The following is a 120,150-nucleotide window of genomic DNA, read 5'->3' as shown; positions in this document are numbered from 1 at the left end:
TGTGTGTGTGCGCAAGCATGTGTGGGCAGGCAGGTGGTGTACAGCTGACAGTTGATTTGCTGTGACACCAGACACACTGGCTGCTTTGGACTCCCATGGCCTAGATATCACAGTCTCCTGCAAGACTCTTACACACTCTCTCATACTTAATCACATGCACACACTCTCTGTGTCATCTCCTTTTTTTTTTTTCTCTTCCTTTCTTCTGCTGCCCCCTTCTCTCTGTCTTAGACCTACATATCATGTTCTGATTGGCAAGCAGGTGGTCTCTGCTGAATGTCCTCAAGGGTTCCGGGGGGGAAAATTGGTGAAGATAACACCCAACAGTAAAGCCGCAGACAAGAGGAGCCAGAGGAAGAAAAGTGAGCTGCAGAGGGAAAGAGAGCTCGTGAGGAGTGAAAGGGGAGGAAAAAAAAAAAAATATGAGAGGAGTGATTAAGTGCAAGAAGCTGATCGAAAGAGAGATGGAGTGTGAGGAAAGAAGAGAGCAGATATCATGTAAACAGACTGAAGCACTGCATAGATGGAGGAGGCTGTTGCCATGGCGGCAGAGGCTGCATCCTTTTGTTAAAGATGTCACTCAGGGGGAATCAGGGCTAATGAGGAAGGACTTCGCGCCTGCGTGTGAGGGTGTGCGCAAGTCAGTGTCTATCTGAGCAACACGGTCTGCTGGTATTCTCGAGCACTGGTTGTGTGGTGGTTTCACTTCCTGCTTTTTTTTCAAAAAGTAGAGAGGAGGTTACACGGTCCATGTGGGGAAATGTCAATGTCATCCGTGAGAAGGGCGCGAGGCAGTGAACCACTGATAAATGTGACTGTGTGTGTGTGTGTGTTTGACCAAACTCCACTGAGACTTAGGGGAGGGATGTGTGTGTGTGGTTTGGTGTGGTCCTGTGCTGCGTAGGTGGCTTGGTTTGTTCTCTGTGCTCTTCATCTTGCTGCAAATTAGCAAAGAATCAAAGGGAAACAGGTTTCATTTAATCCCACCCTCTCTGTCTCCCTCCGTCTTCCTTTCTTTTTCTCTCTTTCGCTCTCTCATCTCTCTGTCCTCTGCAAACAGCCTTGAGCCTCCCACGGAGTGTATGCAGACATCTGCCTGCACTTTTCCTCTCCCCGGCTCCCTCTTTTCTGTATCAGAACCGACAGACAAACACGCACGCACACACACATTTGTTTCCCTGTCAGCATGATCATCAAAGAGAGTGAGGACTTGCATTCTACACCATTTCACTCTCCCCACTCCTTCTTTTCCCCCTCTTTCCCTCCAGATCTTCCTCTCTTTTCCCTCTTCCTTTATAGACAGGGATAAATAATTTGATCTGGAGGGTTTTGAAATTCCACCACTCTGAGAGGCGTGACGTTAATCTTTTATTATCTGCTCTCTCATTCTTCCCTTCCCTTTCTTTCCCATTCCTTTTCCTCCTTATCTCCTCACCAGACCCCCCACCCCCGACCAAAGCCTGTCCTTGCAGTATTCTAATGATTCATATTTCACATCCACTGCCTTTTCATTTAGCCTGTCTACACCGCTTCAGGGACAGCTACTCACGATCTTAATTGACTGAGGAGATAGAGGTGGCGGAGGTAGAGCCACCATCCAACCCCCCACCGTATACGCAAACAAATATCTGAGAAAGATACACACACTCTCCAGCATCCACACATCTGAGCTAGAAAAAAAAAGCCCACATCAATGCACCGGCAGGCGTGCAGGTTTGCACACTGTGGTAATTAAGCTGTCGATTTTTCGTAGGGTCAAGGGAGTGACGCAGGAGAGCACAGCAGAAATGATGATGTGAGAGAAAGGATGCAAAGATGAGGAGAAATGAGAGGACCTGATCCCTTCCTTTCTCACCTCACCCTCCATCTCTGCCTCCCCCCTCAGCAACCCATCTCTCTGTCTGTCTGTGCCTCTCTTTGATCTCAGCCTCTGTCCCACACTGCATATTAAGATGCCCGGGCCCCTGTTTGGTATTCTGTGGCGGGCACAGAGATGCCAGTCTCCATATCCTCTCCTCGCTTCTCTGTGAAAGAGAGCAAAAACCCCTCTGTCTGTCTCAAGATGCTTATCCCGCTAAATGGGTCTGAAATAGCTGGAGAACGGGTTGGGGGGGGAGGCAGCGCCGGCGGTAGGGTGGAGAGGGATGCACGAAGGGGGAGAAGGCGGCAGGGGGAAGTATTAGACACACTACAGACGGGTGGTGGAAGGGGGCAGGGAAGAGAAGCAGAGTGATGGGGCTGATTTTAGCTGAGAGGATAATTAAACGCTATTATCACAATGGGCCAGTAATACAGTCAGCCTGTACATAGAGAAGCCAGCCCTCCCATGTTTGCCTCACTAAAAGGAGGGAGGAAGGAATGAAGGAGGAGAGGAGGAGGAGGAGGAGGGAGATGAGAGGAGCACAGATTAATAGGTGGAGGAAGAGCAAGAGAAATAGAGAGAGGAAGACAGAAAGGCAGGGAAGGGGTGAGCAAGAGACAGACGGCAAAATCAGCAAACAGAATTCAAAGGAGAGAATGAGTGGGAGAGTCCATATATATATATATATATATATAGACATTTATATATGTCTATATATATAGACATTTATAAACGTATATATACGTGTATATGTGTATGTATGTATGTATGTATATACACATATATATTATGTATGTATTTGTCTTTCTTCCTCTCACTTTGCTTCTATAAGCCCTGGGGATGGCACACAGCTTTAGTTAAACTGCTCTATTAAACGGCGCCTGCTGAGAAAATCAAATTATAACTTCCTTTAATCAGCGAGTATCAGTGGCCCACACAGGAGCAGTCGGCTCTGACAGCACACACACAGAGAGAAGGAGGCTGTGACTGGAGACCTGAGGGAGGCCGATATGAACCTGTCTCCCGTCTGCTTTGGTTCCCATGGCAACAAGATAGAGTGAGGGGGAATATGGGCTGTGGAATGTCTGCATGTATCGTTTCCTCTCGGTAAGTATTCAAACACAAAGATAGCAGAGAAGGAGAGAAAACCCGCTCAGTGGCGTCCTTCCTGTTTGGGTGGTGTTTTTCAAAGTGGGTGCACACACTCCCAACTCTCGCCATCTATGTCTGCCATACCTCGTGTGACCTGAGCAGTGATGAACGGTGATTTACTTAAGCACTTAAGTATTTTACGTTACCGAGTAGCTCTAGCCAGGAAAACATCCCGTTTTTTTTTTAACTTCACTACATTTATCAAACAGCTTGAAGATTAATAATTTACATAAAGGTTTCCAACCTCTTACAAAAAAAAAATAATAAAAAAATCTACGCTGTTCCTTGTCACAATTCCAAACCATTAGGTTTATATTGCTAAATTGTTTCTCTAATTACATAATCACGTTTGTGCTGACAAACCTAATTGCTGCCTGGATTATACTCACAGGCAACATTCTTTGAGTGAATGAAGCACTCCATTTGTTTTCTACAGTTACATATTAGGTCAGGTTCAGGCAACAAAGATTGGAGAACTCAATTTCTTTTAACAACCCCGCTGAGCCTCAAGATTCTAATCTCTGCGGACTTGTGTATTAAACCAACAGACCAGCACGTTTTCCTAACCAGCACATATACATAGCCGATGCGTTCTTACCCAAATATATGTCCAAAATGAATGGGGCTACAGCTCAAACATGTTAGTTAGACAAAAGGGGCGAAACTTTTTTTATTTTCTAAGTGTATCTATACCACACGATTGTCGAGTTTCTAAAAATCCACAAATTCACCCTGGGAAGGCTTGAGGTGATGCTTCACTCATCAGCGCAGGGATGCACGTGTGTTGCTCATTCAATGAGCTCCGGACTCGGTGAGCATAGTAACGGCGACCTTATAGAAGTTCAAGACCTGTACAAAGTCGTTTGAATGAAGGTTCGTCAATTTCCTTTATTCTCAATTTTTTTTTCTTCCTGTTTCTTTTTTTCAGCAGATTCTCTGCCCGTGAGCTGTTCAAGGAGCGTCAGTAGAATTTTACATTCCTAAACACAGAGAAATGCGGTGGTTAAATGAGGGCATAGTTATAAAAAGGCAAGTCCTCGCTACATACCGCTCGGCTCTCAGCGGTTATGTCAAAACAAGTGACTAATACAAGGCAAGTTTCTGTTTGATTATTCAGCAACTGCTTCATTTGGTATGAGCTCCGCTGCTCAGGCTCACGTCAGGCCTTTTCTGTTTATTAGCAGCGACATACACGTGAACGTGTGTGCTTTTAAGTGAGTGTACGCTCGTAGCTTTCCCCGTTTCATAAGAGTAGAGTTGTCTATGTGTCTGTATTGTGCTTTCATAACAACTAATTGCCTGCATGTGAGAGGCTAAGGGAATTTCTGTGAATTGTAGCTGCACAGCATAACCTCTGCCTCATTTTCTCCAAAATGCACTTGTCAAACACTGTACTTTCACCCAGGAGACTGGCGTCCTCTTGGTGTCACTATATTGTTTGAGTTTTAGGCCTGGTATTGTTTGTCGTTGATATTTTCTTGAGACTTTTCTTACGTTTGCTTTGGTTTATACTTGGTGACTTTGAATTTCAACGTTCAAATTTGAAAAGGAACCCTTTGGTTAAGGAAGCAAATGTTAGAAAGTTCAATTCCTCGTTATTTACAGCCTTCACCGTAAAATTGGCACACTGTTACAGAAAGTAGCCGTTTTCCTGCTGATATGAAGAAGTGGGTAGAAGTATAGTTGTAGAGAAGAGTGACTTTTAATAGCACTTTGCCATTTCTGTTCATTGAAAAAACGGGAAAAGCATGAATTACACATGGCCAGCCTTCTTTTGCCACGTGACATCAGTATGAGTAGCATTGTGAAATCAAAAGCCTGACCCTCATGCCCAACCAATCCAATGGCAATGAGTTAATTTGGACCACAGTGAATTTTAGAAGTGAGAATACCCTATGATGAGAAGAGAATGAGTGGGTACTTCACCACTGTCCATAAAGCAGTTCAACTGTGTTCTCCATGCTCCAAACCCATTCATTAATTCACTCATTAACAGGTTTATTCAAACGGCTGACTGGTTGGTAGATAATCCTTCAATAAAGCAGAAATCAACAACAACAACAAAAAAAGTTACAAATGTATGCATTAGGATTAAGCTTTTTTTCTTTTTCCTATTGTATTACTAACCTCTTCAACTCCTTATATTTATCTTGTCACAATCTCTGGGTTGTAAAGCAATGAACAAATCCGTGGAACTGGTTTTAAAATAATTCAAACAAGCTGCACTACTAGGATTCCAAGGGGAGGAACTGTGCCCATTACCCAGTATTTTCACTCTGTTGTAGTGGTGTTCTTTTCTCTCCCAGCAGTGGATGTAAGCTCAGTTCTTGTTGTCACTGTAAACTCTAAAGGCCTCAGCCATATAACCATAATAGCGTGCAATCATAAATCCTTCTCGTTAGGAGGCGATATAATCGCTCTTGCCTCTGATTAGTCATTAACAGTCCAGTTAGTGAAACGGTGAGACGCAGGTGGGTGGGTAACTGCTCATATCTCCGGGGTCTGCCTCGACTCGTTAATGATCAGTTAATTAACATTGTTTCAGTCCTCCAGCTTGTTTACACTCACCTGCCGTGGGGAAGAGTCAGAAAACACTGCTGCAGGGGACAGTAAACACAGCCAGAAGGGAACGCGAAAGCCAAGCAGGAGGGGGAGGGATGAGCAATGCTGAATCTTGTGATTGAACATTTTATAATGATACCAGAAAAGTTCAACTCCGACAAGGAAAACAAAGAGAAAAGCAAAATTCTATGAAAAAGGAAAGGAGAGAACAGACTGAGTAGAAGCATCTCAGTCATCATTAGGGGTCTGTGTGGCAGTGCTCGTCTCTGTTACTCATAGCAACACTGCATACCATGATAATAGGCTGACTGATGATTGGTCAGGCTACCATGCTCCGGTAAGTGACCTCACTGCTGTGTGAGTGAGCTCACTGTCTCAGTATTTTGATAACCCCGTCAGTCCTGCCTTCTTTTCAGCATCGCTACCAAACCTGTTGATGAATGGACCCGAACGCCACTCACTTCACCACAAGATACACCAGTTCCCCATCCACAAAGTCCTCCCATTGCATCTCACCTTTGTCTACCCGTGTGCCTGATCTATCAGTTTTCTACATTCAGTATTCTCCATTTGATTTCATTCCAAAAACTGTTTTTATCCATAAAATGGGATCAGCCTCTCCCACTTAATCCTTCCACTCCGCGTCTCCAGTGTTTACCCCCAAGATGAGATTGTTTATCAAAGCTTTAAATAATGCAGATGGTAATATGATAAGTGAACAGTTAGAGCTGTTGACCTGCTTAAACACACACAGTTCTGTTTTTCTCCTGTTGTTTAAACGCCGCCCAGGACAGAATCTGGATTTTGTTCTCCTGCTTCCAAACTATTCTCAGTCACGCCAGAGAGTTGCAGCACTGGAGAGCCATAACATCGACCTGAAGAGCTTTGCTAGTGTGCATGTCTAATGCAACCCAGTCTGGGAATACTGCCAGTCTACTGTTACTCCACCAGTGGGGTTTATCATCCACACATGCACACACCCACATGCCTATACGCACATGCAGAAACACACACAGAGAAACAGGGTGTGTTGGTGTGTGCCTTGTAGTGTGCGTGATAGAAGCAGAGAGGCAGAGGTTTATGGCGTGTCACTGATCTCCGCAAACATGCACAAACATGTCCGACGTAGCCATGGCCTGCTTGTCAAAAGTCACAAAAATGCAGCTCTCTTCCCAAGATTTCTGTCCTACTTACACAGCATGTCACTGCACAGTGCTTATAGACGTAAAAGGCTTCAATGTAGCTGATCTCTACAGCCTTCCATGCAAAAGGAGTGAAAGACAGCGCCCTCGACACGGTGCAAAACAAATAAGTGGCTCGCATCCACATGAAGAGTTACACTAAGCAGAGAAAGTCGGGGAAAAAAGATCCACCTTAAATGTTCAAATGTGAGTATTCATTAGGCAGTGGGAATTCTGATCGAATTACTGACATTTACACTAATAAAGTTTGCCACGCTCCCAATATCGTTCCTATATTCCCACAGTACATACAAACTGTCATCCACAGAAAACTGAGCCCTGACCCTGAAACTACCTCTTGAAGAAGAAAGGTCCCACTTTGCAAAAACATCTTCACTTTGAAACTCTAAATCAGTTCTCATAAGACGAAAACCAGGACATGCACACTCAGAAACACACACACACACAATCAGGGCAGCTAATAGTGTGTGCACTTAAACACCAATTCATTCAATCCCCTGTTGTCTTGATTATACATTTGGGTTAGATTTGAAATGTATCTTGATTAAATATTGAGAAGGACCACTCTCACATTGCATGTCCTTAATGTTTCACTCTTCCTCTGAGGCTTCTGATAGTCACTCTGTGATGAGTTTGTGCGCGTGTCAGTGTACGTGTGTGTGTGTGTGTGTGTGTGTGTGTTTGCCCTGTAGCTGAACATGGTTTTATTTATCGAGTGTCATGTCATTAGCAACTTGGCTCATCATGAACACTATTTAATCTGTACTGAATAACCCTGGGTTATGACAACGGATTAAGAGCAATGCAGCCCAAAAAAAAAAAAGAAAAGAGGTTAATTTTAGTCTTTCTTCTTGGTAATTTTTTTTCTGGTTAACCGTGCATCATTGATGGCAATGACCTGACATGCGAATTTGGGGAACAAACTACGAGAAACACGTCTCTGGGTAGCAAAACACCATTTAGGAGCACCACATAAAGCTTTCTTCATTTGAATTTTTCAACAAATATGTTTTGTTCTCTTTGAAGAAAAGACATTATCTCCTCCTTTTAAACACTTATTTGTTTCATTCACACTTTTGTTGCTCTAGTTAGGCTTTGTACCTTTGGCCCAAATAAACTTCAAAACTCATGAAAGTGCCCTATGCCAAAAGGCCATCTGACAAGCACAAAGTATGCCGTGTTTACTTTCAGTGAAACGCAATCTGCAGTGTTTCAAACACTTGATGTAAAGTCCTAATCTTTTTATTTGAAAGCTGTAGGAAACGTGGGGCTCGCCGCCTCCAGTATAAACGCTACGTGCCTTCCGTCAGGTACGTCCCCTTGCTTTTACAAAACTCCATCACAGAGGCGGCGCTCAAACTTAGCGTGACACTCTCAGTCACATTAGCCACATACATGGGAACAAGGCTTCGATAAATCATATCTTCTGAATTCTCCCTCTGTTCCCTGGATCCTTCATTTAAGCGCAACACCCTGATATTTAAAGATTTCACGTCACCTCCTCTGTGATGGCAGGACCTGCCATCAGAAGCTCTGAGGAGCCTTTGCGACATTAAAGCCGCTTGTTATCTTGGGTTGCAGCTGACGAATATAAAGTTACAAAACAAAGCTGCAAACTGGAAGTGTGGAGTTTGATAGATAGGGACATCTGCCAGGCAGGGCGGATCTAATGACTAGATGGCTGCACAATAGGAAACGTACCACCCATGCTTCATTCATCTACGCTGATATACCGGGCCATAAAAATCTGGATCTTCTTTCTATCTGAAATGTATTAATTTATTTATGACCCAAGCAGAGTTCCATAACTTTGCATAAACATAAAGGCAACTATTTTGTGTCGGGAAGACAGAGACACTTTCGCACAGTTGTTGCAAAACTGACAGCTTCATTAAGGGACAAAACATCTGGATGAAAAGCAGGGAAAGAAAATCCAGCAAGGCTAAACAATGACAGGAACACCATGCTGCAACTAACAAATACTTTGGTGACATTCTGCTAATAACTTCCTTGATAGATGTATAGTATAATAATTTTTTTATTATATATCTATTTATAATAAGATATGCTTGGTGTTTTGGTTGAAAACACTCACTCACACTTGGTCCAGAACTGACTTTCCAATAACAAACTCGTGCTGAATAAGGAAAGGAATCCTGTAGTATGGTGTGTAAGCAAGTCGTTTCTTTCTGATTTGACCATTCGTTTTGATGATGACAGTAGACTCATTTAAATAAACTGGACTTTAACTGGATCCTGAACAGTTTCTGGTTCTACGCAGCTCTTTATATCCACACAGACATATGCGATGTCCTTTTTTTGTTTGGAATTTTCTCCAACTCACTGGAATTATCTTCCCTTCTTTTCGTTCTGTTGATTCAGATTGTCTTTGTTATTCATCTTAAAACTATTTGAATCTGTTTTTAAGTTCTACATGTCTAAAAATACACTTTTTAATATGTTACAAATATTATGGGGGAAAGTCTTTATTTATTATTATTGTCTTCCTTTTGATGTATTTGATTTATACTTTTTGGTTTGATGGTATGAGTGAGAGGGCTTTATGATTGTATTTGTTTTTTATAGCCTGTATATTTATGTTTGGTCATGTCATACAATATTGTTTTGTAATATATTTTTTGTTTGTTTCTGGAACCTCTTTAAAACCACATTTTAGAAGGCCAGCCTTGTTAAATAAACAATATTACGTCATTATTATTATTATATTATTATTACTGACTACACTCAAAGGTCGCATCTGTACCTGGAGGATCCTGTGAAAGCTTCCACAAGTTTGATGCCTGCCTTGTTTCATATAGGGAAGTTGGAGGTAGCTACTGTTTTGAGGCTTCTACAAAACAAATCCATGGACTCCAACGCCGGTTTAGGTGTGTTCGTGATCTTCTTCGTGTTTGTGTGCATTTACAGTGTTTACCGTGTCACATGGTGGTGGACATTTGCGTCTCGCGGCTGTCCGACAGTAACATTCTCACTGGCACACAGACCTGACCTAGAATTGCTACTTAGAATTTGGGTTAAACCATCGCGCAGGAACGGAGGGGGGTGGGGGGGGACGACAGGAAATCTTGACTGGGATGTAATGGAGTAGGACTACTGGAAAGCTTGGGTGAAAGGGGGGAGGCATATTCCTATTTTATAATGTTACCGGGATAATGTTGTGATTTGGTATGTGTGCGGTGTAAATTCGTCCTTCGAGAGAAACGGAAATTAAGCTAGCGTTCCAGGTGAGTGTTCCCTTTTTCACATCTCGCTGGAAAGTGTCGCTACCACGGCTCGCCTCCTGGCAACGGGCACACGCGGGTCCTCCTCCCGGGGACATCTCACTCCGGTATCCGTTCTTCCCCGCTTCTGTCCCCGAAGGCTGGCTAGCAAACCCACGTCGCGTCTGGCCTGGCAGACAGTGAGCTCCATTTCAGTCGTAAATGCCGTGTTTCCCAGCGCAACAAAAGCGGATTATTCACGATGTTTTCAGCATGGTGTAAAACCCGCGGAGAAATATTGGTTTTTACCCCATTATACTGGAGGACCGCCCGTGCTTCGTGAAAATGAAAAAAGGATACAATGCAGCATGCATGTTCTGCATTCTCCGGGAGCACCACACCGTTGGTATTGTATTTCCTTTATTTAAAATGTGTTTGATATCATTTCTAAACGTGTAACGAGATTATAGGCCTCGGCTTCTGATTGTGTCGGCCAGCCCTATCATCTGCCGAGCGATTTAATTGTTGCATTGTTAACGGAGCTAGCAGAACTTGAATATGAACGTTTGCCCAAGGCGGGCCCGAGTTGTCTTATTATCAGACAAAGCCCCAAGATGAATCTCATACGGGATGTGTTTTTGTGTGCTTGCGGCCGACGTCGTTGTTCTCGCTCTCAGCCGCCGTCCACTGCCTCCCTCTTCGGGGAAGACTTTGTTTGCGCTGGCCGAGGCTCCATGAATGCGAGTGCTGAAGTCCTCCCTTCCCCCCAGTTCTCTGGCGAAACAGGAACAACTTCTTTTAGGAAAAAGAAAAAAAGTTCCTGGAGTTTCAAGCGCCATGGAATTACTTTGTCCGCCAAGAGTTGTCCAGAGAGGCGCTGAGATTTCAGGGGGGTGATGTGTGTGTGTGTGTGTGTGTGTGGGTGGGGGGGAAAGCCTAGTCCATGCAATTGTTGTGTGCTTTAGGTTTATTTGCAGAGTTTTAGGTTTGTAGACATCTGTGCATATTTTAGGGCGACTTCCTCGAGTGGGCCCGTTTGTGAGTAACTTGTGGCTTTGTGCTGTCTTACCTTGGCAAGGCAAGAGAGCTAAACATGGCAAAGAATGTGTTCAGGGATTACATTTTTTTTTCTTTAAATCAATTTTGTTTTAAGTTGACTCATGAGTGAAAAGATCCACAGGTCCTTTGGGGGGGGGGGAGTAAGTGTGAAGTGAATCCTGTACCTCACCTGTGGGATTTGTAGTTTAGTCACTTGAGGGATTTTTTTCTTTTTTTCCACTCAAGCTTTTCACAGACAAGCACTGTTATAAAATATTAGTCAAATTTCCTTAAATGTGTACAGAGCGTCATATAATCACTTTCCTTGAGAAATCTCAGCTGGGCTTTGGAGTCTTTTACCTGGAGCTTTTGTCCACATTGACTTTCTATGAGTAGTTCCAATGAGCAGTCAGGGCTTCAGACAGTTTTAGAGCATACATACCAGTTGCTGAATCTGAACTGTACTGCTTCCTGTTACAAGACCCTGGTATCTTCAATCGCTAGGCAACGCTGCTGTCTGCCATTTGTGTATGTCTTTTGCGTTGTCCTTAAGCTAGTGTATCTTTTCCGTGCCCACTCCTTTTGCCTTGCAAGGTTGTAAATCTTCAAAGAAAAAAAAAAAACAAGGACATATATATATTTTTTTCCCCCACAAACGGTGGATATTTGTAGGAGGGAGAAGTCCTAAGAAAGCGCTTGATAAGAGTATCACAGGCTGTCTTGTAATCCCTTATGTGCTCACTGGTCGATAAGTGAAGTATAAATGAGTGTCTGGGTTACTGTTGTCCCTAATGACATCAGCTGTGCTCTGGATATGTGTTTACTACATGTTGGTCTTGTCAACAAGAGCGACCGAGTGCTTTTCCTTGCCAGTTGCTTGTTTGTGTTTCACTCGATAAGCAAAGTTCTTCTCCCTGTGTTCCAGGTGTGAATGACTTGTGGCTGTAGGTTGTCGTGAGTGGCCCAGGTTCCTGCACAGCCTCTGTGGCTGACTGGGAGGAGTCGAGTGGAGAGCAGACATCAGTGCCCTGGGGACCCGAGGCCTGGTTCTCCATATGAGGCCCTGCTGAAAGGGCAGGGGGGCTTCTGAGGTAACCCAGCTAAACACTGACTCTACCCCCTGCCTTTTTTTATTATTTTTTTTTTTATAACACAGTTTCTCACATATGTGTGTCCCTCATCCTCACAGAAGTGTGTCTGGGACAGATTAAGAGTAAATGTTTTCTGTCATCCTCGGCACTTTCATCGCTAGTAAGAAAGTACAACATGATATTGGAGGATCGTGGGGTGAGGGGTGGGTGGGTTGTGTGAAGGAAATCACTGAGTTGAGTGTGCAGTGCACTATATTTACAGCGTAACACTTGTTTTAAGTTTCTGAAGTCCTGCGTAAACTCTGCTGTGAGGAACCCTTAAAAGCTTATTTTGTAAATACTAAAATGGTTGATCACGTTTCAAACTACTGAGGGACGAGTGAGTTAGTGCACCAGAGAGGGATTTGGGGGGTACAGCCACTACTGTAGCAGCAAAGTCTTTGTTCTCTCTACATGTCAGGGTAAAAAAAAGAAGCCAAATGAAAAAGAACGACACACACACACACACACACATGTTTTTCCATTTTCCACACTGATTGCGTCACAACATCAGTCATGAGGCAAACGTTGCTTCCAAAGACTAACTGGTGCCGCAAATTGATAACTTAACCCCGCTCTGATGCAAAAAGCTCGTCTTAACATTGGCCACTATCTCTTTGACATTTATCTGCGGAGATGCCTGTGCTCTGATGAGATGAGCCTTGAATCGTGGAGCCGTTGCCCCGCCGGGCCGCTGTTGCTGGTCAGGGAATTGGATTGAAGAGAAGGATCTCAGAGCCATGCTGCTTTCGACTGTCTGCGAAGTGTTTGGTCTCGTTCTCTGATCTTCACATGCTGAGGACAAAACACGGTCAGGCCGCTCCTTCTGAGAATGCTGTGCACACTGTTTATTTATCTGCTATCTAGTCCGAAGCGTGTTAACCAAAAGCCACAACGAGGTGAAGGACTCGGAGAAATAGGCATTGATGTAAGGCGGCAAAGGATTTATTTTTGCCTCTGTGTATTGGCTTCTTGTGTTTCCGTGCATTTGTTTGCTTCATGGGTTTTCTAATTAAAACTCGCAGGGCTTGTGTTGCGCATGACATGGAGGGATATGTCGGGGAGATGGTTCGTCTCTTTGCTTGTGTAGTGGCAGGCGGGGGGTGGTCCCCTCCTGAGTCATACAGTAGATTCGACTCCACTGTGTCTGTTTTTCTGTTGCTTGAAATGTTTATTTTTACACTGTTGGATCTTATTTTGTTATACTTCTCTCATACACTTGGAGTGTTTCCATTAAGGCAACATATTGGTTTTCCATTTACCTGGGACTCAGACTAAGATGTCCATTCACAATTCATTAAAGGGTTTAGTTCATCTACTGAATGACTCCTACAGTAGTCAAGCTTCTATAGTACGGTAATTGTGTAGAATTCCCCCAGGAGAAGCAGAAATACAATTTTGCATCTCATGTGTATTTATGCAATTTGTAGCTTAAAAGTATTATTGTGAGCCAAAGGTTTGCTTGCAACTTGATTGGATGTGATGTTGAGATGCGATGAAATTGTAATTAAGAGTGTGGGAATCGAGGCACTTTTGACATCGCAGAACTGGTGTAAAGAACAAAATTGTAACCGTTATGCGCAAGGCTCCCCGAGAGCATCAGGACACGAGGGTGTAATGCGCAAAAGTATTTCCCAAAATGATTTCTGAGAGCCTGTTTGGTCCCTTTTACCCATTACGACCTGTGGCTTTATTTTAAAATCCTACAAAAAGCCGAGCTATCTGGAAAACCGTCAACTTTATGTCTCAGCTTCTGAAGAAACTACGCACATCAAATCAAAACCTCTTGGGCGATGAAAATCGCATCTCTTTTATGTACATTTTTGTCCTCTGTACTTTCAAACGTATGTTTGTATTCCAGACCTATTTGTGTATCTTAGAGAAAGCGTTGACGTGTCCCAAGCGTTGCATCGGGCTTGAGAGGTAAAATCGCACGTGTCGCATCGGGCCGTTTGTCTTAAGAGGCGCCAAGTTTCTGAGATCTAATTGACCACGTGTCAGTGCTCGTCTATTGACGGGGATTTGTTTTGAAAGCCAGCCATCGCTGCATCGGCATGCGAAAAACTTTGGTTACATGAAGAATGAAATAGGGGAGCCCGATACCTGGGATGAAAGCAGCACTCAGACCCTATTCCACTAATCTAAAAACAAACGGTGTCACGAAGTGAGCAGAAAAACACAAGTCATTGCTGTTATTTGTATGACAGGTAATCAAAAAAAAACCAACCTTCGACTTAACAGTTGTGGCATCCTGCTGATCTGGTGCATTAGATGAGAAGGAACTTAATTAGTCCATTCAGGTATCAGCCAGATGTCACCAATTCAAGATAATGGTTCTATCAGTAGAAAACTGTGGCCACACAGTCACAGTATGATTGACAATATCATTAAAATCAGTTGCACTCCGGGGCTGGCTTTGACTAAAAAAATTAAAAAAAAACGGTGAACTGACTGATGCTGTTTATCAGTCCCAAAGTTTAGATTGAAGAAATAGTATTAAGCGAAAATTGAAAAATAATGATCTTTCTTTCGTACATCATTTGTCAAAGACCAAGCTACAAATTGTGTTACACGCTAGGAGCAAGTTTGGACTAGTGGCAACAAAATGTAAATTGGAAGATGAGTGGGAGACAGTAATATTGTGAAGAGACACAGGGGCGGATAATGCTCGCATTGGATGGTACTGCGATGGTTTCTGGAGCCAAAACTAGTTTCACATGCTTTCGGTTACGAAGTGACAGAAATACCCACAACTGATGCCTCAGATCCTTTTGAATGAGTGCAGAATTAATTGATCGTTTGTATAGTTTCTATGAAAATATGTAATAATAAAGGAGTACACGAAACGCTAAAGGACATCTTTTTAGGACGCCTAATGCTGCATGTCTATGTATAAATGTGTTTTTCTATTTGCTGAATTCCACATATTTCCAGCGCCGAGAGGTCATGTTCTTTATAAATGTGGGGACTGATACCCGCATCCTCGGGGATGTGTCTGACTGAGTCAGACTGTAGCAACCCATCTGCTCCCATGTTTCTCTGCTGTGATTGACAGTCGTGACGCAGACTGGTCGGCATGTGGCGGAGGGGGGTCTTCTCAAACAGGATCTCTCCTGGGTGGAACCCGGGGGGGGCGGCTGTGGCTCGTGGTGGCGTCATATATCCACGTAAAAATGTAAACCGGGCAGATTGAGGTTCTCCCTGGACGCCAGAATGACTGTTGTTGCCGTTTAGCTTTGATTAATGTGGTTCCAGAGCAGCACAAAAAGTGAAAGAGGGGCACTGTTTTCTTATGGCGATTCGTCCACCACAGTCGAGCTTGGCAGCCACGCTACCTGTTTCTACCGCACGGTTTATCAGGCAACAATAAATCAAATGTAGGATGTATTTGTAATCGCATGAACAGAGCCTGGTTTTGATTTGAAAGCGTTTTTGTGAGCCTCCGTTTACTGTGCCGAAACTTCACAATCAAGTGTGTGTTTTTTTTTTTACTAAAGAGCATAAACAATTGGGCGCCACCGTGTAGTTAAATCCTTTGCGTTCTTTGGTTGAGATCCTGAGAAGTGATGGGTGTAATTGTACTTCAGCACTCTGTAGGAAAGTGCCACTATTCATACAGGTTTCGGAGGCAAAAAAGAAGCAAAGCTTGATGTTATTTGCACGCCCGAAGCCCTTCGTTTCCTCACAGATTCGCCAGAAAACAATTAGCCGACCATGTTGACATCTTCGCATGTGAAGTTACATTCATAGAAGTCAATTGAGTCCCTTTAAACCAGATTTTCTCTAACTTTAATTAGTTTAACTGCTTCTCAGTCATATGTGAGAGTAAAATTAAAATACTGCTGGCAGCCAAAAACAAAACGTTTCCAGGTGATTAATCGATATGTCAGTTTTTCTTAAAAATCTACTCATTACAACAAAAAATAATCTTAGATTTTAATTATTGAACTTGTATGGTTTTAAGTAGGACTGAAGCTTAGAATTTTTTTCCATTGATTGAGCTACCGGTATATTTTTTTCCCCATTAGCTGATTAATCTATCCTTTTTGTTTTTGTATAGACAGGATTACGGCGAGTTTGTGTTCGTAAATCCTTCGCGCCTCTTGAGCCTCTGCGCTGAAGTTTCTGCGATTCGAGGACCACAGGTTAACTTATACGAGAGTTTCCCTAAGTTCTTAGCACTTTTATTTCTTCTAAACAGCTAACTGTGTTATGCACGGTAATCGTTAACTTTAAAAAAAAATTGTTGTTGAAGGCCACAATTGTAAACTACATTCGGATGGAATTAATTGCTGAGCCTTATGCATGAACAAGCAGCCTACAAGTTCCAAATCGGTAGCTTAGCCGATTAGCCGTTTGCATTTGCTAGCGGAGACGTAGTCTTACTTTGGTCAACGCTGGGTTTGTTTAAGACACAATAGATAATCACAAAATGGCGACTCTGGGGACCACCGCCAGCCAATGATTGGGCATAATTTACTGTAAAAAACAAAACAAAAAACAAGATACTGAAACTGCCATCTCTTTGTTTTGAAGTCAGAGGTTATGAAACTACTGATGCGGTTCACCGATTTTGATCCACGGTGAACTGGGGTAATCTGACATGTAATCGGCCGTTAAGAGGAGTCCGTTAGGTTGCACAATTTAACACATAGATAACAGTGTTGTCCAAACTATCCACCTCTACACTTTCACCCAGTGATAATGAGTTATAGCTCTGTGTCATCGTTTCCAGTGTCTGGGCCAAATGAACCTGAGAGAAATCCGCTTTAAAGCGTTAGAACTGCAGCTGAAGCTTCTGCTCTGCGTGTGACTCGACTGTGTGTCAATATTTTATCAGTACCCTGCGGTTTTAACACGGTTGCATATGTTTAATATGAAGCTTAATATGAATTTGACCAAGACGGAGAAGATTTCTTAGACGTAAAAGATTGTTGTTTTGTTGTTGTTGTTGTGCTGGGCAGGGCAACACTGTTCTAGCAGTGCAGTTAAACCCTGACCAGTACAGTCACCGCTGTTTAAAAAGAAAAAAAAAGTTCAGCTACCTCCTTTCACCACCGCTATGTTTTAAGTTTTACACAACTTGGGACGATATACGATCTTAGGGATGGTTTATTTCTCAGGAGAAAGAGCCGTCGGAAGCTCGGCGGTTGGATTCGCGGCTTCCCCGAACAACAATGAGCCCCTCGTTGCCTCCGATGCAAACGTCGATGTGTGTTGGTAAAAAATGAAGGGACTACATAGCCTGTAAGTTGTGCTGTATGAATATGTGCGTCTGTGCATCTGGTTTGTGGTGTAAAAGCGCATTGAGTGGTCAACTAGACTAGAAAAGCACCATATGAGTGCAGCCCATGTACCATATCATGAACTGTTGCATGTTGTGAGTGAGAAAACTGTGAATCTATGAGAACTTAAGTGTTACATGTCACTTGATGTACAGTTCAGTCTCGACGTTGACACCATGGCTTTCTCTGTCACTTTCACCGTCAAGTCAGAGTGAAGCTGTGAGGAACGCTGATGTGACCAGTGACTGAATGGCACCGCTTAAACAGATTTATGAAGCTGCTATTATAGATGCCAAGCGTGGGCATAAACAAAGTGAGTGTGTTGTTTCTCAGTTGTGCTCACTTCGAATGTGGCGATCAAAACATTTACAATCTTCTAGCAAGTTAAGTATCGTGGGGAAAAATCGTCACATTGGCAGTTTAAAAAAAAAAAAACCCCAAAAAAAGCCTTTTTCAAGCCATCAGTTCAAAGTTTTCATAGCAACAGCTGGAGATGTACAACCACATTCAGGCAAGGCAATGCAGAGGCATGGATTATGTTCAGTGTGTTGATCGTTTTGGGATTAGTGGGCCTCAACACACTGATTTGCAGATTGGGTCATCACCTCGTTTACCTGAGATTTATGGGCATTATCCTGTGCATTTTGAACATATTACCATATGGGCAAAAGCTGGTTAAACGGGCTAGTTGCAGTGCACGTATAGTGTGGGAGAACCTAAAAGAGGCTCAGGCCGAAATGCGCACAAGTGAGCTCTGACTCATGGGAACAGTGCTTGCCATGAACTTCAGTGCATCTCAGAAATTATTAGGACAGCTAAGTACTGCTGCATGTGGGTATTTCTCCAGTATGAGTACGTGCGTGTATATTGCTCTGTGGTTGTATATTTAATTGGGCAGGTCTTAGCCAGTGTGTTTAAAATTCCATGGGAATGACACACCAGTATAAACTGGGGTAACTCATGGAAACAATCTGGCTCATTCACCGCTAATTTTTGTGGTATGATAAAGGAGAGGAAGTATAACCCCATCTATTGTGTTCCTTTGTGTGTACTTCCTTGAGTAAAATATAGTTTAGCTTGTTTGTTGACTTGCCAGGTGAGAGGACATACCTGAGTCGTGTCACGTGGCTTGTCAGGTTGAGAAGCCAGATGCTTCTTTCTTTGCGGCTTTTAATGTACAAAAGCAGTGAAATTCTTCAGATGTTTGCACTTAATAATTCCATGGTGATATTGTGCTGTGGAGCTCGGTACAAGAGCAGCAAGCAATGGACACAAATGTCTTTTAATACTTTACCTCAATGGTCTGCACAGCCTCTGAAAGGCCTGGCCGTTGGGATTTCCCACAATGCTTGCAGTCAGAGGGAGACGTCCTCCCAGCATGAGCAGGGGAGGAATGTGGCCCGAGTGTGGGAGCAACCGTTCGGGTAGAGGGAGGGAGTCATGGACCAGAGAGCATGGTCAAGAAAAGGGAGGAAAGAAGAGGTCTGCACAGAGGGCAGCATTTTCTCTTAAGCAAGTGGTGTTTTTGTCTTCAGTTTTTCGCTTCAGTTTTAAATGAGAGAAAACCCTCTGTTGAAGAAAATACATCCATGTGTGCTTTTTAGCCATTACTGTCTGTAGCACTGCGTCCACCTTTAGATTCAATAGAAAACATTAACACAGCACAGTTACAGCCTTCTGACCAGGAAGTGAAGAGATCCGAGTCTGAAATGGACCTCGGGATATTTAGATGACATGGAAAAAAAAATAGACAGATGACCAGGACTTAATAGGCATCATTAACACGTAAAGTTGTACAATTTTTAGGTATTTTTCATGTTTATTGTCTTCTCTTGCGTCTGAAACACATTGTCTTCTGCGGTGTGACACACCGAACACAGAGTACGACCAGAGCTGAAAGCAAATGTGCTTCTATACTCAACCCAAATGAGTCTGAATATTCTGTAATTGGCCAAGTTAGGTCAGGGGCAGAAGAATTTACCACTTCACAGTTGGATAGTGCAGCAGACTGATCCATCTCACTAAAGCGCTAGAGGAAAAACTCCAATTATTGCTAGTCAAATGGACTTTTAAAAATGCAAGTAAATGCATTAGACTGACTAAAATCAAGCTTCTCAAAACCAGATTCACACACCCAAATTATGCAGCTGTAGCTCGATTCACCATGTATGTATATGCTCGATTAGCGATGGAAAGTTTGAATATATATATATATATAATTACAGCCAGACTCTCAACGAAGCTGCCCTCTTTCACATATTTTTCAGCATCTGTCGTCAAATGGATAAACACGCCTAAAAAGCAGCCGTAAAATATATAAAGTGCTTCCAGACCGTCGCTCTGCTCTAATAACGTCCTGCGCACATCTGACAAAATGGCCATTCAAGAAACAAAAACAAAATGATTGTAAAATGCATATAATCATGTTGGGCTCACCGGGATTGGATGAAATCGAGCCTCTCAAAACCAGACCAACAAACCCATATAATGCAATTGCAGATTGACTTACTCCTGCATATTTACGCTCATTTAGACTCAAACGGGTTTGGGCGTTCTGCACATGCCCTACAGCTCAGTATTATTTGATTTAGTATTGGCTTTATTAATATACCGCTCTAATTATTTCTTTTTTTTTCCTGTTTATCTCGTCAGTCGCCTCCACACTTATAAAATGCTGACTGAATAATCCGCCCATTTAAACTGTGTACCGACCGGTTGCAAAAAGCATTTCAAGGCGGCGTCATCTGACAAAAATCCCCATTCAAGTAATTAAAAGACATCTGTGCAGTGAAATCAATAATCGGTTTCTGGTATTTTATACTGGTCGAGCCTGGGTTTTTTTTTTTTTTTTTACGGCCGCACAGATCTGGATCAGAAGTATTTTTGCCTTTATGTTCAGTGGAGAATTGAGTTCTTGCATGCGGGACACTCCCTCTCAGCCGGAGATGCAGAGACAAGAGGGCAGATGGACAGAGATGGAAGTGCAGGGTGAAGTGTGTGAGACGGAGATCAGAGCAAGCCAGAGTGCTGAGTGCCAGTCCTGCTGCTAGAGCTGGCCGCCACGCGTGGCACCGTGCCCAGGCGACGCTAGCAGATGTGTCACTAGTGACTCAGCTGTGTGTGCGCGTGCTCATGTCTGGGACACAGACACCCACCCGCACACTCTGACGAGAGCGACTTGTGTAATGACCCCCCCCCCCTTCTTCTACTGGTAAATCTGTGTCACTCCTCTCTCTCTCCCAGCCTGCTTTCATTGCCACCTCCATCATTGTGATGGACACGGTGAGGCTCCTGTCACTACACCATGATCTGACTGAATGTGACATCACACACATGTCGCCTCCCTGGGGATGGAGGGGCATCGTCTGCCGACCGGAGGAGTAGTTGAATTGCACTAAGGGTGGTGGTGGTGGGGGGAGGGGGTCTCTAACCCAGACCGGTAAAACAGTGAGTTGGCGGCAGGCTTCAATCGTGACGGTCGAAAGACAAAAATGTGCACAGATACTGCTCACAGAGAGCAGAAGTAGTTCCATTGTGAACATTTGTGAGGTTTGGTCTTGGTAGAAACAGGAGCCCGGTCATAGTTTTCAAGGCAGCGTTCATGCGAGCGTGTCCTTGTTCCTGTCACGTAAGATGTATTATGTCAAATGCGACACGTCACGGCTCTATCTTTAGTGGCACTCTGCATTCTTCACATTCTGCGTGTGCTAAATGCAAATCATGAGTGCAGTGCAGGGTGTGGCAGGCCGGGACGGTGTTCTCAGGAAGTCACCTCAACAGGTGAGCGTGCCGGTGTTTCCTCAAACTGGGCTGTGTGAAAGTCTAACAGATACCTCTGCTTGAAAGTCTTTTAACATTTAAATTGTATTCCTCTAAGCAGAGTTACTGCTGTATGTTCTGTCTTTATGAAGTTACGGCCTGTTACGGAAGTTACAGCCTCAGCAGCAAGAACGGTATGTGAGGGATGTCAGTTTTAGCTGAGGTGTAATATTTATTCATTTAAAGCTAGCTTTTGCAGCGTCAGAATGACATAGTGGTGGTAGTAGTACAAACAAGTTTGATTGATTAGTGAAATAAAACTCCCCTCGTGTGAAGAGACGGAGGTTTGGTCCCTTTTTGCTACTTTTTCACAGCGTACGGTCCACTGCAGATGACTGTGCCTTTTGTGTATTCTTGCAGAAAACTGCGAGGGGAGCTGGAAATAATGCTTCTGATATTACCCTAAACAAATAATGGGCTAAAGCCGTTCTTGAGATGGAGGTCTAGCAGACGGAGAGCGGGCTGGAGAGCTAGAGAGCCAGAACAGAGAGTGATACTCCATTGTGACTGAACTGCAAAATGGGATTTGCATAAATAAGGCTGAAACATCAGCAGGCCCTTTTTAGAGCCAACAGCAGGGCTGAGATGAGGAAAGAGATGGGTTGTGCGTTTGCATTCGTGTACTTTCCCCTTTTGGAAAATAATGTCGTCATAGCCTTGTTGTTTCAACCGGTGGACCAGTTTGGCAGCATGGCTTAGGGCTCTGTTCCTCTTGGTGATCTGTCACCACACCAGTGGAGTGCACAGGTGGATGCCCCACCGGTACAAATTCCTCCTCTTCCCCTCAGAGGAATTTGGATGACGTAGCTGGGAAGGGCCTGCTCTAAGCGGACAGCGTACGATGGCTGTTACATAAGCACGAAATGAACGGCTTCCTTTTTGTGCCACCCGCAGTCGAGAACCCAAATCTAATTGAACTATTTTCTGCCCTCTTTTCATGTGCAGCTTCATGTTTATATCAGAGGCAAAAAAGCTCATTTTTGGAGCCTCATTATGTTTTTTTTTCCCCCATTAGCTCGAATGCACCGCAGCACCTCGTGCTCGTCATGATAAACAGTTTAGTGTATTTACTAGAGATTGAGGAAGAGAAATCTTTATTAGCCCTTTGATGCTTTGTTGTGCGTGCTGTTGGTTGTATCATTCACACCTCTGCACGTGTGTGTGTGTGTGTGTGTGTGTCTTTGCTTTCCTTGTGACAGGCATGTCAGCAAGCTTTCCAATTAGTGTCTCATTAGTGTGGAGAACAGGTGATTGACAGTTTGTGCTTTTTGTGTCTTTGTGCGTGCACAGGCTGGCATGACACACATTTGTGTTGGATTGAGATTCAGGCTTGGATCAAACCTCTCGAGGGCACCCATGCTAGTTGGAGGCTGGCTCTCTGATATAGGACCAATTATGCCTAGTCAAGAAAACTAACTATGTTTATCAAGGGATTCTTTTGTTATCCAAGCAATTGACTACATATATTCTGTTGTGTCCACGATATTGAGAAGAGTTGAAAACAAAGGAGTTCCCTATGTGACGACTCGACTCTGCAACTTTCTTATTGAATAGAGGAGGCTGTAATTCCCGATTTTTTTATTTTTTTTTTCGTAACCTTCGCAGAGAATCATGAGCCGTTTATGCAGCAGTAAGCAGGGTGTGTGGCTCTCTCAGAGCAAACATTGTTCTTAAACAGGTTCTGTGACATTGAGTCACGGCTGCATGAGATTGTGATGTTATATCGCAACGAAAGAAGAGAAACAAACAAAAAAAAAACTAGTAACACAGTTGAAGAAGAGTGAATCTTTCTGACAGCGAGTAAAAAAAAGTTCTTCTTCTAAAAAGCATTGTTGAGCTTGTTTCAACATACGTAACTCTACAAAGGAAACCCCCTCTGTTTCCTGGCTGAGCCACCCTCATTGTTGCTCCTTCTCTCAGGAGGAGCTGCTCGTGGAGAACCATTAGCAGAACCCAGGGAAAAAAAAGGTTGAGGTTCTCGGCAGACTTATAATGCATAGTTTCTCAGTAGCCTCTCTAACGCGGGGATGGAGTCGGCTGCAGAGACGCACACCCCCTCTGGATGGGGATCTGTTGAGTGGGAGTGGAGAGGCTGGCTTACAGGAAGAAGAGGGGTCAGAACAAATGGCCAGGACAAGCAGCAAGGCAGGCGGTAGCTTCTTTCCTCTCTGTCCTGAGATCACGTTGGTTCTGACTGGAGGCTCTGTTGCCTTACATATAAAGTGAATGCATTGACGCTCCCCTTTTAAGCTGCTGTTTTTCCTTTTTGTTGCTCATTTGATCGTGCGCATTGGAGATACTCGCATGTCAAACCCAAAATAGTCTGTTTTCAGGAGCCTTCGAATCAGAGTGAGTTATGTTACAGGAGATGGACTTCTGTGTGTGAAATTCTGCCTTTATACCAAACAGAAGTTGCTGCATTATGGATGTTGAAGTAAGCATGCCTTACTAAGTGATTACAGCGTAACGACTGTGCAAGTTGCACGTTTGTAATGCTGATGCTCAGACTTTGTCTTCGGCATATCTCTGAGGGAAGATTTTCCAAGAAAGTGCACCTCTCGTCCTGTTTGAGTTAGGACTCGTGTCATTCCACTTCTTTACCTTTATTCCAATCTTTGACTGAGGCTAGAAACATGTCCTACATGGTGGGGCAATAAATGAATTGTCTAATTTTACTCCTGGGCAGTATATTGCCTTTTTAAGGCATAAAAGTGAATTTTATTTTATTTTTAATGATTTATATATGGCATAAAATAGTGCTGCTGGTTAAGATCTAAGTTTATTTCGTCTTACACCACCTTATTCTTGCCAGTGTTTGCAACTCCACACAGAACCCCGTATCTACTCGCTCAGCTGTTAAGCAGCAGCAGGAAAACAGGACGCTGTGTTTACTGTATACGGTGGATGGGAATGTTTTGTTAGGTTGGGAAGGAGGTACACTTGATGTTGAATTCGTTTCATATTATTTGAGCAGAAGCATGTCCTTCATATCTGTGATGTAAATGATTATGATGCCCGTGGATTTTGTCTCACTTATCGGTATTAGTTTTGTTTAGCGCCGCAGTCTTCTGTTCACGATGGTGTTACTTGGACACCTGAAAACACTGAGTCTGCACACAAGGAAAAAAAAAAGCACCTTTATGGTATTTTAAGAGGTGTCCTTGGGTGTGTTGGAATTTTTCAGATGGTTGAACATTTATCTTTGTCCAGCTCCTCAGCTCCTTTTTTTTTTTTTGTACACTTTGTTACAAAATAAGTTGCACCCAGATCATGTGTGGAACAGTTGGAAGGTTTAAACCGCTCTCCCTTTTGCTTAATTTATGTGTCGGAAAGTTATTTAATCACTCAATCTGAATCATTGCTCTGAACAGCAGGTCATATGCTAAAATGTGATCCTTTACGATATAAAATCTTATCCACTTATCTGTAAGGAGGCACTTTTTTGTCCATGTTCTTTTTTTTTTTTTTTCGTCAGTCATTAACTAAATCGAACCATTCTGCGTTCTGTTATTGAAAGTGATTTGGGTCAGAGTGGGCGTCCGACTGGTCTTTTCCATTCGGAACTAAGTAGGCCAATGCTCCACTTTTGTGAGCAAGAAAGTCAGTGGGAATACCAAACTTAGTCTGCTTTTGGCGTATTTTGGCATTGTCCTCCCTCACACATTCCGCGTGTTTACGTGACACCAGAAAAAAAACAACAAACGATCGCGTCCGTCTGAGCAAACCGACTCTTTTAAATTTATGTAAATGCAGCAAAATTGAGCTTTTCAAAGCCAGACTAACACCAGGATGATGCCATTAGGGGTCAAATCACTCTGGCATGTCTACTCTTACCAAGAGTCAAATGAGGAGCCACGGGTAGATCCTTTAGTGCTGTGATACTCCATTCTGCCAATGGGGTGCAATATATATATATATATATTTGTTATTATTTTCAATTCTATCAAGTTTAACTGAACCTCTTTAACAGCACACCTAATTGAGCAGAAGCTCTTGGGTGGCTCTTTGAAGTGTGTTAGGCCGGCTTTAGAGCACACCAGGATTACTTTGTATTGTATCAAAAGTGGAAATGTCATTTGACTCAAAAACGTCACTTTGCACACACCTTTTGTAAATGTCCAACAATTAACCCAGCACTTGAATGAAGAGGCTCCCCGCCTCTGTGCTACAGCGCTTTAAAGGTTAGTCTCATCAGTATAATTTAGATGCACGAGCCTCCTCTGTTCCCGTGGAGAAAACAGCTCATACTTGTGTGCAGTCGTGGACCCGACTGTTGTAAATCCTGTAGACCACAGATAGGCGAGTGTTGCCGCAGAAGCAGGAGTCGGTGTGTTTGTCTGCCCCCTCTCAAACACTCCGCTCCACCTCCCTCTCCCCAGGGAAACTCCGGAGGCAGTTACAATGTGGAGTGTTTTGGAAGAGCTCCTAAATATTTTCAGGATGACAATGTAATCCGACTGACTGGCCTGCTCCCTTGAACAGGATGCTTGTGCGGTCCTCCCTCTAACGTATAGTGGTTGGTTTGGATCACAGCACCAGCTCTTGGACTCCTCATCACCCCAGCCAACGTCCCCCGGGGATATCCTGCTTCTGTAGGCCGTTAGCAGTACTGACACTTTAAAAGATTACCGATATAACTATACTGTGGTGATGACACGGGAAATAAATCATCTTTTTAAGAAATACCTTCCCAAATTGGAGCGCTCTCTGGTGAACATTACTAACTGACCAACATGTACATTTATACAATGTATCTAAGATGATTATCATCTTGGGATTTGAATATTCAAAATGATTCTTAGGATCACTAAGCATTTATATTCTAGTTCCTGTTAACATCCGTTTGCTTGTCTCCCGCCGCCATATATGGAGTTTTAACGCATCAGAATTCCTTCTAAAGCTGTTTTTATTGGTGATTTTTCTGTTTCTGTTATCAGCTCGATGAGTCAGAGATGGGGACTGAAATAACACACGTTTAACACCACACTTTAGTCCGTAGTCACTGACTTTTAAAAATGCGACGAAGTCGAAGCTGAGCTCTGAGACCCAAGAGCTGGTCACATGAAATGAAATTCTCAGACAGCTGCTGCTCTTCTGTGTGAGTGTTTTCGCGCTTCTCTTCGGTGGAATTTGGCGAGCGGGTTGTCCAGCACGTTGCATTTAATGCAATTTGCTTTGAAAGGGAGAAAAAAAAACGTGCAGTCAAAGGTTCTAAGTTGGAATCGGTGAAAAGAAGATGGGAGCAGTCTGGAGCTCACTTTCTTATCCAGAAGGACAGGCGAGCGCAGGGTTGCGGTGTGAGCGAGGAGAGAAATACACTGTTATGGCTTTACAGTGGAAACAGCACCAGAGTTTATTATAAATGGTGTTGCCTGATTTCTTATCTCAAAGTCTGTGTATCATCCAGCCCTAACAGAAAGTGCTCTTTTTGATGCATTGTATTTCAGATCCTAGAACAGGAGTCGAGGGAATTAACGAACCATTGATATCTAGAATACTCACACGGGATGCTTTCACTGACATACGTTCCCATATACAGTTCAGCAGTTATGTTGTTGAGTCTTGGCTTGTGATGATATCTGTGTATAATCTACGCTGTGTGAGCTTTCCCCTTAGCTCTCTTCCACATTTTGCTTGCTTCACACGTGACCTGATTTGGGTTACGGTAATCAGAAAATGCTGCTTCCATGGCAGTGTCCTGTTTCGAGTAAGCTTCGAGTTCAATTCTCAATATTGTTGTGCTTTTAAACGTAGCCTCCGGTCACTTGTCACTGTCAAGACATTTAAGCGGTGTTGATGGAGATTATGTTGCAGGAGCGAGTTGATGTGAAAACATTTATGCTACGCGTCTTTGCACAGCAGATACTTGGTAGGGATAACAGAGGTGGTTCGATAACATTAGGTCAGGTCCGTTTAAGTGGCCCGGTAATTCAATTTATAGGTAGGAAAAAAAGCGTGTGTTAGAATGACTTGGATAAAATAAGCTCCCATGAACTCGCGTTGATTCGGAGCTGTGTGGGAAAACACGCCTCCTTTCCATCCTCCTTTCAGTCATGCATCAGAGGATTGATGCTAATATTTTTTATCTGAAATGTCACTTTAATTTTTGTTCAGGCTGTGGCTCCATTTTCCAGTTTTTAACAGTCTTTTTTTTTCTTTTTTCTGTCTCTTTTTCTCAACAGTGTGCCCAAGGGCCGTTGAAAGCCCCCTTGGGGGAATTTCATAAATTCACAAAGAACAAGAAAAGCCTCCTGGACTATTGTTTTTGTTTTTTACACGCTTTCTCTCTCACACACACACACACACACACACCCACACACACACACACACACACACGCACACCCCCCCACCACCACTGACAAGGACATAGAGAGAATGTTGGAGGTCCAAGAGGAGAGGCCAGCGGCGGCAGGTACAGCAGCGACACATTTCAGCAAGAAGGAGCGAGGGAAGAAAGAGAGAGACGAGGCCAAGGACAGTCGGGGGAATCTGTCGAACATTGGGAATCCTGTTTCTGGCTCCAGGAACCCGCGTACTAAAGGGCCGCTCGCACACACAGGCAGCCCGCACCAGCTCATCACTTCATCCTGTTCAGTAGTCCTGGGAGCCCCATCAATGCACTCCAGTAGGCTAAAGAACTCCCCGTCCACCAACACACAGAGGTGAGTGGACTTACTCACAGCTTGTGGGTCAGAGTTGTCATGGTAATAATAAGCAAGCACTGGTATTTGTGTGTGTTTAGCTGCATTTAAACTGCAGGAACCTTTTCTAAGTACAAAGGGTCTTGTAGGGGATCCTGTCATCAATGCTCTCCCATCTCCACTGTGGGATCCAGGAGCTCCTTTGGGAACATGTCACCTTCTAACAGCCCTCACAGAGAGGTAGTGTCTTTTAGATTAACTAGGACATTGCAGCGCTGAATATTTCTGATAGGTCAAGTATTCCTGGCGTTTTATTTCCACCTTTCTCAGATTTTTATCTCCTGCATCCTGTTTAAGTTGCACATCAGGAATAGGTGTGTGTTGCAATCTGTGATGGTCAAACAAGCTTGAGAATGACTCCCATTGTGACGAGAAAGCAGTGAGTGAACAATAAAAATGCTAATATCAGACCGTTTCACAGCGGTAACCTTCTAAAACACAAATAAAAACACCCACACCAGGCAGAAATGAGTACTGTTAACAGATTTTGAATGGATACACTGAAGTTTGACTGCTTTAAAACCCAAAGCGCTTATTCACAGATGTGTAGGTACACTTTAATGTTGCACCAGGTTAAAGTGGAAAGAAATGCTGTGACCTGGAAAGCGTGTTTCTAATTCGAGATTGAGCACTGTCCACGAAGAAATCGAAGACCTTTCTGTTATCAGTGTTGACTGGGAACATACGATGCTCTCAGCATGTTACAGGCATCGGCTGTAAAAAGCTTTAAAAAGAAAAAAGAAATGTTGGTATCTGACAAAAATCTACACAGGCATGCTGATAAAGTTGAATTTGGCCTTGTTACAGCTGATCTTAGGATTGCTGCTGGGAGAATATCATTCAAGCTTGTTAAATTAGTGTAAAGTCTGCAGTTTTGCTGAGAAATATTATTTAGATTTAATGTGGCATGTTATAAAGGTAACAACGTTTAAGAAAATAAATGGATGGAATATATATTTTTAAATAAATGTAAGGATCTTTAGAATATAGAAGTTATTTTTCTGGTTTCCCCATGGCTTTTTCCCATTCAAATTTGGGTCATCCCTCTAACAGTGATGTGATATCAAGTCCACTGCAGACGTGGGTTGATGATTATATATTTCTGTTGGAATATGTATCGAATATCTGCAAAGATACACACACATTCCTAGTGTTCACAACAAAAGCCGTCTTTACAGGTCTTTATAGGGCGTTTGACTAGTAATGAATCAGTCTTGGTCATGTGCTAAAGTTGACGCAAATCTGAGATCTTAGCTTTCCCGGTATGGTTCACAAATTAGGCGTGCAGTGTGGAGCTGAAATTAGCGCCTCAGCTTAATTTACCTGAACAGTCTTAATTTGTGATCGCCAGCTGTTCTTGGGTCAGAGAGTACACTGGGCTTGGACGTTGTCCCTGCTGACTCATGGTTCTGGAGTCTCTGGAAACAGAAGTTTGGACTGCCAAAATTCTGGTTTTGCCTTTTTTTTTCTTTCTTTTTTTTTGTAGTTGTGTGACTGTGTGTGTGTGTATAAATATATATATATATATATATATATATCTAGAGTGTGCGAGGCTGTGGCTGTACTTTTTGGACATGATGGCATTTGCTTCACACTGCTTGTACAAGTGTTTGTGTGTGTGTGTGAAGAAGAGAGAAAGTGATGAGGGTGTGGTGAAGGCGTTCTCTGCCAGTTGGATGTGTCCTGCTTGCCTGAACTGCTCTCATAACTAGTAAGCAGCAGTCATTTGTAGATGGCCTGTGTCTGTGCAGTCTGTTCCAGGTCTAACTGTGTTGAGTTCTCAATACTAGTAACCTAATTTGGGGTTCATAAACATGTATGCCAACTGCTGGATTTCATAATGACATTGTGTTTAGTGGTAGTAATAGAGAAGGAAAGAAAAAAAACAATCACATTTTCCTTCTGGTCTTCTTTCTACCACCTCATTGGGAAACAAGAGTACAAGTTATAATTGGGTGCAGGGGGATGTCAGACCCCATAGATAACCAGATGTCTAATTATGTATCCCCTCACGTTTGCTGCTTTATGCCCAATTCCAGAGTATGATTACTGGATAAGCTAACATAAAATCTAGTACACTTTGTTTATTTGCTCCGTCCAACCGTTATCCTATGAGTGGAAATGAGGTGATAAAAATTTCAGAGGTCTTTGCATCCTGTTGCCTCTCAAGCCAGTTTAAATTCTACTACATCTGTCCTTTTTGTCTTTCAGCCCTAAACCGAAGACGGAGGCCATGGTACGATCACCTCCTGTCATGTCCCCCTCCACTGCTGCCCAGATGGACTCTAAAATGCCCAATCCAGGTAAACCAGGGAGCACGGGCAGCCAATCACAGTCCTCTCCCTGTGACCCCAAAACCCTGGGCGCCAAAGGGTCTCAAAATGTTACAGGGGGAATGGGGCTGAAGAATGGCCAGGGCCTGACGTCAGGCCCAAGCTCTAAGGTGAAAGTCAAAAGGGAGAGAAGTAACTCTGTGGAGTCGTTTGAGCAGCCAGATAGTGGCACGCCCACAAGTGAGGAAAAAGGTAAGAACCATCACTGGCAGTACAGTTTTCCTCTTTGCCTCAGTCCACCTCAAATGATTTCAAATCCAGGGAAGATTATGTCAGCAATCAATGTCTTTTTTTTTTCTTCTTCTAACTTCAATTGAATATTGTATGTAGATTGTTAGCGAAACCCTGCAGTCTGTTTTTTCTTCACACTTTGTGCAGGGTCCTAACATTTTGAGAAACTGAGCTGTGGAATAAGATCCACATAAACAAAAGAGCCAGACATCTTGAAAAATATACTTTACAGTCCCTCCTTGTCTCTCCCACTGATGAACTCAAATCCACTGATGGCTGTGTGTGTGTGTGTGTCTGTACAGATAGTAGCAGGGTGAAGAGGATGTGTGTGGCAGAGAGGAGGCAGCCGTACAGTGGAGCTGACTGGTGTTCTGGGGCAGAAAGTGATGAAGATGACAAAGGATTCTTCAGTAAGTGTGTTAACATGTGCATCCAAGCATGTGTGGCTTTCCCTATTGCTGATCACCTGAACTCGATGACAGCCTAACAGTAGAATAGAATAACATTTCCCAAAAGCCTTTTCTGATCTTAAAGCCAAAGTGTTTGCTATTGTCTCCCTCTCTTTAGACTGTAACTCCAGTGATGTGAAGCCCCAAGACTCTGTCACACATTCTACCTCCAATGCCGGACTCAGTCGTTCCTCCACGCCCTCCCACAATACACTCGGAGGTCAAGGCTCCACAACAGAACTGCCAATGTCCAAAAACCAGGATCAAAACTCGTTTATGTCTTCACCACAGAGATGGCAAATAAGTAAGGAACCAGACTGATTCTAAGCTATGGTTGACTAATAGTATTTACTCATAACATTTCTCGACAGATGTTAATTATAAACTATTTTGTAGGGCTTTATCAACACTTTTCACTTTAAGCGATACTGTGTACATCCTCACAAGTATAAGTTTGTTTCTTAGTGGAAGTAGTAGTAGTGGAAGATTATCACTCTGTAGGGAATTGAAGATTCATCCAGCTAAATGTCTTTCAAAACACACACTCTATTGTGACTGATTTCTGTCTGTTTTATTGTCCTCAGGGCAGCTGATGCAGTTCTAACTGGCCATACAGAAAACATCATTGCCTTCCACATGAAAAACATCTCCAATAGCAAGGATAAAGCTCACCTCCTCTTGGTAAAGATTAACACAAGCTTGTTTTATGTACAATACAGAAATAGAAAATTAGTAGCATCAAAAGTTTTGTAACTCTGTACTGCTTCTTTTCTATCAAAGAACAACGCATCAGGCATCCAGCGAAATGACTCCAAGCCTCCACAGCAGCCTCCGTCCCATGCCCAAGATCAAAGCCACCAGCCCGGTTCCAAGCCGTCCTTACCTGGAATGGCAGAGCCAGCACCATCTCAGCCTTCAAATCAAGGGAGCCAATCCGGTGTTCTTGCACAGGAAGGGTCATCCTCAGCAGGCATGGAATCCAAAAATATTCCAGGCAGTAGCCCCAGCAACACCACAGCCCCAGTTGATCAGGCTCCTGTCACCCAACCTGAGGCAGGCCTCAACCCTCCAACATCAGTTGAAGGAGGGCAGGGTGGAGGCTCTGGTGGATCGGGTCTGACGCCTCAACAGCAGCAGCAACAGCAGCAGCTAGCCCAGGAGCTGTTGAACATGGAGGCAAACACAGAGGGTCTTTCCCAAGAACAGTTGGAACATCGCCAGCGCTCCCTGCAGACCTTGCGAGACATTCAGCGCATGCTCTTCCCCGATGACCGTGATGCCCCTCCAGCTGGGCCCCCACAGTCCCATGGTGGACCTCATGATGGGGTCCCTGATGGTGCACCCCGGAGATCTGAGCAGGGCCCCCTACAGGCTATGATGGCACAGTCTCAGAGTCTTGGACCACCAGTTGGACCTGGAGGACCTCGTCCACAGGGCCCACCCTTTGGGCCTCCACATGGTCCCAGGGACATGCCTCCCTTTCCACAAGATGAAATGGGGTCACACATGGGAGGGCCAGGTGGCTGCGGAGAAGGAGATCAGATGACCCCAGAACAGGTGGCTTGGTTGAAGTTACAACAGGAGTTTTATGAGGAGAAGAGGAAAAAACAAGAAATGCAACACCGACCACTTCCTTCAGACATGATGATGCACCCCCATGGCCCACGTGGCATGATGCGAGGGCCCCCGCCTCCCTACCAAATGGGCCCTGGAGAGATGTGGGGGGGACCAGGTGGTCCAGAGCACTACCCGCCAGAGCGAATGGGCATGGGGCCTGGCCCCAGGGGCATGCCTCCACATATGCAGAGGATGCCTGGTTTCTCTGGTATGATAAATCCTGAGATGGAGGGTCCACCAAGGCCTGGAATGGGCTGGCCAGATGACATGCCTCCCCGTATGGGAGAAGCACGAGGTTTCCCTGGAGGACCTGGAGGAATGTTTGCTGGTCCAGGTGCTCGTGGTGAGCGTTTCCCAAACCCTCAGTCAGTCCAAGAGGCAATGTTCCACCAAGGAATGGGCGGAGAGAAGGGTCTCCCTCCTGGGATGATGATGGACGTACAAAGGATGATGGGACACCAAAGAGGTGGAATGGAACCTGGTAATGGCATGGGTATGTTTCCCAGAATGCCTGTTGATGGTCCTATGAGTCCGTCCTCAAGACTCCAAGGCATGGGTGGCAGGGAAATGGGCCCCGAGTTTGGCATGGGGCCTGGTCCAGGGCCAGGACCTCATATGCACCCGTCTAAATTAAGAGATGCCCCAATGAATATGAGTCCTGATGAAATTATGAGAATGAGAGGTGGTGGAGGACCTCCAATGGAAAACATGGGTCCACAAGGAAGGCCCATGCAGGTTCCTCCCTTCCCAGAGCAGACACCATCAGGAGACTTTCCAATGGGACCTGGACGGCCCTTCCCAGGGGGTCCTGGAGGAATGAGGGGTCCACATGTAGACCAAGCATTTGGTCCAGAGCACAGATCTACGCCAACAGGAGGGAATGGGCGTATAAACCACCTCCCCTCTGCTGGTGGTCCTGCACAAGGTCAGAGGGGTCGTAAGCCAGCAGAACTGAATGTCCAAGCAGGAGGGGGAAACTCCCCCAGTGTGAACCCACTAAAGTCCCCTCCTCTGAGACAAGTGCAGTCTCCCATGATGGGTTCTCCCTCTGGAAACCTTAAATCTCCTCAAACACCGTCCCAGCTGGCTGGCATGCTCACTGGTCCCACAGGCTCCAATGCTCCTCCAGCTCCTCCATCTTCTGCACCAATGAAGTCTCCCCACTCCATGCTGGGATCAGCAGGCGCCTCTCCCGTTCATCTGAGGTCTCCTTCACTTCCCAACCCCTCTCCAGGTTGGGCCTCCTCACCAAAGCCACCCATGCAGAGTCCTGGTGTGCCCCCTCAGGGTGGCAAGCCTCCACTCAGCATCACCTCACCAAACATGATGGGGGGCATGGAGCAGGGTATGTAAATCTTCCATTTTGGTGGTCATGACCATTGGCCTTTGTTTTCACTTTCAATACTGTTATACAGGTAATGTTTTATGAAATTGTTTTTAGCTAATATGTAGATTTCTTGTTTTTTTTTTTTTCTTTAATTATAGTCACTTGTGCCATTGCTTGTTTATTAGCTATAAAAGATTTCACTTTGACCGATTTTTAATCCCTCAACAAAAAAAAAAAAGAAACTCAAACTATAAGCTGTAAAAGGTGCATCTCTCATTCAACACATCTGTATATGGGGTGGGGTTAGTTATGGTCCAGTGGCTCCCTCTTGTGGCCACATAGCAACTCTAAGGTTAAGCTGTACACAGTTCAAGACTAAAGTCTGGACACACCTACCTCTTCAAAATGATTGGGTGGTTGTGTCTAAACACATTACTGGTGTGTGTGATTATTTTTATAATGAATAAGTTATTTAAATAAAGTCCTGAGCAGGTTAAATATTATTTTTCCAGGTAGAACATTTCTTTATGATGTCAACTTTTTGTCATTATTCCTTCCTATAGGTGGGAATGGTCCTCCCTCAGCACCTCCTTCATCAGGGGCTCCATCTGGCCCCATGTCCCTCCCTGGCAATCACCCATCTGGCAGCCCGTACACCATACCTCCAGAACCAACACTATCCCAGAATCCTCTCTCCATCATGATGTCACGCATGTCCAAATTTGCAATGCCCAGCTCCACCCCCCTTTACCACGATGCCATAAAGACTGTTGCCAGCTCGGATGATGACTCGCCTCCGGCTCGCTCTCCCAACTTGCCTTCGGTGAACAATAACGGTAAGACATCTGAAATGTCTAGTTTGTTTTTTAATTTGTAGTTTTAATTCCACTTTCTGTAAATCTTCTTCACAAATGCTTGTGTTGAATATCACTTTTTCTTTGCTTACAGGTATGGCTATGAATCACCAGGGCAATCCACGCATGATGGGACCTGGGAACCCTGGATCCATGCCTGCCCTCAGCCCTCTGGGTATGAATCCAGTAGGATCTCAGCCTCTCTCCCACGGCATGCCTCCACAGATGCCCTCTCCCAACGCGCCTAATATGGGCCCAGGCATGATGTCTCATGGCATGATGATGCCACCAAATCCCCAAGACCCTGGTATGGCAAACCCTCAAATGATGCCCCAGGGACGCATGGGTTACCCTCACCGAGGCCAGGGATACCCCCTCACCCAGTCCCCTTCTCAGCAAGGCCCTTTCTCCCCGCACAATGGTCCCGGTCCCCAAGGTTTCCCTGGTCATCCTATGGCCTTCCAGGGTGAGGGAGGACCTATGGGAGGACGGATGGGGAACATGCCTCATGGGGGAGGGGGTGATGGTGGCATGTGCAAGCCCAACACCCCTGGTGGGCCAGAGTTCAACAACATGCAAGGTGGATTCAGTGACGCAGACCTTCATGAAGTGATGCGGCCGGGAGCTTCTGGCATTCCTGAATTTGACCTGTCCAGGATAATTCCTTCAGAGAAGCCCAGCCAGACTCTGTCATATTTCCCCCGAGGAGGAGGAGACAACCCTGGGGTAAAACCACCACACCCCTCTGGCTTTCCCATGCAGGGCATGATAGGTGATGGTCCACCAAGGATGGGAATGCCCATGCAAGGGATGGGAGGGATGTCAGGCGGGCCTGGTGGGGGAATGGGCCCCCAAGACATGCCAATGGGTAACCCTGGCCACAATGCCATGCGGCCACCAGGATTCATGGGCCAAGGTATGATGGGTCCTCAGCACCGGATGATGTCTCCGGGGGGTCCAGGAGGGATGATGCAGGGGAGACAAATGGCTCATCCAGGCCCTGGCGGGTCACCTAACATGATGATGTCACTGCAAGGCATGGGTGGCCCCCCACAGCAGACAATGATGATGGGGGGTCAGATGAGGCCACGTGACATGGACATGGGATTTAGTCCAGGCCCTGGAATGTTCTAATCCAACAGAGACCTTGTAACTAGAATGTTCTTGGACAATACGTAAGGATGATGGAGTGCAGCGAGTATTCAGAAAACTGATGGACTCAAGTCAATGAGATATAATATGAGGGTGTGCCCAGAAAATGAACATGCTGAGGCCAACCTATCACCTAGTAATGTCTTGTGGGAGTTATTCCAATGGAAACTCTGACAGGCCCAGACTGGAGTTTGCCACACGAACATTTAATTTTGACTCATGAACTGCAGAATGTATGGGATTGTTGTGTATCAATTTCACAGAACTGTTCATGTGTTTTTTGATTATCTGACTATAAAGATGACTTCGACAACAAAGAGAAATCAACCTAACTAAAAGTCAGCGTGGAGATGCTACAGTATATGTCTACTTTTTTCAAATTTAAAAAAAAAAAACAAAACAAATTTGTCACGAAAGTGGTGTGGAACAAGAGAAAGGAGGAGGAAGAATTTGTGCTTTGTGAAGACTTTAGTGGAAATCCATCTTGTCTCGCTCCATTGTTTTGACTGTTTCTGTACAGTATATACGTGAGAGTGTGTTTGTGTGCTTGGCAGGTTGTATGTTAGTGTGGTATGGATGTATGTGTCTGTATGTATAGGCATTCTATCAGTGACCTCTCAACTCCTCTTACCCAACTTTCATTGGGGGAGGTATGCCCCCTAAAAATACTGTACTGTTTACCATTGGTGGGCTATTCAAATTTTAGTCTATTTTAATTTCCTTTGTAACTCCAGTGTATAACAAACCAAACTATGACCTCATTAAGATAATAGTATTATTAAAAAAAAGCACAAACAATGGACCATCTGCAGAAAGCGTCTTCTTTCTCTATTTTTTAACCATTGAGAGCAACACATTCAGTGTGAGGATTCTGGCAGCTTTGCAGCACCACGATTAACTCCAGTCCATTTCAAGTTGGGGATGACATTTGACTTTGTGCTCCAAAACTTTCAGGATTCGACTTTCGCCAACATGAAAACTATTGCTAATACCCAGATGTGCTATGTGTGTTCTTCTTGTTCCTGTTGTGTTCCTGTTTTGTTTTGACTCTTGTTGACTCTGGGTAATAATCATTCCCACAGCAATAAATCCCCCCCCCCTCCCCGATGGTCAGCAGAATGGGACAGGAGTGGCTGAATGCAAGAGCAGGTTTGCCAGGTGTTATAGAATTAGAGCTAGGTAGATCTGGTAACATTTAGTAAAGCAGGTGTGGTGTCCAGCGTGAGAGACACAGAAATGTAAACACATACTGCTTACCATCCAGTTGACTTCCTCTCTTTTCTCTATTGTATAAGCTTGTCATGTGTTTCTCCATTGGCTTTGGTGCAGAATAGCCTACCAGGGCTGTGGTGATGGACTACAAATAAAAGATATTGTTTTGGTATATAAATGTTGTCTATGGAGTGTGTGTGTGTGTGCGCGCGCACTTGTTCATGTGGGTCCTGATTGTTCACATTTGGTCCGTTATGTGGACCAGGTGCAGTCTTTGTCTCTCTATACGTCAAACCAGCTCCTCAACATTCAGCTACCAGGAGAGCCAGTCATACTGAGCAGCACCAGCACGGATAAGCTGACGCTTTATCTTTAGGTACTTGGTGAGAACTATTTTCAGAGAACATCACACTTCCAAAATAGACGCGAGCATGTCGATGCATTTGGATGCTACTGAGCGTGTTGTGCTTTTCTAACCTGACTTGAGATTCAGCCTCGAGTGATGTGCTCCAAAAAGGCAAAAAAAACCAGACACGTTGATGAAATTGTGTTTATGTCTAGCAGATCCAAACCATATCTTTTACATGTTAAAACAGCATGTCAGCAGAAACTCCCACTGATGGTGTGTTATTTCAACACTGTCCCTCTTACAACTTTTTAATGCGAGTATTCATACAAGACGTGTAACTTGACATGTACTGTTGCAGAATTCCTCCTGTTCCAGCTGTGCAGGTCTTACATGGTTTTTGAAGCTGTTCGGGTACTAATCCACTTTCTGAACACACCTTTGAGGATAAACATTACATGAACCACATGAAATGCTAGAACATTACCCTGAGGAAGGAAAAGAATAAGATTTGGTTGTGAGCTCGACCAGTTTGGCAGAATAACTGCATCAGAATTCAGACATAGATTCAACACGTTGAAGACGTCCCGACGGCAGCGTACCTACAGCAAAGGTTCATACGTCCGTCAAAAAAAAGGGCAAAACCAACACTTTTTATACTCTTAATTTATATGTGTGAGCAAATCCTCATTTGATAAATTACTCTGCTAAAAAGCTTAATCGCCAAAAGAATTAAAAACATAAGCAACACCATTTTACCAGGTGACAAGTCCCTCGAACAGACTGATTGTGGGTTTATTTGAACACTTTCACACATAGTATACCTTTTTCCTGTTGCCTTAAATGGTCACTAAAATAAGTTGGTATCAGTCTGCAGGTTAAATTGGCTCCAAATGAACACAACTTCCTCCTTTTGTGAGTTACCTTACTGTCTAGGTGCAGCTGCTTTACTGCCCCACCTTAAAAATTAAAGTGTTTGTTGGAAAGAGGGAAAAAAAAAGAAAGAGAAATGAAAGTCATTTCAGTCTAAATAATTTAGTCAAACAAAATTCAAGGATGTATGCAAATACACACCTGTGCACAGAGTACCTGTTGTCAAGCGAACGCTACGAGCAAAACTGTTCCGCACAAAGCGAATGTATCTGGATTTAATCATGGTTAAAGAAAGGTGAAATCAACGGATGCAATACTGAAAGATCAACAAGTTTCCTTATTCTGTTGTGATGCATGAAGCCACGTTTAGTGACTTTATGGTGGCAGGATGGAGTGAGATGTCAGCGGTCTGTTGGAGTGTAATATTATGGGTAGTGCTGTGTGTGTGTGTGTGTGTGTGTGTGTGCTCAGGGTTCAGTCAAGCCTTCTGTGCGGTTACAAAGGGAACGGTAGAGTTCAGAGCTCAGCGTGTATGCAGAGAGGACCTTTTTGAACTCCTGCAGCGGGCAGTAGACTCCACTGCAGCCTGGTATAAGTTGATCCTATAGAAAGAAAACCAACTTGGAATTAAAGGCGATAAAAATTGTTATTGTTTCGATAAACGGTGCCACTGTGTCACCCCTTACCTGGCCGATGTACGACACTTTAACAAAGGCCTCACTGGTCTGTCGGTTCTGGTGCAGCTCCAGAGTGATATCGGCGGCGTATGGTGGCCATTTCATATCAAAAATGCCCAGAGCCATGAGACAGGGGATCAGAGTGGTGTCGTGCGCAGAGTAAAGAAACAGCTTCCTGTTTGAAAGAGTATTTCAACGGTAAACCTCTTAAAGGCCGATAAAGATTCAAGTCTGTGTAAGAACAAAGAGTTCTGAGGAGTCCAACCTGTTTGGTTCCGACAAGCTGCCCTGTAGTTTCTCTTCAATGTTGTTTATCAGTGTGTGCAGGAGGGGCCCGACACAAAGCTGCAAGTTTTCCCTGCCACAGAAGCAACAGAGGAATTAAAGACGACCTGTCGAAGTGAATCTAGCCTTTTAAAAGCTGCCTCCTCAGGTGAGTTTGTTTAATCTGACCTCTTGCTGGGTTCAAAGACATGGCACATCATGTCCACAGCTCTCTGTTCCACTATATTCTTCCAGGAGTTCAGCGCTGGTGGGTAAGGAAGGCCGTGCGTCTGTTGATGTGAAGAAACCCGTCAGAGCTCGTGTCACGTAACACACGAGGAAACTTCCGACATTTCTGACAACAGTTTCGGCTTTTTTTTTTTCTCGCAAGAGCCTCAGTACAAGGTGGGTTTCCTGTCCACAACTTACAGGAAATAGGTTATCAGTACAAAAACGTTTACAAGACAACCCAAACTTGGGGTCCCAACCCTCCCTTAAAATGCCACAGATCACAGGGAGTGTGAGACAGACGAATTACAAAATCACAACACATTTACTCAATTCTTATCACTATCTAAAGCCTGAGTGTTGAGCCAATCAAAGAGCTCTGCTCCAAACGGAGGTGTGTTGCATGGACAGCAACTTGTGGATTTAATGAAAATGCCTGAAAAAAAAAAAGAATCTTGAAACAGCCATGCAGCACGCTGACTTAAGTGTTTTAAACACACACTTCCTCTCTACAATAAGACCAAGAAGCAGACCCAAGGTCCTAAATCAAATATCACGCTGTGCAAACGCGCTCTTCATACACAAACCGAAGTACAAAGTTACAATTTTCACTGCAAGCTGAAACAAGCCTGGTTGCAGCGTGACTGTGTCTTCCAACGCTAACTCAGCTCCGATTTTTCCCATTTTCACACCAATTTTCCCCATTTGACTGTGCTTGAAAGGAGGAAATTAAGTCTCATACACCGACGGTGACCCACATCAAAGTCAGTCTTGAGTGTTGGACATCTACATTTCCAGCCTCTAAAACAGCAGTAGCTCATCTTTGACGACGCGCTGGCTCATTTTCAAGCCGATTCAAACGCATTAAAGTTTATAGTCAAAGGATACACACATACAGACGTTCTCCCATTCAGCATTGTGTAACTTTTGAATATTTCAACACCCTCACAGTAAAAAAAAAAATAAAAAGAAAGAAAGGACGTGATTAGAATTACCCTGTTAAAAAATGTCTGTATGAAAGGCAGGTTTAGGCAAGGAGAGAAGATTGTAAAACTAAAAAGAAACAACTTTGGAACATGCAAAGAGGGACTAGGATCAGAACAGTTCCAGGAGCAGGAGAAATGGAATGGAAATCAAACTTGAATCTGGTCATCAGCGAGCACTACGATCATTTAAGATGAAGATGTTGGCCAACAGGATTCTAGAAACGTCGATATGAAACCCAAACAGTTCAAGCTGTGAGGATTTTACTTGAACATCTACAAACAAGTAAAAATGTCCCTTAGAAGTCTGATATTACCTCTGTTTTACCTCACTCTGTCTTTTAGCTTTCGTACAATGTAACCAGCTTGTGGGTCTGCTGGGCCTAACAGGACAAAAAAAATAAAAAATAAAAGATTCATATGGATCACAGAGTCACCTCTCTGGCAACCATGTCATCCCTAATGAGGATGAAGTCGACGTGCTGGTGAGCAGCGATCCCCAGTGCACTCTGGATGCTCTGCAGGTCTGCAGCGATGTCTGGCAGAGTGGACGACTCTGCCCAGCGGTGGCTGCAAAGAACACACACCGTGTCAGCCACAAAACACAGATACGCCATGACAACCTGTCAAATGCATCTCAACTCTGCTTAGAATTTCACTCAGCCCATTATTCTGGATTCCAGTTCATGGTTGCCAGTGGCTGGTGGGAGGATATATTTCGCATACCTGCCGAGGGTTTTGAGAAGCTTGCATCCGTGATAGTTGGGATACAGAATTTCAGACTCTGCCGCCGTTGTTAAGATAGGCACAATTTCTGCAAGAAGTGGAGAAAATGGCCCCCCCAAAAACACGTGAAGTAAGATGAGGAATAAGACAAATAACACCATGCAGATGTGGATTTCTGCACCACCTTTTTGCTTTTGCTGGAAGAGGCCTGCTACCAGGCACTTGGCAGATTCAATGGTCCTCACAATGTTAGTGGAGCGCACACTGAAAATGGGAAAAACAGGTCATGGAAGGCAGCCAGCTCTATAACGGTAACACATTTACTCATAAACCCAATTTACATGATGTGCAACACTTACTAGACTTCATCGGGGGTATAAGTGGCGTTAAGGAAGGGGCTCTCCTCGATGTATCTCCTCCTTAACCTCTTGCCCAACACGTACAGCTGCTGCATGCCCAGTGTGGTTAGCTGACCTGGGAATGTGCCTCCCTGCCAAGTACAACACACACACAATCCACTCATACACACAAATATGGCCAGCAGACACACACCTGCAATTGCATTCAGGAATCCCAGCTGAATGAGTACATGGCCGAGCTCCATGCTGTGGGATTTAGTTTTCTGAGCCAGATGCATTGAGTTTAAACCTCCCCACCAAAGCAGCTAACCTGTCACAGGAAAGTGACATTTTCATGGCCAGCGAACAGGACATTACATCACTGGGAAGCTCCGAGTACAGTTCGGCCGTGTTACACAGACGAGGTAATTGAAAGACCCCCCAGCTCAGTTACATCTGTAGGGACCTGATCTAGCCACTAGAGGGAGTAATACTAACTGAACTAATGAATCAATGGGGGGAGTGAAATGCTGTCATCAGGGTGCTTCACATCAACAGATCACAAAGTCAAACACCTTCACTGCACAGGCAGCAAGGCAGCTCACAACATTAAAGACAAGTCCTTCATCATGGCTGACACTGAATAGCAGCCCAACATAACTGATTTTAATTCAACTATTGCCAAAAGTCAGCACAGGTACACCTGAGTGGAATCATTAGGTTTCAGCTGGATCTTTTTATTAAGGTTGCCCCAGATTTCTGCGGTCTTTACTGAGCTTTACTTGGTTTCAGTTTAAAGTGACATTTCTGCATCAAAACATGACAAATATAGCTTGATTATTGATATATATTTTTTAAATCAATTTTTGCATGTAGTCGTCCATTTACTTCTCACGAAACGTTTCACGGAGAGGCAGCTGGACAAGTTGGTACATGTGGCTGACTTTGTTCCTTTAGCTAATTTGCTGTCACCCCGCGTTCAACACTGAGGCTGCACAATACCGGGAAAAAGAACCACGACGTTGCAATATTTATTGTTCCTTTTCATCCAGGAGCGAGCGCTATCGTTACGCTGAGCGAGACTGTTCTGAGGCTCACAGCAGCACTGTAATCTTTCTCAGCTTTATGTCTGACTCCTGAGAAGAAGGCTGCAGAGATGCTCTCATTCTGGGTAGAGATCTATCAGCAGAAGAGACAGAATATTCTCTAATGAGGCAGAGCAGGTGGTGGTACAAATTGCGAGAACGGCAGCAGGTACAGCCTGGAAATTTGCCTTTTAAGCATTTCTAATGGATGCATGCATAGTCTGCAAGTCATTTAGCAATAATATGTAAAAAAAAAAAAAGAAGAATACTTTTACATCAAACGGGCTCTTTGAGGGATAAATCTTTACCAATATCTAGAAAGTGGTAGCTTGACATGCTCTGTGACATATGATGTGACTAACATGCATGTGAATGTCAAAATTCTGATTGATTTTGATGGAGAAATCTTGCAACGCAAGGCGCACCTACTTACGGTCAGTATGTTCTTTCGGTAGCTGTCCTCCACAGGAGCTGGAGGCCTGGGTCCACCCTGAAGATCCGTCACCACGTAGTCGATGTGGGTATGAGGCGGAGGCTCCAAGAGCGAGGGGACCCACTGGGCCTTTGATGAGTTCAGACAAAATGTTTTTAATGGAGATAGCGCATGACAATACTACCACTTCTTCTACGGACACGGGAACCAAATGAGTAGGTGGCACACGAGGTTTTACCTCCATCACGTCAGGTATGGTCTTCAGCGGCGTTCGAGCACCGTGCCGGAATAAGACTTGGACCAGTTTGAGCTCATAGGAGGAACTTGAGATTGAGTCAGCGGGGCTGGGATCCGAAGGGACCAGGTCCGATTCGGTCTTCTGTTGGGACCACAGGATCGAGCCGAAAGCTGCCGACACCGATCCCAACAGACCTGCTTTGCCCAAAAGATTCCTCATGGCTGAGCTGTAAACAAAACAACATCCATGTACAAACAAACATTGGCTGACATTCTGAAATGACAATGTTGGATTTTTTTAATTTGTCCCCAGGGCGAGCCATGTTTTAGGACCATGAAAGGACCAATGTCTGGATAATTTATGGCTCATACAGAACAGGAACAGAGCTATTGGTATTTAAGGGGAACTGTAGCTTGATACCTGCAACAATATATCAAAATAAAATATCTCAAAAGACGCCTGTTGCTTCCTGGACTCCCCACAACAAAAAAGATGGATATACTAAATGAGATTTATGCTATGACTCCTTTTTCTCTCCATCACTTTCGGGATAATTCAATTAAATTAATTTACACAATATTCAGTCAATTTTAAGTTAATCTTCTAACTTTGTAAACTGAGTAAAAAGCTGCAGCTCTTCACCTCACTACTGCAAAACAGAAAGACGTCTTTCAGTAATCTAACACAGGAAAAGCTTACACAACTAAAACGATTTATATATTTTTTAAAAAGCCGCGGTTTCGGCTTTATTTCCAGTTGTGGCAGATAACCCACTGACGATAAAGTTAATGCAGTAACTGGGTTAACTGACTCCAAGAGCGTGAGGAAGTGAATGCAAATACCCCTTCACACACTATCACAAAGCATCCTCAAACTTTTAGAATATTTTAGCTTATAGATTCGGAACCTGGGGGTAAACACATGGGATCCTGATATAGCAAAGGGGCAGCGACCTCTCCAGAGGACGTCACGTTTCTTCATAAAACATTTACATAACCCGATTCTACCACAAACTCCTGGTGTGGCGTAAGACTGTGACTACTTCCACTGCAGCTAACCCGAAATATCCACTGACAGTGTTTCCACACAAACTCTCTGCCGTCTGAGGTACGTTACGAAACCTGAGCACACAGGTACGTTAACTCTTTCTAAACTCTTACGCTGCAACAGAGCATGATGACACGAAGTCTAACCTCCGTCTCTGCTGTAAAACCCGCTGGCCGTGCCGCAAAAAAAAATGAAGCTCGCTGACAGCTCAGGTGTTACGACTTACCTTTTCTTTTTTTTCCTTAACTGGAGATAAATGAGAAGCCACCTTCGACAGAAAAGCCAGCTTCACTTGTCAGTCGACAAGTCTCGATACCGGCTCGTTTGCACATCATGTCGGGAAATGTAGGCAAGAATATTCAATTTCACTGTAACAGTAAGGGACACACAAGCAAATATGAGACTACGTTTCCCTATATGCACGTCACCGCGTTCGCTTGCTCTTCTTCTTCGTTTAGGTTTTGTGGTGGTGGCTTTGCATTAAAGTGTACTGCTGCCCTCTATATGATATAAAGTGCATCTGCATTGAAGCGCAAGTAGTTACTCAATGGTCTTTTTTTTCTTTTTGTAGTAATGTTTTGGATCGCAAAAGACCTAATCGTGATTCTTTTGGATTACTTCTCATTCTCTCTGATTACTTCAAGACCATTCATGATGATATGGTACCAGAAACAAAGATAATAAATAAAGAAATGGCGCCACAGTTATGAGGTGTTTATATTCTCACAACACAATGATTCAACGTTTTCAACGAAAATTACGCAGGTTTTGCATTCAAAATGAAAAGGTCAACTTGAATTACTCCAACAAAACATTCCTCGAGGCTTTGTAAAAATATGTGCATTGTATAACTTTCGGTAGGTGTCGTGGATGCTTTTCAAAGCAAAGGACATAAAATAATGTCCCAATCATCAAGTGCTTTATCAGATTACTTAAAGATGTACACAAAATATAAGGCAACGCTTTTTGACATTGAATTTAATTTTACATCTATTATTTTACATAATAATCGGATTATGTGATTAAATATCACCCCCCCCCCCCCCCCCCCAAAAAAAAAACATTTTTCACCTTAAATGTGAGTGAACCCGTGACAGTTTTTTCACAACTGAATATCTGTCATTCTAACTACTGCTTTCATTCTCAATGTTCTGTACTTCCCGTGCAGCAAAACTTAGTGAATTAATTCGAAACAAGAAAAGAAACGTCGACAACTTCCAATTTCAGTGCTTCGGCTTGTGAAAGATCAAGTTGGATATGTGTGCTCAGTCTCCTGGCAGAGACAACGAGACAGTCTTTGTTTGGGTAAATATTGCTCATCTTCTCCAATCTGGCCTCCCGAGTGTGGTGACAGCAGACAGTATACTAGCAGAATCTCTTCTTTCTGTCTTGAATTCTTGTATAATTCACGGCATTTGTAAAATTACTCGTTATTGTAGGTTGACGTAACACAAAAATCCGAGAACACAAATAATTTGATAAACGCACTGAGATAATACGACTCAGTTTCTGAAAAACACAGCAGACTGTATGGTAGATGATTTATTGCTTTGCTTTTGGTTAGTGACAACATTTATTGCGTGAAGGAACCAAACAAAACTGCACTGAATGTAAAGCTGGCTGAGTCCTATTTGCTATGGATCAATACTGTGAACCCCCCAACTTCCACATGAAATGTTTATTCATCAGCACTCTTATTCTGAATATAATAAGAGCTAGACAGTGGAAATGAAAAAAAAAATCATAATAAAATAAACACATTCAAAGAAATCAACCGAAACACAGACTGCATAGGAACAAATATTTACATCATGGCCCCAGTAGATTAAAAACGAAAAATGCAAGTGCTTTGTCGCCACCTAGTGGCTGGATATACGCAGTACAGCATCCAAGCAGGAGTCTTTCTTTATCTTTCCTTTGTTTACGCTTCAAAAAAATAAAACTGGCCACATTCTCCCAACACATCTGCACATAAAGGCTCCAGTGAAATATATGACTGATGGATAAAATTTTGCTCACACACGTTCATGTTTTTTAGTTAAATTATAAATTTGTCAATCACCTTAGTGGATAAAGGAACAGAAAAATTCTTGAAAAGAATGTTATGAGGAAATAAGTATTTTCACCCACTTGGTAAGGCACTTATCTTAGTCACTCACTCTAAGTTTACGCCAAATTGGCTCTTTGATTTTATTCATTACAGCCTTTTTTTTTTTTTTTTACCAGCTGGGAAAACAGTCAAAAGCTAACCTGTAATTGACAGAATAATTGAGATGTGTGTGATTTGTTTGATTTATAAATAAATAACTCTGGAGCCTCATCAACAACACCCATGCATCATGCCATTATCATCCCTTTCTCTCTGGTCTTCAGTAAAACATAAAATGTGCAATAGTCAGGTATCACACCTGTTACCCTGTTCTCGTTTTTCTCCTTTTTTGCAGTGTTTTTCAAGCCTAAGGATTCACTATCTGCTTGCAAAGCACATGTAAAGCTTACAAAGTCCCCTCATAGATCGCAGTGCCTCTTTCTAATGGTGACATAAAGTTAGTCTGCTTTAGTGTCGAGCCTCAGTGTTAGAGGTTGCATAGACTTGTGCTCATGGCTCTCAGTCTCGTATATGAGTCTTTGAAACTCGTCTTCCTATCCTCACTCGTTGGTTCTGAATGTCCAGCCCCTTCATTCTCGTTCTCTCTTCATTCTCTGAATCTACACTGCCAGGTCATCTTGGCGCGCCCGGCTGCTGGTCCCGCTGGTCTTGCTCAGGCGTCGTTTGTCCCTCATGCAGCTGGAGTGCAGCAGGGGCAGCGGCGAGCAGCTGTTGGGCAGCTCTGCTGGCGCCTGTTCGTATCTCAGCCTCAGGAAGTCTTCCTCGTCCTCCAGGTTGTCGCAGCTGTGGTGCCGCTCGGTGGCCAGGTTGACTGAGTTCTGCTGCAGCGCCATCCTGGTGTTGAAGGGGTGAGATGCCATGGAGCTCATGGGGTTCATGGAGTTCGGAGCTGTCAAGCACTGGTTGAAGTCAGGAGGTGGGGTGCAGGAGGCAGACGGTCGTGACGCATTGTTAGAATCCATGGCTGCCGACACGGCCACCGTCACTGCTGTGTGGTTCTTCCTTTGCTCCATCTTCTTGTGCGCACACCTCTTCATGCTCTTCCAGGCCAGGTGGTAGAGCTCTATCACAGACAGCAGAAGAGAGACGCCAGCCACCACCAGCATGAAGATGATGAAAACATTCTTCTCTGTAGGCCGAGACATGTAGCAGTTGACGGGGTTGGGGCAGGGCCAAGCTTTGCAGAGGTACAGAGCCCTGAGGAACACCCCGTAGATCAGATACTGCACTACTATGAAAGTCACCTCCATCACTGTTCGAATTAGGATGCTCAGGATGTAAGTCTGCAGCAGCGCTCCTTTTAGGCGCACACGGCCTGCCCCATCAGTTGTTGACTTTTTTACACTCTCTTTCTGCTGGAGGTACTCCTTCTCCCCCTGCAGGTCTCCTTCTCCCTCCCCCCTTTCCTCCCTCTCCTCCCTCTCCTCCTGCTCCCTCCTCCTCTGCTTCTCCTCCCTGCGCACCGTGTGCATGGCGTGGCCCATGTAGATGAGAGACGGCGTGGAGACGAACACAATCTGCAGCACCCAGTAGCGGATGTGGGCGATGGGGAAGGCGCTGTCGTAACACACGTTGGTGCAACCGGGCTGCTGGGTGTCGCACAGGAAATCGCTCTGCTCGTCGCCCCAGGAGGACTCCGCCGCCGTGCCCAGCACCAGGATGCGAAAGATGAAGAGGATGGTGAGCCAGACCTTCCCGACTGAAGTGGAGTGTTCCTGGACCTCCTCTAGGAAATTCCCCAGTAGACTCCAGTCCCCCATCACTGCTCAGAGTCCGATCACACACCTGAGACACAGAGGCTGGGGAGGCAGGATGGGAGAGGTGAAAAGAGGGGGCAAAAGAGGGGAAAAGGGTGAAGTCACCAAAGTGGAGAGCATGGGAGCATTGGGGGGAAAGAGAAATACAAATAATCAGTCATAAGCAGCTGTATGTTTTCTACATTCCTACTGAATGGAATGACCTGGGTGTGTGGGGCATCATATGCGTAAAAATAGCTTCTCTGTCTGTGAATTGCTTGAGGACTCGATACTGTGACATGAGAACAACCATTTTCCCATGAGAGAGGGAGACAGAAATGAAGGGAAATTAAGCTTAAGAGTCATGCAATAGTAAATAATATCATTGTTCAAAGAAAAATGTTTCAATATTATGTTATGAGCGTTTCCTTTTTCTCAGGCACACAGGCGAAGAGTCAGTGCCAGAGGACTTTGTCCTTTTAGTGCTGTGACCTGGCCTGAGCTGCCGGCAGGACATCGCCAGCAGACTTCACTCACAACAACAGAACAGCAGCTTTGATATCCTCTCCGTGATGACCAAAACCCTCCTGCAGATCTCCATCTCTTGGGTGGCGTCAGTCAGATCTCTACATCTATGCACTGTAAAAGTATGCGTGCGCTTTCAATGACTGACCCAAGCATTAGCGAGCGTCCGGGTCAGACCCAAACATGGCAGCGACGGGCTGGTGAGGCTCGGCCGAAAATAACCCTATAAGGCAGTTCACTGGACAGCTATATGGGTGCCATAAATGACCGCCATCATTGAGAGGTTAGGAAAACCCATTAACGGGAGACCTCCAACTTCTATGTGCTGCATGTTCGTGTGGCGACTCCCACCTTTTACAAAGCCAAAGACAAATGAGCTGTGAGGAAGAAAGGCTGAAGCAGTTTTTTCCAATACGTCACACATTTTGAAGTTACTGCCCTACTTGATGAGGTTATGGAAAATGTATACATTTCTGAAAGGCTTTAATGGTGTTTAAAGTGTCAAAATGATATACACTGTAATCGCTACAATCACAAAGAGTGAAAAAATGAAGAACTGATGCTCCCTCTTACCATCTCTTACCTTTCTGAAGGTAATCCAACAGTGGCTGCTCGCAGTAAGTTAACGGCTCAGTCCACTGTGCAGGGCTTTGAATTGACTGGCTGACACAGTTATGTGTTAGAGAGAAATGGTCTGAATGACCATGACCATCTGTCCCTCTGTCTGTCTCTCCTCCCTACGTTTCTTTATTAAGTATATATAAGGCAATAAGATGGAAAAGCAGCAGGAAACAGAACACCCTTATGACAACATCTGGGAGAAGAGATAACCAACCTTTATCCACTCCCAGGGCCGACGCGCCAATGCAAAGCATAGGAAAGCTTGTTTGGTATGTAGTTTGCTCTGCACAACACACCTAATACCTGGTATAGTTTGGGGATCATTTGGCGAACTGGATCCAAGTCCCACAGGGAACTGGCTTAGAGCCTTGCACGGATAGAGCTGATGATATTTTCTGGAAGTAAATCACAAACAGGCTGAAAGCTGGAGGAAGGGAGTGAGAGTCCAGCCAGCACAATGGCAGGAGGTTACACATTAAAACAGCCTTGCTCTTATCAGCTGAGACTGACAACAGGCTTTCCTCACCTGCGCAGACCATGTAAACCAATTCAAGCTCAGCCCTATGATGTGTCTCCTATTGGATTGGATCAGAGTCACGATAAGCCTAAATGTTTTAAGGGAGACAAAAAAATCATCGAAGAAAAAGAAGATCTATAAGGGAGACTGCCGCAATACTTTTGGATAATAGTTTTATTGTTTGCCATCTGTTCTTTGGTTTGGTTTGGATATGCAGCAAACTGTTTTTACTGTTGGAATAACTTTGCAAACGAATGTTGACCTGCTTTTGATTGGTTTGACTTGCTTCTTTAAAAACTACATGTCGACTTTAGCATCGGCGTAGAAGAAGAAGAATGATTCCTCCACCAGAGTAGAAGACATTATTACATTATGACATTATGTTACGTATCTAAGACGTGAACATCTACACTTTTTGTAGATAACAAAAGGAACAATGTTACCAACTCAATTCTAGCGCAGAAGAATCTCAAAGTAATATATGATAGAAATGATGAATTAACATGACCTCAGCAACGTATTAATACCGTATTTCAGTTTATGTACTTATTACATTTTCTCAGGACACATGAAATACACCAATTACTGGAATATGGGATTGAGGGATTAAGCTTCTTTTTTTTTACTCTGGGATAAACAGGCAAAGTGGAGTTCAGGTTGGCTGGTGAAAGTCAGCGGTCTCTGTCTTCTTCCCTTGGCTAACTGTTCCTGCGCTCAGAGGAAGCAATTTTAAACAATATGATTTCCGGAGGACAAACGGAGCAGAGCATTAAAGGGAGCGGTCAGAGGTTACCGCCAAGCTTCTTCAGTGAACCACTTTGCTATTTAAAAGCACCTTTTCGTAACCACTGGTTGTCTATCATACCTTTTGCTTTTGGCAATAACCAGGGATTTACTGTGATACATTGTGCCCTTTGCTGAGCGCTCTGGCTGGTCTGTGGATCATCACGGCTGTCAGATTTGTTTATAATCTCAGTAGCAGAGTAATGGAGGAGTAATAGACAGTCTGGTCATAAGGTATTCAGACTGGTGAACTGCATGTGCAAATGGGGCATTATGCACCTATGACTTACTTCTGTTTGACGTTGATCAAAATGTCACAGATGAACTCTCCGTGTGTGTGTGTGTGTGTCCTGCTCAGTGAATGTTGGTGAGCTAAAAAGGTTCCATGGAAACAAACTCTACCATGGAAATATGACAAACCAAATTAGAAAGTACACGTAGTGTTGACTTGAGCCAGGAATGACATCATTTCACCACTTCAAAGTTAGCTTAAAGTGGACTCACTGTTTGCAGCCGAAATTCAAATTTTTCATCAAAGGTACTGACACTAAACTCATCTGGACCACAGCCAGGCAGCCCGGGGGGGTGAAGAGAGAAGACGCAGCAACTGCGCTGAATCACCGCAAAGTGATGGCTGCTTCTGTGATTCGCTGCAGACACAACAGGAAAAATGCTGTGTGTTTTCTTTGCCACACAACAATGCAACACCACAATAAATCATCCAGTCTGTCTCCTCAGTGTTGCCTTAGAGGGCAGTGACTCGGATTCAAGAATCTGGGAGGGTTTGTGGCAATAAGGTCTGAGGAAAGAGAATCCTTGATCGAAAACTTTATCTACTGCCAACTTGTGTTTTCGTTGTTGTGCAGTAACATGTCTCATCTTAACTGTGTCGTAAAACAAGAAAACAGACAGGCACATTTCCTCGGCAGTCATTTTCAACTCGGAACATCTATTAAAATGCAACGGACGAAAAACACAACCCAAATACGACCCAAAATAGTTTTGTTTTGAGTTCATTAAACATTAGATGGCTACCCACAACATGCAATGTATTCACAGGCCAGTAACAACAGGGGGCAGGGCTTTAACAGTCCTGCACAGAGCTCTACTTTCATTTCAAAGCCATCTTTACCAGACTCTGAATCCTCTTTGTAGGGTAGGATAGCTGCTCTGTGCTATCCTCATAAACACATAGGCAATTAGAAGATGGGGTATAGATTTCCTTGGCTTGCTTCCCGTTATTGGGGCATGTTTATACTATAATCAGTGGCGGAAACATTACTTACACCACATCATGCAATAACCACAGTTGCGTATGTGCGCATGAGATAATTTGTGGGAGATTAAGCAAAATATAAAGCAACTAAGCTCAACACACTACATCGTGACATACATAACCCGATAATTCAAATGTGAAATGTAGTATGAAACTCAGTTTGATTCTGAAGGAATGCGTATGCTCAGCTGAGGTTCAAACTGGACCTTATTGAAACGGCTGCCGTCCTCTGCCAGGAGCAGAGTTACATGCAGTGCTGTGTATACATGCATACATCTTCAAATATTTCTGTATATTTAGGAGTTAAATTAAATTAAATTCCAGTCTCCAGCAGATAAAACCTAAAGTGGTGGTGAAACTACACATATGCATATATATATATACACACATATATGTATATATGTTGTGACGAATGACAAAACACTTCAAAGTTGAAGAAAAAGAAAGAAGAAAGATACATAATTAGCAACTGGTGACTTTCTAGAGTAGAATATGTATTATTATTTTTTCCAGTGCCTTTGTCTCACAAAAATCCAAATGATACGTGCTCAACTGACCTTGCGGACGAAACATGTCCGTCCCCGTAAGGAATAGGAGTTTTCAACACCCCTTTAACTTGCTCAATTAAGGTTAAAATGTCTAATCTGACCCACAATCTGTAAAAGGGGTTGAAGCATGATACAAATACCTAACCTTAATGCTTGAGACATTTCTGTCACATAGATTCACCTTCTACAAAAATGAAAGAAAGAAAAAAGAACAAGATGAAGAATGAATGACTGGGATATTTAATAAAAATGGGGCTAAACTGATATGGAATAACCCTAAAGTTATATTTGGTGTGAAGCATCTCTTTGCTCCAACCTGAACTGAAATGACCTTTAGTTAGTAGTACAGAAAAGTTTCACAAGTACTTTCTTACAGATACAAAGTAGTGATCACATGTTACTGTTTGCAAACAATTTGTCTAATGGGATTTTAGTTACATAATGCTGTCCCAAACTAGACTTTTAATGACTCTTATCATTCTTTTTTTTTTGTTAATCCTGCTTTATTCTTAGCTTTGAAATGTCTATTAGTGTTTTCTTTTAAGTTGGTTTTTGCAGCTGTCTGATTATGGATCTTTTCTTGCTCGCAGGTCTCCTTTAAAATGACACCAAGGGCATCATTTAAATGGCTGTGGTGCTCTGCCAGGAGCAGAGCTACATGCGGTGCCCTGGCAGCTCAGCAATGTTTCTCTTTAACAGCCACAGCACCCTGAGCTAATACATTTACAAGTTTTGTTAGTCTCAGTTGAAACAGACATCAACAACTCTCTAGAGAATGCCAAACATACACAGGCTGTAGTTATTCTCCCGGATGGTTATTTTTACTCTCTTGGTGATTCATGTGTTTATGACTTTTCTGGAGCTATAAAGGAGATAATTACTAAAAGAAACTGAGCTTATTTCTTTTTATCAGTGCAACATCTTGCACTTTAGTTCAAGAGTCATGTTTGTAGCACAGCGTTTGAACTTGAACCTCAACACGTGCGGAGAGTCAATCCTGGAGCTGCAGCAGCTGCTTGGATGCTGGACTGCGGGAGTGGTGCGTACATCCCTCCCATGAGGATTGTAATTGAGAATGAGCATGTTTAAGTTTAGCTATGGTGGCTTGGCGGGCAGAATTAGGGATTGTATGACCTACAAAGTGGATCTAATGTGGGATAAAGGGGTGAATACACCCCACTCATGTAAGTCACCTGTTGCCACCCTGTGCAGACCAGCCTGGATCTAGGCTGCCATACATCAGTCACAACAGCAGAAGCCAGCGGGCCGACATGCTGCCTGCTACCTTACATGGCTGTCTGGCTGTTCAGCTGCCCACCACTGTACACAGACCCACAGCCCTGTTATGATCTATTGTTTAGCTGCATATGGCAATACTCTGGAACACTGTGGCCAGACAGCTGTAAGGTGTTTCATGGGGGGATATCCAGGGTAACTCACTCCCCACTAAAATTCTTGGATAGCTGCTATTTCTGGAGGAATGACATATTACATGTTTTCCACATTTCCATCTACTTTTACCTCTTTAATTTTGAGGAAAATCTTCAGTCAGTGATTAACATTCATCCTTGGCAACGGGACCTGCTCAGAGACACATTCTTCATAAATCTCACTTTTTGTTTAGCTTGATATATTGTGTCAAAACCTTTTTTTTTCTTTTCTTGACGACCGTGTAGGGAGTTGGGATCCAAACTGCTGTAAAAACCCTGGCTAGATTTCAGTGTTTAGCTGAAAGAAAGAAAAATAAAACACTGCCAAAGACTCAGACAAGTAGATATGATCTTATCTACAGGATTGTTGTGGATCTTCATTAAGTTTACCATTTTTAATCTTGCTTAGAATTATTAATTACATTTATTCATTAGGGTATAAATGTGTTTTTCTGAGGATAGCATGAGTTTAAACACAGTGAAGGATTATAACAAATAACATTGACCGCAACACTGTAGTTTTACTGTTTGAGATCCTTTCAGTTTAAGTGAATAATTTTAAGCCTCTTTAAGTGTGGCGTGTACTCGGCACCTTTAAATAAATACTATTCTTAAGATGGGATACAGGTACTTTGATGCAGAACTTTTACTTGCTACATTTGTCTGACAGCTTTAGTTACTTTTAGACTTTTCCTACCCTTCCCATCCAATGAAGTGCGTCCCTCCAAATGTGAAATGTAAGTGTTTTGTGATAGAATAGAATATAATCAATGATTTTCATGACTTTTATTTTAAGCAGGGATATCCCATTGAGACTAAGAGCTTCTTTTACAAGCGAGTCCTGGCTAAGACAGCAATGTTGAGTTTTTGGTTTATGAATTCATGAGAAAATAAGTTTCAAAGCTGTTTCTTTAAACGTTGCTGAACATTTCATGTTTTTTTTCTTTCTTAACAATATGTTGCGGTAGATTAAATGACATAAATGACAATATAGAAAGGGGTGAAGCAAAATCACAACATCAAACAACTTTATGCAACCCCAACATTTCTGCCATAACCTCATAGATAGCGGTGACGCACAGGCATCGCATTTTGCTGACAATAAATCAATACTTCTGCTAAAGTAAGTTCTTTGAAGGCGGCTTATTCTTGCACTGGAATATGTTGACAGGGTGGAGTTTGTAAAGGATACTAACACTTCTATCTACCAAAACTTTGTGCTGCTCCTACACACACAATATATATATAGTATAAGATATAAATGATACACTACAAATCATCACTACATTAATTTGTGAATCATAATTACTAGTGATTTTTGATAATAGATACATTGAATAAATATCTGAAAAATATTATTGGTCAATTAAAACCCTCAAGGTAGATCGGTAGAGGTTTCTCCACCACATCCTGCGCCTACATTAAGCCCACATGAAACCCTAAAGAGCATGTAGGTTACTTACTTTTTGAACACTGCGGGTATTTTTATGAGCTGCTGGATCTTCTCTACTTTCTCTACAGCAACATTCTGAGTGTAACACTTATAACTGAGCATTTTTGTGATGTTGCCACACATTAATACTTACACTACACAATATGTTAACTAAACTAAAGACCTTCCTTGAAGCCAGATTGATGGTCTTCCTTTGATGGATTTTTTTCTTAAATTGGCTCCTTTTCCTGTGAACAATTAAGGAGCAAATTTGACTTTCTGTCAACTAGCTTACATAGTTACAGAATTACTTTGTATAGACAAAAAAAAACCCCAAAAACATAACAGAGTTTTGACTACCGGACATCAATTCCTCAGTCATTATTCGGTATGAATAAATTGCTGGTGGCTTTATTTTTTAAGGTCCCAGTGCTGCTCTTTGTTTGACTCTATTTGTCTCCAATGAGAATTATGAGGATGGAAGAGAGACGGGAAGGAAAAAAACCGATGAGAGTAAATGAGAGCAAGCGGGTTGACAGTTGTACCTGCTGGGGAGGATAGGAACTCTAACGTATTCCAGGCCTCCTGTTCCATCATCCCCGCTCTTCAGCATATCATCTCTCCCTCACATACTTCACGACTGTCTGTCTGCCGTACTTGTCTTCAGTATTTCTGAGTCAGCTACTTTAGAAGGATGATCACGTCATTTACTTGAAAATACAGACTGATGTGCTACAGATTTTCCCACCGGGTTAAATCACTGTTAACATTTGTACTACGTGGCTTACCTGCTGTTCTGCTTGTTGTCTTGTAAGCGGATTCTGTACAGGTAAGGGATCCTTATCTGTCTCCTGATGAGAGGTGAGTAGGCCCTCCTTAAATGAAGTGAACAAATGGATGGTCAAGATGCAGAGAGAAGAGCACAGTGCGACAGAGGGGCTTCTTGCTTCTTGGGAACATCAGCAGGAGCTGGCTGTCGAGGGTGGCATCTGAGCGTTGTGTCGTCCCAACACCAAGTTATTTGTCCACACAGGGGGCAAAAGAAGAATAGCAGGGGCATCACAAGAGTGTTTCCCCCACGGACCTCCCTTCTCTCTCTTCCTCCTCCTCCATCTCCTCCTCTTCCTCTCCCCACTCCCCCTTTTTTTCTTACATCCCTGGTGCTCTATTTTTTGCTGGGAAGCATTCTCCGGCAACAGGAGGGGAAGTGGAATTGTTTTCTGAGATCAATGGCAATTCCGCCCAGAGTAAACTTCCAGAGTGCTTCTTGTTCCTGTGTGGTCCTTCAAGTTAACAGCTCTGTTGTCTGTATGCCTCTCAAAGAATAGAGCCTCTGGCTATAAAATACATTTCGGCTCAGACGAGCAATGGTTTTAGCTGAACTTTGAAGATCGATAACTTTACAAGCCCGTGAACACAGAGGAAACAGTCACAAGGTTTTGTCGAAACACTGTACCTGCTTTGTTCATCCGTTCGTCTCTGGGTCTCATCAGCCCCTGATCTGAAATCCACTGCCTCGACTTTAGGATTCTAATAAAGAGTCACAGACAAAAATGAAAAAGCTCATCTATTCCAATTGTTCTATATGTTTATAGCCTCAGCACGAGACTCGTTGTTTCAAAGTCCACATGCAGAGAGATGTCACATTATATTATAGGAATCTTTTAGGTTTAATTCATCCTTGCTAAGGGCCAGTGTGCGTTCATGTGGATGTAATGATGTGGTTGGGGCACATATATATAGTTCAGGTCAAAGTTCATGGCTTTGGCAGAGATCCCCAGCTTCTCCAGTCTGAATGTCCAAGTGTATTTAGGCAACATGATGAACTTCAGAGTTGTCCCTGATGTGTTTATCAGCGAGTGAGTGTGAGTAACAGAGATATGTGCTGCATGTATATGAAAATGGATGTGGTTGTCATGGGAGATGGATAGAAGCCTTCAATATACATGTTCAGTAGAAGAAAGAAATATTTTCGGCACAGATTTTGATCAGTTGGTTATCTATTATTTGATTTTTTAAGGGGTTCAGACATAGGTGAACTACACCCTTTCTCTCAATTGAGGCAGTTACATCACGTGCAAAATCTGTGTTTTTGTCAATAAACATCAAAAGCTCACAGCATTCAAAATTTTCTTCTACTGGTTTTTAGTATAGTTTCTTGTTTTGTATTATTTGCCAAAATAACAAAGTATTATACATATAGTAGTAATTGCAATTAGTAAGTGTGTCACTGTGGATTAATTATTGAACATATGTGCACCATTTGAAATAAGTGATAGTAATTATCCAGAGAATATCTGTCAGTCATAGTTTAAAGCCTTGCAGAGATATAGGAGTGCATTGTTTTGGCATATGCTAAAAAAAAAATAAAGTGGTAGGCCTCTGAGCTGCCTGAGGTGCAGTGAAGCAAATATATGTCACACATCAGTGGATCTGTGACATATAACGTCATTTTTTAAAAAGTTTGTAAAATGACATGTTAAAAATTTAGATTTTTGTTTTCTTTTGACCACTCTTGCCTTTCTCTGGACAACTAACTAACTAAGTTACAAACTAAATGAATAAATAAATCTGAGTTCAATCTGAGTTCAATCTGAGTTCAACGATGGAGGATTCTAAGCTTGGCAGGCTCCTGCTTCTTTGTTTCGCAGATGATGCGATCTTATTACCTTCGCCAAGCAGAGATCCCCAGCGCACACTGGAGCATTTTTCAGTTTGAGACAGCTGGGAATATCCGGAATATCTGGAGGAGGTGGCAAGGGAAAGGAGGTCTGGAGATATCTGACCACACGGCTTGGTCCTGAATAAGCAAAAAAAATGGATAAATGGATGCTTTTGTCATCGTCCATTTAAACTTTAATAAATCATTATCAGATTTTAATGAACCACAACATCCTAGGCCGTTCAAACCAAATTTTCTATAAAACATTGCAGCCAATAATGAGACGTTGTCTCTTTAAAGGCATGGGACAACCTAGAGTAAAGCACAACAACATTTTCTTAATACTGCATGTGAATTTTTAATTTTTTTTAAAACTTCAGTGCCTAACTGTGATTATTAGTCCATGCAAGGCATTTTCTATTCCACCAAATTACTGACTGAACCATATATTTGACAATACACTAAATCAATAAAAAATCTTCCAATTTCTCTCACTTCAACACATTGCCTCACATCCCCTGATGACCTGGCTATGCCTACAAAATATTTAGTAATTTTTCCTCATGGTAAATTTCTCCTCACTAAGGTCAATCAATGCTGGGGGTTTAGATATTTGATTCCTATTGAACTCTGATAATTGCAGCTTGTGTATATATATATATATGTATATATATATATATTTATATTTATGTATGTATGTATTTAATATATGTATTTTTTTTATGACGATCCTATGCATTGTTTACATAGATGACACTTAAGCAGGTCTGGACTCCTGCATTAATTATATATTTTTGTGAAAAACCAAAAACTCAAATCGCGAACCCCTGAAATTTTTGTAGTGATGTGGTACTTCCAATCAGCTAAACTTTACTCACACAAAAAAAAACTTGTTTTCACAGTTTGAATTTTTTAGACGTTTACATTGATAACTTAGTGACACATGTACAGTTGTTTTTGTCTAATTTATGCTAAAGAAAAGCAAATGAGCTTGTTCACCAAAATGTCATTAAAGAGTAATTTCCGTTGGCCTTGTAACTTGAGTGCAATCAAACTCTCATCATTTTGACTCTTGTTGATTGACTCAGTTTTCCTCTTCCTGGCAGTGTGATGGCATAATCAGGGATCTGAAAGGCTAAGCTCTTCGCCTCAACCACTGTGCCTGTGACCGTGGAGCAGAGAAAATGTTTTTGTAGGTAAAAATAGACAGAGACTAAGTGATAAGGATCTCATGACAATCTCTCATGGTCTTTGACCAGGAGCTAAGGCCTTGTGATCTATGCCTCTCAGTTAAAATATATATATTACAGTATATGGGTATTTTTACATGCTGATGAGTATGACCTATATTAATTCAGTTTTTTTTTATTGCTGCTATTATAAATGTATTTGGGCGTTCTCTCCTAATGCTTCCTTAAAACCATCAGCTGCACTTTGCAAAAGGTTACTTGCCATAAATAAAGAGTGTACTAAAGAGTGTACTTGTGTCTTAAATAAAAAAGCTGAAGGAGCGTTCAACATCCCTACCGACCTAAAGTTAGTTTTTAGGAAGAAGAGAAAAGCTGTTGCTAATTCCTAATTTCATAGTCTTACTCTGTTTAAATGCTACTCTGACATTTCTATTGTGCTACTCATCAGGATGGATTTAGAAACTTAACTACAATCATTGATTGTTACCAGAAAAGTGATGCTCCGTGACTTTATTTGTTCTGATCACTTACAGTTTCTCACTAGGTTCAGGATGAGGCCTGGATGTGTGTGTCTGTGACACGGAGATCAAGAGCAGCAGAGGGAGACAACAACTGCGTGTGTTTATGTGCATTTCTAAAAACTTAGGGTCAGCGTACTTTATTGTCTGATGGAAAAAGCCCAAACTGCCAGGTTGCATTAAATCAACCCTCCCCAGATGCCTACCGGCCTGACTCTCTGTCTGCTTTCTGCTCTTGACACAAACCCTCCCCCTCCCGAGTCTGAGGCAAACCAAGCTTGATGGACATGTGCTCCAAAGCGCCCAGCGAAACCTCATATACACTCAGTTCCTCTCTGTGGGTTAGGGTTATGATGGCCGCATGGGTTACAGTGAAAGAAAATAATAAAATGTGGCATCAGCGTGATCGCTGTCACCAAAGAAAATGCAAATGGAAGTTTGCAACTTTGTTGCAGTTGACACAGCAAAGAATGTGCGAAATCTCTCCTGTTTGGGACTGGACCTATCTCCTGAACAATGTATACTTTCTATGGTGCCCGATCAATATGTTTACACATTATGGCTCTCAACCATGTAACGTGCTGTCAAGAGCTCATGGTCATTTCCTGTATTTCTGTGAGACCGGCCAGAAAAAAAACTTTCCTAGTTCTTAGTAAAGTGAAAAGAACTTGACTAAGAGACAGAATCTGCTGACAGCGTTTGTCAAAGCAAGTAACGCGTGCTGTATTAATGAGATGACCAAGGTGAAAGAAAGTACACCATCAGTCCTCACTCTCTTTCCATCAACATCTTTATAACAAACTATGGGTTATTATTAAGCTGTTGCCGCTGATCTGATGACAGACCCAGAGAAGAGAACATATGGTTGATAATTAGCCGTGCTCTCTGCTCATTATAGGGTGACAAAGCTTTGAACCAACAGGTGAGGGTTTACGAGGAGCCGACATGGCAGACTCAAGTCAGACATAATGTATTTTAGACTTGTGTCATATGAGTCTTGACAGTAAGACAGCTGTTAGTTTGACCAACTGATATCTGACCCTTACTGAAATTTTGCATCGATGATGAATAACCTATTGATGCCTTGATGCTGAAGGTGACACATCTATTATTATGCGTGTCAAAGAATAAAGTTTCCACGTTTGGCCTTTGTTCATCTCTGTTTTACTGTACTGCTCAAGGAAAAAATGTGAGATGGACCCTGGGCTCTGACTTCACTTTGAGTTTCTATTTCACTCCTTTGCTCCCTCTGCCATATATCATTGCATATGAATAATATCCAAACTCATGTTATCACAGCATCATTTTGTGTTTTGTGGGTCATTTTATGCACTGTAATCTCAATCTGAGACACTAGCCTTAAACAAATGATTTTGTGATATTTAGCGCGTCGAAATGACACGTTTACTAGACTGGAAATTAATGCAATGACTTCCCGACAAGAATGGATAACAAAACAAAACCGAGCAGAAAGAACAGAGACGATAAAAAGAGTAAACCCAAACAAAAAGGAAAAGAAAAGGTAGGGAACAAGGATGTGTGGTCACGAAGGCAAGATTACAAGAGTCAAAGCATATTATTTCTGACAACACTGTGGTTTTATCTGGCTGAAAGTTTATGTACTGTGTGGTCGTGACTCATATCTGAGTGTTCGCAGACTTCTCGCATTCTCTCCTCCTGTGTGAGGAACAGCAGCCCGAATCTTTTAAGAACACAATTGAAGCAATTATGCTTGATTATTCATGCACATTTACTGGAAACTTTTCCGGAATGATTTCTGGAAACTGGCAAATTCCAACACGCGTGTTGTTTTTTTTTTTATTATGGAGCATATTGAGCATGTAAAAGGAATCTGCACACTCAGTGTATTTTATGGCTTGTGGTCCAACAGGCCGTTGAGAGCAGTTATTTTATTCATGTCCATTTGATATTTTGGGGGTTTTTACATTTCTGGTGGATATGAGGTACTCTGTTCTTGGACTGACATCCTTTTCAAGTGTAGATAAGTGAGATTTAGATATTCAAGATAAATTCACACTTCCCAATTATGAGCATTAACAAACGACTTTGTACATTTAAGTAAATTCAGGGGGGTTTGCTGATGCAGTTACTTGTGTGGAGCTATAGCCGTTGATGTAAGGTAATGCTGGTAAACTTGTTGCTGCATTCAAATTATTTTGATAACTTCACAGTATTTATGTGATGTCCTGCTCTGGCATAACATGTCCTAAATAAAAACCGAAATGTCTTTATCAAAGAAAGAGAAACAAAAGATAAAGTCAGGGCATATCACCAGGATATAAGCCTCTGGCCCAGAATATCCAGTATAAGCCTTAAATCATTAATCACTGTTTTTTTTCCAGAAGTTTTCATTAGATTATTGAATGTTGAACGAAAGCAAACAAAACTCATGTGGTCGACCTTGTTAGTTCCTTCCCCACCCTACCCAGAACAAGGTTATCAAGATGTGGAAGGAGCTGAAGGAAACATGGACTCTTAATGCCATATTTTCCACTTTCCACCACCACTGCGGAGTTACAGCATCCCAGTGTGCGGCCGTTGAGATTGAACAACCAAACAAATGCAGGAAGAGGGATATCTGCAAGACCCCTCACCCAGGACGACCACCTTACAGAGACATGAGGACAGACAGGCACTGTGTATGTGCGTGCATGCGTGTGTGTGTGAACAGATTTACTTTGTCTTGGTTTATGTTTGCATGATGACTGAAGACAGACAAGGGGGTGTACGCGTATGCCCCCTATATATCTCGAAAAAACAAACAAAGAATGAAAGGACAGCATTGTTCATCAGGTCCAGCAGAAGTGAGACAAGCAGTCACCAGCCAAGAGTAAACGAAAAGGCCAGTCAGGCTCTCTGCACTGCTTCTTTCTCGATGATGAACTCGGGATTGAAATTATCTTAAAGAAATTAAAGAAAGGAACAGTAGTACAGCTGATTGGACAAATTGATTAAATTCATTAAAAAAATTACATTTTAGTTTTGGCTCCATTACTGACCAACTACAGATCTCTCCTCTCAGGTCCCTTATGTGACTTATCTACTTTTCATGGACTAGTGCTCTAAGCCAATCGGATTTGAGCATGACCACATGACTGTCGACAAAATTTTCACGTAATTCACCTTATCTGTTGTCTTCAACAGACTAAAGAGAATACATGTCCAAGTATTACAGTATAACCAGGCCTACAACAGAAATACAAAACTAAATATTTGTCATTAATAGTTTTGCTGGTTATGATTTTATTGGGCAAATGTAATTGTACATCTATTAAGAATACAAACATCATAGATTAAGAAAGTGAGCAAAACAAAATAATCCTTTACTCATATCATATCATATCATATCATATCATATCATATCATATCATATCATATCATATCATATCATATCATATCATATCATATCATATCATATCATATCATATCATATCATATCATATTAATATTCTTATGTGAGTGATTTGCCTTTCAGTTAAACCTTAACAGCTTAACATTGCCTTATAGTTTTAAAAGCAGTAATTGTTCAATGAAAGTAAGAAAAAGAGTGATATTAAAATAAGTGGAAAGAGCAGTAAAACACGTTTGGGATGAAAGTTGGCCACAATTTTGAATAAGACATTACATGTCCAATATGAATTAACTTCTAGCCTCAGATCTTTTTAGAAATTGATTCTAGAGGTGTACCCCGCCTCTCTCCCCAAGACCGATGGGAAAGGCTCCATCCCGACCAACGGATTAAGCGGGTATAGAAAATGGATGGATGGATGGATTCTAGAGGATGGTAAAGGTGAAATAAGTGAAAGTTATGTCAGTTCCTTTCATGGAACATACTTAAATCTGATTGGCTCAGAACACAGGGACTTCAGCAGTGAGACACGTGAGTGGCCTGAAAGGACTGTGGTTGGACCGTACTCTTTGGCTCAGCATGGTCTGTCTTATACACTTTACTACAGCAGTATTTTATGACTTCCTGCCTGTAATGGTCATTGTTGTAGTAACTTGGATTCATTTGAGGAAACAGCATTAAATAACCCACTGAACATATGTGAGAAACTCTTGTAGGTGTTTGGCGGTGGATGACTGACCGCGTGTGGTGGCACTCCTATCCGCAGATAACATTGTGTTAGGCGGCTGGTTGACCAAGGGGACACGCAGGCATTATATCATCCTGTGTCTGGCCATGTGTTCCCCTGATAGAGACCCAGAGGGTGTTGACCTCTTCTGAAAACTACCTCCAGCCCTCAGGCAGCTCTTCCTGCGCTGATATGCACACCCACAGCGCTCATTATTACATTGCATTTCTCAGACTCTTCGTCACCCCAAATGCACTTTCATCTCTTTCTTTTTATTTCATTCCACACATTCCTCAATCCAACACACGTGGCTTTTTCTTAGAGCAAGTGTGGTGCACTCTATCATTAAATATGTGAAATATATGTATTTTGAAATTGGGCTTTGACATCGTATCATCTTCAGCCTCAAAATTGGAAGCAAAAAAGCAAAGAAAAACATGATTTAAGTGTGGTTGGTCACAGAACTACAGAACTGTGGTTGTTTCACAGCTGTTACACACTAAAGTAGCAATAAACACATACACTACACACCTCACACCATCCCAAATGAAGCTACTGTATATTAGGAATCTATATGTTGGCCCACGTTCTGCCACCAGAGACAGTTGTATGTGTGTGTTTGTGTGTGACACCGAATTAAGGTGAACACTGTGTAATTTATTTCATGAACACCCAACATTTCAATACAAATATAATATCAACTAAGAGATGGCTGAGGGGTAATATTTTTTTTGTTTATTTGTTTTGGGAAATATGTTGTGTAGTGTGCCTTAAATCATTCTTTTAAGCTTAGGGTAGCTGTCTCACTTTCTTCAGTTTATTCTTTAATCATTCTAAAGGGAACTCATATAAAGCTTTTTTTTTTCTGCCCCCAATTTAATTCTAATTTTCATTCACTTCCCCAAAGATTGAAAACACCTGAGTGAAAATTCACAGTCAAATCTACTGTCAGTCTTGAAGGTTTCCATTCTTTGTTGTTCACAGATTTGTTGTGAACTTTCCTCAGTTGAAGAAAATAAAAGTATGAATCTAAGGATGGTAAATCTGAGAACGGGCTGTTCATTAAAAGGTAAAGCTTTTGTGCTTAATCGTCCGCTTGAGCTCTTGGAACTGATATTTCCTCCCTGAGATAGTGACTTTTTCTATTATTCATTATCATTAAGTTCCATTTGCGTGTTTATGTCTTACTTTGTCATATTAAATATCACAATGAAAAATTACAAATTTATAGTTTATAGTTAAACAATATTGTCTCAGGATCATTGTGAGATCAGATGAAATGGAAATCCTATATCCCTCGTAATAGTGTAAATATCGGACTTTTATGGCAGTAATAAGTGTGTATTGATATAATCAATGATTATATAGCACTGATCTACCAAATTCATCTTGTAAGAGACTGATTTGTTTTGGGGGTTTTTTGGAAGTTCATTTTAATGCAAGCCTGCTCTGAGGAATGTTGCATTATAGAGAGGTTACAGTCAGGCTGTGGGAAAGTGGACCACCAAACAAGACAGAAAAAAACAAACCCAATAACATTTCCAGGAGTCTCCAGTGTCATGTGAAATCCAAAACATTTGTCCTAACCTACAATATCTCTCCTCCAGGTTCTTACGTCCAGTCACAGTTGGTACTTACATCCTTCCTCAATTAATGCCTCCTGTCTACCCTCCCCCCACCCCTTCCCTATTGTGAGCACATCGATTCTCCTCTCCCTCCCAGGGTGCTCAGTGTTACACAGAAAGGAAGCTGCCTTTCCACTTCCTTCTTTGCTGGTGAGAACAATTCACGCTTCGTCTCTCACCCCGTCTCTTTAGGACAGACTGGACAAAGCGCACAGAGCTGCTGCCTTCCTGACCCAGGGCCTGATGCATTAAATCTGTCAGAAATCTAGTTCTAAGTCTCACATTGTGTGTGATTAACATCATCTATAATGACTTATCGCATGAGAGGGTAGTTCTGGGAAAGTATGTGCAGCTAGAAAACAACTCATTGATTACTCTTGGAGCTTGACTCTCATCCCAGCAGCCCACACAATACTGAAGTAGAAGATCTGAACTCTTAAGACTAATGTCCCAGAGATCCATTTCTTATTTAAAGTCAACTCAAAATGAATGACAAGCAATAAGTGTCAGAGCATAACAGGTTAGGAAATGAAAGACAGGAGTGTGTAGGAAATTCCTGTCTCCCATAAGTAAGCCTGCGGTGAAAGAATAAACTGTGGTGTGACGACTGAACTAAATGCAACAGGTGTGGTCTCCTCTTTTATATGAAAGTGCTAAGTATGTAGAAAGCAAATATATAAGTGTTGTGCAAAAGGGTGAATGCAACTATGTTCAGACCGCATGTTAAAGTTGATGATGTTAGTCAGATGTGATTTTTCATGACAGTGTGAACAGAGCAAATTACATGGAATCTGATTTTTTTCTATTCCGATTTGGCCACTTCAGTATGTGGTTTTAAATCAGATACTGATCGGACTTTTTGCTGTGCGACCTCAGTCTGTAAGGTCAAATCAGAATGCATGTCACTCTTGAACGATGTTCGTCACAATTCCTCACAAGAAGTTTGGCCCATTTGTAAGTAAATCAGATTGTAGATTTGAGTCATATGCAATGAGTCACGGGCAATCAGATCGGATAAATGGCTAAATTACAATAAGATTTAATAAGAGTTATTCAGCTGATGTAACAAGCTTAATCCGACAAGAAATCGAATCGGATCGGGTTACTTGCGATCGAATTAAGACCCTGGGATAACTCGATCCGATTGCCCACTTAAGGTGCCTGGAGACGACAGTGGATAGGATCGAGCGTTCTGCGCATGCTCAGGATTTTTTCCCGCGATTGTCACCCGGAAGTCGAAGGAGATGATATTACTGTTGTTGTCACCGCCGTCAGAAAGAAAGAAACAACTCGATGGAGAATGCGCCGTTGTGCATCGCTTTTGTGCCATAACCAGCTCATCACAAATGTAGAGGGATGTAGCTTCAATTTGCTCTTCGTTCGCCATCGTTCATTGTTCTTATTCATTCATTATGTTCATTATCCATCTTCGTTCTTAGTTTTGTTGTTGTTGGTGGTGAAGATGTCAAGCGGAAGTGGCTCTATTAGCGATAGTTCAAATGGGTAGAGCGCCACTTATCTACTGTGGTATTGCATGCTTTGTACCAGTGATTCGATTCATTCACCGCCATATAACAAAGGATAATTACCCTTGCTCAGATAAGGAGCATAACCCAACTATAGCTATAATCGAGTTAATCTCATCATGTAGACCCACTGACTGAATGTTGTATCCCAGAGAGGCCTGACAAGTCACGCTGCATTCACACAGGATGGAGCATGTGCCACGCTTGCCTCAGAGTTAAGGCATAAAGCAGAGGAGGAGGTTGCACAAGCAAGAAGCTTCTTGTTTAAGTTCGATGCCAGCTGCATATCCAAGAAGAAGCTAGTTTTTCATGCTGCAGCTTTGGAGGCAAGATGTACCTGTCAAGCTGTCAGAGGAAAATCTCAACACTGCAGTTAATGAGGGGCAGACAAGCAACAGCGAAGAGCTTGTGGGTACTTAATATCCTCCTGGCAAGACAGAAGTTTGAAGAGTTTCTGTTTGTTCAAGAGCTACACCTGTACAGACTGCTTCCAAGTCTGGTTCAGGTTGAGTAAGGAGACAGTTGACAGCCTCCTGGGGAGAGTCACATAGAGACTCACAAAAAATGAAAACTTCATGCAGCTGATCACTATAGAACATCTGGCAGTGTGTCTGAGAGTGAACTTCAGATAAATACAGCGCAGAGTGAACATGGATCCATTCTTGCTTCGGGCAACACGTAGACATAAATGAGTTTGGAAGCAGAGTGCAGCTCCTAATCGGATCCCATGTGAAAGCTACCTCACTTTATTTGTCACTGCGATGTGTCCCTCAACATGGCACCGAGTGACGTACACAACAAACACATTCAAGATTTTATCAATACCCGTATACAAAGTGTTAATTGACAGGTAATAAGTAATTAAAGCATGGTCGTGTGCAAACTGTGCTTGCGTTATCACCTTAATGCAAAAGATGTTACTGCGAGTACAGACACCAGAGCGAACAGTCCTGGTACAGGCAAAGTTCAGAGCCAAAATAAGTAAGTTAAGTCTGATAGATTAACAAATCAAAATAAATATAGATGAAAAATTAACATTTTTTTGTTTAACTTAACGTACATGTCTATTCATTGATAAGGTCGTCAACCAAAACTGATTTGAATTGAAAAACTTTACTTGTTCATTCAAATATTGCTATTTGATAAAAATTTTAAATCGCATCCAACCACTACAATTCACAAGTTTAGGTACATAAGTTACTATGTAATCAGGTTTATAAAAATAGGACCGGAAACAGTTTTATTCTTAAGTTATGATAAGACTTCGGCTATTACTTATAAGAAACTTACATAACAATTTAGATTGCAGCCTGCAGCAAACAAAATGACGTGGGGATGATCATTTAGAACCATACAAAGGAATACTGAATTCACAACACCTACACAGAGAGGCTTTAGGTAGACGTAGAGCAGCTGAGGAAATGAGCCTCCCACAAAATGTAGCTAACCTCACCCTTAGGGACAGCGTAGGAAGCTCAGGCATCAGGAGAGGCTTTGAGTGGAGATGCTGTTCCTCCTCATTAGAAAGAGAGTGTTGAAGGAGTTTGAGGATGTTCCACTGAGGAGAGGCCACAGAGCAGCCCCAAGACCTGCTGAAGAGATTACATCTTTGAGCTGGCTTAGAAAGTCTCTTAAAGAGGTGGCTGAGGAGATGGAGGTCTGGGCATCTCTGATCAGACTGTATTGAAATTCAATTGAAAGTAAGTATGAAAAGTAAAATGTTTTTGCTCTTATACATATAAGTTGATATCAAATGTTTTTCATTTTCTAAAGAGAACAATTTCTTGTTCCTAAGCTAAGGCGTGCAATGAATGACCACTTAGTCAATAAGGAAATTATTATGTCTATTTTCATCTTTACACCCCGGATTTTTCATGTTGACATGAAATAAATAAATTGTTAAAATCCCTGCTTTTACTCTATTGTAATAAACATAACACATAATTGGAAATCTGGAGTTTAGAAGTGCTAAAATAGATTTTATCAGTGGATGCATAAACTGCAGTAAAAACGTTATCATCTGAGAGAAAGACAGAATAGAGCAAATAAAAACTATGTAAGATGCTGAATTTTGACAGGCGGGGAAAACATTGGACACTTCAACCCTTTGGTTTCCAATTTTTGGACTGTTCAAGCCTGTCAAAGTACTACTGGTGTTTCTGAAAATGACTCTTTAGTGTGAAGGGGTGTTAGAACCTGTTTAGGGCCCCTCAGATTGTGGCCTCATAACTCAAAGACTTATCGCATTAGAAACACTCCGGACCAAACGGACACAGAGGTCCCTTTAACAAGCGAGTCCTGTCACAGACACAGGGGGGTGGTGTGCGCTGGTGTTGTAACAGGACATGGAAGGGGAAACCTTAAGGACAAATGCAGGTAGTGAGTCCAAACAGTCCAGTCTTCTCACCATTTAAACACACAGCTGTCTTTTGTAATCTTACCGGCAATCAATCTGTATTTGACTCTCCGGCAAACTGTCACACAATAACCGGTGAAAAATATTTACCGAGGAACAAACTTAAATTATTAAGCACCGCTTTTCCCTCAAAATGACGCATTTTCACTTTCTTTGCGCTCAAAATCTTAAGTGTGTGTGTTTGTTTGCCAGTTCCTGTAGTAAAGTGCGTTTAACAGGCCTGATTATGCTCTTCCAGGCTCTAAATGACCCTGTCCCATGGGGCTGTCGTCTGTGTGAGCTGTTGAGCACATGAAGGACAGTGGATTGGTCCAAATTCAACAAATCTGACCTCCCAAACACAATGGCGGCAAGAAGTTAGCCCTCAGAAACACAATACTGTGGCTGGGGACCAGATGTGACACATGTTGCAGGCCGCGTGGGTACATGTGTGTATGTGTATTCGCATAGTTTATGTGAGAGTGCCTGTGCATACTGCATAAGCATGAATTTCAACTCAGCAAAGCTTGGCAAACATTTCAGCTTTAATTTATGAACACTGGCTCATGCTCCTCGACTGCAGCTTTTATCAATCTTCTCACCAGTTTCCTTTGGCTTATGAAGCGATTAGCTACAGTGTCACCAGAGTTTATGCAGTGAACATTTGATGTGTCTAACCATTGCGGGGAGGGGATAAAAAACAACATCTTGCTTTGCAAAGGATATGAGAAACTGCTTTTAGAGAACGTTCACAGGCCGTTGGTTATATATTGGTGTTTTGAAGTCACTTAACTTCATTCAGAACAATAGAAGTTGCCTCACACAGTTAGCTCATGACAATAAAAAGGCGAAAAGAAAAAAAATCACTGACAAGGAGAAAAATAAAGCCACCTCGGCACAGGGTCACCAAAACACAAAGAGAAGCGTTGGAACTCACAAATATGGACACAAATATGTATTGACGTATGTTTGCACACTAAACAAACAAGTGTTTGGAAACAAGAGCATCCCTGTCTTTAAGCGTAAGCCTCACGCATTGAGGTCTTGATGTTTTTGCTATGTCATGGGACACAGCACTGCCCCTGGGTCATGATGTATCTGTGAAGGTCATCGCTGATACCATCCATCTCTTTAAACCCACAGTGAATGCTCCCTGTGTGGATGTCACAGGCAATCACGAGTGAAGTTTATCAAAAAGAGGGAACAGGAAAAGACAGAAATTAACGTTAATGCTTTCCTTTAAAATGCTGCATTTTAAGAATATACTAACTACATTTAATTGCAAACTGGTGGAATATTATTGGACTATTATATACTTTATATAATTCATGATAAACCACAAGTAAATGCAGGAGGCTGACCACAGTTATTTTGATATAGAAACTGATAAACAGTAAATTGAACTGATTTGAATTTTGCAAGGCTCTTTTGTTGTGAAATTACTACTTTTTCCTTTGCTGTGTATTACAATAAATCAATTATTTTCATTGGATGACAGTCCTGCACTGCCAGAATGCCACTTTAGCACCATCTTACACGAGCTCTTGCCTTGAGTGGGCAGTTAAGGTTTGAAACTTTATTTACATTACATTTAGATTCATTTTCTTTGACGTAGTAGAGTTTTAACTTGATTTGTGGATGAAATTGGTGTGAATTGATTGAACACTGTTTGCATAAGCGAAAGTGCTGTTACAAAATTGGACTTTGCAAACCCTCTCTTGGGCAGATAATGTCCCCAATCAGCTTCAGTAAATTAATCATATCAGTTTCTCCTGTGTGTAACACACAAGGACCGCTGAGTCTTAATTTTTAGCTGCCTTTAATAAAACACTGAGCTCTTTAACTGTCTATTCTCGTAAACCCTTATAGAATAGAAGTCCAACTTGGAGAGACTTTCTTTAAGAGAATGGGGCTCAGGGAAACAATTAGAAAAGATTCAATCACACAGATTTTTGCCTTTTCATTTGGTTTGGTGATTGTAATTTTACATGTCAACTTCACCTCGCTTACCCATTCCTTCAACTTGAAAGTAACTTTGAAACCTCTTTTTGTAAATGTGCTCTATACATACAGTTTGTCTCCTTGCTTGCAGTGTAGAACACTTTCTTCTGCACTGCAGTCCTTGTTGATGGTTAACTCTCACACACGACGACAGATCAACTGATAGCTGCAACACGGACATGATCTCTCATGAGGTCAAACTAGAAGCGCAGTGGCCTGACAAGAGAACACCTTCTGATTCAGGGTGGATCAAGGAATATGTTTAGAGTATGACTTTTTGCATGCTTGCTGTATTCTTTATAAATGAGAAAAAAAGGTGTTTCAAACACCCAAAAGTACTCCTCCTGAAAGTGTTTTTCCTCAGGGAGTGGTAGGAGATGTTCATTGTGTAAAAGGTAACAAGGAGGCCAAATCAAACGAAGACCTTGCCAACATGTGTTCAAATCACATAATGCATATTGTTTAATGAAATAGATGTCCTAAATTACATAACATTGATAAGGTTGTTACAAAACTAAGATTTCAGCCACTTCCTGTCTCTAAAAGGCCCTGCGAGCAGGAAGCACGTGGCACCATCGCGCCATAGGCAGATCACCGTACGATATGTTTGTTAGCGTGTTAGCATTCTGATTAAGAGCCAGTTGGTGCCCTGCTTCGGAGTTCTAATCTAGCCTCACGCCTCAATGCATGTGCTCAATAGAGTCCGCACCCTGCATCATGACATCATGTCTTTGTGTGAAATCCCAATGCCATTCACGGGCCCACTGTGGGGCTTAGCATGCAAGCGTCCACTATACCAACACACAGCTCTTTAAAGGGAGTCCCCTGGTCCCCCAGCTCAGTGGATACACCCTGATGCCTCCATAGAGCTCTGAACATGCCTTCACCCTTCTCACAAAACGGGCTGAGCCCATGTGCCACCCTGGGCCCTCAGGAGAGCGAACCTTTGGGTTTTTTTGTTGGGGAAATTTCAGTCTGAGAAGATGCTGCTCTAGAGCATGTATATGGAGTCGAGCTGTGTCTCAGCAGTCAGCTAACATTCACACTGGCATTCCTGGATGCCATGAAAGTCTGACAGAAACTGTAGCAGATGATCTGTGGACATTTAAAAGAGCCAGATAGTGCCAAAACTTGTTTTAAGGTTGCTTAATTTATTTGTGAAAGACTTTGGGATCAGTGAAGCTAAATCCGGAGGCCAGATCTGCCACCAAGCAATAGATCACAGAGCAGACACCAACAGGTGGACATTCAACATCACCATCCCAGTGATGTCACCTAAGATTGTGAACACTATTGGTTGAGGGACCGGGAGGGTTGACTGTAACATGTGCAGAGTGGAGAGACATCCATAAAAGGAGTGATGACTTCTATTGTTGAACAATTACTGTTGCGACTTGATACAGTGTTCTTCAAGCACGACGTCACCTCCATTTTAATCTGAAATGTCATTAAAGTACACAAAAAAATTAGATAGTGTTTATAACATTTTTGAATCCTTTTGTTTTAAAACTGAAAAAGACTACCGGTATTTTCGGTTGAAAAGGCTAAATTCTGTATGAGGAAACAAAACCTACTTAGCATTATTTCAACATTTCAGTTTATAGAAACGGCATAAATATGCTTATTTTGAAGCGTTATGTGTCTGTTTTTGAAACAGCAATCATGTTTTAGGCAAAAAGGTTTTTCTTTTCAGAAAACTTCACTGCTCAGACGGGTTTACTGGCTCCTGGGAATATACAACAGTGTTGGAACCTGAGAATTTGACTGTGCAGAGGGAAATGAGCTGAGTAAATGTAAATAAACTTCAAATGCTTTTCACTGCCATGCAATTGTTCTGGTGCTTCCTTTAATTTGATGCATCAGTGACTTGCCAGTGGAGCAAGTTTTCAACAGTTTAGATAAAAGACAAACAAACAAAGCTTTCCTTGAATAAACTTTTACACGGCCAGAGTGGGGTTTATATTAAATGTATTAACTGTTGGCACAAATAAAATCACATTGTTCACACACAGCGGTTTTTTCATCATAACCGTTTGGATCTGGATTTCTGCACAGTGTGATATATCAAGAACATCCTGCTTCCATTGTGCTCGTATAGAAACACATGGATATGGGAAAGCACATCTTTTGGTTTCAAACATCAATAAAGCCAGATTTCTTGTAAAGAAACATGTGCAACAATGGTTTAAATCCATTTACCTAATGTCACTGCAGCTTACGTTTATCAGAGGTTCACCAGTGAAATATCTTTTAAGCAAATTCTATTTCAATATGAATATATATTTGTTAATCATTTCTCTCTCTTTTTTAAAAAAAATAAAATAAATCTCATATCTAGTGATCTGTTTACACTGTGTCAGGAATAGTAGGTTAAGGCTGCTGCCTTGTCTTAATGATGACCGGTTTTGTGTTTGGCATCTATTGGACATATCTACAACATCAGTGAAAAAGTGGAAAACAAAATACAGGCAGGAAACAAAAAAAAGTATGAAGTGCAAGGCCTCATCAGCAAATATGTACACTAGCTTACAACCAATTAACCACCCTATTCCCACATAAGCTCATTCAAACATTTTCCAGACTTTAAGCCAGGGCGCTGACTGGGTAAAGTTAAAGAAAGCGGTCAAGCCTGCCTGATACCGTATTTTGACATCATTTTTGTCTACACATGCAGATCAACTCCCATCACACTAATTTCGGTGGGAATTTTCTTTTGTCACCCATGTGAGTGTGCTCCTCGTGCTTTTTCCGCTCTGAAGTTATTTCAAGCCAAACGTGCGCTATTGCGTGTTTAATTTAGCTGACAAACTAACTACTTGTTTAACAGTTAGCCTAATAAGAGTCTACATGTTCAAATGAAACAGAATAAGAGACACAAAATTGAATGGATGTCTAGCATAGACTCTCTCATGTTGCAGAGAAATAAATGCACTAACCTACATTAAAAACAAAGGGTTAACGTCCTAAACGGACATAATTAAAAGTGTATCAAAAAGATTTGAACACGCGGCCTCTCCGCATATTGTCTATGAAAAATTCAAGGCAGCTGGAGTGGGAGAAATCAAATTGTCCAAACTTTCTTTTTCACTTTTGTTGTGTTTTTTAATTTTTTTTATTATTATTTCATTATTCATGCTTTCTCAAGTGAAAAACACATCTTTTATTCTTTAATTCAGCACACAGCTTTTATCTAGGATTGGAAAAGTGTTTTCACTATACCAGTTAACTAAAGACTATCGCCGGGTCGCTGTTTTTAGACAGAGGAAACAGAATTCTTTGAGCTCTGCAGTAGCCATCCCTCTGTTCAAACATCTCTGGAATAATTTAGAGATCAAACATTCCTGCTGAATGTTTTTCTTCCCTGAGCTGGGAAAGTTTGACTAACGTCTCTATCTCTGACTTTTTGTGTCTTGTCACTCACATTGTTCACATTCCAGCGAAGTGACACAGGTATGATTACACACAAACATAAGTACATAGAGGTAGATAAACTGCTTTGTGACAAACTTACATGTCACAACATAGCTCATTTTCATACAAAAAGTTATCATTCGCATTTAGTGGTAATAGAGATTTTTTGTGCCTAATTGATGCAAATTATTTCGTTTAAGGTGAGATAGACGGATTTACTCTGATTTATTTGGTAAAACAAAATAAAAGTTTTGTCTGAAACTTGTTTATTTAGGCGTAGATTCAAAGGTCTAAAAATATCATAAAAGTATGGGAGGCTATTGTCTAGGATTATTCATGTTATTCATGATCAAATGTTATTTTGTTTATTATAAAGCCTATACAGTTGAATCAAAGTTGCATGCCCAACACAGCAATAGAAAGGTAATTAATTTCAGATTATTAAAGGAGAAAGTATTTGCAATCATATCCACAGACAATACTTTACGAGAAATGTATACTTTTGTTGTATGCTTTACAGATCGTTAGATTTAAGCTGCAGTAATACCGCCTACTCAGGAAAGTAGAAACGACAAAGTCCAGCGTTGCAGCATGAGGCCTTCTTCCCTGTCTGAGCAGACAGTTTGCCACTGAGCTGCCTCTCTAATGTTGGGCATGTCAGTACAGCTGCAGGCTTGTCACATTTTCAGCTCCTGCGTTTATATACACTGCATAAACATGCAATGAAGTTGCATGCAAGGAGCTTGAATGTTCTGCTGTGGACCCGGTGCCCCGGCTGTACGGTGTCCATGTTGATATGGGAGCTTGAGGCCTGCTCCCATACATCCCAGCTCTGGCTTTGTGATCCTATTGTCTCCTGCGTCACCACACGTCGCCCGGCAAATAAAGGCCGTCTGGCTCCAAGCTTAAATATTGCAGCAAACTAAAAACCAACCATCAGAGCAGATTCATTCACATCTGCTCAGTGGGGCGACAAGGACAGGGCTTTAGGTGGGAAAGAGGACAGAAAAAAAGTTCACTTTTCCCTGCCGGGTGCCAAGAGAACGGGACAGGACTCAACTCCGCTGGAGCCGCAGCTGTGGCAAGTTGCCCATTTGATTACATTTATCCTATATCTTACAATACAGAAGAGGGTACTTAATGTTGTTTATTGACCACTATTTATTGGTTTAAACTGTCGATGTGGTCTGTAATGCTTTTGAGTGCAAAAGACAGCAGAATAATTTTCTGGTGTTCACTTTTGTTGATAAATATGGCTAACAGTGAAAAAAGTAGCTATCATATATATATATATATATATATATATATATATAGAGAGAGAGAGAGAGAGAGAGAAGATATATACATACATATATTTAAAACAGCTACAAGTTTTCATTTGATCGCATAATTTCTTGTTTTCTAAATGTTTTTTATATAATGGGAACAAAATGGACTCAGTCATGGAAAGTTTTTTTTAAGCTCTTTAGAAAGCTCATGTTCGACAAACATGTGCAGATGCATCCAATTGCGACTATAATTCTGATTTTCAAGACTTTTGGAGTTTGACTTTTTCTCTGCTGCAAAGCTTACTTTTCACGCTCTCTTTTCCCCTCCCCGTCGGTCCTGCCCTCTGCACCCTCCCTGTCTGACTGCACCCTTCGTGTCCCTCCCTACCCCACCCTTCATTCTGCAGTGCTACGGACCGATCATGGGTGACTGGAGCTTTCTGGGTAATATTTTAGAGGAAGTTAACGAGCACTCTACGGTGATCGGCCGGGTGTGGCTCACGGTGCTCTTCATCTTCCGTATTCTCATCCTGGGAACAGCAGCAGAATTTGTGTGGGGTGACGAGCAATCTGACTATGTCTGCAACACGCAGCAGCCTGGATGTGAGAATGTGTGCTATGACGAGGCCTTCCCCATCTCCCACATTCGCTTGTGGGTGCTGCAGATCATCTTTGTGTCCACACCATCTCTAGTGTACGTGGGTCATGCTGTGCACCATGTCCACATGGAGGAAAAACGTAAAGAGCGCGAGGATGCAGAACTTAGCCGGCAACAGGAACTGAGTGAGGAGCGTCTCCCTCTGGCTCCTGACCAGGGAAGTGTCCGCACCACAAAGGAGACCAGCACCAAAGGAAGCAAGAAGTTCAGGCTAGAAGGCACTTTGCTGAGGACCTACATCTGCCACATCATCTTCAAGACACTGTTTGAAGTGGGTTTTGTGGTGGGCCAGTACTTCCTGTATGGCTTTCGCATCCTGCCACTTTATAAATGCAGCCGCTGGCCCTGCCCCAACACGGTGGACTGCTTTGTGTCTCGCCCAACAGAGAAGACCGTCTTCATCATCTTCATGTTGGCAGTGGCCTGTGTGTCACTCTTTCTCAACTTTGTGGAGATCAGCCACTTGGGCCTGAAGAAAATTCGCTTTGTCTTTCGTAAGCCAGCCCCAGCTCCAGCTCCAGCCCAAGGCGAAGGGTCAGCCACCCTGCCACAAGGGAAGTGCCTGCACGCCTTAGCAGTTCCTTCTCTGCAGAGAGCAAAGGGCTACAGGTTGCTGGAAGAGGAGAAAGCCCCCCCTGTAACTCACCTGTATCCTCTGGCTGAGGTTGGCATGGAGGCTGGCAGAGGGGCCCCACCATTCCAGGGGCTGGAGGAGAAGGCGGAGGAGGTTCTGCCCATGGAGGACATCTCTAAGGTGTATGATGAGACTCTGCCCTCCTATGCCCAGACCACTGAGACAGGGGGGGTGACATTACACGAGGAAGAGGCTGAGGAAGTGCAGCCACCAGAGGTGGAAGCAGAGAGGGTGGAGGAAGCTGTGGATGAGGATGTGGAGGTAGAGGAAGCTGTGAACGGGGAGGGAGTAACTCCAACTGAGGCAGAGATGGAGGCCACAGATACGATAGAAGACAACAGACCGCTGAGCCGAATGAGCAAAGCCAGCAGCAGGGCAAGGTCAGACGATCTCACTGTATGAAGCTATGAGAGAAAGCACATGCACACCTGCACACACAAAATGTTCGACACAAGAGAGCGCACACACACACACACACACACACACACCTAACTCAAGACAATGCACACTCTCGAACAGGCAGGTCAAAAAGCAGATGAAAAACAAAATCAACAGGGACAAGTGAAAAGCTCAAAGACAGACTTCCAACAAGAGATAAAAATAAAACAAAAAAAGATCTGAGTGTTTGTGATAAAAATAAAACATCATAAAAAGTAGAGGTTAAAGAGGGGGGAGGTAGCTTTTTTTTATCAAGCGTGTTCTTGTATTTAAAAACATTATGGAAAGGACACATGCAAGGGAGGGAGGGGGGTGTTTATACCTGATGAAAATCCATGTTCAATTTTTAGACATCTTTTCTATTGAAAGAGTTATAATCATATACAATGGAGGAACACACATTTTTACATGAGGTTTGAGTAGATAGGGAAAAGAGAGTTGTACTTGTGTGTCTGCAAATCAGTAACTTCTCCGTAGTTAGGCACTGATTTTAATTCCCATTCAGACACTTACATAGTGCAAGTGCAGTGTCTAGCTGTAAGCCCTGTGGGTGAAAGGGCTCTTGCATAGAAAACACAGCACTGCCAGCACATTTTACAGGTATACATTTCTTAGAAAACAGGAAGAAAAGCCCATTTTCAGGTTGAGATGAGCGTACCTCTTTTGCACATTCAGAAGTCTCAATTCTGCTAGGCCTTTAACCCTCATAACACCTCATCTATGCATCATTTACACAGGATTCCTTTCGATTGAGGAAAGATGTGCATCAGTTTCAGAGCATTTGTCTCCATTTCATGTTTATATACTAGGTGGCACAGCCAGATCTGAGCTAGTGAGGGGATAAAAAGAACAAAAAAGAAGACCACATGTTGAATGTCTTTTTCAATGTGATTCCACATCTTTTCAATTTAGATCTGCTTATGTTATGTAGCCTTTAAGAAATCTGTGTGCTGTGATATCAGCTGTCCATGGAAGAGAGCAGGGTTCTTTTAGCCCTATCAGAGAATGAACTATAGTAGTGACCTCAGGCCAAATCCTCTCTTTTCGCACTGTACAAACAGGCGTCCGGACGATAAAGATCGTGCACCATCAGCACAAAGTATTGTTGGCAGCGAGACAATAAAAGAAACCACGCTCATCAATGAAAACAAGCATCCTTGACCTGGGTGCGAAAAAAAAAAAATCTTTCGACTTGATTTTATGCGACCAGATCCCCACCCCACAACAAAAATCAACAGTTGTGACATGCAAACAAATTCAGAGAAACAAGCATCCAGGGGATCAGCTCACTGTACACAACGCCCTGTTTCATGTCCATAATGTGCAGAGCTGCTGCTTTTATTTTACTACCTTGAGGAAACACAAGATCTTTAAATGTGATTGGGCTGATTAAATTTCACGAACCCAACAAAGTAAAGACAGCCCATGCAGCCTTATCATTATTTTAAGATGAAGTGCTTTTAGGTTTTCCTTGGGTTTATTACAAATCGACACATTCTCTGGCTTTGTGCAGTCAAACTGTATGATTTCCTGTGCCTTATCTGTAAATGTACAGTCTCCAAATGTCAATGTTTGTAGAAAGAGGTTACAATGCTCTCAGACCCATGTGAACTTGGTGTTTTGCCCCCTTTATTTTCATTTTTTTTTCTTTGATAGTTTTGTTTCAGTATGTAAACCCTGTGCACACACAAACCATAAAACACTGCAATAAAGCTGAGGTGATTATTTGTAAGAATGATGCAAAAAATGGCATGTTTGTGGACTCGAGCACACATACACTATGCAGATTTATGCTCAAACATGTGCCTTTACATCAGACACTCCTCACAGCATTGATTTTGGGGGTATGATCAAACGGCTCGGGAGAAACTCAGCGAGGGGAGGCGACTTTGACCCCACTGTGACCCCCATAATCTCCTCACCTCCTGTGATCCCATGCAGCGACTCATTACAGCATGCAACGATATTATGATCAAAGAATGATGCTGGTTCTTTTGTATATCAATATGACTGGTAATGTATGTTTTTTTTGTATTTTAAGACTGTTGCATTGCCTGTATGTTTGTAAGAAGACATTATTAATATTTGGAGAAAAAATCCTTTTTACTAACTTGTAGTCTTCTTTGCTGATAGATGTGTGGAAGTATCTTCTTTTGGAATGTGAAACAACGCAATAAAAAGTCACACGTGGTCAAGAAGTGTGGTGTTGGGTTTTCTCTGCACAAACACACACTTGGACACATCAACACATTTGGTTCGTAATGCTCTCGCTTTCGATGGCTGGAGATTATTCCCCAAAGAAAAAATATTGGATTTGGTTTATTTGTTGTTGTTTTTTTCAGCAAAAGATGAACGCGGAGAAATCCCAAAAGTAAGAATTAAAGAATTATTTATTGGGTTACAATCCGGTTTACAAAGGATAGGACAGATTTAAAAACAAAATGAATTCAAGCACATATAGAAGCCCCTAAAAATGTTAAATGCCTCTAATTTTGCTTGAGATGGGTTTACAATTTAATTTGTATTTATGAGAAACAAGCACACAAAAAAGAGGTCAAACCATTTGACTGAATGTTCTGGCTTAAACAAGTGGCTTATTAAAGTTTGGATTCCTTATGAATCAGTTAAAATGACTGCTTTTAATGTATGAATGATGACACAGCCGAGTTAATTATTTAACTTAAGACATTTGTGCGCAATAAAAAGTTTCTATAGTTAGTTCAGCAAGTTAAAATACTTCTAAGAGGAACACTTCTACCATCTAAGGGAAAAACACAACATCAGCATGGGGTAAATCTTTTAATCAGTGCATACGCTTCAAAGTAAATTGCACACTTCAACTTAAAGACAGCATACCAGACCTCACTGATCCTCGGATTAATTAATGAAAAGCTCCTCCTCCTGAGTCACTGATATCACCATGAAGCCTCACCAGTTGATTTCCCAGATTAAAAGCACGGCAGTAAAATTCTTGTGCTGTTGCACTGTGAGACCACCCGAGGGCGCTACAGGAGAGCGCATAGAATTATGAAGTGGCGCCCATTGTGTCGAAGAAAGGGAGAAGTTACAACGCACAATTCCCTGAAAATAGCTGTTTTACTAAGTGTGAGATATAACTCAATGGTATGAAATTAAGTTTTTGAATATGCAAAGGCAGCAGAATGAAGTCAAATGTACACTGATTTACAAAAAGTAAAAAAGAATCGTGAAATAAATACTAATGTTTACTTTAGATGTTTTCAGGCCGCTAATGTGGAATATATTGAAACTGAGGTCATTATGAAATGATGATTGATTTCTTTGATTCTTCTAAAACTCTGACACTTCAAAAAATAAAAAAATAACGACTGTCACAGCATTGCATTCCAAGGTGGAGATTTACAGCTAAGATTCTAATTGGAAGCCTGCAGAGAAAATATTACTCAGGCCTTCCCCTCCTTTCTCCACAATTCTGTATTCCCTTCATCCAGTTCAGGGTCACAAGGCGTCGGAGCCCATCCCAACCATCTGGGGAGAGGCGGGGAACACCATGGACAGCCTGCCAGTCCATTTCAGGGCCAACACGGAGACAAACGAGACAAACATATTCACAAGAAGGTTTAGACTCTGTTTAGACTCACTAAATAAGCAAACATGCTTGCTTTTGGATGGTGGGAGGAAATCGTAATACCAAGAGAACCCATGCATGCATGAGGAAACATCACACCACCCATTCAGCCCCTGTTTTTTGAATTTCATCCTATTTTGCACAGTTTGGAGAAGTACATAAGTAGAAGAAGCAAAATAACATACAGAAGTAAATAATGTATTCAACAAAATATATGGCAAAGGCTTTGATAAAACGATATGCCTCAGGTCAGTTCTACCCTGCATGCGCTGTTACCAAACAAACTGTAATCTCTAGGGTAAACTGTACCGAACAAATGCAATGCTCTCGGTTCCAAATGTTAAAAAAGCTCACATGTGGATTTTTGTGGAAAATGATTTGAGAGTAATATTTTTGATATTTGATAATACTTTAGTAATTGTCTTGTAAAGTTTTGTCGAGGGAAACATCGAATAAACAAATTAATAAAACTCAGCTGACGCACTGTTAGAAAGCTGGAAGGTGTAGCAGAGAGAGAGAGAGAGGGAGAGAGAGAGCGGTATGCCCCTTGTTTGAAGTCTGACCATAACTGAGCTGAGGTTGGCACATAAGGAGTAGGTGTGCTCAGTAGTAACAGAGGGAACCATTTTAGGTCAACAAACTGGATGGAAAACTGGATGGAACCTATCAGTTAAATATTCAGGGTGCAGAAACATGCATCACCTGTTGCTGACAAGCATAACAATCCCCCTTTTTCTTTTGTGTAAATCTATAACATAAAAAAAAGTAACACAAAAAAACAATTTAAATAGTTGGCCTTTTAAAATGACTGAGTGATCAATACATCAGTACGGACATCTGCAATATTTCATTGTCGAATCTGCTGAATTAGATTCAGTTCCATTCATTTATTTTTATAGAGTCACCAATTCACAACTGAAGCCATCTTGGTGCACCAAGTGTCCTGAAACTTAACATTTCCTTCATCAATGAAAGAAAGCATCACCCAGAACAGATCTGAGCAAAGGGGTTTAGTCCATCTTCACCCTGAAAAAGCTCAAGCGTTTCATCCTAAACAGTAGCTGTCCTTAATGAAACCAGAACTCCTCCTTCCTTCTCTATCATGCTGGCACTTGACTCAACATAATGCTTTGTGCTCAGCAGTTACACTTAGTCAGATGCCTGCAATGAAAGAGAGAACAGAGAGGAAACAGAACAAACTTAAGTAGTCAGATAAATGTTGGTGAGTGAGGACATGAAGGCAAGTCAATTGTTACATTACAGTGGTGACTTTCATCCAACCAAATGAAGCCCTTAAAAGATACTACACCAACAGTCAAAGCAAGCATCAGGAAAAAAAGTGATCATAACATTTTCCTGGCCCCACATCTACAGTATATTTACAGTATGGGTGTGACTTGAGAATGCGTAGCGGCAAAGAAAACAACTGTCTGGTGCAGGATTGACGTGGCAAAAATGTACAGCATGAGGCTCTTGCTTGAAGCGCTGGGATTGTTTGGAGTTGTAAGTTATTTCAGGTGGCTTAAAATTATTTAGAAAAAACCTTACTGGAAAGTAAGTATGTTGAAATTCACTGATCAACGTTTCGGCCGTAAGGCCCTCCCCAAGCATCAGTGCTGCATGAGAAGAGTAAAGAAGTTGCTCTTGACACATCTCCTGTCTGAAAAGCAATTAGATTTGGATTTCCTGTCAGGAAACCTTGTAATTCTCTAATCTGATAGCGCTCTGACTACTGTTGACAGCAGCCAAGCCACATACTACTAATGATCACTACATACAGAAATATATCTTTAAATATAACAGCATCTTTAATAATCTTCTGAAAGAGGGCATTAAATGTTGTCTAATCAAACCCAATTTCTCAACAAGAAGAATTTACAGTAAACGCAGGGATGTGGACTAATTCTGGTAACTATCTGAATTTACAGTTCTTTAGAATGTAGAATATGTAATGATTGTTTTCAAAGTGTGCTCTTCAACTGGGTTACATGTAGCCAGAAATTTAGATGAGCACAATGCATCTGCGTCAGATGTGCTCTGGTTATATTTACAGCTGTTTAGGTGATATATGAATTATTTGATGTGGGATTTAATAACTTGGACTTAGAGTGAAGGTGTATACATATGCAGTTCTGTGTAAAAGTCTTGAGCGGCCCCTCATCACTTTATATTTTGCTTCCAAGCAGCCAGACTTGCTTGTAATCTTTTAAAGTGGTCTTGAAACATAGATCTCCAGGCTTTCTGAAGATCTTTCAACATTTTTCTTGACACTGACCATTTTCAGAACAACGTGTTGTTTTGGTTGATTGAGCCATCTAACACTGACCTATAAATCATTAAAGCATAAAAAAGACACCTAACTCAAGGGATGAATCAGTGTTGAGTCTATTGATAACAGACAATTTAGCAAAGAACCACCTTTAGATTGTATCTTGAGGCACTTTGTTTCTAGAAGTCTGTAATAAAAACACATAATTTGTTCCAACTATTTAGTTTTAAATCACTTAACACATTTTGACAGACAGACAAAATAGTACTTTTGCTCCCACAGGGTGGCTCCCAAAGAGCAATTAGCAAAAAACTTGACATGTCTTGGCATGGTGTGCAGTGTTTCTGAAAAATGTAGGAAACTAGACGAGTGGAAGACAAAATAAGTGTAAGGTATGAAAACTGCCTACAGCAGATGAACAGTATCCGATAGTGATGTTCTTGTGAAAGAACTGGACTGAAAACCAGTGGCAACGAGTCTTATGGGGGGATGAATCCTCCACAGAACCCAGACCTCAACTTTAGAACAGAACAAAAGGCAGCCAACATCCAAAGAAGAGCTTTGGGATGTCCTTCAGGAAGCCTGAAGAACTATTCTTAAGGACTACTTGAAGAAATGACATGAATACGAGATCACTAGATCATAGCTACAAAGTTGAAATGGGTGCTGAGTGCATTCTACAGAGTACAACTTTTACAACAAGAAAGGTTCTCCTTTCTCCTGATACTCGAACCATTTGAGCAGACTTTGTGACTCCAGTTCCTCCCACCGTATCCTAACAATGAACCCTTTTACAGAATCAGATTGATGGCCAGGCCTAGCCAAGTCACACCAGCACCAGCACATAAACTTTATTTACATACTTGCTCGTTTGAACAGTAGCTGACCTACACACACTAGAACAATACCACCATTGGGAAAATGCAAAGAGGAAAAACTAGCCTGTTCGCTTATTGCACCACGATGCAAGTTCTTATCTAAAATTCAACAACAAACAACTCATTTAGCTTTTTTTTTAACAAAATGGTGTGGGGATAATCTGGCAAACTGCCAGTCACAGTCACAAGGTGCACTTCCCATTTATGTCATTTCACCAGTACACTGAGCCGAATCCAGAGAGTAACCTGTCAGCAGATGGATTTTCAAACAAGTACAAAGAAAATGAACATTCAGATTTTCTCACTCTGGAGGTGGTATGAGTGGAACATTACTTCACAGAGTGCTCTATAAATACGGCAGTAAACTGACACTGTGAACATCTTCTGCAGCCACAAAAAAGTGCCTCACATCAACAGATCAACAAGATTCTCACTTCCTGTGTGAAAAGAATTTCTGTGGTATGTGTGGGCTCTGGTCAAGTTTAATCTTCTAACTACGCACCTTTGTCAGTTGGAGATGGTGTGAGTTAAGTGCCACTTTTCTTTACTATATAAAATTAGCGTGTGTCCTCCTGCCTCAGTAACTCCACAAGTGCAGTTTAGAGACTTAGAACAAGAGGAGACCAAACTGCTACTGTCACTCAGTCCAGGTAAGGAAGTGGGCTGCTTTTACCATGCTGTATCTAGGTTAAGTCTTCAAAACGTTGAATGTCAGTGAAGCTTTAAAAAGCATAAATACCGTCTACAAAATGTCTACAGCTCAAATTGAAATGATCTTTGTTTCTAGGCGGGATGGTGCACTTCTTTAGATATTTGGGCATCAACAGCACTGTGATATGCTGCATCTTCTACATTTTTTGGCCATCAGGTAGTGTTCATTTGCTCTGACGAGTTAGTTTGGTAAGAATGTTCTCATGGCTTTACTCTGAAGTTTAAGTCTGAGACATATATTTTAGGCAACCTGGATGCCTTTCTTTGTATTTTTTTTCCTGAAGAGTATCTTAACTTTAGACTGACTCAGACTTGCCGTTTCCTGCTTTGCCTTGTATGTCTATAACTTAAGCCATTAATCATGTGTACAAAAGGTAAAATGCTTTTTTTTTCCCTAAATCATAGGTTTTGGGTATGTTTGCAGGGTTTGCATTATGCTAGGGCTTTATTTTAATATGATCTTTCTCTACTCTATGTCTACTCTAATTATCAGGGTGGAGCTTTGTTCCTGCTGGAAGTGAATAATTAGTGCTTAAAATCCCAGTAAATGCATGCACATGGCATAGAATAAAGGTGAGGGAGAGACGGATATTAAGCTTTGTGTACAAGATCAACAACAGATGTTGACTGGAACAAGGCATTCACTGCCTTGAGCAGACACATTTAGAAAGAATAGAAACACTTTAGATAATACGGGTGAAGTAGCAAAAACAAGACGTGTGGGGTTGCTGGGTGGCCAGTAAACCTACTAATAAAACAGGCTGTATTGTTTTATGTGCTTTCCTGCTACAGGGAGCAGAGAAGAGTTTACTTGTCAAACAAGTAACTGAAATCCATGATCAAAAGCAAAAAGACCAGAAAGTGACGTGTGCCCTCACTGTAGTTTATCAAAACCATGGCATGTTCCATATTGAGAACAATTGCGTTATTGTCTGAGGCAAACTCAGTGGTATCATCAATCAAACAAGTCAAATAAAGGGACAGTGCCAATAAGGGTAGATAGAGCTTCCCAGTACAGATCGGTTTGTTTGAGTAGTGGGATCTGTCATTACTTAATCAGCCAGTCTTGTGTAGACTCGGTAAACATTCATGTCTCACTGAGTTATTAACAAAGCCAGAGAACAGATGGCTCGTTTGTTCACCTCAGGGTTTATCTTTGTGTCCTGTGTGCTTTGTCTATGGCCTCTGAATCTGCGTTTCGCTGTGGCTGCCTTTTGAGCCTGCTTCCTGAACTAAACAAGTTTATCAAATGAAAGCGTGAAAGCCTAAAATGAAGCCTCTCATATAACCATTTTTGTTTTGTTTTCCAGAGGCAAATATAATCTCAAAGATGACGGGCAGCACGGTCACTCTGTCCTGTAACAACGAATCGAACAGCTCGCTCAGTCAAGTGACGTGGAAAATGAATGGAGAAAACCTGTTTGCCTTCAGACCGCAAATTAATACTAGTATATACAGCTTTGAAAAAGCTCTCAGCCTACATTTAGAAAAGCCAAATTTAAAGAGCAACCTCTATGAAGTCATTATAAAGAGGGCCAAGAAGGACCATGCAGGAAACTACTCATGTGAGACGACCACACAGACGGGAGTCCATCAAAAGAATTGGGAGCTTGTATTAACAGGTGTGCAAAATCCTTAAATCCCACAAAGCACATTTTCTGTGGGAACAGGACGGAGTAGCGGTATACAGGGGATCAAAGTACATGGGTTATTAAAGACGGCAAACGCTTACTATGTTACAGTAGCTATCACGCACTTACACAAATGCACACAACAGATTAAACAGAGTAACTTTCTTTAAGGCTTCAACAGAAACAGAGTTGAGCCTTAACTCAACTGCGGTTTAACTGACAATGCTACATCTGCACCCTGTAAAACCGAAATTTTGAGGACGCATTCTATTTCGGTGTAGATAACTCTCCTCACTGGCACTCAGTTTTCTCAAGGATGAAGCTTGTCAAGTTTCAGGCTCAGATATAGGAGTTTGAGAGACCACAGGAAACACGAGCATTGCCTCCGCTTCCTTTGTGAAAGGGAACTTATTTTGCACACGGAGATGCTTGTGTTTATAATGACAGAGTCCAAATTTCTGTTAGACACATTTAGTCTGAAAAATGTAATGCTCTTTATTTTCCCCCCTCCACAGAAGACGCAGCAAACTTTGATCAACTGATCGCTGTAGCAGTTGCTGTTCCTTCCGTTTGTTTTATGACCTTTGTATCAGTTTTCATCATTCTGAGATGCGTCCGCAAACAACCAGAGTAAGTTTGATTTGCCTCCAGAGATTTTCTTTTTTTTTTTTAAAAACATGATTCTGTGCTTGACACTCATTAACAAGAAGCTTGTCCTCTTTTACAGAAATAGGAGTCAATCTGCTCCTGCTGAAATGGTAAATAGAACAACTACGCAGTTAACTGCGCTTCACATTTGTTGTGTTAGAAGTGTTACAAGGCAGATGTTTTCTCTGTTCACGCTATAGCTAATGTAGGTGAATTAGAACTAGAACTACAGGAAAACCTTTTGAGAAATGAAATCCACATCCGACTGTGAAAGTGGAGCACTGTCCTACTGTAAGGCTACGCCTAAATAAACATCAATGGAAAAGAGAGAGTAGAAGAGCTGTCAACACAAGAAAATTCAGCTTAGAACTCAGTTTAAAATAGTCCCCTGGACTCAGGGTTATTCAGTGTTCTTAGAAAAAAAAATGGCTACAGGATATGATGTGAGCTCAACGTCTCCTACTATTTAGCAACAAGATGGAAAAAAAAATCAAACTGTGGGCAGGTGATGCAGTTGATAGATGGGGGAATATTTAATTTGATAACATCCCATTCTGAAGGCAAATATCACACAAGGTGCAAAAGGGTCTGGAGGAGAAAAGAGAAATGAGTTTACAACAAGATAATTAAACACCCCTCAAAATCCACAAAGTTCAATAGGTGACGGTTTTGCCAGCGCCCTAAAAACCCCCAGAGAGATTAGTACGACATCATGGAAGCTGGAAATACCAAACAGGAAATGTTTCTTCCTTATCTTCAACTTATCGGTGAATAATCTGTACACACCGGGTGGCTGAGACTGATATCAAGTTTTTCTTTTCTTTTTCTCCGTTTTCTTTTCTTTTCAACAGCAACAGCAAACTGAACAAGTCTATGAAAACTGCCTGGAAATTCAGCGACAAGCTCTGGCGTACGGTCACAAACACAGCACCCGATGATTCCCAGGTTTAAACCGCTTTCTCAATAAATGTACAGTATCTTACCAGAGGCCACGCTTTAGGACATTGTTTGGATGATGAATACACAATTTGCACTCAGACAGGAAAGGAGTTGCACTGAACCATAATGAGCTACCGGCAGATGTTGGGCGTGTAAATTAGAAGGACATTTTCTGTACTATGAAACTAAACTTACCTTACAATAACCCAAACATGTTTCCACAGAAAAGGACATTGTGAACTAGAAACCCATGAGTGTAGATTTAAACTCTTGTGAAGGAATGCATCTAAACAGTGAGAAGTCTGAGAACTAAGAGGTGAAGCAGCTTAGGTATGTTATCAAGTGCAAATAATACAGATAATCACCATGACTTAGACTGATTTGAGCTCTTGTTTGCAGGCCCACTGGTCAAGGAAGCAAACATCCCTGAAAGGGCTCATTCTAAATATTATTCTATATTTAGACACAGATAAATGTTCAGTAAAGAGAAGGGGATAGATACATAAACTAGGTAGTGAGAGTACAGACATAAAAGTCACTAAAAATAAAAAGGTTCTTTAATACTGCAGTTTTTTGACTGAAATGACTCACAGCAGACAAGTTATTAAAGGAAAATGTGTGAAGGTGTCCCTGCTATTAATTTCCAGTACTAATCTGTACAGATTATTTCTGGTTAAACCAAGCTAATGCAAATCAAGTTAACATGTCAACTTCTTTCATTACACCACCTTCACAGAAACAGTCAGGTTTCCGGTTCTGTGTTTAAAACTAGCTGAGCTGTGATAGGTGCGACTTCCTCCCCCCCCCCCCCCCGCTACCCACTTGTAACGGTGATAAGCCATTTGGTCTGTTCACCCATGATATCACGCTGTCAATCAGCAGGCAAGGGCAATAGGTGCTAGACATTAAGAATACGTGCATGCACCGAGGCGTTTTCTTTCATTTCAGCTTTACTTTAAAGGCTTAAAGAGCACAACACGGGTAACAAAGTAACAATCCAAAATGCAAAAAATGCAAACGTTGAAGAGTAAGACATTAAGCAATCATGCACTTTTAAGTGAAAATAATAAAAAGGAAAAAAAAAACAACAACACAGAAACTATTCAAACTATTGAAATTGAATGACACAAAAGAAAAACACAAAGATCTTTTTTTTTTTTTTTCAACATTATAACAATTTCTAAACGGCAGATAACTAACGGAAGCAAAAACTTTGACATGACCTGGACTGTACAGACAGCAAATGTGGGGACTGTACTAAAGTTGGTGAACGGATGCTTAACCCTTTACCTCAAGAATGTTTTATTTCTTTTAAACCAGTAATTAGGTTCTTCTCCAGCTAACACACACTGATGTATAAAAGTGGAGTTCTCCTTTAAAGATTGACTAACTTATTCTAATTACATGTTGTCAGTGTATCATTTACATCATGCATCTTTATTAAACCTGGATTTGTTTGAAATGTCCATTTATGAATTCAATCGAACCCTTAAATTACTCTAAAGAATTGTTATGTATCAATGAACTAGAAAAAAAAAGGTTATAACTGAACAGTTACACAAACTTTTGTCATTTTAATCATCAAAATAACATGGCATGTATAATAACATGTAACAAAAGTGTGCGATTAATTCTTCTAACATAGAGTACTCACCATATAATCTTTAATGTGAAGTCTACAGTAACTATAATGACAGCTTGACTAAAATTAAAACAGGCCGCCAAAAACAACACTAGTTAAGACTGTCAGGCCAGACCTTATTTTCTGACCACCATAAACACTGGATTTGTACGTTCCAGTTCTCAGCAAAGGCACTGATGATGTGCAGAATGATCCATTTACAGGTTTTCCTGTTCTGTTTTTTGTATCCTTTGAGTTTCTAGTCATTTCGTGGTTTAACCATTTGGTCTTTTGGTTTGATGTCCTTAGTTGGCTTCCTTAATCCCTGCTTTATGTCCCGTGTTTAGATCTGGTCATTGCTCTTAGGGCGCTTTCACACCAGAGCCGTTTGGTCTGCTTAAACATTTCCTGTATTACTTCCGAAGCCTCGGTATGGCAAGTCCCAGCGCTAGGCACATCGTTACTTTGGAAAGAATGCTTTTGTGTTTCAAGCGGGGGAGGGGGTCTGAGATGGTCTGAGAAGGCAGCCAGCAGGTTTCTATGGTTTTCATTATCAACATTAACAGTAGTTGACTCTTCCATTAACAGACAAGATCCTGTTTACACAAGTTTAACAGGTGACGCAGCTGTTTGCAGCCCACATGTTCGCAGCTGTTAAACAGGACCGATACAGATCAGCAGATAAGCACAACTTACCTTTTATGTCCTACTTCTTTTTTTTTTGTTGATGTTACTTTAGACTTCAGTTGCTGTTCCCTTAGCAACAGAGCATGTGAGGCAGATGAGCAAAGCTAATAGTGAGGGTTGTGATGATGTTGTTTTTTCCATGAAACAATCGAGTTGCTCGACGTCTGTCCCTAATTTGAATAAATTAATTATGGTAAAGGAATAATAGTCATACTGTAACACACTTATATAAACCATGAAGGTTGAAGCATAAAGAAATAGTCCATTTAGGAAATCATTCCTATTAAACATGGAGATGAAAAGAATAGCACAAGATTTGAACATGTCAAAAATGCAGAGAAGTATTTGAGAATATGGAATTAAAGCATGAATATATGGAATATGAAGACACATATCTAATAATGATATACTATAATAATACAGATGGCTGAATGAATACTTAAGACAAAATATAAATTATTCTCAGACTCTATTTCCATATTCTCAGTGGCTCTCCTAATCAGAATTTCCATCAGTACCACTTTACTAAGTGGGAGTGCCTTCCGGGTCTTGGCATTTATTTGGGCTCTCCCTTTTGAACCGACTTCCTGTGATCCAGAGCTGTACTATTGAAGTAAGTTTTGTAACACGACTCCTCTGGCTGCCGCCTGTGGCTTGTCAGTAAAGAGTCTGTGTGCCTCGTTCCACTGCCCCCACATTATGTTGTCAAACTAAAAGTAGGCTTCTGCTCAGGCTGATTGAGATGGAGTATGATTGGCATTGTGTCTTACAGGAACATGTTAGCAAGTGGCCAGCAAGTTACCAGTATCAAAGTCTTGTGGTTCAAGAGGTCCAATTCTGCTGGTGAATGTAAGGTGAACAAAAGGCTCGCAAGTAATGAGGATGTCGCTTCGCACATCTAAAGGAAAAGGCTCGTATAAAAAGCCTGATCTTATTCAGGCATTTAAATCAAGATTGACAGAATAAGAAATGTGTTTTTCGGTGCTTATAAATGGGGTTGAATAAACGACATGCAGGGCTTGTGTGGCAGTTTGGCCGTGCAAATAAAAACAATCGGCAATACATGCACCAACATACTAATTAATCCCATATATTATGGCATCATGAACGGAACTGAGAGGAAACTTTTTCAGTCCAAAAGCTGGAAATTCAGTAGCAAAGAGATGTACAGAAGTATCTCCAACAGGAGACTCTGATCAGTGTGAAATACTTTGTTCAGTGAAATAAAAAATAAATAAAAAAAACCACGAAGTCTGCCAAGCGGCACATAAAATAATAAATTAGTTAACAAGCACATTCTGAACCCTTTCTCGGAATGCTTAAAACGTAGACCTGTTCGGTTCAAATGATAACTTCAAAACTTGACATCGTGACCAGTCCATTGTTGTCAGCCTCGTTGCTTCAGCATCTGTCACATTCAGTCCTGAGACAGACAATTCAAATGTCTGATTAACAAAGTATAATCTGCACCGATTGTCAGGAAATTAAGAAAATATACACTTCACTAAAAAGGAACACAACTGCAGCATGAAACATACAAATTATAACAAGAAAAGAAAAAGAAAAAAAGATTCTAAAGTTAAAATGGCCAAGATGATTAAATTAAATCAAATCTTTTCAACTGTGATGCTTGACAAAAAAACATGGGAAATTAAAAAAAAAAAAGATCTTACGTTTACATCCGCTAGTGGGACTGCCTCAGTTGAATTGTCAGCCAGTGCAGGGGGAGGATCCCGCCGACAGTCAGCGCCATTTCTTCTGCACAATGAAACACCAGAGCAAGAAAACTGTGACACGATATGTGCTCATATCCTGTATTCATAGGTAGTGGTGTAGGGCTACAAGTACCTCCGACGTTTCCAGTATCTATAACATATCCACACCAACACAACAAGATTGATGCTGAGCAGAAGACCAAATAAGACCCAGCAGGTCGTGCAGCATTCTGTAGGGAAGCAAGACACAAGACAGAAGCATCCGGTCAGAGGCTGTCCTCACACCAACACACTTCTGTCACTTAAACCAGGTGTTTTCAGACTTCATTCTGTTCGGTTAGTTTTTTTGTTGCCCCCCCCCTCCCTTTTTATTTAAAATGACTTTGGGATTTAAATGTCACATTGCCAGATTACGCATGATGCAGTAAAGTTTGTCCTTTCTAAAAAACGTTCCCCCTTGTATTGTTAGGACCTGAGGGAATTAAAACAGCACAAATCTTCTACAAGACAGGTTTAACCTCTCAGTTGAATGAGAGTGCAGTGAGTGGAATGTAAGTGGCCTGTATTTTGCCCAGAACGGACTGAACCAAAACCCTCCTCTTTTTTTTTTTTAAAGAAGAAATTAGGCAAAGCAAGAATGTGTTTGACCAAACATGGAATATTTTAATGCAGTTTTAGTGCCCGTGTACTCCTGCCTTCCTCAGACTGCTGGAACACTGTTTGTATGCCCTCCATTAAAAAGTATAAAAATACACCAGTCCAATGGCCAGCTCCCAAATACAGACGAGGGAAGAAAATGTCCTCAAGAGCAGGGTCAAGCCTGTCCCAGCTGATCTCCATAAGGTCCACATCCCTGCCTTTCCTTTTGTTTTGGACAGAACTTTTGTGCTGCTTTTTATATTACCTTACAGTAGAGTATATGCTGTATAGTTGAATCTTATTTCCCCCTTTAAACGATGTGCTGTGCTGTCATACAGCTCATCACAATAGTGTTCGTTTTAGTAGAACAAGCATTATTATTCATTTTCTGTGTTACCTTTAGCCTGAAACAATTCAGTAAACTGATCAGAAGGAGAGCGCAGTCAGGTTGGATGACAGAAACCTTAATTCATCAATTTTTCAGTCCCAAGAACTGAACAAAGGCGAATACTTCAATCAATGTCTTGTATTAGCCAGTTGATGTTGTATCTTTTAAGTGATGGACAGGAAAAGAGGCCGCGGATGCTTGTCTTATCATTTTCATGCATGTGTCCTGGATTGAAGGGGTTCGACAACATTCGACTCACTCACACACTTTTTGGTGAATATCTTTCGTTTTAAGCGAGGCTGTGTGAAGTATATACGAGTAATCAGTGTCTTTGCTACCGTAGACGGCTGTCAGGGCGCTTTAAGTTTAGAGATTCAGACCACTCAGAATGGGGCCACAGGAAAGCCAATGCTTGTTTAAACAAGCATTGGCTTTCCTGTGGCCCCATTCATCAGAAATGCAAGAGCAATTTTTAGCAACACTGTGCCTTTATGCACTCACACTTCATTTTTGCCTCAAACACATGACATTGCATGTAATCCAAAGAGGGTGAATAAGTGCACCCAGTACATTTCATGCCTCAAAACACTTGTTAGCGTTGCTAAACAATGTGACCGGCCAAGTGTGAATGGCAACAAGTAAAGACATGAAGAAGCCTTCTGGATGAGAGGTGAAACATCCTCAAAAACCAAGAAAAAGAAGTATCCATAATGCCGTTTGATCATCAAACTGAGACCAAAAGAAGATGTGTCCAGCATCTGAAGGTTTTTCTCACTTATCTGATAAATGGGAACGACGGTAATCTTCAGCAAGTGATGAACAACCAGTTCTTTCATCTTTCAACAAGGGTTGAAGTCTCAGGCATCGTCTTCCTGGCCCTTACAATGAAGCATTGTCTCTCCTCCTCAGGTGGTTTCACAACTATTTTTACCATGGATCATGTGACCAAAAAATGCTCGCTCAGACAGATGAACAACGACTCTCACACAGATCAGGTGGCTCAGTAACACTTAACAACCCGGCAAGTGTGAAGAAGAAGTGAAAAAGCCTTTTGGGTGAGAGGTGAAACGTCTTCAAGAACCAGGAAGAAGTCCAGTTGCCCATATTCAAGCTCTTAGGATTACACTGACCTGGACTGAGCATCTACACCGACAGATCAATTCATACAGCTTATTAAATCATGAATTCTCTAGTTTTAGTACACAGACTACACAGAGCGAAAGAAGTAGATAGCGGGGGACAGAAAGAAAGAGGGACAAGGATTCAACAGACGGACAAGGAGTCAACAGAAAAAGAGAGCAAGACAGACAAGGTCAGACGGCGGACAGAAGGGTGGCATAATGCAGCTTCTCCTTTACTGCAGTGGATTCAATAATGATTTGACATAAAGCAGCGTACTGAAATATCGCTTTTAATAATTACCTGAATCAAATGAGATCATAGTTCAGTAAATTCTGTTTTTTAAAAGAATAATAGGTATGGAAAAGCAAAAAACAGAAGTCAAAGACAGAAGAGTCTGACATCAAAATATTGGGTTTCTGGTAAACTGAGAGCACTGTTACAGCACTGTTACAGCACTGTTACTGCTGTCAAACACGACAGGTGTTGATATTTCTTCAGTTGTGGTTATTAATTCGGCACTGTCTGACTATTTCTGTATTTTATTTGATTTATTGATTACTCAGAATGTTCAAACAACCAGTTTCTCAGTTAGGAAGAGGTACATTAATGAGAAAACAAGTGCTCAGTTTAGGGAGGCCATAGCTATGTTACCAACAATGAGCGCACAGTCGGTTGACGGACTGCTGGATCATTTCAGCTTAAGAGTTTTGAATGTAATGGAAGCTGTTGCACCGATAAGAATCAAGAGCACCTTGAGCAAACAGAAAACACCATGGAGAAACACCACTACGGTCAAAAACCTGAAAAGAGAATGCAGGAAAGCTGAACGTAAGTGGAAGAAAACAAAGCTTCTGATTCACTATGAGCAGTATAAATGAAGTATAAGTGTAGTTATAAAAATGAGCTGTGCAAGGCCAGACAGCTGCATTTATCTGAACTGATTAACAACAATTCTCAAACTCTGTTTGCTATGGTTCAAAAACTCACAAATCCTCCTAAACAGTTAAACCCAGACCTCCTCTCTACTGAGAAATGCTACGAATTTGCCAACCTTTTTAGCCAAAAAAATCATAAATAATTAGACAAAACATTCACGCCACACAGACCAACAAGAAAACTAGAAAACTGTCTCTATGACCTAGAAATAACTCTGATGTTATGTCACAATTTAATATTGCTGATTTAAAAATCCTAGAGGAAACAGGTCGGCATCTGAAATCAACAACTTGCACTCTTGACATAATACCATCCGACTTTTTAAAAACTGGTTTTACCTCAGTAGAAAGTGATATCATACAAATAGTTAACAGCTCACTGGCATCAGGCATTTTTCCCAAGCCACTAAAGACAGCTGCCATAAAGCCACTCCTAAAGAAGAGAACTCTAGATGCCTCTGTGGTGAACTCTGTGGTGAACAACTACTACTACTTTATGTGTCAGTGTCTGGAGGAAATAAACAGAGATAAATGAGAGATAATTTTCTACAATTAAATTAAGACAAAACTGAGATCATTCTGTTTGGTAGCAAAGAGAAGAGGGTCAGCATTGGTAAATACCTTGAGACTCAGGCCCTTACAGTGTTGACAGACTCAGATCTGACTTTCAGCAGCCACATCAAAGCTGTCACCAAGGCAGCTTTTTACCAACTCAGAAATATCAACAGAATTAAAGGTTTTCTCTCCCAAAAAGACCAGGAGAAACTCATCCATGCATTCATCTCCAGTAGACTTGATTACTGTACTGGTATTTTAACTGGACTTTCCAAAAAGAGCATCAAACATCTGCAGCTCATCCAGAACGCTGCTGCTAGAGTTTTAACCAGGATTAAGACATCTGAACACATCGCACCAGTTTTAAAATCTTTACTCTGGCTTCCAGTCAGTCACAGAATAGATTTTAAAAGCCTACTGATGGTTTACAAATCCCAGAATAGTTTAGGCCCAAAATACATCTGGGATATGTTCAGAGAATATAAACCCAGCAGAGCTCTTAAATCCAAGGACTCAGGTCAGCTGGTCCAGTCCAGAGTCCAGACTAAACACGGAGAAGCAGCATTCAGCTGTTATGCAGCTAACAAGTGGAACAAACTGCCAGTGGAGATTAAACTGTCACCAAATGTAGACATTTTTAAATCCAGGTTAAAAACATGTGTCTATGCATGAAATCTGTTTGGTATCTTTTAACTTATTGAGACTGTTGCTTGTTTTAATTCATTTTAATCATTTTATTTATTTCTATTTATATTATTTTACATATTTTTCTGCTCCCTGCTGCACTGCTTTTATTTTATGTAAAGCACTTTGAATTGTTTTGCACATGAAATGTGTTATACAAATAAATTTGACTTTGACAACTCCGGAGTATTCCACGCAACCCTTTTAGTAATGACAGCAGAATTAAAGTAATCATCAAAAGCTTACTTCCAAACACTGACAAAATCCCACAGGACTCACCTGTAGAGATGTACACATAGAGATGGGAATCTGTTCTTCCATATGGGTTCTTTGCTTCACACTGATAGAGGCCAGTTAGATCAGAGGTCTTGGTCGAAAGATGCAACCTTCCACCCTCTGTTCGGACTGACTGCGGCAAAGACTGGCCTGACCTGGAAAAGAGGTGAGACAACACTTTCACCATAGCCTCACTTACAAAACAGTTGGCAAAAATGTAGACGAAATGTTCATGCTCGCTTGCAACAGATGAGGAATCATCCACATTGCCACACTGCAATTATACTTGCTGATCTAGAACAAAGAGTGAGATTCTTTCTCATCATCAGTATGCTGCAGCAACTCCTCCACATCCAATGGAGATCATGCGAAATGTAATCTTATGTATGGAGTCAAAGGAAGCCAAAAAACAAGGGAGAAAAATAAAAGTAAAATAAAAAAAACTCATGTGGAAATATGAAGCCTTTAAAAAAAAAAAAACATAAACTCCCCCCCTAATCTTACTCTCACTTTCATTTTCATTTATAGTTGTTTACAGTATGGCTGAAAAAATAGATACCTCATCTGGATGATTTAATCCATTTTCTATCCCACCTTAAACAACTGTTAGGTGGCGGGGGGGCTGGAGCCTATCCCAGCGGTCATTGAGCGGGAAGTCGCCAGTCCATCACAGGCCCACACAGACACAACAAAAGAAATGTATTCAACAACCACACAGGCTGGCGGTGGGAGGAAGCCGGAGTACCCAGAGAGAACCCACTTATACACGGGGAAGAACATGCGAACTCCACACAGAAAGGCCCCATTTGAGCCTGGAACCCTCTTGCTGTGAGGTGACAGGGCTAACTACCACACCACCGTGCAGCCCCCAAATGTATACCAATATGTTAGTTTTTATTATTATTATTATTCACCTGAAATGTTGTAATTTGTCAGGGTCACAACTTGCTTCTGCTTGTGGGTGGCAAAGGTGTCCATTAATTCAGGGTCAAAGCCACTGAAGACAGAAGGTCATTAAATATTTAAGTAAACAACTGCAGTTACCTGTATATCCCCTCATTTAATGCAGCTGCAGTCAAATGAGGACACAGAAGAATAGGACAATTGACTTTATGTGTATTGAAACTGCATTGTAACAATAACAATAAAAAAGTATATAAAAACCTACATAAATATAACAATAACCTGTGCGACACATTACGTTTCTCTACCAAATCACTCCTTTTACATCTCTGTAATGATCCCATTCAGGACTCCAGAGATGGATGTTGAGCATTGTGCATAGAAGTCGTGAGAGATTACGCCGGATGGTGTGGGCGGTATCAGCTATTTATTGCATTTTCTGCTCAATCAGCTCAGACAGAAAGCCAAGAAAATGCTTCTCTCGAAGTAAGTATCGACATGGACCCAGTGAACCGCAGAGCTTTGTTGGTGTGTTCCTCACAGCTATTGCACCACTCTTTTCAGACTAATTTCTTCACCATGCAAGACAATTTCTTCATTCTGCAACATTAAAACATTTTGAGAGTGTCGCTTATGTTAGAAGACTGTCTTCTGCAGGTTTCCCTCTGATTTTTTCGCATTTCGCGTATTGAGAGCGAACACAATTGTTATCATTGTCATGTATATTAGCAGTTCAGCGTATTTAACTATTTACATTTATAATCAAATATTCATACATGTAAATAAAATACAGAATACTTACAAGAGTTCCTGATTATTGATTCATAGACAAAATCCATCCTCCTCTCTTTACGCGGGAAGACTTCAATGAGTCAGATGACTCAAGGCAAGTTTATTTGTAGAGCACAATTCGTAAACAGCAGGCATTTCCAGCAATACAATTTGCACTGTGGTAAACCAGTGGTGCTATTCATTGGCACTGGTTTGAAAGTGGTGGACGAACCCTTTTCCTGGCTGAGACATGCTGTCTAACGATGGGGTTGGCCGACTTCTATGCACAATGCTCAGCTTTTCTTGAAAAGTTCAATCAGAGGACGGAAAAATAGCAAAGTTCCCTTGCTATATAGTTTATAATTAAGATAGGCCAGCACTACTGATTCTGATGGGCAGATTAGATTAACCCTGGCAGCACATAGAGACTGAAATCTGTTTCGATGAAACATAGATAATCCACAGACATGTACGGGGAGCAGTGCAGCCAAGCATTCCAAAAAAGACAGAATAGACTATTGGAAGCAAATTAATACAATTTCATTGAACAGATATTACAATTTAGGTTGTAGATATAAGTTGATTCTGACAGTGTTTAGGCCCTGCTGGCCCTGGCGGCCCACCACTGTTAAAAATCGATCGTAACTTGTTTATTCTTGCCTTTAAGCGTGAACTCGAAGATACTTTTTTCCATGCATCACTAATGATGCCATCACTCTGTTGCAACTCATCACAGACTTCAACACGCCGCCAATGTTGGCGAAACAATCCTTTAATCCTTTCTTATTGCCATGTTTAAACATGACATAAACAGGACAGCCACACCCAGGTTTAGGATAGGTTTTTGTGTTATTATTCCATACATATAGCAACTGCCTGGTTAGACAGTGGGTTGTTTAAGCAATAATTCTTTCCCATGTTAAAGACAACATAATCCCTGTGTCTGGGTTTAAATGTTTATGTCTACATTTCCAACTTTAATAGCTACTACAAACTCAGATTTTGTTTTATCTTTTCACAGCAATAATCCCTTAAATATAACCTCAGACAACCATTACTCAGTCACATGAAGATGCAGGCACTGTTGCAAAGAGGATCACGTTATATCAAAAAGGCTACAATTTTTTTTCCCCCTCCACAGTTTAAATGTACCAAATAAGCTACCGTTGCAGTCTGCACCTGTTTCCAACGGTCTCTGGTTTTTTCCTTATATGGCCTTTAACTGCTACCTCTGTTTCTGGAGATAACGCATATCAACCGGCACAGCTGTCGGAGTTTGCCATCATAATCTGACCACATTATACAAATGGAATCTGAAAGCTTCGGTTCGTAACTAAACTTAACCAACTGCAGCTAAAGCAGACAAAAAACACTTTTGAGAACCGTTCTACATGACTGGATTCTTAAATTAGTTTTTTCCTCCCCCACATTAACTGGGTAAATTGTAACTACATTCTGCGACTCAAGCCCAAGCACATAACCGACATTTTCTCTCGGCCGTGCCACAACCCCTTGTACATGGTTTGTGATGATGTGTAATGATAAACCAGCCAATGCATTCAGTGCAAATGATTAAAATAACTATCTGAAGGCGTTATTCAAACTACTATACCTGCTCCAGGTAATGCTGGCGGGGGGATGGGCTTTAGAGATGCATTCAAATGAGTCTTTGGATGTGTGGTCTTCAGAAATGTGGACTTCGAAAGGTGGAACTGCGAATAAAACAAACGAGCCGTTATTCCTGCAGTCGAGGGAATACCAATGACATCAGTTTAATATCCAACATGAACGTTTGGGTTCAAATCCCTTAGATAAAACAAAACATCTTGGCCTTTCTTACTTGCTTTAAATAGTCATTTTAATTAGCTGCATAATAAGCTACATACATACACAATTATCTACATAATCAATATGAAGCTGGGTTTCAGACAACCAATCCCAGTTATGACACCATTCTACTCTTGCCTGGACCTGACAGCCTCCTCATCTCTCAAAGCTTGCAGGTATTTGAAATGTACACTAAACTAAATATTACATCACTATCCCAGAGGCTGTAATTTTAGCGCATTTTTTTAGCGCATCTTTTTTTTTACTTCTGTGCTTTGCCCAGTCTGTTCATTTTCATGTTTCTTTTTCAGGAGGATAAAGAAGTTAAAAGGGATCAAAAGGTTATGGACAGAAAAATGAAAGTCTACACTGAAAATACAGTAATGCGAGTGTTTCCTGTGGGGCTGAACAGAGATAGAACCTTATCGCTGTGAACTGAGTAAGAAAATGAGAGGGGTGATTTATATGGAAAATGCTGTGGCAACAACACTCCTTATTTTGAAAAGCTTTTCTCTATGTCTTCCCATTGCATGGTTCTCTCCCCACAGGAAGGCAGGACTCAAAGCATGTTTTCCAGTTTCAACATTGGTAAATTTCACAAGGATGAAAATACTTTCAGGTCCACCCTATTTAAACTATTGCAGCTATTCCAGAAACATGAACGTTTGGGTTCAAATCCCATAGATAAAACAAAACATCTTGGCCTTTCTTACTTGCTTTAAATAGTCATTTTAATTAGCTGCATAATAAGCTACATACATACACAATTATCTACATAATCAATATGAAGCTGGGTTTCAGACAACCAATCCCAGTTATGACACCATTCTATTCTTGCCTGGACCTGACAGCCTCCTCATCTCTCAAAGCTTGCAGGTATTTGAAATGTACACTAAACTAAATATTACATCACTATCCCAGAGGCTGTAATTTTAGCGCATTTTGTTAGTCTGCTATGACCGAGGCCCTCGCCCTTATTATAGGAATGTATTCTTTTTTGTCTTTTTTTTTTTACTTCTGTGCTTTGCCCAGTCTGTTCATTTTCATGTTTCTTTTTCAGGAGGATAAAGAAGTTAAAAGGGATCAAAAGGTTATGGACAGATTTACAAGAAAACCTTTTCAGAGGTGCGGCATTGGTTCCATTTAGAAGTTATTCTCTTTTGATCTCAATCCAAATACAATTCAGTTTTATTTATATAGCGCCAAATTATAACAAATGTCATCTCAAGGCACTTAAATAATATAGGCCATTTCAAGCCAGTTGGAGTTCAATTCATTGCAATCATAATCCAATGAAATCCAATAAATTAATTTCAAAATCAAAACCCAAAATCAGGTGTTGGATCCGGGATTTTTTCTTATTACACCCAATTCCTACAAAACTCAGTCTCAGACGTCCACTGTTGCATAGTTTCTCCGCCATGGGACAAAATTACACATAATAACAATATTATCTCCCTAATATATAACTAAATAAAATGAAATATTATTCTCTCTGGACTGGACCACTCTATCATCGGTGCTGTGATGGAGCAGCAGATGGGGAGGAAGTTATATCCTTTGTTTATGAACAAGAAACTTCCTCTCCACAGCACCCTGGCAGCTGCAGAGAGGCTCATGAGGTTCAGGAAGTCACTTCCTGAGCCAGGCTTTTTGACAGTGACTGCTGACATGCTTTTCTCACATTTATTTATTCATTATTATCATTATTTTTGTTCTAATCTACAATCATTGTAAATATTTTAATTGAGTTACATGACAATTTGAATTTCCCCCACGGGGGATGAATCACGTATTTTTCTATTCTCCATTTCTCTTCTAGTCTATTATATAGAATCCTAGATAATGCAGGATGTGTGACGATACGAGCAACACACCAGAGATATAAGAAACAGGCGTTTTCATCACTCATCCATCCAACAGTACAACTGCTTTGCTGAAAGATCAGCTGCTGTATTTTAATATGTCCCCTGTTTAAAGGAACAGTTCTTTTTTTTTTCTTCAAAATTGTAGTAATACGCAGTGTTCGAGCCATTTGCGGTAAAAATGTATGAATTTTCTTGCCAAGAATAAGGCAGAATGCTACAAATCGTGATGGTGGTGAGGAGAGAGCCCAAATGCGGATCAGGAGAGACTGGAGGCCGATGGCAAACTTAACTGACTATTAAGAAGAAGAAAAAAAAAATCAAAGCAAAAAATGCAGCAGAGCCGGATAACCAAGAACTAACTAACTAACAAAAACTAAATACAAAAACAAACCATAGGGCTAAAAAAAACAAGCGACAGACTTCTGGGTTTTTTTTGTAGAAGCTCTAAAAGAAGAACTAGAAGCGTTTTTTTGGCTCTGTCACAACCCTCGGCACATGGCTCGTACTAAGTGTGCAACGACAAACCAGCCACCGCCTCAGTGTCAATGATCAAGATCATTTTACCTGAAGCCGTTATTCCTGTACCTGTTCCGGGTAATATTACTGTCGAGGGAAAAATGTCTCTCAATCTACTGTCTCATGGCTGTTTTTGTTATGCTCTTCTGTCATTTAGTCTTGCAATAGAAAAGGACAAAAAAAAAAAGAAAAAGGGGGCGACGGACGACAACGTTTCGCGCTGAAACTAAATCATCGGAAGTCTTCCGCAAAAGAAGATAAAACTGTAGCAAAGATATGCTCTTGGCAGGCATTAAGCAGCTTCTTCTTGGGAAAGATGAACCCATGGGTGTGACAGTCATGTGATGGACAGTGGAAAACATCAGTTGAAATTGGAAACTGGAACACTAAGCGATCCATAAAAAACTGCACTATCATTAAGTAACCTCACAATCAAACCGGCACATTGGGGGTGGCTGGAATTTAGGCGTTGGTTCCACTCCAGATTGCGTGTTCTTGGGGAAGACACTGAACGTTGCCTCAGACGGGTCTATCGGTGTGAGAATGTGCACTGATAGTAAAAACAAAACACTGTGTAGCCTTGATGTTCTGAATGAGCACACGTCTGAGTCTGTAAATGGGTGAGAAGTGGCTTGTAGAGTGAGGTTGCTGAAGTGTTCAGATAGACTCGAAAAGTGCTGTTTAAGTATATTTGACAGTGTGAAAGCACATTTCCCAGCACACCTTACTTTATTACTTTATTTTTGGAATGCATATTTTGGACAGTACCCGCTAAGAGTAGCAGGTGTCTTTGAGCCCACAAAGAAAGCACTGAAAAATGAAAGTCTACACTGAAAATACAGTAATGCAGGTGTTTCCTGTGGGGTTTCCTGCGCCGTGAACTGAATAAGAAAATGAGAGGGGTGATTTATCTGGAAAATGCTGTGGCAGCACCACTCCTTATTTGGAAAAGCTTTTCTCTATGGCTTCCCATTCCATGGTTCTCGCCCCACAGGAAGGCAGGACTCAAACCATGTTTTCCAGTTTCAACATTAGTAAATTTCACAAGGATGAAAATACTTTTAGATCCACCCTATTTAAACTACTGCAGCTATTCCAGAAACAATGCTGCCCTTGTCCGACTTTATCTGCGTCAGAGTCATGGGGACGCTGCAGAACATCCTGGGATCTGCGGAAAAGGCGTTCATTTGCACCCACAACTGCAAATATACGTTTCTGGAGGACACAAAACTCAAATGAGACATGCCACATAAACATAGTGCTTTAAGAAACTGATTACAGAAAAGATTCAACAACATTGTGCTAAATGGCGCGGCTAACAAGAAGGAGGAAAAAAAATTGGAAAATAAAAGCAACTCATTCATGATAAAAAATCTAAAGAAAGTCGAAGTTCTACCAGGAGAAGAGTTGCAAGAGCGATAAGCTTCTTGGAAACCACCACCATCAGAGTTTATCAACTACTTCACAGCTACAGTGCATGCAGCGGATAAACCGGCCCAGGCAACTCGCAGAAGGGTACAACACCCTCAAAAGAACCCTCTACAGCGAAGAAAAAGCCCCACTGCTGTTGCGTCCCCCAAGAGGGCCTTTGGACCAGTTAGACAAAGAGGCGAGGGAGAAAACTGGCCCCCAATCTATGGCCACAGCATTACACGAGCCGCTTGTTTTTTTGTGGGTATAAGTGACTAAAATTGTACATCTTTTTTCTTTGACATGTTGTTAGCTACAGATTTTGCAGGTTAATTTTTCAGAACTGTGTTACAGAAGTGTTCAAGGAGTCAAATGCCTAGTTTAAGTAGTCAACTTGAGTAAATTGATGAGGACGGTTCATTTCCTTCAAGATTTAACCAAAAACCTTCAGCAGACTCATCTTCAGCATCTCAGAGACAAGATGAATACTTTTTGAAATACAATTTTGAAACCTAAAAAACAGAAACTACTGCTTATGCAGGGAAGAACATGTACACTCACAGTTGAGCTGTATGGTTAAGTTCCGGATTTCTTCCCCCCTCAGAGCTTCAGAGGTGACGACACACTGGACCGAACCACCGTTGATGTCCATGGTAGGTGTTCCAAACAGCGAGCTAACTGCGGTGGTTGTCCCGTTCTCATGCTGAGTGGTGTTGGTTGTAATCCTCACTTCTTCTCCAAGACCAGTGGTGTTCCACTTCACCACTGGAAGCGGCTTGGACCCTGCAGCCACGCAGCTCGCGATGCGAGCCTCTTTGTCTCCCAAAATAAGCACGTCCTCTTTCAGGCTTATGGCTGGAGGCACTAAGAAGGGCACAAGAAAGTCAACATGCAAAAAAGAAAGTGAAACATCACAGCAGCACAATGTCCAGAACATTTTCAAAACCTCGTTTCGTACCGAGCACTGTCAATGGGATTTCTGATCTGAAATTCCCACTGGGGAACAAAGTGAATATGCATGTGTAACTTCCTTCATCCTTCAACGCGATGTTGGATAACTGGATAGTTCCATCTTTAGCTCCAAAATTCCCAAGAAATTTAAAGCGGTCATCCTCTCCATTGACAAAACGAGGTTTATTTGTGGATTCGATTATATAGAAATTGTCATTCACAGGCTTCTCCTTCGTCCTCCTCTGCCATGAAATCTGAGTGAGGGTCTCGGTGGTGTCACCCAGTTTGCAGGATAAGACAGCGGATTCTCCAGATACCCCGGTTGCACGTCCATCAGTCACCAGCGCTGCAGAAATAAGAAAACGCAATCAGTTATTATGACTCAAAATCTTATAACACTATAGTGGCAAAATTACAAGAGTATCAAACCGCCACGTCTTTGAAAAAAACATGTTCAGCCTCATGAAAATCTTTTATGGACTGTAAATGACTAATAAGAAAATGATGATCGCAGATAAGCAAATGCCATCTTTATGAACCAAATTAACTGGTAAACTGGTTAAATTTACATAAGCGTCAGGACTCCAGCTTGTTCTTGGGCTTTCAATGAAAGAATCGGGCTAAGAATCTTTTAACAAATTACACGAATACTGTAAAGAAGCGGTGTCCAGTAACATCTTACCGCTGCACTATCCAGTCCCATAGTTACATACTTGAAATAACCTTCCTAAAGTATTCTGAAAGTCAAATGTCAAACCAGATGATGCTTTGCAGAGCCCCTGCATGTCCTGTAAAAAGAGCCACGTAGAGGTCTGTGAGGAGATAAAGGAACAGACTCCTACAGAGAGAATATCAGATGACTGGTCACATAAGGACTTTGGCTGCGTCACAAGAAGTCATCTGAGGAAGGATTGTTACAAAATGACACAGTGCAGGGAGTGTTCAGCAAAACACGCAAGTGTTTAGCATGCCACAAAGGATGTTCCACAATCTATGTTGAGAAGAGGAGTTAAATGGATATTTAACACTCCTGCCATGTCCCACCACAGAGGTGCCTGAGAGCGTCAAATGAGAGTCAGGAAAGTTCTGAGTTCCCTGTTAAAGCAGCAGATATTGGACAACGAGGGACAACAGACACTCTTACGTGAAGTAGAAAGTATCATCAACGACAGACAACAACAGATAACAACAACCTCAAATGACCCCAATGATCTGGAGGCCTTGACCCCGAATCATCTGCTGGTGATGACTGCACAGCCAAATATTCCCCCAGGTGTCTTCTCAAAGGATGATCTCCATTTGCGTTGCCGCTGGAGACAAAGCCAGCATAGGGCAGATCTATTTTGGCACAGGTGGACAAAAGAGTACTCATCTCTCTTATAATTTAGATTTGGTAATATTTGACCAAAAAACTCCTTTTTTCTAAGGGCTATAATAAGTGTTACACTTTCTTTGGCTCGGTTCGTTGGTTCGCGATTAAATATACACAAATGCATAAGTCATATGTGCGACTTATTTTGAAAACTTTCTGGAACACATCAGAAGTGGTTTGTTGTCGATATCTATAAAAACAAGAGAGCTATTACAAAATAAAAGCCTTACATATGAGTGAATTATATACAGTGATTACTTATGCCCTTTAAAAACTCTTGAAAGGTATTCCTTGATAATAAAGGGTGTGGGACCTGAACAATGAGTTCATCAGAAGTGAGTTTGGTGTCCATATGTAAAAAAAAAACAAAAAAAAACTGAGTTATTAAAAAATAAAAGTCTAAAATATGAAGGAAATATGCACAATGACCACATATTCTGCCTAATTTTTTTCCCACCTGTATATTAAGTGGTTGTGAAAGTTATATAGTGAGTTCACAAACACATCAGAAGTGGTTGCATGTTCATTACATAAGTTTATGGTGAGTTGTTAAAAATAGCAACAAATAAAAAATAGTTGCATTTTGTCGATGGTCCCTTAGCGCTCGGTCTGCCGTAAGGCACAAAAATGCATATTCACTCAGCGCGGTTACTTTTCTCTTTCGCCAGACTTCGTTATTTTGGTGAGTTGATAAAGCCTGTGAAATTTTAGTCTTAGTTTTCTGTACAAAATGATACCATATGGAGGGTGATTGGTGCGGTTTTCATGACGCTATTAGTTACTACGCCGGATAATTAGGCGAATGACGAATATAAAAACTATTTCACCCCGCGAGGGTTCCGTTCGAAATTAATCTTAAGACGTAAATTCCAGCTTCACAGAACACAGCATGTAGCGAGGACGGGGAGAAATGAACTAACCTTGAGACCAACTGCTCGGGATTAGTGTGAACATCCAAAAGAGCAGCATCGTGAAAAACCAGGGAGCTGTCCAGTAGCCATGAATTCTCTGCACCACGGCAGACAAAAAAGAAAGTACGTCATACGTAAAAAAAGGTGAGGTGGCACGTAGAGGGATGGAAGCAGATAAATCATCAGCTGGTCCACATTCTTAATTGCGTCCCTGTTTGCACCCTGGACATAAGCTAAACTGTCTAAGTGACGGTGACATTAAACACAACAGCATGTATCATTACATGTAGATACTCACGCTAAGGGCCGGCTCTGGATAATATGGCGCTCCAGGGAGAGTCGCCACCCCCCAAATACACACCCACACCCACACCCACACAGACACCTAAACCTTTTAAATAATACGGATGATGATATTATCAGTGCAAAGAAAAACTGAAAATATTTAAAAAACGATGAACATAATGTGCAAAAAAAAAGTCTATCTTAAACTATAAAATAGCACTAACATCACCACATTAAAAGGCAATTAAAAAAAAAAACAGAATTCAGCTGAAGTTGACTCTTGTGAGCAGGCTCTTTAGGTGCCTGTTGTGGTTTCAAATATTTTTTCATTGCACCTCGAAATATCCAAATAGTAAACATTGATTTATTTGGATAATAGGTTACATTGCAGCCAACAGCCAAGCTTACAATAAACACAGAGTTTATCTTAGGGTTCCTCTCATACATTTACCCCCTATTTACTGCACAAGTTCAGCCAATATCAGCCGTTTGCAAGACAAATGGCTAAATAGTATATTTACTATTTATGTAAATAGTATATTCAATAATATATTTAGTATATTTAAAATATCCAAGCACCCTGTATCATAGCTATGTGCGACGTTTTTTAACAAGTTAAAAACGTCAATACGTTTGGAAATCGGTCCAAAATTCACCAAATAATTCTACTTTAAGATTGAGGAGCACCTCTTTCCTTCGTAAATTCCTTCGTTTTGTCTGCTGAATCTGCTAGTGTGCCTTGTCCTGCCTCCACTTCTGGCAGCCTTCATATTTTCATTATAAACTTTTTAGCAATGTGCTATTTGCTACTGGAGAACAGCCTGTTTGATAAGCTGTAGGAGAACATCAGTCATGCTCGAATGGCATTCAAACAGCAAATCCTGCAGCATCTCCATCATCAAAGGTGGGGTTACCAACCAGAGATTCTCCATTAGTGGTGCAACAAGTTGTTGGTATTTTTCACAGCCCATGATGTGTTGTAGAGGAACCATCTGACCACCCTGACTCCAAGGAAGGTATTCCACAAATGAATAAGCCATAGAGTCTTCTCCTGCTCCTGCCCTCTTTTCCTACCTGGAAGCAGGCAGAGGTAAGTGCTTAGCTTTGTCCGGCCCCTCTAACTGACTCTGCCTTCCCTACCCTCTCTCTCTCTCCTCTCTGTTCCCATTTAAAAAGCCCAATTTTTTTTTTATTATTATTAATTTCTCACTTTACAGACTGACTGTTCAAAAATAAATTCAGTACAGTCACAAAAAGCCTTGAGGTTCCTGAAAGTTCTGCAAGACAGAGGCGGTGTGATCTGATGTGAAGGTGGTTTCTGTTTTCTAAAGCTCTGTTTAAATAAAAATAGAACTGTCAAAAGGAGCTCAAGTAGCATGTGCATTATGTCACAGCCTGGGCAATGCAAAGCAAAACAAAGATGGCATTACTGGAGGGACTGGAATGTTTTTTTTTTTGGGAGGGGTTAAGTAAAGGCTGCTTCTTTCTCCACAAGGCTGCCATAATAAATCTGTTTTGAAAGCCTTGTGAGAGTATGTCAACAAGGCATATTTTCAACAACAGGACTGGCAGAACATTTAAAGGAGAGAAAAGCAGAAGGGGAGTGTTTTGGTTGAGTTTTTTTTTTAACCATCTGAACACATTGCACATGCGCGCATTTTTTATGAGAAAAGTATGTACACACTTTAAAGCTCCAGTGACTACTTTACAAATAGTATTCTTTTTGCTGCGATGTGCCGCATAACTGTCACCATCTGCTGGTCGGTTACTGGTTGTGTAATAATCACTCTGGTGGATTATTCAATATGCTGTTCAGAGAACAAAAAGTTTAAGGCTGACTGCTGGCAAAAAAAGTGCATCAACTGTGCACAAAACTGGTCTTAAAGCCAGGCTAAGATGCCTGCAAAGAACAAAACCAAACATCATTCCTGCCTTAAGTTCAAACAAGACGCATGCAAATTGTGTTGGTTTGAAATCTAGACTGCTAGAAACAAAGGTGTCTATTTGACAGATAATGTTCACAATGACAGCTTTCAGTAAAAAATGGTGCAGCTACATTGAGATGATTCCAGTATGAATTAGTTAGAAACACCTCAGATGAATTTGATGATCCTACGGTATGACACAAGATGGAGATGGTAAAAGCACAAAAGCAGACTGTTGAACATTGCAGAACACGGGAAAGTTTTGGCTCCAGGCACAAAGGCGTTGTGCTGAGTCATAAACATGATAGAAGGTGAAAGTATTTTTCATAGCAGAGGCTGAGAGGTTTAAAGAGGAGGGACGGTTCAGAGGCAGGAAAGCAGTCAGAGACGACGAGAGTGGGTTAGAAAAAAGGAAACAAAAACTGGATCATGGTTGATGGGGGGAAAACAAAACAAAACAAAAATCAAAAGTATGCAGAATCCATGATCCAAGCTAAATTGTTTAAGAAGAGCTCGCAGCGTTCTGCCTCTGAACACATAACAGGAACTGTTATGTCAATCCACTTTACTGTTCTATCGCTTTATGCCACTGGAGGGAGTGTGAGTCACCACAGAGTCCAGTCTGCCCTAGAGCCAACAGAAGAAGAAGAAGAAGTTGTAGTAGCAGTAGAAGAAGAAGTTGTAGTAGCAGCAGCAGAAGAAGAAGAAGAAGAAGAAGAAGAAGCAGCGCCGCCATCTTGGTACAGGGCTAGCAGAGGCAGCGATGCATGAACTAACGAAGGAAAGAGGCACTCCTCAATTTTAAAGTAAAATTATGCGCTTAATTTTGGACCGATTTTCAAACGTATTGATTTGTTAAAAAACGTCACACATGTAGCTATGACACACAGTGCTTGGATATTTTTTAAATGCTGGTTTTCTTCCAGTGGACTTGCCTCAGCATTTCCCTGAAGCTGAACCCAATTCTAATGTTGTGAGTATCTACATGTAATATTTTCAAAGACATGACAGCATTAAGGACTTGGTCATATTAAAACCTGTATCGCATTTGCTCTCTGCCGCTCATTTTAGACACACTGAAATACACACGAGTGCACATTAAAACATACTGTAGAGTGTAATGTCAGTTAGACAGTTTAGCTCATATCCAGGGTGCAAACAGTGGGACTGAGGGATGGAGTTAAAAATGTGGGCCAGCTACATCAGTGAGTGATGAGTTATAAACTTTACTATATATTTCCATCCCTCTTTCCACTAGGACCACAATTATGCTTTGCCTGCTTCTCCCACTGTTCTAAAGGCCAGACTTAGTGAAGTTCTAGCTGGAGTGGAGAGTCCGGAGCGCACAAAGAGAAATAGCATGCTGAAATACAAGCTTGAATGCTAGTCGGTTAAAATGGAAATGCTAATTTGAATATTTTATATAGGCTCTTTCAATAAAGAAATGAATACACCTGAACGTTTTCTGTGTTATTTTCATTCTATCTGTGTCTGTTTGTCATGTCTGGCGTTTGACAAACAAACCGCGTGAAAATAGCTTGACAACTGAGTGATTTATGTTCACTTTTAATGTGTAGAAACACACCATTCCTCCACAGATGTACAAAGATAAAAGAGTGCAGGTTTTTTGTGTGGCTTGGGCATTTTGCTTTGTTTTTTAAAAGTGCATTTTATTCCTGAATACATTCCATATTGGGAGAAATTAGGCAAAAACGACATTCGTGTTTGTAAAACTGAGTTAAAATGGTGATCTTGTTAATAAAGAATAGAAGAAGAGCGAGAAGGAGGAGGGATAATGAGAGGAAGCAGCAGCAGTGTCAGGTGCAGCGTCAAGGTCTGTTTCTCCGTTGAGAAAGACCCAAAATTGTCTTCTACAATGTTGCATTCGAAAAATGTTCATCCTCCTGTGTCTCAATGTGACCCTTGAGGCTCATACATGTATCAAATTCACACAGCTGACTAGTAACTTCAAAGTATAAATTCTGGAACTTTCTTCCTCCTGCATCTTAATATATCCATTACCACAGGGGAAACACATCCTGATAGCTGGAAACAAGGCCATAGAACACTGTTACTCCTGTGAATTCTCCCGTTCCCCCTCGTGTTTTAGGATTCAGAAACGTGCTATAACTAAGATGAGCAGGATACATATCTCAGGACTTTCATGTTGTGATGCGACATGTCAGCAGAATGAATCTCAAAGGTGTGTGAACCTCAGGTCCATATAAACACAAGGGGAACACCATCTGAGGGCATCGTTTCCAAGCCATCGAGATACGTTTTCCCCGGACAAATTAATGTAACAATCTAACAACATTTGAGGTATCAAGTCAGCAGTATGAATTTGATGTTTTCGTCCACATCCTTGAAATCCAGTAAAAAATCTTGGCATTTCTTACTTTATTTAGCTGCTTCCTGACAATGTTCTGCACTCAACACTGAGATTTAGAGCACCATTTGTGCTCCTGCAAGAACATAAGAAAAACTTAACAGAACTACACATTTGCTCCTAAAATACCAACAGAACAGATGCAGCAATAAGCCATTCATTGGAAGAAAAACAATTCAGTTCCATTTTATGGCCCCTGGAGCAAATTTTAGGCAACTCCACTGAATTTAAGATGAAAAACAACATTGTCGGGCATTTTGATTAAACTCATCTGAGACGCAGCTACGTGTCAATTTAAACGTGGGCCTAGTGTTAACAAAAAAAAAAATATACATTTCATCATGAACAAAATTGTCCTTAGCCATGCTTTCTTAAGAGAGTAAAGTCTATGTGCAAATAGGAAAATATTTGACCAAATGGACAGTGTTTTAATCAGTTAACTTTGACCGTGAACTTCGATTAGAAATATCTCCAAGACAAAATCCTCCTGCTGTCTGCTTTAGACTGAACAGCTTTTGAGGATTTTGTTCATCTTGGAGACTACGCTAAATGATCTCTGTTACGTCTTTGTCTACGAATTGTGCAACTTACCCAATTACGTCTTTAAAAAAATACTCGCAAAAGGGTATGCTCCATTAAAGCCAGGCAAGAAAGGCAAAGGCAAAAAGACAATGAAGACACCTGGACATAGGTCGCAAAATCTTTAGAGCCTACTGCACCGCCCCGTGATAGCGTGGCTGTCACGGGGCGGTGTCATCATGAACTCCCCGAGCAGTCATCTGTGAAGGTCCGTGGCTCAATCACATGTCGGATTGTTTGTGTAGATAATAACAAACGAGACGTTCTGTACCAGTGTGTGCTTGCATGAGCAAACGCACACATTTGAGTTGTTCCATACAACTTTTGCACGGCTCCAAACAAGTCATGCGGTGCGTCTCTCTTGTACTGAGTGTAATGCCAACGTCACTGTGATATGTTCCAGTTTTCTCCCTGTTCAGCCTTGATCCCGTCCAACACCTGGTGCCACAGCACTGATGATACATGCCACCACCAAGAACCTATCGCTCACAGTCAAATGCCTAGTTTAAGTAGTTAACTTAGTCAACTTGAGTAAATTGATGAGGATGGTTCATTTCCTTCAAGATTTAACCAGAAACCTTCAGCAGACTCATCTTCAGCATCTCAGAGACAAGATGAATACTTTTCTCCCCACAATTTTGAAACCTAAAAAACAGAAACTACTGCTTATGCAGGGAAGAACATGTACACTCACAGTTGAGCTGTATGGTTAAGTTCCGGATTTCTTCCTCCCTCAGAGCTTCAGAGGTGACGACACACTGGACCGAACCACCGTTGATGTCCATGGTAGGTGTTCCAAACAGCGAGCTAACTGCGGTGGTTGTCCCGTTCTCATGCTGAGTGGTGTTGGTTGTAATCCTCACTTCTTCTCCAAGACCAGTGGTGTTCCACTTCACCACTGGAAGCGGCTTGGACCCTGCAGCCACGCAGCTCGCGATGCGAGCCTCTTTGTCTCCCAAAATAAGCACGTCCTCTTTCAGGCTTATGGCTGGAGGCACTAAGAAGGGAACAAGAAAGATTTATTTTCTGACATTTCCACTGGGGAACAAAGTGAATATGCACGTGTAACTTCCTTCATCCTTCAATGCGATGTTGGATAACTGGATAGTTCCATCTTTAGCTCCAAAATTCCAAAGAAATTTAAAGCGGTCATCCTCTCCATTGACAAAACGAGGTTTATTTGTGGATTCAATTACATAGAAATTGTCATTTACAGGCTTCTCCTTCGTCCTCCTCTGCCATGAAATCTGAGTGATGTCACCCAGTTTGCAGGATAAGACAGCGGATTCTCCAGATACCCCGGTTGCACGTCCACCAGTCACCAGCGCTGCAGAAATAAGAAAACGCAATCAGTTATTGTGACTCAAAATCTTATAACACTATAGTGGCAAAATTACAAGAGTATCAAACCGCCACGTCTTTGAAAAAACCATGTTCGGCCTAATAAAAAGAAAACCTTTGGGGTCTAAAATGATCGTGCAAGACAATGTGAATGTTATCTGATTTTCTGAGATTTTAAGTTACCTTTTTGTACTTTTTGTAAAATATCCTTTGAGCATTTGTTTTATCTGTGTTGCAGACCGACATCTCGGCTTAATCTAAATATGGTCGAATCCTTCTTGCTTCATAGCTGTCTTTAACTAAGTTCTTAAGAATTTTATTACCGATCATAAACCCCACAATGTTTTCCATCTTGGTCAAGAAAAAGAGTTTAGAAAAAGACGATAGGAGGCGAAACATGTTATGGAGGCTGGGCACGTCTCTGATCAAAGCCAATGTTGGAGCAAACTGTAGGAGCCCTGGTTTTGACAGGGGCTCAAATTTAGACTTTAACTAAATTAGCCATTTCAACATTTTTAATAATCGTTTGTTTTACATGTTTCTGAAACAGAAACATTAACTGAAAAAAAAAACACGACATTCATTACCAAAAAAAAAGTCAATATTTAACTTCTGCTCAGACGTTTTAAATAATTTCCCTGGTTGACGGCGATCCATTCTTCCTCTTTCAAGTTGATCCCTGTTTGTGACTTTCTGTTTGTCCACGCGTTCACACGGAAAAGCTCTTATGGAAATTAGTGGAAAACCTTCACACGCACTCGCGAAAAACAGTATTATTCATAGGAACCGGATGCTGTTTTTTTTTTAAACGGAAGTTGATATGGTTCGCTATGAGTCGTGGCGCGTATTTCAATACGGAACGCGACTCACAGCGTCTGCTGAGCAGTCCATTGAGAGAACTAAAGAGTTACAGAACCAGCGGCTTCACTCAGTAATATTTAACTGCGTCTCGCGACTACAATGTCCGCGCTTACATAACCACACCAACTTCCGGTTTAGGTAAAAAAAAAATAAAAAAAAATAATTACAGCAATTTATATGAAAGGTTTTTCCAAATTTTATATGAGAGCTTTTCAGGAGTGCGTATGCAAGCTAAACCTGAATAGTGTCCACGGTTGTCCACAGTTTACGCGTCGCGATCGTTGCTTTTACCTTTGACGTGTTGCGCCGTCGTGCTGGAAAATGATCGCCAAATGGTACCTGGTATGGTGGGTGTAGTTGCTCTTGGACAAATGTTTTTGATGCCATTCTTTGATGGAACGTTGTTTTTGGGGGGAAGATTTGTAAGTGATCCTCACACCTTCGATAAGATGCGACTTCATGTAAAGTCTTGGAGTGCGTCACCGCGTCTCTGTTGGCACAGCACAGCACTCGTATCGTTCACATTTCCTTCTTTGAGCAGTCAGCTTTCCAGATCTCCCGTACAAATGTAATGGGGATTCGTCTGAAAAGTGTCTTTCTTGCTGCACATCCTTTTCATAACACGTCCAAAAGCCTTCGTCTGACAGCGAGCGCAGGCGCAGTCGCACCAACCTGCTCCCACTCTCACGCAAGCTCCACAAAGGTCTACAAAAAAGTAACTTTTATTTTTTCAAGATACAACTATATGGATCAACTGAGGAAAATGGGGACTCAAATTGCAAACTGCATAATCGTAATGTGTCCCGTTTGGAAAACTCTTCTCTGATCTTCAATGAATAAACCAGAGAAGCGTTTCGTTCGAGATTAACCTGAACGTAAATACCAGCTTCACAGAACACAGCATTTACCAAGGACGATTAACTAACCTTCAGACCATCTGCTCCAGATGAGTGTGAACGTCCAAAAGAGCAGCTGACACATCGTGAAAAACCTTGCTGCTGATCAGAAGTCATGAGTTCTCTGAGTCTGGAGGAGGCGAACAACACCGTTACGGTGTTCCGTCGCACACTAGAGAATTTCTTCGAATTGCAGGGTGAATCAGACTTTCTTGTAATCTGACTTTTTGCCACTAGATGGAGAGTAAATCACCACAGTGTCTCACTACACTGGAGTCAAAACAACAAGAAGAGCTAGAAAGAAATATTAGTTTATTTGCTGGAGACAGCTTTTGGGTTGTAAAAACTGAAATCTGATGCAAAATTTGTAAATTTATACTGGACTGGTAAATAAAAAGCTTGTGTTGACTGCGCTGTGGATGCAGCTAATGCTGAAGCTATAACTTTTCTCAACCAGTTCCCACTCACATTAAAGTAAAAAAAATGCATATCACATCGCAAATTATACTCGTATAATAACGACTGTGCAGCATTGAGCAAGTTCGCTTTTTAAGCGATCTAAATCATGAATTTGCAGGGAAAAAAAATCCACATTCCACAGTGGTGCATGAAATAAAAACATTTCTATCAATGATAGCTGTGAAAGACAATGTTTTATTCCTGGAACATACAGCACGAATGACACATTTACGAATCCTGTCCGAACAGCACAGCACAATACAGCATGTTTATGTACAAATCTGCATCCTGCATGTTATGGAGACCAAAGGGAAATAAAAATTGAAGGTTATTTGGGAGATGTGGTCATATTTGTTTTCTTTCGATTCATGATAATTTTTGAAAGGTTGCACACATGGTTCTGAGAAAGAGGAACTGAGAATATGGTGTGAAGTTGTTAAATAATTTTTTATATTGTGCAATAAGAAAAAAGCATCTGTAGAGATACACATACCAAACAACCTTTAGAAAATACAAAATCTTGTTCAAAGTACAAAACAAACAGAAAAATGACCTGTCCCTATCCAGTGCCTTTTGTTTATTCCTTATGGCGGAATTTCTGTTATATGTTTCTGTTGTTTCTCGTTTAATCTGAATTTCTGTGTCAGCTCAATAAACCACAGGGAGATCTGAGCTTCTCAAAGCAAGTCATTCTTGTTTTTTAATTGCCCTCCATACTGCAGAACTTCGGGGTTGTGGAGGGTCCATCTGTATGGATTGAAAATAAGAATAAAATTATTCCAAGTTGGAAAAGAAAACTACAACAAAAAATTTGAAATAAAAAAAACAAGAAAACATATAAGGAGGAAACGGAGCTTACTGCTGAAAATACTTTAGTAAAAAAGGTAACATGATGTGAATAATAACAAAGTTCCTCTGACCTTTGCTCCCTGCTGAACATGATAAATGGCACAACTCTGAGTTCTGCTTTTGTTGAGGTCCCGGTTCTTGGATCTTGTCCAACTAGTTCTGCTAAGACGAATTGCGACCAGAAATTAAACCACACGGCACTCTCAACTTATTTCCACTTGTTTTTGTGTTTATGTTAGGCTGCAGACAATAGTTTGTCACAAACTTTGTTTCTGGGAATTGGGGCTGAATTTGCAGATCTTAGTGGTCGGGAGGGATCACATGAGCTTTTTAAATGTCAGAACAACCATCACAGTTTTCTAGATCTCAAGCTGTCGTCCTCAAATGTTCCATTTGTCACCAGTCAGACTAACAAAGTAAAGGTGTAGTGCAAAAAAACCACAAGTGTTCAGAGCACTGTCAAATGCAGCCCTTTGGTAGCCTCAGATGAATGCGCTGTTTTTTCTATCATGCATTTCCGTGTTAATAGATCAGGCGTTAGATCAACAATAAAGATTCAAGCAGCTTCTCTCTCGCTCAGTCTCCATGCTTTGTTCCAAACACAACTGTTTTCTTATTCACGTTATTATATTTATCATTTATTCAATGCTTGTTGCAACTCAGTGAGGGTTCCAGTGTGCAAGGTGGAAACACCTTAAATAGCCTCTCTAACCAGGGCAGAAGTCGGACACTGAAAGTAAAGTAAAAGGCCTCTTCACAGTGTTTGGTAGAAATGCTCTGATTATTGTGTAGTGGTAACTGAACAAGGCAATCTTTGTGGTGAGCGTTTAGTTTGTCTTGTTTAAAGACCAATGCTTTGCCCACAGTTTTGTGTATTTTTCGGTGCAGAACTTGACAAAAGCACCACGGGTGTGGAGAGAAGACTCGGTTTCCTTGAAATACACGTATCAATTTTTCTTTTGCTTGATCCATAAAACTTATCACCACATGTCAAAGACAGCATTGATGGATCAATTGGTCATACTGATGCAGCAATGCATGTTGGGCAACTTGATCAGAAACAGCAACCACTTACTGAGTATAGCGAATGAAAGATTTGATCATTTGATTCTTATAGGCTTACTTTTGTTTTGTTTTTTCGATTTAGAGCAAAACTAAAACTTTAAACTGACAGACACAGTAGCAGGAATGTGATCGAGCTTTTTTATAAAATCAGCCATCTGAGTACTGACCGCATTTATTGCACCACAACGGAAAGCAGTAGATTTCTCACGATTATAATTGCAAATCTGAAGCTGAAGACAGACTTTTTTTTTTAATAGTGATGCAACAAAAAGCAGTCCAATGATGGGTGATAGTACTAAAATATACTGTAATGAACTGATTCCTGAAAAGATGGTTGTGCATTTATGTACCATACAGTTGGAACTTTGACCAAAACTCTTCATGTTGTAGAAGTGATCAGCCTTTTTCTTAGTTTCTCATACATAGTAAATTTTCATGTAATATAATTGATGCCTTATTTGTCAGCTATCTCACATGCATAACGCTCTTCACCAGAACACAGTCAATCCAAGCAGATATTATTTGTGGATGTGAAGCTGAAAATTATTACTCACCGGCAGAGGCAGACAGTTAATGTGATGCAGCATAGAAACAATCCAGCAGCAGATGATAGTAGTAATTCACCATAATTTGATAAAAAAAATTCTGAAAAACAACAAAAAAAACAATGACTGATTTATTCACTTAGCTTGCGGTTTGACTAAAGATGCAATAACTCATGGTTTTTGCTCAACCCACCTTTATGATTCTCAGACACAGTTAAATTCCATATAATTTGATCGACACCTTGCCTGTCAGTTATCTCACATTTATAAAGTCCTGTATCATTGTGTTGAGCGCTAAAAATATTTAGCTTTGTAGGCATGTTGGCATCAATTCTCACTCTGTCAGAGGAGAAGTTTGAAAAGGTCTGATTAATCTGATTGTTATATACAAACTTAAATCTGCCACCGGTCCAGGTGATTTGTGTTGTATTATTCTGGGATATGTTGCAAGTGAACATGACTGAGTCTCCTCTGGACACCTTCATGTTCCTGTGATCAGCCGCTGGAGTTCCTGCAGTTTGAAGGAAACAGTCTATGAATCATTCAATCTCTTCTTCAATCTGGATAAAAACATGCATCACAAACACAAATCTGTACCTGCAAAGACCAGCCACATCTCTGACAGCTGAATGACGAGCACAGCTGCTCGGCTCAGGCTGAACATGATGACCATCAGACAGCGACGGTTAGACTGGAACTTCATCATCCGCTTTTTATGTACGAGAGAGAGAGAAAAGGAAGTGGTTAGTAGCTGTTTTGCTAAGGTTAAGTCTGAGATTCACATAGCATCTACTGTGAATGAAATTAAGTCCTATAGCTGTGTAAAAGCATGCAGTTTTTCGATTCAGACACTTTAAGCACAGTCATATGTAAAAATATGCTGGCAACAGGATTGTGTTGAAACAATTCTCTTGGAATCAAGTAGTTCTTCAACAAAATGTGAAATTATCTCACATTAACACGCAGTTTTTCAACAACAAGAAAAGCTTTTCAGCCCTCTAAGATAGAGGGCTGAAAAGCTTAAAGCAGCTTTACTGGAACAGTGTCAGGAACAGTGGGGACTTAGGACACAGATGCAGGGTCTCTTGTGTTCAGAAGGTTTATTTAAATTAATAAACACAAACAGAGCAATGCAGGGCGATCTCCCGGCAGCGCAAAAGAAATGACTATAAAAAAACCTAAGCGCTCTCCTCTGTAACTATGGCAGAGGAGGAGCGCAGCTATGGAAGTTACAAATAAACATAGTTTATTATGCAGAGAACTACAATTACAACCAGACGTTGATGATTATTTTTTCTATATGTATTGCAACAGTATTGTATGTGTGTTGTTATGTG

General features: G+C 41.6%; 5 protein-coding genes and 1 long non-coding RNA gene across 7 annotated transcripts; 2 read left to right on the top strand and 4 right to left on the bottom strand.

Moving 5' to 3' along the window:
* Window positions 1-10,054: 10,054 nt before the first annotated feature.
* bcl9 (BCL9 transcription coactivator) lies at window positions 10,055-37,324 on the top strand. The gene is given in 10 exon segments (XM_072396926.1): window positions 10,055-10,404; window positions 27,453-27,932; window positions 30,183-30,496; window positions 30,838-30,945; window positions 31,103-31,225; window positions 31,228-31,288; window positions 31,569-31,665; window positions 31,765-33,946; window positions 34,492-34,764; window positions 34,877-37,324. Coding segments are annotated over 9 exon segments (4,485 nt in total). The 5' UTR covers window positions 10,055-10,404; window positions 27,453-27,645; the 3' UTR covers window positions 35,917-37,324.
* A 921-nt stretch (window positions 37,325-38,245) lies between these two features.
* acp6 (acid phosphatase 6, lysophosphatidic) lies at window positions 38,246-44,809 on the bottom strand. 2 transcript variants are annotated; one of them, XM_072396938.1, is made up of 11 exons: window positions 44,611-44,809; window positions 43,338-43,563; window positions 43,100-43,228; window positions 41,603-41,733; window positions 41,428-41,507; window positions 41,244-41,331; window positions 40,955-41,087; window positions 39,496-39,596; window positions 39,308-39,400; window positions 39,052-39,217; window positions 38,246-38,967 (listed from the first exon to the last, which is right to left on the bottom strand). In XM_072396938.1, exons 2-11 carry the CDS (start codon window positions 43,554-43,556, stop codon window positions 38,833-38,835), a joined length of 1,275 nt encoding a protein of 424 aa, XP_072253039.1. In that variant the 5' UTR covers window positions 43,557-43,563; window positions 44,611-44,809; the 3' UTR covers window positions 38,246-38,832. The 2 variants fall into 2 exon arrangements, with proteins under 2 accessions (XP_072253039.1, XP_072253040.1); XM_072396939.1 differs by lacking the exon at window positions 44,611-44,809 and adding an exon at window positions 44,352-44,496.
* A 1,104-nt stretch (window positions 44,810-45,913) lies between these two features.
* On the bottom strand, window positions 45,914-56,620 carry LOC140319326 (gap junction alpha-5 protein-like). Its single transcript, XM_072396925.1, has 2 exons — window positions 56,151-56,620; window positions 45,914-48,293 (listed from the first exon to the last, which is right to left on the bottom strand). The coding sequence occupies exon 2, from the start codon at window positions 48,252-48,254 to the stop codon at window positions 47,094-47,096; it is 1,161 nt and encodes a 386-aa protein (XP_072253026.1). The 5' UTR covers window positions 48,255-48,293; window positions 56,151-56,620; the 3' UTR covers window positions 45,914-47,093.
* A 19,854-nt stretch (window positions 56,621-76,474) lies between these two features.
* Window positions 76,475-88,514, top strand: LOC140319342 (gap junction alpha-8 protein-like). Its single transcript, XM_072396942.1, is given in 8 exon segments — window positions 76,475-77,727; window positions 81,887-81,893; window positions 84,483-84,486; window positions 85,270-85,407; window positions 86,561-86,872; window positions 87,397-87,511; window positions 87,609-87,639; window positions 88,381-88,514. Coding segments are annotated over 8 exon segments (1,944 nt in total). The 5' UTR covers window positions 76,475-76,477; the 3' UTR covers window positions 88,468-88,514.
* A 1,994-nt stretch (window positions 88,515-90,508) lies between these two features.
* Window positions 90,509-113,808, bottom strand: LOC140319340 (nectin-3). Its single transcript, XM_072396940.1, has 8 exons — window positions 113,492-113,808; window positions 105,344-105,682; window positions 104,947-105,249; window positions 100,377-100,476; window positions 97,094-97,245; window positions 92,625-92,721; window positions 92,450-92,534; window positions 90,509-92,199 (listed from the first exon to the last, which is right to left on the bottom strand). The coding sequence occupies exons 1-8, from the start codon at window positions 113,580-113,582 to the stop codon at window positions 92,194-92,196; spliced, it is 1,173 nt and encodes a 390-aa protein (XP_072253041.1). The 5' UTR covers window positions 113,583-113,808; the 3' UTR covers window positions 90,509-92,193.
* Window positions 113,809-117,233: 3,425 nt separating this feature from the next.
* On the bottom strand, window positions 117,234-119,505 carry LOC140319881 (uncharacterized). The gene is made up of 4 exons (XR_011917987.1): window positions 119,411-119,505; window positions 119,007-119,324; window positions 118,823-118,913; window positions 117,234-117,347 (listed from the first exon to the last, which is right to left on the bottom strand). It is a non-coding gene; the product is annotated as an uncharacterized lncRNA (long non-coding RNA).
* Window positions 119,506-120,150: the final 645 nt, after the last annotated feature.

This window comes from Leuresthes tenuis, unplaced genomic scaffold (assembly GCF_036924035.1).
Source record: "Leuresthes tenuis unplaced genomic scaffold, fLeuTen1.0.hap1 SCAF_12, whole genome shotgun sequence".
NCBI lineage: Eukaryota > Metazoa > Chordata > Actinopteri > Atheriniformes > Atherinopsidae > Leuresthes > Leuresthes tenuis.
The sequence above is the reverse complement of the archived record's forward strand: the minus strand, read 5'-3'. Positions and strand labels throughout refer to the sequence as shown.

Bases quoted from the DNA above. Each gene is read 5' to 3' on its own strand.
- acp6 (XM_072396938.1), bottom strand. From the start codon at position 43,556: ATGAGGAATCTTTTGGGCAAAGCAGGTCTGTTGGGATCGGTGTCGGCA. The intron at 41,088-41,243 runs GTATGCGAAATA...TGTTCTTTGCAG, and splicing joins CTTCTCAAAACCCTCGGCAG to CCACCGCTGGGCAGAGTCGT. The intron at 39,401-39,495 runs GTCAGATTAAAC...CTTCTGTGGCAG, and splicing joins GTCTTTGAACCCAGCAAGAG to GGAAAACTTGCAGCTTTGTG.
- LOC140319326 (XM_072396925.1), bottom strand. From the start codon at position 48,254: ATGGGGGACTGGAGTCTACTGGGGAATTTCCTAGAGGAGGTCCAGGAA.
- LOC140319340 (XM_072396940.1), bottom strand. From the start codon at position 113,582: ATGGACATCAACGGTGGTTCGGTCCAGTGTGTCGTCACCTCTGAAGCT. The intron at 105,250-105,343 runs GTACGAAACGAG...TGCCCTTCTTAG, and splicing joins AATCCCATTGACAGTGCTCG to TGCCTCCAGCCATAAGCCTG. The intron at 97,246-100,376 runs GTATAGTAGTTT...CCTCTTTTCCAG, and splicing joins GCCAGCATTACCTGGAGCAG to GTCAGGCCAGTCTTTGCCGC.